Below are 144,179 nucleotides of genomic sequence, written 5' to 3'. Positions count from 1 at the left end.
TCCCAGAGTCCCTATCTGTCTCTGCTTCTTGAACGACCTTGGGCATGTTACTCCTAACAGAACAGGAGCAGGACCTGCCTGTGACCCTTAAGTTCCCTGTTCCATTAGTGCCCTGCTTATTTTCTGATCTTCTCTTGGTCCTTACAATAGACATTTACAAAACATTTCATCCCAAACTGTCAGAATATACATTTTCCTCCTGTGTACATGGAACATTCTCAAGAATAGACCATATGCTGGGCCACAAAACTAACATCAACAAATTCAGAAAGATTGAAATTATACCAAGCATATTCTTTGATCATAAGGCTTTGAAACTAGAATTTAACTGCAAAAAAGAAAGTAAACAAACCCTCAAAAATGTGGAAATTAAACAACATACTTCCAAAAAATGACTGGTTCAAAGAAGAAATAAAAGATGAGATAAAAAGATATATACAGACAAATTAAAATGACAACATGACTTATCAGAATCTCTGGAATGCCAAAGACAACATAAAGAAAAAAATTATAGGTCAATATCCCTGATGAATTTAGATGCTAAAATCCTCAACAAAATATTAGCAAACCAGATCCAGCAATACATGAAAAAGTTTATACATCATGATCAAGTGGAATTTATTCTGGGGAAGCAAGGATGGTACAACCTTTGTAAATCAATTAATCTAATTCACCACATAAACAAAAGAAAGGAGAAAAACCACATAATTTTAATAGATGCAGAAAAAGAATTTGATAAAATCCAGCACCCATTTATGATCAAAACTCTAAGCAAAGTGGAAATACGGGAACATACCACAACATGACAAACCCATAGCCAACAAAAAATTAAAAGCAATTCCCCTAAAATCAGGAAAAGGCAGGGGTACCCCCTTTCACCACTCTTATTCAACATAGTCCTGGAAGTCCTAGCTACAGCAATAAGACAAGAAGAAGAAATAAAAGGCATCCAAATTGGAAAAAAAAAAGTAAAACTATCATTATTTGCAGATGATATGATACTGTATATAGAAAACCCTAAAGTCTCAGTCAAAAAACTACTGGACCTAATAAACAAATTCAGCAAGGTGGCAGGATATAAAATTAATACAGAGAAGTCAGAGGCATTTTTATACATGAACAATGAACTGTCAGAAAGAGAAATTAAGGAAACAATCCCCTTCACTATTGCAACCAAATATAAAGTACCTAGGAGTAAATTTAACCTAGGTACTTAAATTTAACTAGGAAGTTAAAGACTTGTACTCCCCCAAAATTACAAAACATTGATAAAAGAAATCAAGGGTGACACAAACAAGTGAAAGCATATACTGTGTTCATGGATAAGAAGAATAAACATCATTAAAATGTCTATATTACCCAAAGAAATTTATAAGTTCAATGCAATACCAATTAAAATAGCAATGACATACTTCAAAGATATAGAACACATATTCCAAAATTTTTTATATGGAACCAAAAAAGAACATGAATAGCCTCAGCAATCTTGAAAAAAAAAAAAGAATAAAGTAGGAAGTATCACACTTCCTGATATCAAGTTATACTACAAGGCCATTGTACTCAAAACAGCTTGGTACTGGCTTAAGAACAGGCATATATTAATAGATCAATGGAACAGAAGAGAGAACCCAGAAATAAACCCACAGCTCTATGGACAACTAATATTTGACAAAGAAAGTAAGAGCATACAATGGAGTAAAGAGAGTCTCTTTAACAAATGGTGTTGGGCATACTGGACAGCTACCAGCAAAAAAATAAAACTAGACCACCAACTTACACCATGCACAAAAATAAAGTCAAAATGGATAAAACATTTATATGTTAGTCGTGAAACCATAAGCATCCTAGAAGAAAACATAGGCAGTAAGCTCTACGACATCTCTTGCAGCAATATATTTGCTGATTTATCTCCACAGGCAAATGAAATAAAAGACAGGATAAACAAATGGGACTGTATCAAACTAAAAAGCTTTTGCACAGCTAAAGACAATATGAACAGAATAAAAAGACAAACCACCACAATGGGAGAACATATTCAACAATCTGATAAGGAGTTAATAACCAAAATTTATAAAGAACTTGTAGAACTCAACACCAGGAAGACAAAGAATTCAATCAAAAAATGGGCAAAAGAAATGAATAGACACTTCTCCCAAGAGGACATACAGATGGCCAATAGATAGATGAAGTAATGTTCAACATCACTAATCATTAGAGAAATGCAAATTAAAACCACAATGAGATACCACCTCACACCAGTCAGAATGGCGCTCATTAATAAAACAACACATGATAGGTGCTGGCTAGGATGTGGAGAAAGGGGAACCCTCCTGCACTGCTGCTGGGAATGCAGACTTGTGTAGCCACTGTGGAAAACAGTATGATGATTCCTCAAAAAATTAGAAATGGAATTGCCCTTTGACCCAGCCATCTCACTTATAGAAATATATCCCAAGGACACCACATCACCGACTGAAAAAAAGAAATGCAGCCCATATTTATGGCAGCATTGTTCACAATAGCCAAGATCTGGAAACAGCCCAAGTGTCCATCAGTGGACGAGTGGATTAAAAAGCTTTGGTACATATATACAATTGAATACTATGGGGCTATGAAAAAGAAGGAAATATTACCTTTTGCAATAATATGGAGGGACCTGGAAACTATTATGTTGAGTTAAATAAGCCAGGCAGAGAAAGAAAAAATATCATATGACCTCACTCATTTGAATAATCTAAGGAATAATGAGAACTGAGGAACAGAATTGAGACAGAGGAGGGATCAAAGGGACCAGAGGAAAAGAGGACAGAGGGAAAGGGAATGATAGGAGGGGATAAACCTGAAGGGAAGGGGGGTGAGTGCAGTAGCAAAGGAAACAAGGGAGATGTTGAGGGGAATATGGGGGAAAGGGGATACATTTGGGGTGTCCCTAGAATCTATGTAAACACAATTAATTAAATTAAAAATCAAGAATCTCTGGAATGCAGCAAAAATAGTAATAAGAGGGAAGTTAACAAAATTACAAGCTTATATGAAAAGAACAAGAGAAAGCCCAAGTAAACAACCTAACATCACAACTTAAGGAACTAGAAAAAGAAGAACAAAGGGAACCCAAAACCAGCAGAAGAAAGAAAATAATAAAAATTAGAGCAGAAATAAATAAAATAGAGAACAGAAAAACTATAGAAAAAATTAATACAACAAAGAGCTGGTTCTTTGAAAAGATTGACAAAATTTACAAACCCCTGGCAAGACTCTCTAAGGAAAAAACAGAAAGGACTCATATAAACAAAATCTAGAATAAAAAAGGAGAAATTACCACAGATATTATAGATATACAAAGGATTATTACAGAATACTATGAAAAAGTATATGCCACCAAATTCAACAATCTAGAAGAAATGGATAAACTCCTAGAACAATACAATCATCCTACACTAAATCATAAGAAGTAGAAAGCCTAAATAGACAGATAAGCAGGGAGAAAATAGAAACAACTATCAAAAACCTCCCCCAAAATAAAAGTTTGGGGCCAGATAGCTACTACACTAATGAATTCTACCAAACATTCAAAGAAGATTTGGCTCCTATCCTTCTCAACATCTTCCAAAAAATGGAGAAAGAAGCAATACTTCCAAACACATTTTATGAGGCCAACATAACCCTCATATCAAAACCTGACAAGGACAACAGAAAAAAAGAAAACTACAGACCAATATCTCTAATGAATACAGATGCTAAAATCCTAAACAAAACACTAGCAAATAAAATACAACACATTAAAAAAGTAATTCATCATGGTCAAGTGTGATTCATCCCAGAAACACAAGAATGGTTCAATATATATATAACAATTAATGTAATACACCATATCAACAAAACAAAGAACAAAAACTATATGATCCTATCAATAGATGAAGAGAAGGCATTCGACAAAATACAACATCATTTTGTTTTGTTTAAAACACTCAACAAAATGGGTATAGAAGAAAAATACCTCAACATCATAAAGGCCATTTATGGCAAGTCATCAGCTAACATCATACTAAATGGTAAAAAACTGAAAACTTTTCTTCTAAAATTAGGAACAAGTCAAGGCTGCCCCCTCTCTCCACTCTTATTCAATATAGGGCTGGAAGTTGTAGCCAGAGCAATCAGACAAGAGAAAAAATAAAAAGCATTCATATTGAGAAAGAAGAGGTAAAGGTTTCACTTTTTTGCACATGTTATGATCCTATATATAGAAAACTCCAAAGACTCCACAGAAAGGCTATTAGAAATAATAAACTAATACAGTAAGGTCGCAGAATACAAAATTAATATACAGAAGTCTATTGCTTTCTTATATGACAACAATAAAACTTTGGAAAAAGAACACAAAATAATCCCTTTTACAGTTGCAACAACAACAAAAAAATACTTAGAAATAAACATAACAAAAAATGTAAAGGACCTATATACTGAAAACTACAAAGCATTATTAAAAGAAATTTAAAAAGACACAATGAAATGGAAAAATATTTCTTGGTCATGGATAGGAAGAATAAATATAGTTAAAATGGCCGTATTATCCAAAGCAGTATAGAAATTTAATGCAATTTCTGTCAAATAGCAATGTCATTTTTTAAAGAAATGAAACAAAAAATCATCAGGTTTATATGGAACCGTAAAAACCCCCGAATAAGCCTGACCAGGTGGTGGCACAGTGGATAGAATATCGGACTGGGATGCCAAGGACCCAAGTTCGAGACCCTGAGGTTGCCAGCTTGAGCGTGGGCTCATCTGGTTTGAGCAAAAGCTCACCAGCTTGGACCTAAGGTCGCTGGCTCGAGCAAGGGATTAGTTGGTCTGCTGAAGGCCCACAGTCAAGGCACATATGAGAAAATAATCAATGAACAACTAAGGTGTTGCAATGCGCAATGAAAAACTAATGATTGATGCTTCTCATCTCTCCATTCCTGTCTGTCTGTCCCTGTCTATCCCTCTCTCTGACTCTCTCTCTGTCTCTGTAAAAAAAAAAAAAACACCCAAAAATCAAAAAACCACCAAAAAAACACACCAAAAACAAACCCTGAATAAGCAATGTAATCCTAAGAAAAAATAAATGAAGCTGGAGTCATTACAATACCTGGCTTCAAGCTATACTACAAAGCCATGATAATCAAAACAGCATGGTACTGGCAGAAAAATAGACACATAGACCAATGGAACAGAATAGAGAGCCCATAAATAAAACCACATATATATGGTCAAATCATCTTTGAAAACGGAGCCAAAAATACACAATGGAGAAAAAAAAAAGCCTCTTTAATAAATGATGCTGGGAAAATTGGAAAGCCACATGCAAAAGAATGAAACTTGACCACAGTTTGTCTCCTTGTACTAAAATTAATACAAAATGGATCAAAGACCTAAATATAAGATCTGAAATAATAAATTACATAGAAGAAGACATACGTACTAAACTCATTGACCTTGGCAGTAGAAAACATTTTATGAATTTGACTCTAAAGGCAAGGGAAGTGAAGGCAAAGATAAATGAATGGGACTACATCGGACTAAGAAACTTCTGCACAGCAAAAGAAACTGTAAACAAAACAAATAGCCAACTAAATGGGAGATGATATTTTCAAACAACAGCTCAGATAAGGGCCTAATATCCAAAATACATAAAGAACTCACAAAACTCACCAACAAACAAGCAAACAATCCAATTAAAAACTGGGAAGAGGACATGAACAGACACTTCTCCCAAGAATAAATACAAATGACCAACAGATATATGAAAAAATGCTCTTCACTAGCTATTAGAGAAATGCAAATCAAAACTACAATAAGATACCACCTCACACCTGTTAGATTAGCTATTATCAACAAGACATGTAACAAGTATTAAGAGGCTGTGGAGAAAAAGGAACCCTCATCCACTATTGGTGGGAATGTAAAGTAGTACAACCATTAAGGAAAGAAAGTATGGTGGTTCCTCAAAAATTAAGAATAGAACTACCATATGACCCAGCAATTCCTCTACTGGGTATATACCCCAAACTTGAAAACATAGGTATATAAAGGCACATGCACCCCCATGTTTATCACAGCATTGTTCTGGTGGCCAAGATATGAAAACAGCCAAAATGCCCATCAATAAAGGATTGGATAAAGAAGATGTGGTACATATATACAGTGGAATACTACTCAACCATAAGAAATGATGACATAGTATCATTTACCAACATGGATGGACCTTGATAACATTATACTGAGTGAAATAAGTAAATTAGAAAAAGCTAAGAACTGCATGATTATGAAATCATGTCCCATATAGGTGGGACACAAAATTGAGACTCATGGACATAGATAAAAGTGCCATGGTCACTACGGAGAGGAGAGGGATGGATTGGGGGGGAGAGGAAGGAACTTAAAGAGAAACAAAATACAGGGTGACAGAAGATGATTTGACTTTGGGTGATGGGTATACAGCATAATTGACTTTCCAAATGATGTGGAGATGTTTTCTCTAAATCTATGTACTCTGGTTGACCAATGTTATCTTGTTAAATTTAATTGTCTATATAAAAAATTATAAGCATAAATGTTACCCTTTATCTTTGTATTCTGCAATGCCAGATTTAAATAAAAACGTAAGAGTATTTAACTCCTATAAATGACACAATTCATATGTTGTAGCTCACAGATGCATATATATTTCATTATTCAAAGAATGGAAATACTGCACAAAACTAACTCAACTGTTTTTATTTCACTTTTTGACATGCCCTCATTCTATCAATACTTTCTACCTTTGGCTTACAGATGGCAGTGGAAACAATGAAAAGAAAAGGACCTATAGGTTGCTCTACCTTTCCCTTTCCCTCTAGAGTTATCATTTTCAGTATGAGTAGCTGGCTAATAGGGAAGTAACGTAGGTAAGAAAGGGCATGACAGGGTTCTTAATTGTTCATTCTTCTTAGATCACCATTGCCTTCTTTCTGCTCTAATAGCAAATTCTAGTTTGAAGAGAAGCACAGCCTCCCAAGACTATCAGAACCAACACCTCTTGCTCTGTTGTAGATGTGATATAATGACCTGTACTTGATTGCAGTCTACCTTTACTGAACTCCCAGGAGTCATGGGCAGTCTGTGTTAATGGTCATCACAAATGGGAATAGGTGTCAAGGAATAGAGGATACAAATATTGCACGTATCTTCTCTCCTCACTTCCTGCTGGCATGCTTCATTGTCCTATCAAACATCACTTACAAAACACAAGTTCAAAGATAATTATTAAGAACTCTTGGCAATGGGCAAACCAGTAAGAAGCCCTTCTGAGTAGGAGGCACCGTGGGGCTGCACAGTCACATGCACCAGGGGTTCCTCTTACATCATGGCTGTACCTTCCTGACCTTCCTCATTGGCTGTGGTATTATATGATTTGGGTCACCCAAAAGGCTTCTCTTTTTTATCTCTTCCTTAGGTGATGTCATTCAGTCCCTAGGCTTTACATATTATCTATGTAAGGATTACTTCCAAATTTGTACTTTTAGCCCTGACCTGTGCTCTGAGCTCAAGTAGTCATACATAATCAAACACATTGCCTGGCATTTCCATTTTGATGTATAAAGGGTGTCTTATATCTAACTGTAAGCTTCCCCTACAAACTTCTGCCTCCTTTACCTGTCTTAACTCACTATTCACTCTATCACTTAACACAGGAGTCTTCTCTGATTATTTTCTTCATTTCCCCTAAATATTAATCAAAACCCTTACCTTTATAATACATCAGCAATTCAACCACTTCTCTCTATCTGTGTGGAGAGAGACTCAAGACCCTAGTTCTTATTTCCTGAAATACTATAATGACCTCCTGACCAAACTCCTCGCTTCTGTTTCTTTATGGTTCCTTCCTCACAGAGCAGTCCATGTGATCTCTGTAAAATGATAACCATTTCACAAACTCTCTGCTCAAATCTCTTTAATAGCTTCACAGCACATTTTGAATAAAATCCAAAATCATCACATGATTTGATCATGCCTTTTCTTCTGTCCTTATGTCCTTCCACACTTTATTTGGTCCCTGTGTTGCAACTGGCTTTGCCTTTTTCATTGCTAAAAATGTCCCCAGCTCAGTCTCATCTTACAGTATCTATACTTGCAGTTCCCTATGCCAAGAATATCTCTCCCCACTCTTCACTTTTTCAGGTTATTTGATTCTCTCTTCAAATATTGTCTTCTCAAAGAGAACTCTCCTGCTATTCTATCTAAAATAGCATCCTTGCCCTGCTCCCCCCTCCTATGTACTCTATATACCATCAAACTGGCTTCTGTTTGTCAGCACCTGTCAGTAATTTTCCTCCTTATTCACTCACTTATTTGTCTGTCTCAACAACAACTAGAACATAAACTCCAAGAGTGCAGGGGCTTTGTCCATTAACTGCTGTATCTCCAAGGCCTAAAACAGTACCTGACACATGGACAGTGCTAAATACCTATTGGATGAATAAAGAGATGTTTTATCTCTGTATACCTGGAGACTAGCATCACACAATGTTTTGCACAATATAACTGCTTGATAAATATTGTGGAAGGAAAAGAATATGAAGGAAGGAGATTAGAAGAAAGAATCTACATTTCTTAGTTTATTAGTTTTACATAAAATAATAGTTTAGCTCTATGTGGTTGGCATCAAAAATTATTTTAAAAATAGATGAATTCTGCCAACATAGTTATATACAAAATTTTAAAAAATGTCTCACTATTCCACTAATAGGGTTAAAAACTTGTTTTTATTGGAGGACAAATAAGACAAGATCTTAAATTGCAAGAATTTTTTGTCTTTTAACTTATTTACCTTACTTAGAAGGTACATAGACAAAATATTTTAAATATATATATATATTTTTTTGTATTTTTCCGAAGCTGGAAACGGGGAGGCAGTCAGACAGATTCCTGCATGCACCTGACCGGGATCCACCCAGCATGCCCACCAGGGGATGATGCTCTGCCCATCTGAGGCATCGTTCTGCTGCAACCAGAGCCATTCTAGCGCCTAAGGCAGAGGCCATGGAGCCATCCCCAGCGCCTGGGCCAACTTTGCTCCAATGGAGCCTTGGCTGCAGGAGGGGAAGAGAGAGACAGAGAGGAAGGAGAGGTGGGAGGGGTGGAGAAGCAAATGGGTGCTTCCCCTGTGTGCCCTGGCCGGGAATCGAACCCAGGACTCCCACACGCCAGGCCGAGGCTCTACCACTGAGCCAACCGGCCAGGGCTAGACAAAATATTTAAATCTTTATTTCATTTTAATAATCTCATAGGCAAAGGTAAAAATGAGATTTGAAATATGCTTTGTTGATGGATGACTGATTGCCTGATGAATATCCAAATGACATTTCATTGCCTTTGCTGGTAAATGTGACATCATATTTTTGTCTGTCATGCATGAAAATTGATAAAATATAATTGCTATAACTTTTTGAGAACAAACGCTCAGTCTCTTTAAGTGTAACAAAAACAATGCTACATCTCATTAAGACTAACCTTATCCTAATAGATGTTCAGTAAATATATGTGGTCAGTGAATTTGTATGCCTTTTATATTTTTAATTCAGAATACACATACTTAATCAAATAGCTGTTTTGTTATGTATAAATTTAGACAGCTGGAAAATAAAGGAACTTAGGGTAGATTAGTAAGTTGGTAGATATAGCTAAGTGAATATAGCTATAATACAACTTGTTTTTACCTGTTTGTTTATCCTATAACAATCTCTTTCTGAACCACCACGCCACATGGAATTATGCACCTCTTTTTGGGTTTAGTTCAATAAACATTTATTAAACATCTCACATCTGTGACAAGAACTATGCTAAGACTTGGGAATATAATTATGAATAAAATATATTTTCTGCTTTCTGAAGCTCACGGCCTCATGAGAAAATGAACAATTCCATTATTTTTTCCAAAAAATTACAATACAATGATAAAATAAGGATATGCACAAAATAATAAGAAAGCAATGTGGACTAAATAATCTTGAAAGACAAATACAACAGAGTTAGGCAAAGCTGTAAGGAAAGTGTTACAGAAAGGGAGAACAGAATGAGATAAGACACATGTGCCTTGGAAATATTCTAAATATTCAAAAGGCAAGCATAATCATTAGGTGTATCACTGGAGGTGGAGGAAGAATAGGGGTGTGGGTAAGAGATGGAGCTAAGACTTTTGAGGTAGACATTATCCAAGCCACAGTGACCTTTATGTACATGTTAAAGATCTTAGACATCACCCTGCCCAGTAAGGAACGGAGCACAACTGAAATGTTCGAGGCAAGGGAATGACAAATAATAGAGATGTCATGTAGAGCTGTGCTTCTCATACTTAAAAGTTAATACAAATAATTTGGGGATCTTTTTACCTGTGAATCCGGATTCAGTATGTCTGGTGTGGGGGCTGCATTTCTGGCAAGTTCCCAGGTGACACGCTACCTGTTTACTGGCCTGTGGACCACACTTTGAGTAGCAACAATTTATCTAATATTAGATAGTGAGTATCTAATAGGGACAAACATGATAGCAAGAACACCAAGGAAGCTACAGCAACAGTTTAGGTGAGAGGTGATGAAGGCACAGGGCAAAGTGGTAGTCACTAAAGCTAATTTGAGAGCAAATTGAAATATTTTTTTTCTAACAGTTTTAATGGAAAATTTAAAAACATACAAAAAAGTTTAAAGTCTTCTACAGTGAGCACCCATATACCCATAACCAAATTTTAGAATTAACTTTTTATTATATTTTATTTATCACATATCTATCCATCTATTTATTACACCATTCATCTATCCATTTTTTATGCATTTCAATGTAAGTTGCAGTTATCAGTACCCTCTCCAGTAATGAAAACAATTTAAGACTGATTGAAAATGAGTGTAAAGGAGTGTGGGTTGTTTCTCAAGTTTATGCTTGATGAGGAGGAATGTAGTTATAAAAGTTTATGGGGTGGGAGATGCTATATTGAGTTTGACCCAATAACACTAAATTAGAGATATTAATTTAATATATGAGATATGCCTATGTGCATGTAATGTCTATAGCTTTAGTAAGATCTCACAGTTAAAGCTATAGACTGAGCATCACCAGTTGATAGTTAATAAGGAAGAAATAGATGAGATTGCTCACACAGAGAATGTATAAAGTGGAGAGAAGAGAGTCAAGGACAATATACTGAGGAAAATGACAATTAAGACATGAACAGAGATAAAAAGATAAAATAGAACAAGAAATAATTCAAATTGCAAGAGAGTGTCAGTAGGGGAAGATGACAAAAGCATTTCCTTATAAATCTTTTATGCCTGGAAATATTGTGGTTTTAAAAATGCTGTTACTTGGCCCTGGCCGGTTGGCTCAGCGGTAGAGCGTCGGCCTGGCGTGCGGGGGACCGGGGTTCGATTCCTGGCCAGGGCACTTGGAGAAGCGCCCATTTGCTTCTCCACCCCTACCCCCTCCTTCCTGTCTGTCTCTCTCTTCCCCTCCCGCAGCCAAGGCTCCATTGGAGCAAAGATGGCCCCGGCACTGGGGATGGCTCCTTGGCAGAGCGACGCCCCGGAGTGGCAGAGCATCGCCCCCTGGTGGGCAGAGCGTAGCCCCTGGTAGGCGTGCCAGGTGGATCCCGGTCGGGCGCATGCGGGAGTCTGTCTGACTGTCTCTCCCGTTTCCAGCTTTAGAAACGTACAAAAAAAAATGCTGGTACTTTATGTTTATGATATAATATACTATATAGAGGAGATGATGTCAGAGTAATGGCGGGGTAGGAAGCGATACCGATAAATCTCCCCCAAAACTCAACAAGATCTTCAACCAGAAACAGAAAAACCTATACTTGGAGCCTCCAGATGCTTTGCAATACACCCGAAGGTATGGTTGAGTGAAAAATTGGCTAAATATATAACCAAACCCCGAAGGAAATAGGGAGTAAGAAATGCTCCGCCTTCCTCACTAACCTAAACAGGGCGGCTTTCTCTGGTAACTGTGAATATAGAAACTGAGGCGGGCAAAGGGGGAGAATAGATCCAAGCCACGGCACAAACGACCGAACTAGGCTGTGGCACGGAGATCCAAGCCGAGGAAAAACTGATCCTGTGGAAACCCGGGCAATACAAGCTAACACTCGCGCCAAACCCAAACAAAGAAAGACATGCGGGGCAGCCATTATACCCGATCTCCTGGTCGGCGCACGCGCAGTTAGTGGGCGAGAGATTTCTTCCTAAGCCCCGGGAGTGGGTGCCCGTGTTACCCCACAGAGAGGCAGAGTCAGAGGCCTTTCTGTGGGCCGAAAGCAGAATCTCTGGGCAGCCCCAGCGCCCTGGGAAAGCCGCGCACGGGAGGGAGCGAGAACTAATTCCAACGGTGGAAATTTTCCGTGCTGGTGGGGGTTGCACTCAGAGGGAAACGTGGCCGGCCTGATATCCTGGTCTGCGCGCGCAGATAGTGAGCAAGAGATTCCTCCGAGTGCCTCGGCAGTGCGTGCCCATGTTATCGCACAGAGGGGCAGAGTCAGGGGCCTTTCGGTGGGCCAAAGCGGAATCTCGGGCCGCCCCAGCGCCTTGCAAAAGCCGCGCACGGGGACGGAGCGAGAGCCAATTCCAACGCTGCAACTTTTCCATGCAGTTGGGGGTTTCACTCAGAGCGTGAGACTGCTGGCCGGATATCCTGGTCTGCGTGCGCAGATAGTGAGCGAGAGTTTCCTCCAAGCGCCCCGGAAGTGGGCGCCCGCCTGTGTTACCGGACAGAGTGGCAGAGCCAGAGGTCTTTGAGTGGGCGGAAACCCCGCCTGATTATGCTAGCAGCTCTGACTGACTGAGCCTTACCCAGAGCCCTGTGCTGAGTGGGAAGAGAGTGGGGAGTTGCCAGCTCTTTGAGCCTCTTACTATCCAGGCAGAGGCAGCAGCAACACCATAGCTGGATTATCAGGCTACTAATTGAGGAAGGAAAGACTAGGAGAAAGGCTCCAGGAACACAGACTCTCTCACTATCGGAGCCTATAAATGCTAATGAGCCTCGACTGCCAACAAGACGGAAGCAAAATACATGACATTGCCTTAGAGACTTATCAACTGCAAACCTCTACCTGAGCGTGCCAAAGGGGCAGAACCTGGGGTACAGAGTCACCGACCAGGAAGAGGGAGAGAAAAGAAAAAGCAAGAAGATAACCTCTCAAAATCAAGAATAATCTGCAGACTTTATAACCTATCCCATTTTATTATATTGGTTCGTTTGTTTCTCTTATCTTCATTCTTGATAATTTTTTTTCCTCCTCCAATTTGGCCGATTAACTCTCTGCCGGTCTTACTCTCTCCTCTCCTTGAACTACACTACCCATAAGTGTTAATTCTCCCATTATCTTTTCTCTCCTCTTCCTTTCTCTCTATGAGGGTTGCACTCCACAACCCTTAACTCTCTCTCTCTCTCCTTTTTTTTCTTTTTTCTTCTTTTAGTGGTTCCCTCTTTTTTTCTCTCTCTCTCTTTCTTTTCTCCCTCTATACTAGTTTCTTCCTTTCTCCTTTACATCTCCTCTCATTCAAACCTCAATAACAAACAAATTATCTTATCTGGGACACAAACTAATGTTTGTGGCATTTTGGGGGGTTTTTACTTCACCTTTTTAACTCACTAGCAGTGCTCCCATCCCTGGCTCTCCATTTTATCTAGTTCTTGTTCCACTAAATACAATAGTAATTTTTTAATTTGTCCCCCCATTTTTCTGTTTTCCTCTTATTCCTCTCATCATAACTCTTAGTCAACCAACACTTAAAAGCAAATCATTTTATTCTTGACCCAAATTTTTTCCTTATTTGCTTTTTGTGGGTCCATACTCCCTTCTTTTTTTTTTCTTTTTTTTTTGCCCCTTTATTACTTTTCCCCAATTCAGGCCCTCCATTACAAGCATTGTTTGTTATAATTCACAGTTCACCACAAGATTTTCTCAAGAAAGAGGGGAGAGGAGAGGAGAGGAAAAAAGGAGGGGGGGAATAATTTCCTTTTTTTAAAATTTTCATTTTATTTTACTTTTCTTTATTTCATTATTAATTTTTTTAAAAAAAACAACTCTTTTCGATTTTTTATTTTTTAAACTTTTTATTCTTTATTAAATCTCATTAATACTATCAACAAAACCACCCTCAGATGCCATTAAGGAAGAGAAAATCGAATATCATGGATACAAAAGAAAGAGAGGTAACACAGCTAGATGAGGAAAAATCTATGGAGAAAAAATTTAATATATTGGAAACCTTGGAGCTAAATGACAGAGAATTCAAGATAGAAATCCTAAAAATCCTCCGAGATATACAAGAAAACACAGAAAGGCAATTTAGGGAGCTCAGAAATCAACTCAATGAACACAAAGAATATATGTCCAAGGAAATTGAAACTATAAAAACAAATCAAACAGAGATGAAAAACTCAATTCACGAGCTGAAAAACGAAGTAACAAGCTTAGCTAATAGAACAGGTCAGATAGAAGAGAGGATTAGTGAAATAGAAGACAAGCAACTTGAGGCACAACAGCGAGAAGAAGAAAGAGACTCAAAAATTAAAAAAAATGAGATAGCCCTACAAGAATTATCTGACTCCATCAAAAAGAATAACATAAGAATAATAGGTATATCAGAGGGAGAAGAGAGAGAAAATGGAATGGAGAACATACTCAAACAAATAATAGATGAGAACTTCCCAGTCCTGTGGAAAGAACTAAAGCCTCAAGTTCAAGAAGCAAACAGAACTCTGAGTTTTCTTAACCCCAACAAACCTACTCCAAGGCATATCATAATGAAATTGGCACAAACCAACAGCAAAGAAAAAATTCTCAAGGCAGCCAGGGAAAAGAAGAATACAACAAATAAAGGAAGGCCCATTAGATTATCATCAGATTTCTCAGCAGAAACTCTACAAGCTAGAAGAGAGTGGACCCCAATATTTAAAGTCCTGAAAGAGAGGAACTTTCAGCCACAGATACTATACTTATCAAAGCTATCCTTCAAATATGAAGGAGAAATAAAAACATTCACAGATACAGAAAAGATGAGGGAATTTATCATCAGAAAACCCCCACTGCAGGAATTACTAAAGGGGGTTCTCCAATCAGATACAAAGAACAAAAAAAAAAACAGAGCCACAAGTAAAAGCTCCAAGAAGAACACAATAAAACCAAATTTAAACTGTGACAACAACAAAAAGAAAGGGGGGGAGAAGATGGAGATTAACAGTAGCAAAGTAAGATGGAGTGCAAAAGTATTCACAAAATAGTTCACTACAATGAACAGGGTAGGGACCCTTTTCATTACTCAAAGGTAACCACCATTGAAAAAACCACCACAGAAGCACATGAGATAAAAAAGGTAGCAACAGAGGAAAGATGTATGGAATACAACCAAATAAAAACAAAAGATAGAAAAACGAAAGAGAAGGATAAAACAAGACACAAAACTAACAGAAAGCAAGATATAAAATGGCAATAGGGAACTCACAAGTGTCAATAATTACAATAAATGTAAACGGATTAAACTCACCAATAAAAAGGCACAGAGTGGCCTGACCTGTGGTGGTGCAGTGGATAAAGTGTCGACCTGGAATGCTGAGGTCGCCAGTTCAAAACCCTGGGCTTGCCTGGTCAAGGCACATATGGGAGTTGATGCTTCCTGCTACTCTCCCTGTTCTCTCTCTATCTCTCCTTCTCTCTCTCTCTCCCCTCTCTCTCTAATAAAAATGAATAAATAAAATCTAAAAAAGTAAGTAAATAAATTTTAAAAATTAAAAAAAAAAAAGGCACAGAGTAGCAGAATGGATTAAAAAAGAAAATCCAACTGTATGCTGCCTACAGGAAACTCATCTAAGTAACAAGGATAAAAACAAATTCAAAGTGAAAGGCTGGAAAACAATACTCCAAGCAAATAACATCCAAAAAAAGCAGGCGTAGCAATACTCATATCTGATAATGCTGACTATAAGACAGCAAAAGTACTCAGAGACAAAAATGGTCATTTCATAATGGCTAAGGGGACACTGAATCAAGAAGACATAACAATTCTTAATATATATGCACCAAACCAAGAAGCACCTAAATATATAAGACAGCTACTTATTGGCCTTAAAACAAAAACTGACAAAAATACAGTAATACTTGGAGACCTCAATACACCGCTGACGGCTCTAGATCGGTCATCCAAACAGAGAATCAACAAAGATATAGTAGCCTTAAACAAAACACTAGAGCACCTGGATATGACAGATATCTACAGGACATTTCATCCCAAAGTAACTGAGTATACATTTTTCTCCAGTGTACATGGATCATTCTCAAGAATTGACCATATGTTGGGCCACAAAAACAACATCAGCAAATTCAGAAAAATCGAAGTTGTACCAAGCATATTTTCTGATCATAAAGCCTTGAAACTAGAATTCAATTGCAAAAAGGAGGGAAAAAGTCCCACAAAAATGTGGAAATTAAACAACATACTTTTAAAAAATGAATGTGTCAAAGAACAAATAAGTGCAGAGATCAAAAGATATATACAGACTAATGAAAATGACAATACGACATATCAGAATCTATGGAATGCAGCAAAAGCAGTGATAAGAGGGAAGTTCATATCACTTCAGGCCTATATAAAACAAGAGAGAGCCCAAGTGAACCACTTAACTTCACACCTTAAGGAACTAGAAAAAGAAGAACAAAGACAACCCAAAACCAGCCGAAGAAAGGAGATAATAGAAATTAGAGTAGAAATAAATGAAATAGAAAACAGAAAAACTATAGAAAAAATTAATAGAACAAGGAGCTGGTTCTTTGAAAAGATCAACAAAATTGGCAAACCCTTGGCAAGACTTACCAAGGAAAAAAGAGAAAGAACTCATATAAACAAAATCCAAAATGAAAGAGGAGAAATCACCACGGACACCATAGATATACAAAGAATCATTGTAGAATACTATGAAAAACTTTATGCCACTAAATTCAACAACCTAGAAGAAATGGATAAATTCCTAGAACAATACAACCTTCCTAGACTGAGTCAAGAAGAAGCAGAAAGTCTAAACAGACCTATTAGTAGAGAAGAAATAGAAAAAACCATTAAAAACCTCCCCAAAAATAAAAGTCCAGGCCCTGACGGCTATACCAGTGAATTTTATCAAACATTCAAAGAAGACTTGGTTCCTATTCTACTCAAAGTCTTCCAAAAAATTGAAGAAGAAGCAATACTTCCAAACACATTTTATGAGGCCAACGTAACCCTCATACCAAAACCAGGCAAGGATGGCACAAAAAAAGAAAACTACAGACCAATATCTCTAATGAATACAGATGCTAAAATACTAAACAAAATACTAGCAAATCAAATACAATAGCATATTAAAAAAATAATACATCATAATCAAGTGGGATTCATCCCAGAATCTCAAGGATGGTTCAACATACGTAAAACGGTTAACGTAAGACACCATATCAACAAAACAAAACAAAAACCACATGATCTTATCAATAGACGCAGAAAAGGCTTTTGATAAAATACAACACAATTTTATGTTTAAGACTCTCAACAAAATGGGTATAGAAGGAAAATATCTCAACATGATAAAGGCCATATATGATAAACCATCAGCTAACATCATATTAAATGGCACTAAACTGAAGGCTTTCCCCCTTAAATCAGGAACAAGACAAGGTTGTCCACTCTCTCCACTCTTATTTAATGTGGTACTATAGGTTCTAGCCAGAGCAATCAGACAAGACAAAGAAATAAAAGGCATCCATATCAGAAAAGAAGAAGTAAAGGTATTACTTTTTGCAGATGATATGATCCTATACATCAAAACCCCCAAAGAATCCACAAAAAGACTACTAGAAACAATAAGCCAATACAGTAAGGTTGCAGGATACAAAATTAACATACAGAAGTCAATAGCCTTTCTCTATGCCAACAATGAAACAATTGAGAATGAACTCAAAAGAATAATCCCCTTCATGATTGCAACAAAAAAAATAAAATACTTAGGAATAAACATAACAAAGAATGTAAAGGACTTATATAATGAAAACTATAAACCATTGTTAAGGGAAATCGAAAAAGATATAATGAGATGGATGAATATACCTTGTTCTTGGTTAGGAAGAATAAATATAATCAAGATGGCTATATTACCCAAAGCAATATACAAATTTAATGTAATTCCCATCAAAATTCCAATGACATTTTTTAAAGAAATAGAGCAAAAAATCATCATATTTATATGGAAGTATAAAAAACCCCAAATAGCCAAAGCAATCCTAAAGAAAAAGAATAAAGCTGGGGGCATTACAATACCTGACTTCAAACTATATTATAGGGCCACGACAATCAAAACAGCATGGTATTGGCAGAAAAATAGACACTCAGACCAATGGAACAGGATAGAAAGTCCAGAAATAAAACCACATATATATAGTCAAATAATTTCTGATAAAGTGGCCAACAACACACAATGGAGAAAGGAAAGCCTCTTCAATAAATGGTGCTGGGAAAACTGGAAAGCCACATGCAAAAGAATGAAAATGGACTACAGTTTGACCCTGTACTAAAATTAACTCAAATGGATCAAAGATCTAAACATGAGACCTGAAACAATTAAGTACATAGAAGAAGACATAGGTTCTAAACTCATGGACCTGGGTTTTAAAGAGCATTTTATGAATCTGACTCCACAGGCAAGAGAAGTGAAGGCAAAAATTAGTGAATGGGACTACATCAGACTAAGAAGTTTTTGCTCAGCAAGAGAAACTGATAACAAAATAAACATAAAGCCAACTAAATGGGAAATGATATTTTCAAACAACAGCTCAGATAAGGGCCTAATATCCAAAATATACAAAGAACTCATAAAACTCAACAACAAACAAACAAACAATACAATAAAAAAATGGGAAGAGGATATGAACAGACACTTCTCCCAGGAAGAAATACAAATGGCCAACAGATATATGAAAAGATGCTCATCTTCTTTAGCTATTAGAGAAATGCAAATCAAAACTGCAATGAGATACCACCTCACACCTGTTAGACTAGCTATTATTAACAAGACCGGTAATAGCAAATGTTGGAGAGGCTGTGGAGAAAAAGGAACCCTCATTCACTGTTGGTGGGAATGTAAAGTAGTACAACCATTATGGAAGAAAGTATGGTGGTTCCTCAAAAAACTGAAAACAGAACTACCTTATGACCCAGCAATCCCTCTACTGGGTGTATACCCCAAAAACTCAGAAACACTGATACGTAAAGACACATGCAGCTCCATATTCATTGCAGCATTGTTCACAGTGGCCAGGACATGGAAACAACCAAAAAGCCTGTCAATAGATGACTGGATAAAGAAGATGTGGCACATATACACTATGGAATACTACTCAGCCATAAGAAATGATGACATCGGATCATTTACAGCAAAATGGTGGGATCTTGATAACATGATACGAAGCAAAATAAGTAAATCAGAAAAAACCAGGAACTGCATTATTCCATACGTAGGTGGGACATAAAAGTGAAACTAAGAGACATTGATAAGAGTGTGGTGGTTATGGGGGGAAGGGGGGAGAGGGAGAGGGAAAGGGGGAGGGGGAGGGGCACAAAGAAAACTAGATAGAAGATGACAGAAGACAATTTGACTTTGGGTGATGGGTATGCAACATAATTGAACGACAAGATAACCTGGACTTGTTATCTTTGAATATATGTATCCTGATTTATTGATGTCACCCCATTAAAAAAATAAAATTATTAAAAAAAAAAAACAGGAGAAAATAGGACTCATATTTAAACTACTTCTGCCTAATAAGAGTCCTACTGTGTTACTGGGAAGTGGCCCAAAAATTCCAGTGGGTATAGCTCGAGGTCCCATCTCTGGAGTTAATACGAGTTGGGAGGTGGGACTGAGGTCCAGTCCTGCACTGCCTGTTGTTGCCTGGGATAGTTAGGCAATGTTTGGCCTGCTGGAATCAGAGTTTGCTGAGGAAACACCAACATGGCCCTATTGTTTGATGGGGCTGGGCAGGCGGCCCCATTGTTTGTTTTTCTGACCTCCAGTAGTGTGTTTACTCCTACACTTATTCTCCCAATGTTTCCCTTTCCTACAAAATGGGTAGAAGTCCAGAGCTTTAAGGGCTGGCTGTCCTTGAGGGAGAGGCCATGACTGATATCTGGGAGGAGCAGGTCAGTTTCTAGCAAAATGCCCCAAACCCCGCATTGGAAACAACATCCACAGGCAGAAGTACTTCCCTGACCTTCCTTCTTTCGTTTATTTTACCCTTTATCAAAATATCGTCCTGGAAATCTTGCCTTAACATCTGTGGCAAAAGCAAGACCTTGCATGTATGAAGGCCCAACATCAGCGCATATTCTGATACAGTCCTCTATATCTCCCTTCTTGCAGTGAGGCTGAAGTGCAGCCTGACAAGCAGAATTAGCATTTTCATAGGCTAATTGTTCTATTAAAATCTTTCCCACATTTTTATCCAATACTATTCTTTCGACTGCTTGAATTAGCCATGAGACAAATTCTTGAAATGACTTATTAGGGCCCTGCTTAATTTTGCTTAATTTCTTTGTTTTGCCTAACTGAATATAACTTTACCCATAAACAAGATAAGTTATGCACATAAAATACAAGTGTAACATATAACTTTGATTAATCCTAATACTTAAATTGCTATATGGCTCCTAACTCTGAACACACCTCACAATACACTAACCAAATCAGTAAGTCTTAAGGATCTACATTCTATTCTTTTTAAATTTAGATGAGCACTCCTTATAAGTTTTGAAAACATTTTATTTTTTCTAAATAATAGAGCCAGCATTTTCAATTTTTGCATGCAAAAAAAAAAAAACTTAATTCAGGCCTTAAAAACAAACACATTTTAGACAACATTAAACAAAGACTAAACAGAAGCAAGAATTAGACAAATCAGACAAACCAGAGAGAAACCCGGGATTTCAGAGCACTACTAGATTAGAAAGAAGCCTGCCTGCTTTTAGTCAGGGCATTTTATGACAGAGGGACTGAAGGATGGAACTAAACAAAATGTCCCTGAGAAAATCTGCTCTCAGCAGCTGCTGGGATATCTTCTATAGTTAGATCCAACTGTCTCCATTTCCAGGCAAAGAATAAGAAAGAAACAAAATGATAGTTCAGAAGATTGTAGTTAAAACATTAAAGAAAATCAGACCATAACAGGAAAAGCTGTAATTTTCCTAATACCTGAGTCTCCTATCCATTCTTAAATTCTATAGTTGCTGTAACCAGTGGCTCAGGTTGACTATGCTCAGATTTCTCCCCTACCTCAACGGCCCCTTCATGAAAGTCCAACTTCCATAGCAAATAATCACACTTGGAGAGACAAGCACGAGCAATCACCTTCCAGTCATTTGGGGGAAGAGCCTTTGCACTAATAGTATCTAATAAACCAAGTGAAAAAGGAGCAGTAGGCCCATACTAAACACAAGCAAGTTTAAGCTCTTTAAGAGTTCTAAAAGGTACAGGTTCATGTTCTCACACTAGTCTCCCCATATCGTCCTGTTTTTCCACAACAGGAAAACAGGCAAAGTCATCTATTGTTTCCCCTATATTTCAAGCCTGGTCTATAGATTATTGGAGAGGGGATTTCCCAGATTTTGAGCTATAGATTCTGGAATCAGCCTGATAAGGGAACAGGAACAGAAGGTTGAATGTAGGAATGAGCCAAGGGCAGCGGAGGCCTTGTGGCTAAGGCAGCCAAAGCTGTGGATTTTTTATCCTCCGAGTCATCCTCAGACTCAAAGTTATCCTCGTATTCATATCCCTCTGTTTCTGGCTTACCCTGATACTCCTCAGATGATTTGTCTTTGTATGAAAACATTTCTACAAAAAGGTCCCTTATTTTTTACCCTATTTGCCCCCAAATTTTTTACTCCCAATTATACTTTTCCCAAAAACTTTCTTTACTCACTGTGCACATTTCACTTGGAGAGTTCTGTCACCTACCTTCAGTTTTAGTTTCCTCATACTCAAGTCTTCTGTGTGGGCGTCACTTGCCGCGGACCAGCGTGGCTCCTAATAATGGTGCAGAATTAAGAAAACATACTTATTAAGAAAAAAGGATGGGACCAAGAGGACTCTTCATATGCTGATGGCAATATCCAAGTGCCCCATAGCCCCAGTTTGTTTTATTATATAGCCATATGCTAATCAAGGACATCCTTGATACAAAGTTACACATCTGAGGCTAAAACGAAAACTCTCCCAAGGCATAAACAGGAACCCCCTACCATGCATACATGAAATCAACCAACATCTGAACAAACAAAGAGTAAGAGGAAGGGCATGTAAATTTTTTCCAGCAACTTAAGTAGGTGCAAATACTCAGCATTATAGCCAATATGGGGGGGGGGGGAGAACTTAGCCTTTTGCTAAGCCTCGAATCTACAATGGCTTTTTGCCATTTACGGTCCACAACACATGGCAATTAAATAAATTAATCCTAAAGCACACTTGACTGGGGAAGTGAATAATCATAACCTTGGACCTAGGTTGTGACTTCAATGTCCATGTGCTTCTGGACTGTTACTCAGCAATAAAAGAAACAACTGCTGGTATGTGCAACAGTGTCAGTAAACTTCAAATGCTTTATTTATTTATTTGTTTAGTTATTTATTCAAAGTTAGAAGAGGGAAGATAGACAGACTTCTGCATGTACCCGGACCAGGAAGCATCTGGCAAGCCATGTCTAGGGCTGATGCTCTGCCCATCTGGAGCCATGCTTACAACTGAGCTAATTTTATCATGTGAGGCAGAGGCTCCATGAAGCCATCCTCAGCACCCAGGCTGATGTGCTTGAACCAATTGAGCCATGCTATAGGAGGAGAACAGAAGGAGAGAAAGAAGGGAGAGGGCAAGGGGTCAGAAAGCATGTGGGCACTTCTCCTGTGTGCTCTGACTGGAATCAAACCCAAGACATCCACACATTGGGTAGACACTCTATCACTGAGCCAACTGACCAAGGCTTTCAAATGCTGTATAATGAAAGAAAAAATTCAGATTGAGTCTACCTACTGTATAATTATAGTTTCATGACATTCTGGAAAATGTTAAACTATATAGACAGAAGACAGATTAGTATTTTATAGCAAATTCAGGTGGGATGAAGGAATTTACTAGAATGATACACAAGGAGAATTTGGGGACTGTAAAAACTGTTTTCTTTTAATTGTGGTAATAAATGATTTTATGAGGGTTATTTTTCAAAATTTATAGAACAGAACAACCAAAATATATGAAGTTATTGTATATAAAATTTACCTCAATAAACCTGACAAAAAATATTTATCGGCCCTGGCTGGTTGGCTCAATGCTAGAGTGTTGGCCTGGCTTGTGAATGTCCCAGATTCAATTCTGGGCCAGGGCACACAGAAGAAGCGCCCATCTTCTTCTCCACCCTTCACCCTCTCCTTTCTCTCTGTCTCTCTTTTCCTGTCCCAGAGCCAAGGCTCCATTGGAGCAAAGTTGTTGATGGCTCCATGGCCTCTGCCGCAAATGCTAGAATGGCTCTGGTTGCAATGAAGCAACACCCCAGATGGGCAGAGTATTACCCCCTAGTGGGCTTGCCAGGTGGATCCTGGTAGGGCACATGTGGGAGTCTGTCTCTCTGCCTTCCCACTTCTCACCTCAGAAAAATACAAAAAAGAAAAAAATCTGTCATTGCCTATATATGTACTTTGCTGAAAATTTTAAAGATCTAATTTTAAATTGTAAAACATATCTAAATGCACAATTTGCTGTAAAAATATAACACTTTTTAACTGACTTAAAAATTTGAATTTTAGGCAAAAGAAATCCTTCACGAAGGGGTGGCAAGATGGCAACTGAGTAGGTGCATGTTCTAACTCCCACCCCCCAGAACCAAAGTGGATTACAACTTAATTTTAAGAACAATTATCTTGAAAAACCAACTTTGGACTAAATTAAAAAGGTTCTATAACCAAAGACCACTGAAGAGACCACACTGAGACTGGTAGGAAAGGGCTGACCTTTCTTACCAGCCCTACGTGGAAAGGGATGTCCCACTTCCAGGAGTGAGTGGCAGCCTGGAAGGACTCTCATGGCAGGGTGGGTTGCCCAGAGAGTTGCAGTCCTCAGTACCAGGATCAGAGCCCCAGCCTAGAACTCCAGAACCTATAAGAGGCTTATGGACAATATTTAGTGGAAAAAAGAGCCGGGATATTGGTTGTGAGAAAGAGACAGAACTCTCAGACCCAGGCTTTGTCTTAAAGGGACTGCACAGAAAACCACATTCATAGCCACTTACCTGGGGCTCTGGGAGTGGGAGCGCTGAGAGATTTGGATTTGGCAGAGGAGAGTGTAATCTCAGAGGCACAGGGAGAGACACTTTGAGGGACTGTCACCCTAACCCCTGGGCTGAATCATTCCCCAAAGCTAAAGTGACCATTTTTCCTGGGAGCAGCAACACTAGCAAAGGGAAAAATTTACCCTGCCCACCGAAGGCTCTCCTGCTCCAGTCAGAGTAAGGAGGTGCTTAAAAACAGGGATTGGCCCTGGCCTGTTGGCTCAGTGGTAGAGCATTGGTCTGGCATGTGGAAGTCCTGGGTTTGATTCCCGGCCAGGGCACACAGGAGAGGCACCCATCTGCTTCTCCACCCCTCCCACTCTCCTTGCTCTCTGTCTCTCTCTTCCCCTCCTGCAGCTGAGGCTCCATTGGAGCAAAAGATGGCCCGGGCACTGGGGATGGCTCCTTGGCCTCTGCCCCAGGCATTAGAGTGGCTCTAGTCACGACAGAGCGACACCTCGGATGGGCAGAGCATTGCCCCCTGGTGGGCGTGCTGGGTGGATCCCGGTTGGGTGCATGCAAGAGTCTGTCTGACTGCCTCCCCGTTTCCAGCTTCAGAAAAATACACACACAAAAAAATAATAAATAAATAAAAAACAGGGAGCAAGTCAGGGACACAAGTGCTGAGGTCTGAGCTACACCACTCCCCCACACTGCTGAGTACTCGCTGGAGGGCAGGCGCCCAGCAGCGGCAGGCACTGTGGCAGGGGCTGGGATGGCAGGAGCATACATGCATAAGCCTACCTGCAGCAGCGGAGGTCCTGGAGGCTGTGGTAGAGGAGGCTGGGTGGCTGAGGTGGCAGGGGCCAAAGTGGTCCAAGCCTGCATGTGCAGGCCCCACTGTGGTGATGGAGGCTGGGGTGGCCACAGCATCAGGCCAGCACTGGGAACGTCCAACCCTAAATTCTGAGGCGGCGGCAGTGGTGGCTGCAGGCCAGCAGACCACACATCAGGAACATGGAGGCCATACCCACTGGACTCCAGTGACCACACCCTTCTGAGGGCTGAAAAAGAAGAATAAAATAAAATAAAATAGAAAGAAAAAGTCTGGGTAGAATGACACCTGAGGTTAAGGGGCAAGCCACATTCAATACTGTACCTAATCTCTGATACATAGTACTGAGCCCAACAAGTAGCCAGCAATAAGAGGTGGCAGAAAGTGGATTTCAGGTGAACTTAAACTTTTAAACGAACTTCTCCCAGGCCAAGAGTAGATAATAGTAAGCCTACGAGTGCAACTAATATTTACAATGGCACCTGGACCCAGCAGCGGCAGCCACAAGATCTGGATCACTGGTAGCCTCAAAAAAGGTTGAAAAGGGCCTGTTACAGGCAGCAAACCCCACTGATCTGTGCCAGACTCAGGCCAGAGAGGTACAGGTCAGGTACATCCAGCAACCAGATATGGAGAGCATCAGTTCAGGACCTAACAACCCTTGTTAGAGTGGTATCTTAAGGAAGGGCTCCTCACAACTGACTCAGTTAAGACATAGAAAACACTGACACAAATAGCAAAAAGAACAGTGACAGCAGACAAGTACCCCACAGTGGATTACAAAAACAGTTAATGCCAACCCAACAAATCTAGAAACAACACAACTGGAAATTAGAGGCAGATAATGCCAATCCTAGACTCAGCTAGCTACACAAACAACATACCCAAAGGAGAAGTCTATACACAGACAAAATAAGAAGACAGAAAAATACAATTCAAATGAACCAACAAGAGAAATCCCAAGAAAAAGAACTGAATGAAATAGAAATAACTGAACTGCCAGACATAGAGTTTAAAATAATGATTGATAGGATGCTCAAGGATCTTAGAGCAACAATGGATGGACATAATGAGCACCTAAATAAAGAGATAGCAAGCATCAAAAAGGACATTGAAATCATAAAAAGAACCAGTCAGAAATGACAAATACAATATCAGGAATAAAGACTATACCAGAAAAAATTAAAAGTAGGCTGAGTGAAGTAGAGTATCAAATCAGCAATTTAGAGGACAAGATAAATGAAAGCATGGAAGCAGAGCAGCAAAAGAAAAAAGGCTCAAAAAGTCTGAGGAAACTCTAAGAGAGCTCCGTGACAACATGAAGAGAAACAACATCCACATCATGGGGTCCCTGAAGAAGAAGAGAAAGAAAAAGTAATAGAGAACTTGATTGAAGAAATCATAGCTGAAAACTTCCCAAAATTGATGAAGGAAAAAGTCACACAAGTTCAAGGAGCACAAAGAGTCCCATTAAAGAGGAACTCAGGCCCTGGCCAGTTGGTTCAGCGGTAGAGCATCAGCCTGGCGTGCAGGAGTCCCGGGTTTGATTCCCGGCCAGGGCACACAGGAGAAGCGCCCATCTGCTTCTCCACCCCTCCCCCCTCTCCTTCCTCTCTGTCTCTCTCTTCCCCTCCTGCAGCCGAGGCTCCATTGGAGCAAAGATGGCCCGGGCACTGGGGATGGCTCTGTGGCCTCTGTCTCAGGCACTAGAATGGCTCTGGATGCAACAGAGTGACGCCCCAGAGGGGCAGAACATCGCCCCCTGGTGGGCATGCCAGGTGGATCCCGGTCGGGTGCATGCGGGAGTCTGTCTGACTGCCTCCCCGTTTCCAGCTTCGAAAAAATGAAAAAAAAAAAACAAAAAAAAGAGGAACTCAAAGAGTCCTACAACAACATACATTATAATTAAAGTGATTAAAATTAAGGGATAAAGCTTCAAGAGAAAAGCAGTCAATTACCTACAGAGGACCTCCATATGATGACATCTGACTTCTCAACAGAAACACTAGAGGCCAGAAGAAAATGGCAAGAAATATTCAAAGTAATGCAAAACAAAAGCCTACTACCAAGACTCCTTTATCCAGCAAGGCTATCATTTAAAATTGAAGGAGAAATAAAAAGCTTTCCAGAAAAAAAAATACTCAAGGAATTCATTACAACCAAACCAATGTTGCAGAAAATGTTAAGGGGCCTGTTGTAAACAGAGCAAAGGAGGGGGAAAATGTAGAAAAAGAAGAATATAGACTTAAAAAATAAAATGGCAATCAACAACTACATATCAATAATAACGTTAAATCTAACTGGCATAAATACTCCAATCAAAAGACATAGAGTAGCTGTGTGGATAAGAAAACAGAACCCATAATATGCTGTCTACAAGAGAGCCACCTCAAAACAAAAGAGACACACAGACTAAAAGTGAAGGGATGGAAAAAAATATTTCATGCAAATGGAAATGAAAAACAAGCTGGGGTAGCAATATTTATATCTGACAAAATAGACTTTAAAATAAAGGCTATAGTAAGAAATAAAAAAGATCACTACAAAATGATAAAGGGAGCATTTCAACAGGAAGATATAACCATTATAAATATCTATGTGCCTAATATAGGAGCACTTAAATATATAAAGAAGATTTTGATAGACATAAAGGGCAAGATCAACAGCAATACTATAATAGTAGGGGATTTTAATACCCCACTAATATCACTGGTTAGATCCTCAAGAAAGAAAATTAACAAAGAAACAAGTGACTTAAAGGACACACTAGATCAACTGGATTTAATAGATATCTTCAGAATTTTTCACCCTAAAGCAGCATAATAAATTTTTTTTTCAAGTGCTCATGGTATTTTCTCTAGGATAGGCCAATGTTAGGACACAAAATGAGTCTCCATAAATTTAAAAAGATTGAAATCTTATCAAGCATCTTTTCTGATCACAATGGCATGAAACTAGAAATCAACTACAATAGAAAAACTGAAAAACATTCAAACACTTGGAGACTAAAAAGTATGTTATTAAATAACAAATGGGTCAACAATGAGATAAAAAAAATAAAAAATTTTCTTGAAGCAAATGAAAATGAACATACAACAACTCAAAATTTATGGGACATAGCAAAAGCAGTCCTGAGAGGGAAGTTCATAGCATTACAGGCATTTCTTAAGAAGAAAGAAAAAGCTCAAATAAACAATCTAACCCTACATCTAAAAGAACTAGAAAAAGAACAACAAACAAATCCCAAAGGAATTAGAAGGAAGGAAACAATAAAGATCAGAGTGGAAATAAATGACAAAGATACTTTAAAAAAATACAGAAGATCAATGAAACCAAGAGCTGGATCTTTGAAAAGATAAACAAGATTGATGAACCTTTAACCAGTCTCACCAAGAAAAACAGAGAGGACTCAAATAAATAAAATTAGAAATAAGAGTGGAGAAGTAACAACTGACACCGCAGAAATACAAAGAATTGTAAGAAAATACTATGAAGAACTGTATGCCAAAAAATTAGACAACCTAGGTGAAACGGACAAATTTCTTGAAAAAATATAATCCTTCAAATATCAATCTGGAAGTATCAGAAAACCTAAATAGATCCATTACTTCAAATGAGATTGAAACAGTTATCAAAAAACTCCCAACAAGCAAAAGTCTTGGGCCCGATGGCTTCACAGGCAAATTCTCCCAAATATTTAAAAAAGAACTAACTCCTATCCTTCTCAAGCTATTTCAAAGAATTCAAGAGGAGGGAAAACTTCCAAGTGCTTTGTATGAGGCGAGCATAATCCTCATTCCAAAAGCATGCAATGACACTACAAGGAAAAAAAAAACTATGGGCTAAAACTTTAGATGCTAAAATTCTCACAAAATATTAGTAAACCAGATCCAGCAATACATAATAAATATCATACATCATGATCAAGTGGAATTTATTATGGGGAGGCAGGCTGGTACAATATTAGCAAAACAATCAATGTGATTCATTACATAAAGAGAAGAAAGGAGAAAAATCACATGATAATATCAATAGACACAGAAAAAAACATTTTATAAAATCCAGCAACATTTTATGATCAAAACCCTCAGCAAAGTGGCAATACAGGGAACATACCTTAATATGATAAAAACCATCGATGACAAACCCACAGCCAACATCATACTCAATGGACAAAAATTAGAAGCAATCCCCTTAAGATCAGGAACAAGGCAGGGGTGCCCCCTTTCACCACTCTTATTCAACATAGTTCTGGAAGTCCTAGCTATAGCAATCAGACAAAAAGAAGAAATAAAAGTATCCAAATTGAAAAAGAAGAAGTAAGATGATCATTATTTGCTGATGACATGAGACTATACATAGAAAACTCTAAAGTCTAGGTCAAAAAACTACTGGACCTAATAAAAGAATTTGGCAAGGTGGCAGGATTTAAAATTGATATTCAGAAATCAGTGGCATTTTTATACACCAACAATGAACTGTCTGAAAGGGAAATTAAAAAAACAATCTCCTTCATTATTACAACAAAAAACCAAAAAAAACAACAACAAAAAACAGTACCTAGGAGTAAATTTAACCTAAGAGGTTAAAGAATTGTACTTGGGAAATTATAAAACATTGATAAAAGAAATCAAGGAAGATACAAACAAGTGGAAGCATATACTGTGTTCATGGATAAGAAGAATAAACATCACTAAAATGTCTATATTACCCAAAGCAATTTATAAATTCAATGTAATTCCTATTAAAATACCAATGGCTTACTTCAAAGATATAGAACAAATATTTCAAAACTTTATGTGGAACCAAAAAAGAACACTAATAGCCTCAGCAATCTTGAAAACAAAGAATAAAGTGGGAGGTATCACACTTCCTGATATCAAGTCACACTACAAGGCCATTGTTCTCAAAACACCCTGGTAATGGCATAAGAATAGGCATATAGATCAATGGAACATAACAGAGAACCCAGAAATAAACCCACACCTTTATGGACAATTGATATTTGACAATGGAGGTAAGAGCATACAATGGAGTAAAGATAGTCTCTTTAACAAATGGTGTTGGGAAAATTGGACAGTTACTTGCAAGAAAATAAAACTAGACCACCAACTTATACCATACACAAAAATAAACTCAAAATGAATAAAAGGTTTAAATGTAAGTCATGACACCATAATCATCTTGGAAGAAAACATAGGCAGTAAGCTCTCTGACATCTCTCGCAGCAATATATTTGCTGATTTATCTCCATGGGAAAGTGAAATAAAAGACAGGATGAACAAATGAGGCTATATCAAGCTAAAAAGCTTTTGCACAGCTAAAGACAATAAGAACAGAATAAAAAGACAAACCACACAATGGGAAACATATCCAACAATAAGTCTGATAAGGGGTTAATAACTAAAATTTATAAAGAACTTGTAAAACTCAACATCAGGAGGGTAAACAACCCAATCAAATATGGGCAAAAGAACTGAATAGACACTTCTCCAAAGAGGACATACAGATGGCCAATAGGCATATGAAAAAATGTTCAACATCACTAATCATTAGAGAAATGCTAATTAAAACCACAATGAGATACCTAACCTCACACCTGTCGGAATAGCGCCCATTAACAAAACAACACAGAATAAGTGCTGATGAGGGTGTAGAGAAAGGGATTCCTTCTGCACTGCTGGTGGGAATGCTGACTGTTAGAGTCACTGTGGAAAACAGTATGGAGATTCTTCAAAAAATTAAAAATAAAACTGCCTTTTGACCCAACTATCTCACTTTTAGGAATATATCCTAAGAATACTAAATCACTGATATAAAAGAAGAAATGCACCCTCATGTTTATTGCAGCATTGTTTACAATAGCTAAGATCTGGAAACAGCCCAAGTGTCAGTGGACGAGTGGATTAAAAAGTACATATACACAATGGAATACTATGTGGCTGTGAAAATGAAGACAATCTTACCTTTTGCGACAACATGGATAAACCTGGAGACTATTTTGCTAAGTGAAATAAGCCAGGCAGAGAAAGAAAAATATCATATGGCCTTACTCATATGAGGAATTTAATGAACAATGTGAACTGAGGAACCAAATAGAGGTAGAAGTGGGATTAAAGGGACCAGAGGAAAAGCAGTCAGAGGGAAAGGGGAGGAGAGGATGAAATCAGAGAAGGGAAAGAGATTAGTGAAATTATATATACATAACTCAGCATTATCGAGAACAGCACAGCAAATCCTGGAGGGAAGGGAGGAGGGTGTTGGGGGGGAGGGGTCAAAGGGAGATATCAAGGGGAACATGGGGGTGGGGGGAAGAAAATTTAATTTATGTAAGCATAATAAATTAAAATCAATATAAATTTATAAAAGAAAAAATCTTCATTATCCTTTTCTAGTTTACTGAGAGGTTTTAACATCAATGGCTTTGGATATTGTAAAATGAGTCTTCTGCATCTACTGATTTCACCGTGTGACTTTGATTCTTTGCTCTGTTGATGTGGTGGATCACATTAATTGTTATTTGAATGTTAAACTGACTTTGCCTGCCTGGAATAAATTGTACTTAGTCCTGGTATATAATTCATTTTATACAGTTTTGTTGAATTCAATTTGTTACTATGTAGTTAAGAACTTTTCATCTCTGTTTATGAGATATATTGGTCTGTTGTTTCTTATCTTGTAAGGTCTTCATCACATTTTGGCATTAGGGTAATGCTTGCCTCTTAGAATGAGTTAGAAAATATGCCCTCTGCTTCTATCTTTTATAAGAGAATTAGTAAAATTTTCTTGGTGGAATTCACCTGTGAACCCATCTGGGCCTGGTGCTTTCTTTTTAAGAGGTTATTAACTATTGATTAAGATGTTAATTAGATTTTGTTTTCTTCAGGTAGTCTATTTATTCCTGTGTGACTTTTGGCAGATTGTGTCTTTTAAGAAATTGATTAATTTCATCTAGGTTTTCAAATTTATAGACATAGAGTTGTTCATAGTATTTTTTATTATTCATTTAATGTGTATAGAATCTGTAATGATGCCCCTTTTTAATTTCTGATATAAGTAATTTGTGTTGTGTTCTCTCTCTCTTTCTCTCTTTAGTTAGTTAGCTTGGATAGAGGTTTATTGATTTCACTGACCATTTCAAAAAATTAAAATTTTATTGTATTGATATCTGTATTGATTTTTCTCTAATGTTTATTCCTTTTCTTCTGCTTACTTTCAATTATCTTGCTCTTCTTTTTCTACTTTCTTAAGGGGGAAGCTTAGATAATTGATTTTAAATTTTTCTTCTTTTTTAAAGTATGCATTTAATACTATAAATCTTTTCCTAAGCACTACTTTTGCTGCATCCCACAAATCTTGATGTTTTGTGAGGGGGGTGTTGGACTTAGTTCAGTAATTTTTAAAATTTTTTCTTAGATTCCTTCTTTGACTCATGTGTTACTTAGAAGTGTGTTGTTTAATCTCCAAGTATATTGGCACTTTCTAGCTATCTTTCTATTATTGACTTCTAGTTTAATTCTACTGTGGTCTGAGAGTAGACATTGCATGATTTCTACACTTTTAAACTTGTTAAGGTATGTTTTATGGCCAAGATTGTGGCATTTCCTGGTGATGTCACATGGGAACTTGAGTTGAATATGTATTCTGTTGTTGTTGAATGAAGTAGTCTATCGATGTTATCCAGTTGATTGATGGTGTTGTTAAGTTCAACATTGTTCTTGCTGATTTTCTCCCTGCTTGATCTGTCCATTTCTGACAGAGCTTTCAGCTTCACCTTTCCCTTCATAGTATTTTTTCATTCTAAACCTTAGGCATGTGAAACTACCAGTGTTAGATATCCAAACCACAATGCTCTCTCACCTCTAGCCTTTTGCCTCTTCTATACCTTCTCAGGAAGCACACTTCTCCCCTGTTTTTTCTATGTGAATTTTTTCTTAACTCTATGTGTCATCCCAGATGACAGTTCTTCCAGAAAGCCGTTTTTTTCTTTCTTTCTTTAGTTTTTTAATTTTTCTGAAGTTGTAAATGGGGAGGCAGTCAGATAGACTCCTGCATGCGCCCAACCAGGATCCACCCGGCACGCCTACCAGGGGGCAATGCTCTGCCCATCTGGGGCATCGCTCTGCTGCAACCAGAGCCATTCTAGTGCCTGAGGCAGAGGCCACAGAGCCATCCTCAGCGACCAGGCCAACTTTGCTCCAATGGAGCCTTGGCTGCAGGAGGGGAAGAGAGAGACAGAGAGGAAGGAGAGGGGGAGGGATGGAGAAGCAGATAGGTGCTTCTCCTGTGTGCCCTGGCCAGGAATCAAACCCGGGACTGCTGCATGCCAGGCCAATGCTCTACCACTGAGCCAACCTGCCAGGGCCCAGAAAGCCATTCTAATGTTCTTCCACGCAAACACATTAAGTGTTCTTCTAGGTGATTCCATAGTAGTCTATGATTATTTCTGTTATAACACTTTTCATGCTAATTAATAATTTTCCACTACTTTCACTTTCATAATATATTTTTTCTTAAATAAATCTGACTTGTTTGCTATTATATTTCTGTCACCTAACATGATGCCTAGCATACAGAATAGGAGCTAAAATGCTTTTTAATAACTATGATAGAATTTTTAATCAATCTAAAAAATAGTTTACTTAACTATAGATGAAAGCTCCTAATAAAAATTAATTTATCTTATCATTTAATAAGCAATGACCATTCAACACTTGTGACTCATTCACCATATTAATGCTGTCAAATTTTGTCATTGGAAAATAGAGTGAATAGTAAGCCTATTCTCTGAAGAAAACAAGAATAAATAATTTTAAATGTAAATATAATTTGTTTTTGTTTGGTATTTATCATAATAATTATTTTTAATCACTTCTCACAGAACTTCTAGGCTATAGGTGATTTTAGTTAATTAAAATGATTTCAGATTCAATAAAATTACTTGATGCCTTTAGACTTATTTGTACCAGACTAGATATCTCACATTAAAACATAAAGCAAGGTAGTTGTCTAAAAGACATCCAACAAAATAAAGTCAGAAAATGGAGTCTTTTTGTTAAAGACTGTCAATACACACTTAACAGTGATTTTACTGTTAATGGCAGGTTAATTGACTTCAAAACAAACAGTAACAAAAACATAATGAGTTTCTAGGAATAAGCTGTTTTTGAAAGTTGATGTGATCTATGTCAACATCAGCATAGTAACAAAAACTGGAATGCAATAAAAGCAATATAGATGACCCATGGCTCCATTAAGTGTTAAACATTCATTAATCTCCTTCCCCAAAGGAGCAGTTCATCATGAGTGGGAAGCATCAGTCATTTAAAAAACAGTCTTTGCAAAACGAAGTAGAACCTTCAGCACAGGTTATATGTTTTGTGAATAAAAGTTTTAAAAGTGAATCTCAGTGGCATTTGGTTAGGTGCCATTTCTACTGTAGAAAGAAAAATCTTTAGAGCTTAACAGTTAAGCTAAACAAGATGATATGTGTATGAAGAAAACATTAATATTCTCAGAATCGGCAGTGCTATTACAAGAGATATATGGCAACCCTAAATATCACTTAGTTTATTCTCTTGTATCTTTTATCAGAATCATCCTGTCCTCATAGTTCAGTTCTCCAGAGTGAGCTGTTAACTCATCCTATTATTTATCTGAAAATAGGAAAGTCTTTCTTTGTATTTCACATAAATCCCTTGTGTACAAATGGTGTTGTCATATCAAAACACATGAGTTATATTAGTATGGCATGTCCCATGGCCTGCTTTGAGATATAAGATTATAAATATCCTGAATAAATAGACCAATCCTACTCCTTTGTTTAAACTCCAGAAGCCTGACTACATTTCTAGAACCGACTTCAGAGGATTGACTCTGAATGTCCCAAACACTGGTCCACAACTTAGTGTCAGAAAAGCCAGGGGCCAAGAAAAAAAAAACTTAGTAAAGTTTTATAAAGAGATATTTTGTTCAGTTAAAGAAATATTGTTTAGCTTGACCAAGCAGTGGCACAGTGGATAAAGCGTCGGACTGGGACACAGAGGACTCAGGTTCAAAACCTCTTGGTCACCAACTTGAGCGCAGGCTCATCCGGCTTGACTGCAGAATCATAGATGACCCCATGCTCTCTGGCTTGAAGCCAAAAGTCACTGGCTTGAGCAAGGGGTAACTCGCTCTGCTGGAACCCCCCCCCCCCACACCAGTCAAGGCACATATGAGAAGAAACCAATGGACAACTAAGAAGCTGCAACAAAGAATTGATGCTTCTCATCTCTCTCCCTTCCTGTCTGTCTGTTCCTATCTGTCCTTCTCTCTGTCTCTGTCTCTGTCTCTGTCACACACACACAAAAAATGTTTATTTTAAGGTAGTATTTTTTCTATTTGTGTTATATAATATATCTTTTTGTTTTAGAAATAATGATAAAGTATATAGTATTTTTGTTGTTTTTGCTATTAGTTACTTTATTTGGAAAAAAAATTTTGTAGCTCTTTCTGCCATGTGAAGATACAACCAGGTGCTGGCAGTCTGCAACTCAGAAGAAGGCTTATGTCAGACTTACCACCTCAAGAACTACACTGTACCTGTTAGCAGTTGATCTGCAGGGCAGACTGTTCCCACTGACCTGCTCTTGAGATACAACTGGTGGCCTAAGTTCAGGTGAGGAGAAGAGAACCCAGAGCAAGAAAGAAGAGTAAGCAGAGCACCAGTCTAGGTGACTCCTTAGAGAAATGAAGATGCTGGAAAACCTATTCAAGAGCTCAAGTGAAGAGGTGACATGAACACCAAAGAGATTTTCCCACAGCACTGAGACAAGAAAATTTTCTGGAAGGAAAATCATTAAGTTTTTACCTAAATGTTCAGTAGGTGAACAGAAGAGTGATTATTAAAACTTGAACTGGAATATCAAGAGCAGGAAGTTGGAGCAAATTTGTAGAAAAGAAAATTGTGGAGAAAGAACATAAGCAAATTTGTTTGCAGATCCATGAGACTTAATATATGAATACTATCAGTTCCAGCAGAGCAAAACAGATGAGCAAGAGCTTATTTATAAATAAACAGTGAAAAGTTCATCTGAGCTGATGAGAGAATAGGTCTAAAGAAACCTGAGTTCACAGTATGTTTATTCTGAGTACTAGGCATATCCTGGTATGACTCCTGAACTGAAAAGGTAAAGAGAAAAATCCTATAAATCTCAAAATAAGGAAAAAATATTACAAAGAAAAAAGAAAAAAAACCCCGCAAATTAGAAGACAGTGGATTAATGTCATTATTTACTTCCAAGAGAAAGCTTCATGCATGAAGAACTTTACACGCAGCCAAGATGGTATTCACTTGCCGGAGTGAAAGAATGAAATTTATGGATTTGCAATGAAGTCAGAGGAAGTGTCATTATGTACCATATGAATAAAATAACTGAGAAAAAACTCTAAATAAACAGACCCCACAGTGAGAAGCAATGGACAATGATGAAATGAATGTGAATACATAATGTAAATGCTAAATGAAAATTCTGATGTTGTGAGGCTTCCTCCTTAGAAAAATTAGTAAATAAAAATAAGCAAAAGTATCAAACTGCCTTGTATACTTGAGTACAGTAAAAGTAAAAACATGTGAAAGCTCTTATCTTATGAGGTATAATGATGAAGAGAGAGAAGAAATAGGGCTGGCTTCATGTCCTGAGACTGTATAAGGTCCCATGCTCAGAGGGCTTCATGCTTAATTGCATGCTCTGCTTTTGCTGTCTTAAAATTATTAATAATTTGGAACAAGCGGCCCTGAGGAGCGACTGAGCCACTTTATCCGCAGGTGTTGTAAGGTACCAAAAACTACAGAATTAATATTAGTATTTTAGGCCCTGGCCGGTTGGTTCAGCGGTGGAACGTCGGCCTGGCGTGCGGGGGACCCGGGTTCGATTCCCAACCAGGGCACATAGGAGAGGCGCCCATTTGCTTCTCCACCCCCCCTCCTTCCTCTCTGTCTCTATCTTCCCCTCCAGCAGCCGGGGCTCCATTGGAGCAGGGATGGCCCGGGCGCTGGGGATGGCTCCTTGGCCTCTGCCCCAGGCGCTGGAGTGGCTCTAGTCCTGGCAGAGCGACGCCCCAGAGGGGCAGAGCGACGCCCCAGAGGGGCAGAGCATTGACTCCTGGTGGGCAGAGCGTCGCCCCTGGTGGGCGTGCTGGGTGGATCCCGGTCGGGTGCATGTGGGAGTCTGTCTGACTGTCTCTCCTTGTTTCCAGCTTCGGAAAAATACAAAAAAAAAAAAAAAAATTAATATTTTAAGAGGCTTGGAGAACATTTTATTAATTTGGGTTAAGGTGTGCAGAGAAATTGTGAGAATAGTCTCTGTACTGTGTGATTGGCATAGTCAGGATGGCCCTTGGCATTGTATTGTAAATGCAAAGGGAAGGAAAACATGGATCCCCAGACATTCCACCACTCCTGCGGGGAAAGGGGTGAATGGCTAGACAAGTGCAGGGAGAGAAAAGCCAAAATAAATCTTTTTTTTTTTTGCTATTTTCTGAAGCTGGAAACAGGGAGAGACAGTCAGACAGACTCCCGCATGCGCCCGACCGGGATCCACCCGGCACGCCCACCAGGGGCAACGCTCTGCCCACCAGGGGGCGATGCTCTGCCCATCCTGGGCATCACCATGCTGCGACCAGAGCCACTCTAGCACTTGGGGCAGAGGCCAAGGAGCCATCCCCAGTGCCCGGGCCATCTTTGCTCTAATGGAGCCTCGGCTGCGGGAGGGGAAGAGAGAGACAGAGAAGAAGGTGCGGCGGAGGGGTGGAGAAGCAAATGGGCGCTTCTCCTGTGTGCCCTGGCCGGGAATCGAACCCGAGTCCTCCGCACGCTAGGCCAACGCTCTACCGCTGAGCCAACCGGCCAGGGCCCAAAATAAATCTTTTCTTATAACTATGGGCCATTTGCGGGCATCTGTCCCCATGGAAACTACCTCTCCTATGTAAATGAGTGTAGTTAACACGTGTGACTCTGGACAGAGAGATAGCAGATGAACACTAGATAATATGGGTGTAAGGCCAGGAGCCGCCATCGTGGCCATTCACATGCAGGTTCCCATTGGATTCGGGCAGACGATAAAGAAATGGCGGAGTCAGAGGACGAGGGGCCATCCTATTTATTGGTGTCTCACCAAGACAGGCAAACCACAAAAGAAGACAAGGGAAAAGCAGAAAACCAGCTCTTCCCATGAAGGGCAAGGGATCAGGGAAGCCCCTGCAATTGTGATAGCAGGAACTGTGTGTCCAAGCTCCTGGTCTGTCCCACTTTATAGTGCAGAAAACCAAAATCCCTTAATCCAATATACAAACAAGGAAGTCTCCGACACAAAGTCACCCATCCAAGGCATAATTCGATTCCCCATGAGAGTGCACCACCCAGATAATACAATCATTCAAGGGTGTGGGGAAAAGCTTAGTCCCAAAACCAAACCCCAGGCTACAACGACCTGGCCTGCTTATAGCCTGTCCCCCACACCCAATATAAGTCACAAGCGAGCAAACATATATATCACATTTACAAACTTATTTGACCAACAATGGGAATGCCTTTTAATATGTAAAAAGATATCTTTCTGCCATTGTGTTGACTTGTAAATTTTGTTCTCTCCAAAAGGATGTATGGCTTGCAAATTGAACGTGGTCCTATCATGTTAAAGGACATATGACTATAACCAATAGCGGTAAGGGGCTCCTAATTACAATTTTTGCTTCTGTACTTCCCACTTACAAAACTATAAAAACTAAGTAGAACATTCCAGTCTACCTGAATCATTATGAGCTAGAAGCAGTGGTCATTGGGACTTGGACATGAGCTGCAAAGTATAGAATGGTGACAACAATTCCAGTGCCATGAGGACTTTTCCTGGATGTGGACTTTTCCTGGACTCCTGCTCCCTGTGACAGCTCCTAACAGACTGAACTGTGGTTGGGTTGCATTTTTCAGGGATTTGGCATGGTGATGGGGCCAACTTGGACTTGGTGAACATGTTAAGGACACTACTCTTTTATGGATTCTTGCTGTATTGGCCAAGAGTTTGCTTAAAGGCTTTTAATCACTGTAAAAAAAAAATAGAAGACTGGATAAAGAAGATGGGGCACATATACACCATGGTATACTATTCAGCTAGAAGAAATGATGACATCGGATCACTTACAGCAGAATGGTGGAATCTTGATAACATTATGCGGAGTGAAATAAGTAAATCAGAAAAAAACAAGAACAGCAGGATTCCATACATTGGTGGGACATAAAAATGAGACTAAGAAACATGGACAGGAGTGGGGTGGTTATGGGGGGTGGGGGGAGGGAAGGAGGGAGAGGGGGAGGGGGAGGGGTACAAAGAAAACTGGATAGAGGGTGATGGAGGACGATCGCTCATTGGGTGATGGGTATGCAACAGAACTAAATGACAAGATAACCTGGAAATGTTTTCTTTGAATATATGTACCCTGATTTATTGATGTCACCCCATTAAAATAAAAATTTATTTATATATTAAAAAAAAAACCTAAAAAAAAAAAGATAACCTGTCCCTGTAAACCCTAAAATCATTATCTTATCTATATTGATAATGACTTTATCTACTTCCCACCCTGGATGTCTAACAGTATTGTAAATTACATATCCCTTTGCCCTGGGGAAGATAACCTGCACATTGACCCAATAATATTGATAAGATTGTGTCAGTTATCAGCCTTGACCCTGAAGTCATCTCCCCAGTGTGGTGTTCAAGTTAATACTTCTATATTAATTCTAATTCTCTCTATGCAAGGCTGAGTCATGTGCTGTATTTGAAGTGATTTAGATCATTGATTTCTGTTAGATGTCTTTGTTGAAATCACAGTAAAGAAAATAACAAAGATCACAAAAAAAAAAAAATAATAAGTAGAACAAAGGGCCAGCGCGCTCTCCCTCAGATTTCTGTTTGGAGTTGCCACCGCTTGGCCAAGCTAGACAATAAAGCTTTGGTGTGTAATCGACAGACTTTGTTCATGTCTTCAATATTTCGGGGCCCTCCAGATTAGGATTTACAGCCCTATATTGTCATTTTAGAACGGGGTCCAAAAATTACGCAGCTGGTACTGAATAGAGATCATTCACAGACTAAGTTCAAATCCTGAATTGACCAAGTTTAAATCCAGAAGATTCTAAGTTACTCTGAATGGAAAGAATAACATTTTTTTCTTCCTGGTCAGAAATGGTTGCTGAGGGCCCTGGCGGTCACCTAAGTCAGTTAAGAGCATGGTCCTGAAATGAGGCTGCGGGTTCAATTCTCAATCAGGGCACATCCTAGAGCAGCTTGATGTTCCTATCTCTCTCTCTCTCCTTGAATCTCTCTCTCTCAGAAAAAAAAAAATGGTAGCTGAGACTTTGGTTAAATTAAAAAATAAGGGAAAATGTTAGATGTTTCTATGCTAGCTTCTATAAAGTTAATAGCTAATAACATGCAAAGTATTTGAAGGCAGAGACTACAAATTCCTCATCTGTATAACCTCATGAGACTTCTCACAGAGAAACTGAGTGCAGGTAGAATGATGGAGCTGCCTGTCATCTTAGACCACACTGTACCTGCTGAATGCAGAAGTGACTATTCGAGGAATGGAAGTCTTCCTAGGTAAGGAAGGATTTGCTGTATTGAGAACCAGTAGTCTCTCAAGTTTTGTTTTCAAGTAAAACATTTCAAAAACTGCCAGGCACTGTGTTAAAGGTTGCTGGGAAACAGAAGACAGATAAATCAGGCTAATATTAAATTTTTTTGTGTGTATATTTATAAAATACTCAAATTGGAAACTGTTACTTCACAATATGACTGTAATATGAGCTACACTTAAGTAAATTAAATTTTAGTTTAAAAACTTGTATTATATTTACATATATATGAACATACACATGCAAATATATTCATGTTTATATAATTATGTTAGAAGATTCCATACAAGGCTAGTCCATATATCTTTTAAGTCAGGGGGAAATAATTTTAATCAAATAATTGTACATTTTCTTCTCATACATCTTGTTTTGTATTAGGAAATGACATTTTATTTCATTTCATGAAAATATTAAAAATTATTTGCAAGAAATATTAAAAATAACTCAAACACAAAAGGCAAGATGGGGTAAAATAAACTTTATTTTTCCTCTAAAATCTCTACACCAGTGCCCACAGCACACAAGAAGAGATTAAAAACAAGTAAGTTACAAATATTCCTTGATTACAAGTTTCTGAAGAATTGAAGAGGAGAAGAAACAAAATAAAATTATATGAAAGCACTGCTTTAGGGACCAATCTATTCTGATAAAATACCCTCACTTTTTCATATCTTTTTAAAAAAGATTTAAAATGAAAGATAGTTGACCCATCTTACGCTTTCTATCAATTATGTTGCCTAATAAAAATTTCTTCAAGTTTAAGTGTAGAGATTCTCTTTGCTTTTTAAGAATTTATTGGAATGATGTTGGTGAACAAAATAAAGCAGGTTTTAGCTGCGCAATTCTACAACATAACATCTATATACTGTAATGTGTGTTCACCACCCAAGTCAAGTCTCTGACCATCTCTTTCTCTGCTTTTTAATGGGTCCTGCTAAAGCTCGTGATTTGCCTATTTTTCTTTGGAAGTAAGATCTCTTTCTCTCTTAGGGAAGTCATTCTCTGAAAGCACTTCCAAGTTACTGATTTCACTCCATTGTTGAACATCTGTTATACAGCAGGCCTGGGTCGGGTACTCAAAGCTCTGTTACACCAAGCACATAACTGTTTACACTATAGGAAAAGGAAAAGGAAAAGAAAAAACTTTAATTTGTCTCCAACTTGATCTTATGAGAAGAAAATGAAATATTTTTCATAATTATTTTCTGATCTTAAAATGGAGTGTGAGACAGAGCCATGTCTCTTTTGCCAACATGCCATGGAATTTTTCTTAGTTTTTGCCTGGTTGCCTGATACTATTCCTTATCCTATTATAGAAAGATAGACACACACACACACACACACACACACACACACACACACACACACACACACACCCAAAGCTGCCAAATCAATTCGTTGGGAACTAAAGTGAATTTCTACTGAAAAAAGCTTCTTGAAATGTTTTCCATTGGCAGTGTGTATGTAAACACACAGATACTTCCCAATAGTTACACTGGGATGTGTTTTCCAGCTGAATGACTACTTTGCAGTTCTGAACTGCCTCCATCCTCCACATCAGCAAGATGACTTTAGACCAGTGCTGGTCAACCTGGTCTCTATCGCCCACTAGTGGGCATTCCAGCTTTCATGGTGGGCGGTAGCGGAGCAACCAAAGTATAAATAAAAAGATAGATTTAACTATAGTAAGTTGTTTTATACAGATTTATTCTGCCAAACTTAGCGAAAATCTGACATAAAGTACTTGGTAAGTAATTATGATTATATGCTTTAACTTGCTGTAACTCTGCTTTATAAATTTTATAAAGTAAAGTTACTTCCCTACTTTATAAATCACCATTACTGTGGAACTGGTGGGTGGTTAGAAAATTTTACTACTAACAGAGATACAAAAGTGGGCGGTAGGTATAAAAAGGTTGACTACCCCTGGTTTAGACCCTTGTACTTTTCATTGCACCAATACTTATTTCACATCTGTGCTGTTCTAGTCACTGTGTGTGGCACAAGAGAGAGGAAGTGGTGAACAATGAGAAAAGGAACCCTTCCAGGGCTGTTAGTCACCTCGTGGTCAGCAACACTCATGTGGGCAGTTACCTCGTGGTCAGCAATGACTAGTGTGGGCACGGAGCAGAGGAAGATCAGTGGAGGCTTCTGTAGAGATGTCTAAGGCTGTCCTCCAGTAACCTTGTTTGGTAAGCACTCAGTATTGGGTGATGCCTCCAAATCTATCCTTTTTATTGCATGTTTTACTTCCCTGCTGCCCCTCAGCATCTCCTTCTGTAGTTCTGAAAATTGCTCTGCCCTTTTCTGGGGCCATGTTAGGAGTCTTTCCATTTTCTCAACCATCAAAGCACCCATTGGTTTCATTTCCATGGAAACTGCCAATGACAAACAAGCTTTTGTCAATCTAACTATAATGCAGAAAACACTTTTGTAACATAGATAAAAGCATAAGTCTGCTTGAAGTGTCCAAGGGAATGAGAGGGCTCTGATGAATTATCCTGCCTCTGTAGGGCTGTAAGGAAGACAGTTGGAAAATCACTGCTACTTGATAAAGTTTGATCAATCAAAACACATAAACATGACTTCTAGTAAACACACAGGTTCCTCTTAGAAGGGTTTTGTGAGAGTATCAACAACCCAGTGGTTTTGTGTGTATGTGTGTGTGTGTGTGTGTGTTTTAATATTTTTAAACAATACATTTTTGAAATAACAATGTAGAACCTTCATGTATAAAACAGAGAAAGAGGAGTCAATTTATTTAAGCTCATTTTACAGTTTAGTCATGTACTGGACTGCAGAGGATAAGAGACTCCTCTAAAGTACAGAGGTCGCTTGACGAGCTAGCTGAAAGAGGCTGGCCCGGTGGGATGGAGCCAGGATGGTGGGCAAAGTGTGGTAAGGTTCCAAAGAACTGAAAAATTCATATTAATATTTTAGGAGAAAGAGTTAGGTTTCTTGCTGTCTTGCCCCCTCCTTCCTGTAGAACGCAGGGAGAGGAATGTGGGAGTTTCCTGGCTTACAGGGACACACTATACAAGAAACCCCCTTTTACTAAGAAGCTTAAATGGCATTTTATGATTTAGGCTAAGCATGCAGAGAGATTTTGTAAATATGATTTTATACTTGTGTGTGATCTGCACCGGCTCAGGATAGATGACAGCACTGTGTTGTAAATGAAAGGTTCTGTGCTGGGTTTTGAATGGAAGGAGCAAGGAGATTTGGACCCCCTCCCTCCCCCACACCTGTGAGGAAGAAGGTAAACAGCCAGCCAGGTGCAGGAGAGGGAGGAAAGATTAAGCAGCCCTTTCCTCTCCCTTTGTTTCTCCTTAATGGGCAATTTACAAACACTTACCTCTGACATCATGTAAGTCCCTCCCATCCTGAAATCCTGTGATTGATGTATGCACCTCTAAAACAAGGGGATGCCAGATAAACACAAAAAATTTGGGAATGTCTTTTGACATGTAAAATGACATCTTTCGCTATTGTGTTTGTTACCTTTTAATATGTAAGAATGTTTTTATAAATCCTATAGACGAATGTTAATGATGATGTCATGCTCCCCTCCTCCTCCTTTTCCCACCAATCTGTATGTGATCAAGTGTATATAACCCCTCCTTTTCCCACCAATCTGTATGTGATCAAGTGTATATAACCCCTCCTTTTCCCACCAATCTGTATGTGATCAAGTGTATATAACCCCTCCTTTTCCCACCAATCTGTATGTGATCAAGTGTATATAACCAGCCTCAGAGCTATATTCTGGACGACACAATTTGGTTCAGCTATATCCTATGTTAGTCATATGCAGTTGGCTTATTAATAAATCTCCTCTTATTAATAAAACTCCTGAAAATTCATTTGGACTTGGTGCCTCTACGTAAATCTGGGGGAATGCTACTTTACAACAGAAGCACCTCAGCACAGAGCACCTGGCACATCAGGTCTAGCCGCAGCCTGTGCAACCCCCAGGCCCTCAGCCCACATGCTGCCCTGTACTCCTATGGCCCCTGTGGCAGAGTAGTGTATTGGGGAAGGGTGGCTGCCCCCTGCTGGCAGAGGTGGGGAAGCATAGGGGCGAGTCTGTGAGGCCCAGTGTAGATCGCAGGCCTTGGAGCTAGGAGGCTGCCCCTGGCCCTTTGCCACACATCTACCTGAACCTCTCTGAGCCTCAGTTTCTGTCTCTACAATGAGAACTGTACCCACCTCTCCCAGAGAAGCTATGACCTGTTTAAGAGAACAATTTTCAATTGGTGTTTAGTGACACAATGGTGTGCTGCAAGGATTTTTAAAATATGTAATGTCTGACTCCTTAGTCAGGGGCACTGGCCTCTTTCTCTTAGATTGTCAAATTTTAAAATAAAAACAGCGAACATAAATAAATAAATAGATAACAAATTTAGTTATACATTACTTATAATGACAATCAGTGAGATAATCAATATTGCACATTTTTTCTTCCTCCTCTTTCTGTTTTTGTCTCTTAAATACTCTCTCTGTCTCTCCCTATATATACAGCTATATATATATATATGTATACACACACACATACACACGTTATGTAGGGGTATGTGTGGTATATAATAAATGAGGTATGCAATTTGTCACAATCAAGATAATATACATGTTCATCACCCACAAAAGTTTTCTTGTACATATTTACAATCTCTCTTCCCCTTTTCCATAATTTGTCTCCATAAATCTTTTTTTCTGTCACTTATAGATTAAATTTTATTTTCACCAGTAATTAATTTCTTTTTATTGCTGAGTAATATGTCACTGTGTGGATATACTATTATTTGTAATCCATTAAGTTTTTGATAGACTTTTTTTTTTAGTTTTTACTAGTCTAACTAAAGCTGGTATAAACATGATTAACCTATATGTATGTGAAAGGAAGAAACCAGGGCTGAACTAAAAACTCAAAGCTAGTGTTTTCCAAAAGGAAAATTTATTTTAAAAGTGCCTTGGTGCAGGCGGGCTGAGACCAACAAAAGGTACCAGCCCTGAGCTGCAGGAGAGGGGTGCCTGGTATAGGGGTTGCTGCAAGCATTTGCTGGCAAGGTGTTGGGTGTACCTGAACATGTTTGGATTAGCATATTTTGGTTTATGGCATTGGTCACTGACTTGATGATGAGCAGGAGAAGGGGGATTCAGCTACAGAAACACCTCCTTTGCAAGAATTTTTTTAATATAGTACAAGCCTGATCAGTGTGGTCCTATCTGGTGTCCTTGGTAAAACTTTCAGACAGCCTGGGTCAGGTGTCTCCCAGAAACAGCTAGGACCTGGTGCATCTGGACCATCTGCCTCTGAGAATTATCTGTGGGGAAAAAAAGTCCCTGTTTCTTAGAATACAAAGTAAAGATTAGAAATTGGTGGGTTATATTTTTACTTAATTTATAGGCCTTTACTTTTAGAGTAAATCCTCTGACTAGGCTTTTACAAACAACTATTGTGATTTAAACTCCCCTAATTGTCAGGTCCCTCCCCAATGTAAGATTTTATTGAAATTTTTGCAAAGGTGAAATGTTTACTGCATTTCAAAGTAAAGGCCAGGAAGTCATTTAGACAGAGAAGAGCAAGCAAATTCACTGTAATCTCACAGTGGGCCATGAGAATGTTCTGTTTCAAGCCCTTTCTCCTCCTTCAGGCCTGCACTGTTCTCAGGATGGCAGCTGAGTAGTTATTTTATCTATCAGTGTGGACATATGCTTTCTTTTTTTTTTTTTGCTTGGTTAATAGCTAGGAGTGAAATAACTAGGTAAAATGGGAGGTGTAGGTTTTTATTTTTTAATTTTTAAAAAATGTTTATTGACTTTACAGAGAGAGGAATGGAGAGTGAGAGAGAGACTGGAACATGAGTGTGTTCCTGTATGTGTCTTGACCAGGGATAGAAACAGCAACCTCTCTGCTCTGGGACTATGCTATAACTGAGCTATCGGGACAGGGCACTTGTAAGGCTGATGATTGTGGCCATGCAGATATTTATTGAATTCAGGTAGACAGTAAAGGAAACGTGGAGTCGGAAAACTGACATTGTGAGCCATGTCCGTTTATTGGAGGCTCACAAAGACAGGCAAGCCAAAAGAAGATGAGGAGCCAGAGCCATTTCACCTGCAGATGTTGTAAAGTACCAAAAGGCTACAGAATTAATATTAATATTTTAGGAGGCTTGGAGAACATTTTATTAATTTGGGTTAAGGTGTGCAGAGAAATTGTGAGAATAGTCTCTGTACTGTGTGATTGGCATAACCAGGATTGCTCTTGCCATTGTATTGTAAATGAAAAGGGAAGGAAAGCAAAGATTCCCTGACATTCCACCACACCTGTGGGGAAAGGAGTGAATGGCTAGCCAGGTGCAGGAAGGGAAAAGCCAAAATAAACCTTTTCTTATAACTATGAGCCATTTGCGGGCATTTGTCCCCACAGAAACTACCTCTCCTATGTAAATGCATGTGGTTAATACGTCTGACTCTGGACAGAGAGATGGCAGATGACCACTAGAAAATATAGGAAGGCCTTTTAATATGTAAAGAGATATCTTTCTACCATTGTGTTGACTTGTAAATTTTGTTTTCCCCAAAATGATGTATGGTTTGCAAATTGAACGTGGTCCTATCATGTTAAAGGACATATGACTATAACCAATAGCGGTAAGGGGCTCCTAATTGCAATTTTTGCTTCTGTACTTCCCACTTACAAAACTATAAAAACTAAGTAGAACAAAGGGCCAGCACGCTCTCCATCAGATTTCTGTCGGAGTTCCCACCACTTGGCCAAGCTAGACAATAAAGCTTTAATGTGTAAACGACAGACCTTGCTCCTGTCTTCCATATTTCAGGTCCCTCCGAATTTGGATTAACAAGAAATAAAAGAATAAAAACAAACAAAGGGGAAGGAAAACCTTCCTTTTTCAGTGGAAGGTAAGGGATCAGGAAACCAACCACACCTCTCAGTGGTGGGAGCACAATCTGATCTCATTGCCCCCAAGGGGAAGGAACACTAATATCCTTAAAATAGTGCTGTCATGTCCTCATGCACTAATTGCACAAAGAGCTTGCAGCTGGTAAACCTGCAAACAAGCCTAACACAGCTATTTTCCCCACATTCCACCCCTGTAGGGTTACTTGCCTCACAATCTACATGACAGGTATCTTCTGTGATGGTTCTTATGTGAGTAGTAAGATACATTGCATAAACAGAAACAGTACAAACTATAGCAACAGAATTACCAAAGCATAAGCTATGTGTGAAACAAGAAAATTGTCAGCGGCACCAAGAGAGGCAAATCTTTCCTTTCTGGAAGAATACAGGCCAGAGTTTTGTCCACAAGCAGCACAGTAGCAGGTACCAGAGACTTCCCCAGGTGGGCAGACCAAACCTTATTGGACTGCACACCAGAATCTGCTGGTTCCATAGGCAGTAAAATGGGAGAACTTATTGCTGGCCATAAAGAAATTACAAAGGTATCCTACATAATGCTGCCCTCCTGAGCACTCAAAGGATAATAAACTTCTACCTTAGGTGGCCAGGTGCTGGTTTCCCAGAGAGTTAGCTGGAGGTCCACCTCTAGCTCCTTACCCCATAGTGCCAACAAGGCCACCCATCATAGATGAGGGGCCTGTACAGTCCAGGGCCATATTAATTGAAGTCTTTGGCCTTTAAGAAGGGCTGCTGGGGCAGGCAAGAGCACATTGCCCTGCTTTCCAAAACCTGGCTTGAGTAAAATGTCTTTGATGCATATCTGCAACTGAATGAGGGCAGCTGCCCGATGCAGGAGGGCCTCTACTGGAGCTGGACCACCCCCCCAGCCCCCCCCCCCCCCCGTTGAGTTATCTCATTCAAAATCCGGAGTACTGTCCACAAGTGGCGTGTCCATCCAGTAAGGGAGCTGGTGTCCCCCTCCTGTCGCAGTCCCTGCTTTAAGAGTCCATTATACCACTCAATGATACCAGCTGTCTGGGGGTGGTGGGGAACATGGTACTTCTAGTCCACCCCCAGCTCTTGAGCTCATTGCCTCACCTTAGAACCTGTGAAGTGGGTACCATTGTCACTTTCAAAGACCAGCGGCCGCCTGTATGTAGCACTCAGGCAGTCCAGAGCCTGTATAACTGCCCTCTGGTCAGGATTATGGGCGGGGAAGCAGCAAGCAGATCGGGGCCAGTATCTACACAAGTGACTGCATACTGGTACCTGTCAACTTTGGTAAGGGTCCAATGATGTCTATTTGCCACTGTGTAAATGAAACACACCCTCTCTGCATTTGTCCAGGTGATACCAGTGGTCTCCGAGGGTGCTCTTTGAAACATACTGCACATTGCTCACAGGCTACAAGTACCTCTGCATAGGACACAGACAAGTTCCACGCCTTAACCGTAACCCACATAGTTTTCTGTCCGCATGGAGCAGGCACCAGTGGAGCCACTGTGCCATGTCACCTGCAGGTACAGTCTCCAACCACCGCACCCTTGCCAAGGTGTCTGCCTCATCATTCCCAGGATGGGCTAGAGGGGCATGCCCTGTGACATGATATATTGTCACCTGCTTCTGGTGTCCTATTTCCCATAAGTCCTGCCACATGGCCTGACCCCATAGTGGATGGTGCATTACCATCCACTGGTTAGTGTGCCAAGTAGCAATCCAAAGGGTCAGTCCATGATAGACAGCCCAGCTGTCAGTACAGATCACCAGAGGTGAAGGTTCATTATGGGCAACTGTTAATCCAAATTCAGAGGGACCTGAATTATGGAAGACAAGAGCAAGGTTTGTCGTTTACACATTAAATCTTTATTGTCTAGCTTGGCCAAGCGGCGGGAACTCCGACAGAAATCTGACGGAGAGCGCGCCGGCCCTTTGTTCTACTTAGTTTTTATAGTTTTGTAAGTGGGAAGTACAGAAGCAAAAATTGCAATTAGGAGCCCCTTACCGCTATTGGTTATAGTCATATGTCCTTTAACATGATAGGACCAAATTCAATTTGCAAACCATACATCATTTTGGAGAAAACAAAATTTATAAGTCAACACAATGGTAGAAAGATGTCTCTTTACATATTAAAGGCATTCCTATATTATCTAGTGTTTATCTGCTATCTCTCTGTCCAGAGTCACACACGCATTTACATAGGAGAGGTAGTTTCTGTGGGGACAAATGCCTGCAAATGGCTCATTGCTATAAGAAAAGGTTTATTTTGGCTTTTCTCTCCCTGTACCTGGCTAGCCATTCACCCTTTTCCCCACAGGCATTGGTGGAATGTCTGGGAATCCATGTTTTCCTCCCCTTGCATTTACAATACAATGCCAAGGGCCATCCTGGTTATGCCAATCACACAGCATAGAGACTATTTCTCACAATTTCTCTGCACACCTTAACCCAAATTAATAAAATGTTCTCCAAGACTCCTAAAATATTAATATTAATTCTGTAGCCTTTGGTACTTTACAACACCTGCGGGTGAAATGGCTCAGTGGCTCTTCACAACTAGCCAACAGCTCTTAATTGGCTGCTTTGGCCTCTACCTGTGTTTATCCAAATAGCCTCAGTGGCGGGATGAAAGGCTATAGCCATCCACTTGACTGGTTGGCCCCTGCTGGAACCATTGAAAACCATCAATATAACAGGCATCCTTGAGGATGGGCGTCCACCCCTTCTGGTAGGGACTGACTTCAGGTTCCGCCTCCTGAGCCCCAGCTGCACCCGACTCTAAGGTTGTACAGGTGACTGGACCCAAGACTTCCTGCAGTTCTGCCCTCAATGGGCTGGTGCTAGGAGCGCAGTGTTGTTGCAGGTAGGTGCCCCACTTGGCCAGGGTGGAGTTTCTGGCCATACTACTGCGTGGTTCCATTGCCCATCTCTCACCCATCATGCAATAGGGTCTGTTGTCTTGACTGTAACTAGAGCTGTGGTTGTAATACTCTCAGTGGTCAGGAGGGCAGCATACACAGCTGCCAGCTGCTTCTCCACTAATGAGTAACGGACTTCAGTGCTTTTCCACAATTGGGACCAAAACCCAATAGGTTGCCATAGGTACTCTGTGCATTGCCACAAGTCCCATCCAAACCCCTCAGGGGTTACATGGACATCCAGCTCACAGGGCCTGGCAGGATCAAACACATTCAAGGCCTGTGTTGCCATGACAGCTCTCTTAGCTTCTGCAAATGCACCTTGTGCCTGCTCAGTCCAGTTCCTGTGAACCCCATTTCAAATAAGGTTGTGTAAGGTGTGCAGGAACTGAGCCCAATGGGCTATGAATGCTTGCCAGTACTGCAACAGAGCTAAGAATTCCTGTAACTGTTTTACCATAGCAGGCATGGGGTATGCATGGATCTTATCTATAACTGCGTCAGGGATAACCTTTGTCTTACCTGACAGACAACTCCTAAGAATTGAACAGATAACCCAGGTCCTTGTAATTTGTTCTTGTTGACTGCCCAGCCACATGCTTTCAAATGGGATAGCAGGGTAGGGACTGCTTGCTCTAATTCTGGAAGAGTCACTAGTTTGCTTAATATCAGCAATATAATGGTACATAAAGACCACCTCTGGCTGTTTTCATTTACCCAGGTTGGCAACCACTATTCTATAACATAAGGTGGGGCTATGCAAATAGCCCTGGGGTAACACTGTAAAGGTCCGTTGCCTCCCTTCCCAACTAAAGGCAAATTGGTTTTTACTTTCTGCAGCTATATCAATAGAGAAAAAGGTATTAGCCCAATCTGCCACAGAGTGGTATGTTACCAACTCGTGGCTTACCCAGTGGTAGTTAACCTGGTCCTTACCACCCACTAGTGGGCACTCCAGCTTTCATGGTGGGCAGTAGCGGAGCAACCAAAGTATAAATAAAAAGATAGATTTAACTATAGTAAGTTGTTTTATAAAGATTTATTCTGCCAAGCTTAGCAAAAATCTGACATAAAGTACTTGGCAAGTAATTATTATTATATGCTTTAACCTGCTGTAAATTTTATAAAGTAAAGGTACTTTCCTACTTTATAAATCACCATTACTGTGGAACCGGTGGGCGGTTAGAAAATTTTACTACTAACAGAGATATAAAAGTGGGTATAAAAAGGTTGACTACCCCTGGCTTAGCCAATCCATCAGGAAATTGAACAGCTTTATTAATTTCTCTGCAATCTACTATCATTAGCCAGGTTCTGTCTGGTTTACACACAGGCCATACCAGGGAGTTGTAAGGGTGGTGCAGTGGCTGGATAATCCCCCCACCTTTTCTAGTTCAAGGACTGTTCCGGTGATTTCTTCATAGCCTCCTGGTACTGCTTCATGCTAGTCACATGCCAGGGAACAGGTAATTGCAAGGGGGAATGTGCTGTGTGTTCCCACAACAGTGCCTTCACATCAGACCTGAAGCTGGAACTCCCTGGTTGTGGTTTCCAACCACCATCCTTGTAAGACATCTACCCCCAAAATATATTCAGGAATAGGTGATACATATAACTTATATGGCTTAGGAGGCAGTCTTCCTATCCCCAATGAAATAGTTATTGGCTTCACTTGAACAATTTGGCCCTCATAATCATCAGTGGCCACTGGGGTCCCAGTGAACTGCTCTGGATTGCCATAGAGGAGGGAACATTCTGCACCCGTACGCACCAAGGCCAACACTCATTGTACATTACAAAGGGACAGGTGGATTATTAGTTCCACATGGGGCTTCCAGTCCCTGCCTCTCCCTGTTAGACAGGTCCCTCAGCCTTCCCCCTTTCAAACTGGAACAATGGGTCTTGGGGATCCTCCTCTCCCTTGGCTTTCTCCATCATATATTATTGTAACTGTGTCACCCACGCACCAACTGTTTTATTGGTAGCTCCTGGGGCCTTTAGTCTCAGCAGCTGAAACCTCTGTTCTGGTTTAAGCCACTGCCAAAGTTCCAAAGGAATTTTATTAGCCTTGCCATCTAATTTCTCCCTATCTGCCTCAGCTGCAATCAAATCTACCCATATTTGTGTTCAGGTAAACTTTATAGGCAGTTTCCCTTGTTAGTCAGGGGTGCAGCATGGGTAGCAGCCCTCACTGCTTTATGATCCCAAGCTGCCTCCAGCTCCCCCAAATCTGCTACCATTTGCAGAACTGTGTTGATGGGCTGCCCCACATAGGGGCCCAAGATAGCCACAAGTGAACCAAAAAGGGCTGATAGGGCACTGCAGAGAATAAGATCTCTCATCCCTGCGGTAAACACTTCTTCATCTAGCCCATGGGACCCTGGGTGGAAAGCAGTATTCTTCATACTAGCTCACTATAGCAATGTCACCTACTCACTGCTCCAGGCAAGTCCCCAGCATTCTGCCAGACTGTATGAATAGCAGCCATCACCCATTCTAATAGGGTACAGTTTCCTGAGTTATCCTGGCAGTTCTGAAGATGCTACCTCAAGGAGGAATGAGTAGTACTGGTGGCCAATTTATCCATCTGTTTCAGACAGCATGATGCCATCCACCCCTATGTCCCACAACCACAGCAACCAAGATACCAGGGGCTTGGTAGGTTTCTGCCTAAATTATGCCCAAAAGTTCATCAGCTGCCTGGGTGTAAGGCCAAACCACAGAGTGCACCATTACCTGGGGAGGAGGCTGTGGCTGCCCCTGAAAGACTATTGGCTTCTGGGTTTTTACCTTCTGAGTGAGCACTGGCCAGGCTCTGAGTCTGTGGATGACAGCTTCAGCCTGAACCTCCTCATCCTCAGAAGAAGAGGAGTTGAAAATGCCTACTCCCACCAACTCAGAGCCACTCTGCTGGCATAGATGCTGCTCCTTTCTTTCTTGGCAACCATTTTGGCTCCTGAGGCTGCCAGCTTTTGGTCTGAAGCTGAGAATTGAGCTCTTGAACCCACAATTGTTTCTCCACCAACAGTCAGTGCCAGTTTTCTGCTTCCCAGAAAAACTGGAGCTCACAAACCTATAACTCCTTTCTCCAGAGACTAATCCAGTTCCAGGCACCATTTGTGTTCAGCCTGCCTCTCACACTGCAGCTTTTGAGAGTGGTCAGTCTCTTTCTCCAGGGCATGCTCCAGTTCGACCTGTCATTGGTTCTCAATCTGTAGCTTGACCTGCAGTTCTTAGACCTGCAGTTTTCAGACCTGCAGCTTTTTCTCCAGTGATTGTTCCAGCTTATGCTGTTGTTGTTGCTACTCAGTCTGCACTTCACTCTGGAGCTCTTGACCTTGGGCAGCTTCTGGCACAGAACTCCTTGTTTCCTCTTGTAGGGTTGCAAAACACACTTGGCCTATGGCCCTTAAAAGGAGAACCATGGGGAACTATACACTGGAGGCAACAACCACTCCTCAAGGGTTTGGTGGCTCCATACCAATCTGACCTGAATCGTGCCAGCTGCACCAGATGTAAGGCCAGTGGGTGTGCCCATGCAGATTTGCAGTGAATTTGGTCAGATGCTTAAGGAACTGTGGAGCTGGTAAGCAGTGAGCCATATCAATTTATTATAGGCTCACAAAGACAGGCAAGCCAAAAGAAGAATGAAAAGGAAAAAAAAGGAACAACAACAAAGGGAAAGGAAAACCTGCTTTTCACAGTGTAGGCAGGGTGAGGGATCCAGAAATCAACTACAATTCTCAGTGATACGGTGTGATCTGATCTCCTTGCCCCTGAGAGGAAGCATTTATATTCTCATAATAGCACTGAAACGTGCTCATGCACTAACTGCACAAAGAGTTTGCAGCCAGTAAACCTGCGAGCAAACCTAACACAGCTGTTTCCCCTACAACGCTGTTAGGAAATTTTGATGAAGTTACTTTCTGATAAAATAAAATGGCTGAGACTCTAACTTTGAATCGGGACTTCCAGATGAGACTCATTCAAACATAACTGAGTAAAGTCAGTGGGTGTGTCCTAACCTACACCAGTTTTTACTTTCAAAGAATTGATAGAACAGGTTAATCATTTACTGATTACATGAGTCCTCCTATATCTGCAGTTTTGGTGTAACATGATTTTAGTTACCGGTAGTCAACTGCAGTTCAAAAATATTAAATGGAAAAATCCAAAAATAAACACCTCACAAGTTTTAAATTGCACAACATTTTGAGTAGTGTAAAACATCTTGAATCTTCTTGCTCATTCCACCAGGGACCCAGATAATCTCTTTGCCCAAAATATCCATGCTGTATATGCTGCTGCCCTTTAGTCAATTAGTAGCTTTCTTGATTATGAGGTTGGCTGTTCCAGTATTACAATGCTTGCATTCAAGTAACTGTCATTTTACTTACTAAAATCTCACTCACATCACTTCATCTCATCACAAAGTGTGTGATCATTTCAGAGCATCACAAGAAGGGTGAGCATGGTACAATAAAGTATTTTGAGAGAGAAAGCAAAGTCACATTCAGAATTTATATTGCTATATATTATGATAATTATTCCCTTTTTATTATACTTGTGGTTCATTTATAAATTAAAGTTTATTATAGGTATGTATAATAGAAAAAAATATGCATAGACTTCTGTTTTATCCAGGTTTTCAAATGTCCATGGTGGATCTGGCAATGCATCCTCATCAATAAGGTGAGACTCTTATTGTAAAGGGAACATGGACATGTGATAAATAAAATTTATAATGTGCCTAATTTCCTTTATATAGTAAGCATCTATGCGCCATGAATTTCAGTATTATGGATAAAAATTTTTGCCCAAGAAACCATAATAATCTATTCTTTACACTTCAAATTTTCATTTGCTTTTTTTTATAGGTGCTCTCTTCAACTTTGGCCTCTTTCTTTCTGTTTCTTAAACTTAGATTTCTACTCTGGATTTTCATCTGTCTCAGTTTGACTGCTCTGGATAACTCTAGTTCCTTTTATTAGGCTCACACCTAAATTTGAGTTCTGATGGTTTTTATATAAGAATTTTGTCTACAGACTCATGCTGCATTTATGTTCATTTGATCTTGATTTGACCCACTTTTGTCTACTGCATTTTGAACCTGGACACATGCCTTGAGTAGGTGGCCTCTTGACCAGCCACCAGCTTATTCTTGACTTGCTGATGACAAAATGTGGCTCACCAAACTTACCTTTATTCTCCTTGGCTATTGCACTGTATTAGTAAAAGTGCGAGGGCCAAAAGATGACATAATTGCTCAGATAGAAAACACTATGAATAATTTTCTTTGCAAAGTAATTATTATTGTTTAGTTCTACCTAAACATATCAGGGTTTGAATTTAGGGTGTTTTTGGTGACAGAGAGAGAGAGATAGACAGAGAGAGACAGAGAGAGGGACAGATAAGGACAGACATACAGGAAGGGAGAGAGATGAGATGCATCAATTCTTCGTTGCTGCTCCTTAGTTGTTCATTGATTGCTTTCTCATATTGTCATACCCCCAAATGTTGTAAAGTACTGTACCTCATTTCCATGGGTTTACATAGAAACACCAAGTTCAGATGAATTTTGAAGCATTTTATTAAAAGGAGGAGATTTATTAATATGCCGGCCACAAATGACTGACACGGGGCATAGCAGATCCAAGTCGTGCAGCCCCAAATGTATCTCAGAGGCTGGTTATATACCCTTTGACCACACACAGGTTGGGGGGAGCATGACAGCATGACACAATCATTAACAAGATTATAACATTTGTCTAGGGGATATAAAAAATGTTTAAACTTTCAAGGAAACATGATGGTGATGTCATTTTACATATCAAAATATATTCATAAACCTGTTAGTATCTATCTCTCCTCCTTTGCCTAGAGGCACACGTTAATCTCAGGATTCCAGGAAGGGAGGGAGAGCCAAAATCAGTGTAGGGTGGTATGTTAATTTTGTCTCTTATTGAAAGGGAAAGGAAGTTCTTCAGATAACCTTAATCCTTTCAGAGAACTAAAACTAAAATGACCCAGTTGTCCTTGTAAGTCAGGAGATTTCTATATCCTTTTCCCTCCATTTTCCAAAGAAAAAATGGAACAGAAAGCTTGACTTTTCCTCTTTAAAATGGTGCTGCCAATACTAAGTTTTACAGTTCTCTGGCATCTTACATTCTCCACTGGTTTTATATCCTGAGTCAAATTCTTAACTTAATTTAATGAGGTGCATGAGGCAATTTTTAATTTTTATAAATTTTAATTATTCAGAAATAACTGACTTTTATAACAATTTAGTTTCTTCCTTTCTCTTTCAAAAAGTATTGCTGTACCCTATACCTTTCATTACTATACAATTCCTTTTAGTCAGAACACTTAAAAAAAGTTAAACTTTAGTGACAACCAAGCTGACATTTCTTTTACTCCAGTTTCCCTTTTTTCTCAGTCTAATTAAAGCAGTCCTCAGTAAGTTTCTTTCTTTTTTTTTTTTGTATTTTTCTGAAGCTGGAAATGGGGAGAGACAGTCAGACAGACTCCCGCATGCGCCCGACCGGGATCCACCCGGCACGCTGTTGGGCGGATAAAATGTATTATGCTCACTTTGTTAAAGATGCTATCGCCCAGGTGATATTAATGTGTGTTGGGGGCAGACAGGATCATTATAGCCTGGGGCTTGGTTTTGGGATTAAGCCTCTCCCACCCGTCTTGATGTGGGGTGGTACAATCCAATCATGCCTCAGAGATGACTGTATTAGAGACTTCCCTATTCTGTATATTGGATTAAGGGTTTAGATTTCTACACTATAAAGTGGGACAGACCAGGAGCTTGGACACACAGTTCCTGCTATCACAATTGCAGGGGCTTCCCTGATCCCTTGCCCTTCATGGGAAGAGCTGGTTTTCTGCTTTTCCCTTGTCTTCTTTTGTGGTTTGCCTGTCTTGGTGAGACACCAATAAATAGGATGGCCCCCCATCCTCTGACTCCGCCATTTCTTTATCCTCTGCCCAAATCCAGTGCGAACCTGCATGTGCCAGGTGGCTGCTGTGATAGCGGCCCTGGCCGTGCCTCCTGGCTTTACATTTGGCGTAGTCTGTGGCAGGATTCGATACAGATCGACAAGGAGCCTTTGAGTGGTGGAGTAGAGGACTGGCTAGTGTTAGGGTTCCCCATGGCTGTCCTTTTGGGGATTGTAGGCTGGCTGACTTTTACAGCCATGCATGAGGAAACCGAAAGCTCTGTGGAAGAGGCTGCCCGGGACCTGCAAACCGAGCAGTGGAAGGAGCTGGAGCAAACGCAGGAGAAACCGATGCTGACCCTGGAGCTGGAGGAAGCGCTGGAGGAGGAGGCCGATCAGGTTTGCGAGATTCACCTGGAAATGGAGCAAACGCTGGAGGAGAATTCAGAGGTTCGTGAGTTGCAGCTTGCCCTGGACGTTGTGGAGAGCCAGCAGCGGCATGAGGCCGGGGCAGGGGCTGAGGCTGAAGCTGAGGCCGGGTCCGGAGCTGCAAGGTCTGCGGAGCAGAAGGCTGCGGCAGCCCGGGGCTCGAGACCGGCAATGGGAGCTGGTGTTTTCAGTTCCTCTTTGGAAGATGAGGAGAATCGAGCTGGAGTTGTGATCTACAGTCTCCAGAAGATGGAAGCCCAGCTGGAAGGAGCACCTACTGTGGCCCCGGTAGGTCTGCGATTTGGGGACATAGGGCTGGACATGCTTTCCGGAGCAGAGATGGAAATGCTGACTGCCATTGCCACGTGCCCCTCTTTGGGACAGTATAAGACCTGCGAGGATGGCAGGGATGAGGGGGGTGGCTGACGCCCTATGTGCACGGACTGATTTCCTGGACTACAACCGGAGTGGGCACTGGCTCCTTTGTTGGATGGACTTACAGATTACGGATTTTGGACAATGTGTAATACCCTGATGGGGGTGGGGGGTGGCTTTGCTGGAAGCACTCCCCTGCCCCGGGAAGCTTTTCCCATGGCTAGAAAGAAGGCCGAGGACATTTTGCGCTTTGGGCTAAGTGCTGAGAGACTGGTGAAGTGTACCTTTGTGATTGTTGAAACTGTATGATTTTTGCTGTTGTAATTTGTGTAATGTTCTAATTTTCTTACACAGGGATGCCGGTGGTATAGATTGTGGGTAGTAAAGTGAGCATAGGGGTGGATTGTTGGGCGGATAAAATGTATTATGCTCACTTTGTTAAAGATGCTATCGCCCAGGTGATATTAATGTGTGTTGGGGGCAGACAGGATCATTATAGCCTGGGGCTTGGTTTTGGGATTAAGTCTCTCCCACCCGTCTTGATGTGGGGTGGTACAATCCAATCATGCCTCAGAGAGTGACTGTATTAGAGACTTCCCTATTCTGTATATTGGATTAAGGGTTTAGATTTCTACACTATAAAGTGGGGACAGAGCAGGAGTTTGTGCGCTTGGTTCCTGAGATTATCATTAGAAGGGAGAGCAGAGAAAGGCCATGTGGAGGAGGCCAGGAGAAGCAGCCAAGATGGTGCAGTCCTGAGTGAGATGCCAGTTTGTGTCGAGTTTGTATCTGGGATAAGGAAGGAGATGGGGAACAGAGGTGAATAAGTCTGGTGAGCTAGAAACCTTTGATTCTAGGAAACTCGGATAAATCAGTAGCTTTGTGAGCACTGAATGTGACTGGGTTTTGGAGCCCAGTGTGTATTTTTACTTGCCTGCCGGGTGCAAGCTAGGATTAAAGACTATGGCCCACCAGTTCTTGGCTCCATTGTTTCTTTACCGACTGTCCGAATCCAATGCAAACCTGCATGTGCCAGGTAGCTGCTGTGATAGCGGCCCTGGCCGTGCCTCCTCGCTTTACACACGCCCACCAGGGAGCGATGCTCTGCCCCTCCAGGGCGTCGCTCTGCCACGACCAGAGCCACTCTAGCACCTGGGGTAGAGGCCAAGGAGCCATCCCCAGTGCCCGGGCCATCTTTGCTCCAATGGAGCCTTGGCTGCGGGAGGGGAAGAGAGAGACAGAGAGGAAGGAGGGGGTGGGGGTGGAGAAGCAAATGGGCGCTTCTCCTATGTGCCCTGGCCGGGAATCGAACCTGGGTCCTCCGCACGCCAGGCCAACGCTCCACCGCTGAGCCAACCAGCCAGGGCCTCTCAGTAAGTTTCTTTATGCATTAATTGTGCATAGACCAACCAGCTTCTGATTTGTGGTTGGAGCAGGGCATGCCATCCTTCTTAGGGTTAACTTACAAGGGTTGGTAGGATCTGTAAGAATCCATGGGAGTCCAAAAGACCAGAGTAACAGGCTTTATTGAAAGGAAGAAAGTAACCCTGCTGGGCACTTCTCGGGGAGAAGAGCACCAGTTACAGACTAGGGGCGAGTTATATAGTGTTTGGGAGAGCCTGAGGGGATACTGAGGCAAAAGTCCTGGTTTGTCCGGAATGCTCCTCCTTGGGGGCTTGGAGCATGTGGGTGTTGAATCAAAAGTCCTGGTGTGTCCCGAGCCCCTCCTTGGGGCGGCTTCTCAGCTTTTTGGAATTCCTCTGTCTCAGGGGCAATAGTCCAGTAAGGGTGAAGTCTGACAGATAAGCAGAACATCAAGAGGGCAGTTTGGAATTCACTTATCTATCAGGATCATTCCCCGTTGTCCACGAGGGTGTCTCTGCTGGGACTGCAGGCTTTAACCAGCTATGGCTGTGATGGTGGCCCTGGCTACTGGCTTTACACCCTGCAAGTACTTAAGAAAGGAGTGGTTACTTTTCCTTTATTATTTGATTCATGTGTTCTACCTGCCCTGAAATTTTGGGGCTTGTAGGCACAATGTAACTTCAAATTAGTTTCTAATTAATATTGGGTTCCCTTCCCACTAGCTGTAAGATTTTGGACATAAATGCTGGCCTAACATCAGAATGGGCAAGCTACATCTGGAAAGAATTCTATCCAGCAACTTCCTAACTGTCACTGTGGCCCCACTCCCAGTAGGACAAGCTTCTATCTATTGTCAATTACTTTAGTAAAATCTACTTCTAAATGTTTACCTGGAAAAAGTTTCTCTCTTCTTGTTTTTTTTCCACAATTTTCTTACTTTACTTAATATTCACTTGGGCATAAACTAAACACTTGAACATTATGCCTTCTGCAATAGATTCTAAGCCTAACTTTTCTAATTATTCCTTTCCTGCTGGCAAAATCTTTTTCTAATTGGTTGCAAATAAACCTTTAGCAACAGGGGTTTTAGTAAAGTGATTAAAATTTTCTAGAAGCCCCACTGGTTTTAGGTAGCATCTTTAGCTATTTGGTTTTTCTCTAAGTTTTAGGGAGTCTCCCTGCTTTTGGTGTCCTGGTCAGTGGATGAAAGCCACTATCTCAGGGGAGCAGGCTCCTGCATTGTTGGGTGAGGGTCTGAGCCTCACCTTTGCTAGTTTTTAAGCTTTCTCTTTATGGCCCCCCTTCAACTCTGCCTGTCGTAGGTCATCTCTTCTTTTGGGGATCTTACCCGTCATTGACTAACCAGCCATCTTGGGAGCCAGGTAGAGTTATGTGATTGAGGGAGGAGCAATGTCCCTTCCGAAATGCCTCGTTTTATTCATTTATTTTTAGCAGCTGATGATGCTATTTTTAAAAAATTATAATACAGTTCTTTTCAAATTTCTAGAGCTGATTGTTATGTAAAGGCTAAGTTGACTGCCTCAGTATCTTTTCTGACCCTGGCTAATAACAGAAACTGAGGGGAAAATGTCTAAATTTTCCTCACTTCCTTGGGAGCTAGAATCTTACTTAAGCTAGGCAATTAGAAACACTTTCTTGAGGTGGACTTGATTGTTTTACAGATTCTAACAGTCCTGCTAGGGCTTGAGGGTTCCCTCATAAAGGGAATTCTGAGCTTTCTAATTCTATAGGTCATTTGAAAAAAAAGGATTTAAGCTATTTTCTATTACATTTTTGTCTTACATTCTAACGATTTAGTTACAAACACCAATTGAAATGACCAATAAATTTTACACTTTACTTAATCACAAATTCCTTTTACATTTTAAGAAAACATACCTTATTTATGCTGTAATTTTACTGTCTAGGCTAATTAGTAGTAATATTTTTTACTCTAGGTTTGGTGTCTGATAGCTACGTGAATTCCAAACTGCCCTCTTCGTGTTCTGTTTATCTGTCAGACCTCACCCTTACTGGACAATTGCCCTGAGACAGAGGAATTCCAAGAAGCTGGCAAGCCCCCCACAGAGGAGCATTCTAGACATACCAGAACTCTTGCCTCAGTATCCCCTCAGGCTCTCCCAAACACTATATAACTCACCCCTAGTCTGTAACCGGTGCTCTTCTCCCCAGGATAAGTGCCCGGCAGGGTTCCTTTCTTCCTTTCAATAAAGCCTGTTACTCTGGTCTTTTCAGACTCCCATGGATTCCAACATTTGGTGCTGAAATCTGAGACAGGGTACTAACTGCCTGCATGATCCCTCTTTGCCGTCCAAACTTACAACCAGAAAAGCAATGGGCAGCGGCAGTTCATCCTGGGCTTACTCCCCGATTCTGTTTGAATGTGTAATTGTCGGTTGATTGGCCAGCAGTCTAACCCTGTCCTGAACCCTGCTGGACCAGAGAAAGGTAAGGAGATTCTCCCTTCCCTTTCCCCAGTTGGCCTCCAAATTTCTCTCTAAAAACAATCTTTCCTGGTCAGACGGTTTTGACTTTGGACCTTATATCTATGGGTGGTCTGCCTCTACTCCTTTATGGAATTCTACAAAAGTCTAGGTGTGCCTCTCCAGGCCCCTCTCCTATGTCCTGGGATCTCAGCCTTGGGGTGACAACCTCCTGTCTGAGACTCTTTCTACAGAGAATTTCTCCTCTCAGAACTGTGACTGAAGGTGGGGATGCCCCCTTCTCTCACCAGTCTCCGCTACTGTGGGCTCCTCTCAGTTCAAACTGTCTGGGCAGACTCCCCTTGGCTGTGTTCTCAAAAAATCTCACCAAACTTGGCCTGTCTAACCTCAAACCAAAACAACTCATCTTCCTCTGTAATACAGCCTGGCCTCAAGATAAATTAGACAATGACTCCCACTGGCCAGAGAATGGAACCCTTGACTACAATATCCTAAGAAATCTTGACAGTTTTTGCCACTGGATGGGGAGGGCAACAGAAATCCTTTACATGCAGGCTTTTCTTCTCCCTTTACTCCTGTCCTTAATTTCTGTGCTGCTTGTTCTACACACAGGTCGTTTTGGCCAAAGAAACCTCACCTGAAACCTTTGCTCCTAATCTCTTCTTCTCTGCAGACTCCCAACTCTCCCTCCTGCCTGACCCCCAGGGGCACCCCTCTCTCAGAACCCTTCTCTGGTCCCTCTGCAAATCTCTTTCACTCAGGTCTCTTCCCTCCAAGAGGCTCCTCCCCCCTCTTTGCAAAATCCTGTTCAAATACCAGTCTCTCTTTCTCTTCCCCTGCTGGCCAGGGGCCCCTCCTTTCTCCACTGTGTTCTTAAAACCCTCCCCCCTTCTTAGAAGCTGTGGATCCAGCTGTGGTGTCTGTCTCTTCTCTGACCCCTCCTCCCTCCTTACAAACTGTGACTGTACCTCTTTCCTCCTCGTCCTCTCCCCTCTCCTCAGAGCTCTAAAACTTTTTTGACTCCTCTGACCACGTGGCACTTTAATCTCCTCCTCCTTCTCTTGCAGATTCTGACCCTCCTTTTTTCCATCCAGCTGCTCACACTGTCCATCCATCTGCTTTCTCTCTTCCTTCCCTCTACGCTGGCAACTTCCTGCCATCTCGAAAGCTTAAAAAAACAAAGTCATCTATTGAACTGTGTGAGTGAATAATATGTCTTGTCTCTTTGTTTGTCAGAAAATATCTCTAGTATAATTTGAATTAAAACAAGTAAAGCATGCTCATTTAAATTTCTTATATGTAAAGTCTTTGTTTAATGTGTAACTGTTTCTGTTTCTAAGGCCTTAAACCAAGAATTACCCACCTCTTAAATCAAGATTTATTCATCCCCATGGACTCTCCCTGCAATAACCCCATCCTTCCTGTTCGAAAATTTCCAGGGGCTTATCACCTTGTATAATACTTATGCCTAATCAATGAGGCAGTAGTTGCCCTCCATCCAGTAGTCCCTAATCTCTACACATTACTGTCACACATTCCCTCAAGCACCACTCACTTCATGGTCCTAAAACTCAAGAATGCCTTCTTTACCATTCCTCTACACCCTGATTCTTACTTTCTGTTTGCACTTACCTTTGTTATACTGACTTGGACCTTACCTTTAATTATACAGCCCAGTAATTTACATAGAATGTCTTATCCTAGGGGATCAAAAACAGCCCACACCTGTTTCAGCAGGCACTAGCTCAGGATTTAACAGCATGTGATCTCAAAACTAGTACTCTCTTACAATATATAAATAACCTACTCTTCTGTAGCCCCTCCCTGCCTGCCTCAAGAAGACACACATCCACCCTTCTTAATTTCCTCACTGTGAAGAAATATCGTGCCTTCTCTGCTAAGGCTCAACTTCACTCTCAGTCTGTAGTCTATCTAGGCATCACCTTAACCCCTACCACCTGAGGTCTCACCTAAATCAAACTCGGACTCTCCACAGTCTCAAACCACCTACTACCACATATCAAATCCTTTCTTTCCTTGGTCTAAGAGGTTTCTTTAGACACTGGATTACCAATTTTGCTCTCTTAGTCAAGCCCCTCAGTAAGATCTTCTGAGCATGGCTTTTTTTTTTTTTTTTTAAAGAAAGTTGGAACATTATTACTATTATTTTTAAAGACTTATTTATTCAATTTTCAGAGAGGAGAGAGAGAGAGGGAGAAAGAGAGAGAGAGACAAGGGGGAGGAGCAGGAAGCACCAACTTCCATATGTGCCTTGACCAGGCAAGCCCAGGGTTTTGAACTGGTGACCTCAGTGTTCCAGGTCGGCACTTTATCCCACTGCGCCACCACAAGTCAGGCCTGAGCATGGCTTTTAAGGTCTACAATGGCCAAGGAAGTAATAGAAAAGGCAAATAAGGCCCAAAAGAAGTCAGGAAATACCAGCTTTTGGCTCCAGCACCCTAAGGGGCTTCATAGGGTTCCATCAGGGGCCCTACTTCAAGAGTGGAAAAAAGGTCATTGAACTGAAGCCTGCCAGGCTTCTCGGCCCCATCAAGGGACATACCTCTGCTGTGGAAAGAGGGACATGAGAAGGTAAGCTGCCCCTTGCTCCATGGAGGGAGGGTTCAGTCTCTTCTAGCCCTGCTCCAGCTACCTGTGACCTGACCTTGCCCAGCATGCTGGGAATTGCCACTGAAGGCCCAAGGACATCGTTCAGGAGCCTAAGTTGTTTCTTCCAAGTAGCAGATAAACTGATCTCATTTCTTGTCATCACAAGGGCCATCTACTATGCCTTGCTTGAATATTTGAATTTTATTTATCCCTCAAAGATCTCTACTGTGGGTATTGACAGTCTAATTTTGTTGCTTTATTTAATGTATAGTATCTCCTTTATTCCTTGTCTCAATGCCCCATGCCTATTATAGGCTGGGACCTGCTGCTAATTCCAGCTTGAAGCAGTGGTCACTAGGACTTAAACTCTAGCTGAAAAGTGTAGAAATGTAACCACCCTTTCCTTAAGTACTTGCAGGATTTACAGGTTACTCAGCAAACTGTTCAGAGACTGTCCAAGAGGTGCTTCCAGCAGTACATCACCCAAGGACTGACTTTCATGTGGACAGGTCCACACATCGTGATCCTGACAACTCCCACTGCTGCTAAGGGTGACTCTTTTCTTCACCCTGACCATCTGGAGCTCAGAAACAGAGAAATAAAACTGACCCCTTGTCCTCCCATTCTCTATTCACCTCTCAGCCTGCCTCACCCAATCAGGGGCTTTCTACTCATGTGGGACCAATACCTATATGTGTCTCTGTAAAGCCAGGAGGCACGGCCAGGGCCACTATCACAGCAGCCCGGCCCTTGCAGGTTTGCATTGGATTCGGACAGTCAGTAAAGAAACAACAGAGCCAAAAACTGGTGGGCCATAGTCTTTAATTCTAGCTTGCACCCGGCGGGCAAGTAAAAACACACACTGGGCTCCAAAACCCAATCACATTCAGTGCTCACAAAGCTACTGATTTATCCGAGTTTCCTAGAATCAAAGGTTTCTAGCTCACCAGACTTATTCTCCTCAGTTCCCCATCTCCTTCCTTCTCCAGCGTCAAACTGCACAAACTGGCATCTCACTCAGCACTCCGCCATCTTGGCTGCTTCTCCTGGCCACATGGCCTCTTTCTGCTCTCTGTTCTGCTCCATCTGCTCTCTCATGCTAGTCATCCCAGGAACCAAGAGAGGGCAAGCCCCCGTTTTGCCCCTATTTTATAGTGTAGGAATCCAAACCTTTAATCCAATATACAAAATAGGGAAGTCTCTACTTCAAAGTCACTCTCTGAGGCATGATTGGCTTGTACCGCCCCACACCAAAAAGGGTGGGAAAGGCTTAATCCCAAAACCAAGCCCCAGGCTACAAGGATTCTGCCTGCCCAGAGAGACACACATTAATATCACCTGGGCAACAGCCTCCACGTGGGCAGTGCCACTTTAACAAAGTGAGCATAATACATTTTATCTGCCCAACAGTCTCCCTACTAATTAGACAGAAACCTGTACCCTAACCTATCTCATCCCAAGTATCAACCTAATCCTATCCCATGAGCCTCTTTTAATTTCTAGTACATTACCCATCAATCTAAGAACCAAACGAGCTATACAGGTAATCCCTCTTCTTGTTGCTTTAGAAATATCTACAAAAATAGGTCTAGAGGCAGGGGGACTGGCCACTGCCCAGTCCTATTCTTACTCTCTCTACCTCTGAAGCCCAGTGAATTCATAAAAAACAAACTGAGTCATGGAATCAGTGGTTTCACACAAACGGGGCATCTTGACTAGTGCCTTTCATTGGTCCACTCACTCTCCTATTTATTTTTCTAACTTTTACACCCTGCCTCTTATGTTTGTTCACTAGTTTCTTACAGACCCGCATGCAGACCTTCACCAATCAGAAAATTGGAAAAATCTATCTAACCCTGCACACCAACCCTGAAACCTGCCCTCATGAAACAAACAAAAAAAAATCTAAAACTCTATAAATACACCCCTGCTCCCAACCTTTCTCATGGCTAGGACTCATCAAGCAGGGCATCCAAGTTCTCAACCTCACTTCTGTATACAACACTTCTCACTGCTTTCTCTGTGCCTTTCATAATAAGCCTCCCATCACTGCAGTTCCTTTACCCTGTCCACTCAACACCACCAAAAATCCAGACCCTTTTTCTCTTTCTGGACTTCCTCTCTTCCAAGAAGACCCCATCTCAACCCTCTCAATTTGCTACACCAATTGGCCTACCCCATTATGTAATAAGACTATCCCAATCAAAACTTCTCTCTAACCAGCCCTAACGGAACTCATTTCTGATGCAGTGAAACCATTCTAAAAACCTTAAACACCTCTTAACCCCTCCCTTGTGTCCTGGTAATAGTTGCACCACAACTAACATATTATGGAGAGGAAGAATTTTCAAACCAGCTGAGAACAAGCAGGAATAAATGGGCTGCCTTCCTCCTGGTCCTCCTTGGCCTTACCCTTGCCACCTCTATATCGGCTATAGGGATAGGCGGGGCTGGCTTAGGCCATAGTATATGGACTACTAACCAACTAAAGGCAGACATAGAACAGGCCCTTGATAATTCAGCCAGCTTTCTAGCCTCCCTCCAGAGACAACAGACCTCTCCAGCTCAGGTCACCCTACAAAACCAGAGGGCTTTAGATCTACTAACAGCAGAGAAGGGCGGTACTTGCCTCTTTTTACAGGAACAGTGTTGCTACTACATTACTGAGTCTGGCCTGGTCAAGGAGAATATCAATTCTCTCCAAAAACTTCGAGAATGAATCTGCAGTGGCCAGGCCGGTACTGACCCCTACTCCGAACAAAGGTGGAAAAACCTCTTGTTCTCAAGTGAGATTGAAACAGTTATCAAAAAACTCCCAAAAAGGGAAAGTCCTGGGCCTGATGGCTTCACAAGTGAATTCTACCAAATATTCAAAGAACTAACTCCTATCCTTCTCAAGCTATTTCAAAAAATTCAAGAGAAAGGAAGACTTCCAAGCTCCTTTTATGAGGCAAGTATAATTCTGATTCCAAAATCAGGCAAAGACAACACAAACAAAGAAAATTATAGGCCACTATCCCTGATAAATTTAGATGCTAAAATCCTTAACAAAATATTAGCAAACTGGATCCAGCAATATATGAAAAAAATCATACACCATGATCAAGTGGGATTTATTCTGGGGAGGCAAGGCTGGTACAATATTCACAAATCAATCAATGTGATTCATCACATAAACAAAAGAAAGGAGAAAAACCACATGGTAATTTCAATAGATGCAGAAAAAGCATTTGATAAAATCCAGCACTTATTCATGATCAAAACTCTCAGCAAAGTGGGAATACAGAGAACATACCTCAACATAATAAAGGCAATCTATGACAAACCCGCAGCCAACATCATACTCAATGGGCAAAAATTAAAAGCAATCCCCTTAAGATCAGGAACAAGGCAGGGGTGCCCTCTTTCATCACTTTTATTCAACATAGTTCTGGAAGTCCTAGGCACAGCAATCAGACAAGAGAAATAAATAAAAGGCATCCAAATTGGAAAAGAAGAAGTAAAACTATCATTATATGCAGATGATATGATATTGTATATAGAAAACCCTAAAGTTCTCAGTCAAAAAACTACTGGACCTGATAAATAAATTCAGCAAGGTGGCAGGATATAAAATTAATACTCAGAAATCAGAGACACTTTTATATACTAACAATGAACTGTCAGAAAAAAATTAAGGAAGAATCCTATTCACCATTGCAACCAAAAAAATTAAGTGCTTAGGAATAAATTTAACCAGGAAGATTAAAGACTTGTACTCAGAAAATTATAAAACATTGATCAAAGAAATCAGGGAAGATACAAACAAGTGGAATCATATACTGTGCTCATGGTTAGGAAGAATAAACATCATGAAAATGTCAATATTACCCAAAGCAATTTATAAATTCAACGCAAAACCTATTAAAATACCAATGACTTACTTCAAAGATATAAAACACATATTCCAAAAATTTATATGGAACCAAAAAAGAACACAAATAGCCTCAGCAATCTTGAAAAGGAAGAATAAAGTGGGAGGTATCATACTTCCTGATATCAAGTTATACTACAAGGCCGTTGTACTCAAAACAGCCTGGTACTGGCTTAAGAACAGGCATATAGATCAATGGAACAGAACTGATAACACAAAAATAAACCCACACTTTTATGGACAACTGATATTTGACAAAGGAGGTAAGAGCATACATTGAAGTAAAGACAGCCTCTTCAACAAATGGTGTTGGAAAAATTGGACAGCTACCTGCAAAAAAATGAAACTAGATCATCAACTTACACCACTCACAAAAATAAACTCAAAATGGATAAAAGACTTAAATGTAAGCCATGAAACCAGAAGTATCTTAGAAGAAAACATAGGTAGTAAGCTCTCTGACATCTCTCACAGCAGTGTATTTGCTGATTTATCTCCACGGGCAAGTGAAATAAAAAACAGGATTAACAAATGGGACTATATCAAACTAAAAAGCTTTTGCACAGCTAAAGAATAAGAACAGAATAAAAAGACAAACTGCACAATGGGAGAATATATCTGACAATATGTCTGATAAGGGGTTAATAACCAAAATTTATAAAGAACTTTTAAAACTCAATACCAGGAAGACAAACAATCCAATCCAAAAATGGGCAAAAGAAATGAATAGACACTTCTCCAAAGAGGACATACAGATGGCCAATAGGCATATGAAAAAATGCTCAACATCACTAATCATTAGAGAAATGCAAATTAAAACGACAATGAGATATCACCTCACACCAGTCAGAATGGTGCTCATCAACAAAACAACACAGAATAAGTGCTGGTGAGGATGTGGAGAAAAGGGAACCCTCCTGCACTGCTGGTGGGAATGCAGACTGGTGCAGCCACTGTGGAAAATAGTATGGAGATTCCTCAAAAAATTAAAAATCCAACTGCCTTTTGACCCATCTATACCACTTTTAGGAATATACACCAAGAACACCATAGCACTGTTTGAAAAGGAGAAATGCACCCCCATGTTTATGGCAGCATTGTTTACAATAGCAAAGATCTGGAAACAGCCCAAGTGTCTGTCAGTGGACGAGTGGATTAAAAAGCTTTGGTACATATACACTATGGAATACTACTCAGCCATAAGAAATGATGACATCGGATCATTTACAACAACATGGATGGACCTTGATAACATTATACTGGGCAAAATTAGTAAATTAGAAAAAACTAAGAACTATATGATTCCATACATAGGTGGGACATAAAAATGAGACTCAGAGACATAGACAAGAGTGTGGGGGTTACAGGGTGGGGGGAGGAGAGGGACGGGGTTGGCGGAGGGGAGGTGCACAAAGAAAACCAGTTAGAAGGTGACGGAAGATAATTGGACTTTGGGTGATGGGAATGCAGCATAATCAAATATCAAAATAACCTAGAGATGTTTTCTCTGAACATATGTACCCTGATTTATCAATGTCACCCCATTAAAATTAATTAAAAAAAAACTCTTGTTCTCCATGCTAACACCAATTATAGGACCAATCCTAATTCTGTGCCTAATTTTAATGCTTGCCTCCTTCTTTATCAAATTCCTATGGGCCCAGATGAGAGAAATCTCTAGGATCACCTACAATCAAATGCTCCTACACTCCTATTGCCCAATACCCCAAGGAGAACTTCATGAGGGAAATACCAAATAGGTAGGGATGACAGCAGGAAGAAGCCACCCCTCAGCTCGAGAAGTTCCCTCCTGAATGTTCTCCAAAACCCCTTCCTTTTAAATCACACATACTCAATCCTTCTAAAACTTACACCAACAGGTTCCCTGTCTCTAAAAATCTCCACATATCCTCCTATTCTAGAGGAACTAGACCAGCATGTCTCATAAGGCTCATTCAGGAGAGCATGTATCACCATGTCACTCTGTCCACTCAGCACTCACAGCAAGCAATTCACAATTATTACCTAGCAAAATATTTTTATTTCCTCACTCAGGTTTTCAAGGACATTGCCTGGTTCAGACCTCACAGCATGGAAATTGATGACCTCCTTAACTGGATGAGGGACTTGGCTTGGCAAGGTTCCCTTCTTGAGTTCTCTCCAGCAAAAGCAATAATGTTCCAAGTTTTTCTCCTCTTTCTTCTCGTCACACCTCACTGTATATTATAAAATCAATAACTGCCTTTCTTTTATATGTAACCACAGAGTTGAGAAATGATAGCTATGTGAATTCCAAACTGCCCTCTAGATGTTCTGTTTATCTGTCAGACCTCACCTTTACTGGACTATCACCCCTGAGACAGAAGAATATCAAGAAGCTGGCAAGCCCCCCAAGGAGGAGCATTCTGGACATACCGGAACTTTTGCCTCAGTATCCTCTCAGGCTCTCCCAAACACTATATAATTCACCCCTAGTCTGTAACCAGTGCTCTTCTCCCCAGGAGAAGTGCCCAGCAGGGTTTCTTTCTTCCTTTCAATAAAGCCTGTTACTCTGGTCTTTTGGACTCCCATGGATTCCAACAGTGACCTAAAATAATAATAAACTAAACATTACATAAAAATACATTATTAATAATCAATACATATTCCCTAATACCCAAACCAAGATTTCAACATCACAGGGCTATGAAACAGTAAATAGAAAGGAGAATTAACAAAAGGCTCTTAAAATAACATATACATCTCTAACATGGAAAATATTTTTTACACAACAAGGGATCCTTGGTACAAAAAGAAAGTTTTTGGATTTGGCAGGCTATACAATTCTATATGCCTTATTATTAATACAATTTCAGTACAGTTTACAATAAGAGGATTGTAAACTACTACCCCAATGAACTATTGATTGACTGGTAAAAATAAAATGCACTCTCTATTTTGTAACTACCCAGCTGGCAAAAAGATACTAATCTTCTTTTTTGACCTACAGTGCTTTACACCATTAAGTCAATATAAGGGTCGGGGTGCCTGGGATTCTTGGTGCCCAAGGGGGTGCTATTATGGCTAAAGCAGTGCGTCTCTCCCATGAATCCCATACCTCCCACATCAGACAATAATCATGCCACATGAAAGAACTGGGGAAGGGTAGGGGAAACTTGGAAGGGACTCAACACCCCCCCAGACCCCCCAGGAGAGAGTCGAAACCCTTCTCCCAGTGCTAGTTTTGTTCAGTGCTAGTCTTTACACTTATTTTCTCTTCTATTACTTACTACACACCAGTGGAGGGCAATAAACCATTAATCCCAACCCATGGAGGGCCCACGTGACCCCTATGTCCTAGGGAGGGAAAGGGAGAGGCAGCTGGAGGACCTGTCCCTGATAATCCCATCCCCTACAATCCTGTTACTCATGATCCCATTACTCATTCTGGAGTTGCAATTTATTTCAAGGAATTGATAACCAGCAAGGTCCACACTCATGGTTTGTTCATTTCTAAACCTTTTTACCTGGTCCTGTTTCTATTTCTTTTTCTAAGATTTTTCTAAAGCAAAGTTCTAATTTTTAAATACTATTTCTACCCTGTATTTTTCAAATGAACAAAATTTCTTTTGGTCAATAGATGGATATCTGAATATTTGAAACTAGTTTCTATTCTATACTTCCTCTAGTCACTTCACCCTTAGTTGTCCCTGCCACCTTACTCCAGTGCCCTTTCCGCCACTCCACTCACAGCATGTTTCGGCCCTGCTTACCACTCTTCTCTCACCCAAACTGCTTACTTTCCAGCCCTTCACCCCCAGAGGCTGGAGAAACACTTCCCAGAGCGCATTCCACAGCCTTCTCCTCCTATATTTAATGTTTGGGGTGCTGATATACAAAATTGAAACTGTCTGGGAGAATGCAGGAATTAGCACACCAATAAAAGCAAAAAAAGATAAGACAGATAATTAACTATTACTCAGAAAAACAGACACATTTAGATATTTAACAAATATTTCACATACACAAATCACAAATTAAGAAATTTAAATGAGTGCGCTTTGCTTATTCCAATTAAAATTATACCAGAGATTTTCCTGACAAAAAGAGACAAAACAGATCACACAGCTCAATAGACAAAGGAAGGGGTTTCCCTTTCAGGGGCCTCTCAGGTGTTCTCCTAGCCATGTTCCCGGAACTTAGGCTTAGACACCAGAGATTTCCACTCACACACCGATCACTCAGGGGCCTCTCAGGTGTTCTCCTAGGCATGTTCCCAGAATATAGGCTTAGACACCAGAGATTTCCACTCACACACTAATCACTCAGGGTGTTTATACAGAAACATTAAAAGCAAAGAACAAGATCTGACAAACACAGAGATGCCTCTGGAAGTCCGAGGTGAGACAAATCAATCCCGGTTAACCCAGTCTCCACTGATGCAGTGTGATGCAAGACTGATTAATCCCGGTCAATTCAATCCCCACTATGCCTTCCTAGAGCACAAACGAAGAAGATGTCTCTGGAAGCCCAAGACAGAACTGTTCAACCTGGTCAACTCAGTTCCCACTAATTGTCTTCCTAGAGCATGAATAAAAGTGCAAACACAGCCTGACCTGTGGTGGCGCAGTGGATAAAGCGTCGACCTGGAAATGCTGAGGTCGCCAGTTCGAAACCCTGGGCTTGCCTGGTCAAGGCACATATGGGAGTTGATGCTTCCAGCTCCTCCCCCCCTTCTCTCTCTTTCTGTCTCTCCTCTCTCTCTCTCTCTCTCTGTCTCTCCCTCTGCTCTCTAAAAAAAGTGAATAAATAAATAAATAAAATAAAAAATAAATTAAAAAAAAAAAAAAAAAAGTGCAAACACAAATCTCTGGAAGCCTGAGGCAGAACCTAGTCCCCACTAATGTCCTTCCAGCAACCAGATGTCTCCCAGCGAAGCCTGAGGCAGGACCTAAAAATTCTCCACGGACATCTCGGTCTTGGAGAGCCCACTGGAAGAGTGTGACAGCATCTGGTCCTCTATGCAATGGCCCAAATTGACCAGACCCAAACAGAAAAGCTAGAATTCAGAACAGAAGAAAAGCTAGAATTCAGTAAAGCAAAAGAGTTGCTTTACCTACCTCCTTGATTTCTCTGCCAAATTGTCCAAATTGTTGAATTTGGGAACCCCAGGTATCTGCCAAAGAACTGTCCGAACACACAGGAAAACAGGGAGTCCTGAAAATGTCTCTGGTGGTGCCTCTTCTTGAGATTCCAGTGGGGTCAGGCAGCCCCCCAGAGAGACCAGCCGATTCAGGTGTCTCTACTCGGTGATGCGGAACACCAGATCCTGGATGAGCCCCCAAATGTTGTAAAGTACCATTCCTCACTTCTGTGGATTTACATAGAGACACCAAGTCTAGATAAATTTTGAAGAGTTTTATAAAAGGAGATTTATTAATATGCCGGCCACATATGACTGACACAGGGCATAGCAGAACCAAATTGTGCAGCCCTAAATTTATCTCAGAAGCTGGTTATATACCCTTTGACCACACACAGGTTGGAGGGAGCATGAAAGCATGACACAATCATTAACAAGATTATAACATTTGTCTAGGGCAGGGGTCTCAAACTCAACTCAGCATGTGAGCCACAGAGCAAGATCACAGCCGTTAGGCGGGCTGCACTAGGTCTACAAAAGGCAACTGTTACGCAACACTTTTCTCACTGCAGTTGAAAACAAAAAAAAAATCAGTACAACAAGCACAATCGTACATGCAGTTTACTCAGTGTCACAAAACGACCAGAAACTGTAGTTCGCATCACAACTGCTGTTAACTAAGCTAATATCTAGCTAGGATGCTAGAGGAATGAAAAATACAGGTAGGCCCCTAGGTTTACTTAATTTTATCCAAAATATTTTGAACTTCGTGGATTAGTCTGCGGGCCACACAAAATTGTTCGGCGGGCCGCATGCGGCCCATGGGCTGTGAGTTTGAGACCCCTGGTCTAGGGGATATAAAAAAACGTTAAAACTTTCAAGGTAACACGATGGTGATGGCATTTTACATATCAAATTACATTCATAAACCTGTTAGTATCTATCTCTCCTTCTTTGCCTAGAGGCACACGTTAATCTCAGGATTCCAGGAAGGGAGGGAGAGCTAAAATCAGTGTAGGGTGGTATGTAAATTTTGTCTCTTATTAAAAGGGTATAAAGCCAGTAGCCACTGCCACCATCACAGCTGCCTGGCCTATACAGGTTTGGGTTTGATTTGGACAGATGGTAATGAAACAACAGAGCCAAGAACTGGTGGGCCATTAGCTTTAATCCTAGCTTGCACCCAGTGAGCAAGAAATACACACAGTGGGAAAACACTTCCCTTTCCATTCAGGGCTCCCAAAGCCACTGACTTATCCAAGTTTCCTAGAATCAGAGATGTCTACCTCACCAGCCTTATTCACCTCTGTTTCCCATCTCCTTCTCTCTGCACAAACTCTGCACAAACTGGCTCCTTTTTCAGCATTCCACCATCTTGGCTGCTTCACCACTCCTCACGTGGCCTTTCTCTGATCTCCCCTAGCATGGGCTTCTCTGCCCCATTTTATAGTGTCGAAATCAAAACCTTTAATACAATATACAAACAAGGAAGTCTCTGATATAAAGTCACTTATCTGATGCATAATGGGATTCCTCAAGAGGGTGGGAAAGGCTTAGTCTTAAAACTAAGCCTTAGGCTATAATGACCCTGCCTGCTTACAGCCTGTCCATCACACCCAATGCACACTATGAGCAAGCAAACATATACATCATATTTACAAACTTATTTGACCAACAAAGGGAAAGGAAGTTCTTCAGATAACCTTAATCCTTTCAGAGAAATAAAACTAAATGACCTAGTTGTCCTTGTAAGTCAGGAGATTTCTATATCCTTTACCCTCCATTTTCCAAAGAAAGGACAGGACAGAAAGCCTGACTTTTCCTCTTTAAAATGGCATTGCCAATACTAAGTTTTACAGTTCTCTGGTACTGAGGAGCCACTGCGCCACCTCATCAGCAGGTGTTGTAAAATACCAAAAGCTACAGAATTAATATTAATATTTTGGGAGGCTTGAAGAACATTTTACTAATTTGGGTTAAGGTGTTGTAAGGCCAGCAGCCGCCATCGTGGCCATTCACATGCAGGTTCCCATTGGATTCGGACAGTCAGTAAAGAAACAACGGAGCCAAAAACTGGTGGGCCATAGTCTCTAATTCTAGCTTGCACCCGGAAGGCAAGTAAAAAACTACACACTGGGCTCCACAACCCAATCACATTCAGTGCTCACAAAGCCACTGACTTATCTGAGTTTCCTAGAATCAAAGGTTTCTAGCTCACCAGCCTTACTCTCCTCAGTTCCCCATCTCCTTCCTTATCCTAGGTACAAACTCTATACAAACTGGCATCTCACTCAGCACTCCACCATCTTGACTGCTTTTCCTAGCCTCCTCCACGTGGCCTCCTTCCGCTGCTGGCTCTACTCTCTCTGCTCTCTCATGCTAACCTCAGGAACCAAGAGCCCAAACTCTCGTTCTGCCCCCATTTTATATTGTAGCTTCACAATCTCTAATCCAATATAAAAAATAGGGAAGTCTCTAATACAGTCACTTCTCTGAGGCATGATTGGATTGTACCACCCCACATCAAAAAGGGTGGGAAAGGCTTAATCCCAAAACCAAGCCCCTGGCTACAAGGATTCTCAACACACATTAATATCACCTGGGCAACGGCCTCCACATGGGCAACGTTATCTTTTACAAAGTGAGCATAATATATTTTATCTGCCCAACAGGTGTGCAGAGAAATTGTGAGAAATAGTCCCTGTACTGTGTGATTGGCATGACCAGAATGGCCCTTGGCATTGTATTGTAAATGCAAAGGAGAAGGAAAACATGGATTCCCAGACATTCCACCACTCCTGTGGGGAAAGGGGTGAATGGCTAGCCAGATACAGGGAGAGAAAAGCCTAAATAAACCTTTTCTTATAGCAATGAGCCATTTGCGGGCATTTGTCCCCACGGAAACTACCTCTCCTATGTAAATGTGTGTGGTTAACATGTGTGACTCTGGACAGAGAAATGACAGATAAACACTAGATGATATAGGAATGCCTTTTAATACATAAAAAGACATCTTTGTACCATTGTGTTGACTTGTAAATTTTGTTTTCTCCAAAATGATATATGGCTTGCAAATTGAATATGGTCCTATCATGTTAAAGGACATATGACTATAACCAATAGTGATAAGGGGTTCCTAATTACAATTTTTGCTTCTGTACTTCCCACTTACAAAACTATAAAAACTAAGTAGAACAAAGGGCCAGCGCGCTCTCCCTCAGACCTCTGTTGGAGTTGCTGCCGCTTGGCCACGCTAGACAATAAAGCTTTGATGTATAATTGATGGACTTTGTTCATGTCTTCAATGTTTCAGGTCCCTCAGATTAGGCTTAACAGTACCTTAGCACAATATGTGCCTTGACCAGGGGCTACAGTGGAGCCAGCAACCCCACACTCAAGCTGTTGACCCTGGGGTTTCAAACCTGGGTCCTGTGTCCCAGCTCTACACTCTATCCACTGAGCAACTGCCTGGTCAGGCGACATTGTTTTTTTTTTCTCCACTTATATTTGGATTTTATAACTTTCAGAGATTATGGCTCAGAGAGGTATTTTGTTAGCTCTTTCACTTAAAGTGTGATTTAAAGAGGAGCATGCCACCCATTTCAAAAAGTGGGCATCATATCCTTTAACATCTAGAGATTTAGAATTATGTAATAAATTTACCGCATTTATCTAAAAATTATTTTTATAAATTATTTCCATATTGTTGGGCAGATAAAATATATTATGCTCACTTTGTTAAAGATGGCACTGCCCATGTGGAAGCCTGTCTCCCAGGTGATATTAGTTGCCCTTATGCTTGAAATGGGCATAATTATATTAATGTGTGTTGGGGGCAGGCTGTGGGCAGGCAAGATTCTTGTAGCCTGGGATTTGGTTTTAGGACTAAGCCTTTCCCACCCTTTTTGGTGTGGGGTGGACTTTGTATCAGAGACTTCCCTATTTTGTATATTGAATTAAAGGTTTTGATTTCTGCACTATAAAGTGGGGCAGATTGGGAGCTTGCTCTCTTGGTTCCTGGGATTAGCATTAGAGAGGAGAGCAGAGAAAGGCCACATGGAGGAGGCCAGGAGAAGCAGCCAAGATAGTGGAGTGCTGAGTGAGAAGCCAGTTTGTGCAGAGTTTGTGCAGGGAGAAGGAGATGGGGAACAGAGGTGAGTAAGTCTGGTGAGCTAGAAACCTTTGATTCTAGGAAACTCAGATAATTCAGTAGCTTTGTGAGCACTGAATGAGTGGGTTTTGGAGCCCAGTGTATGTTTTACTTGCCCACTGGGTGCATGCTAGGATTAAAGATGATGGCCCACCATATCTTGGCCCCGTTGTTTCTTTACCGACTGTCCAAATCAAATGCAAACCTGCATGGGCCAGGCAGCTGTGATGGTGACCGTGGATACTGGCTTTATACATATATTACAGTACCTCAACATAATTACCAAGGAAATTATCCATGTCATTACAGAGGTTTTCAGAAACCAAACCATAACAAAAGTCTGCTGATTTCTTGATGACTTTTTCTTATATTATTTGGAACTCTACTTGGAGTTTTATGTAAAATGTGGGTACCTTGCTATTGCATAATTTCTCAGAATTTCATGGCATTATAAGGTTCTCTCTTTTTGAACTATATCTTTGTTCAGGATACCTTTTTATTTTTGAAATATAGAGTTCAAGAAAGATTCTGTGATAAGGTTTCAAGAAATTATAAAACTTAGCATTAGCAATGCCATTTTAAAGAGGAAAAGTCAGGCCTCTTACCCCCTCCTTTCTGTGGAGAAAGGAAAGTGAAGAATGCAGGAGGAAGGGCTTGCAAGGGCAACTGGGTCAGAGAAGTCATAATTTAACTACAGAGCAAGGAAGATGGAACTTATCTGAGAATCCCTTCACTTTTCTTTTCTTAAAAGCCTTTAGGGTGTAACAATGTTCTCCTTTTGATAGATCCTATAGATAAACATTTAACAGGCCGTAAAATTCAATGAGCTTGTTAATAAGATTAATGACTTTTGTACCATGCTCACCCTCCCAGCCAGTGTGTAATTTGGTCTATAAAAAGGGGCTGCAGAGCTGTGTGGGGGGCTGTAAAATTTGGGTTTGTCTTACCCCCCTGTAGTCAGCAGCCAATAAACTCAAAAGTTCATCTGGACTTGGTGTCTTTGAGGAAATCGCTGGTCATTTTACAACAATTTCTAATTTGAACACTCCACAGATGTACTAAATATAACTGAATATGATGTGCTTATGTGAATTTCTGTGCTAGTATTTGAGCATGAGGTCAGTACAAATTTCAGTTATTAGTCTCTTTCTGAGGGTATTTAAAGCCAGTAGCCATGGCCATCATTACAGCAGCCTGGTCCATGCAGGTTTGCATTTGATTCAGACAGACCAGTAATGAAACAATGGAGCCAAGAACTGGTGGGCCATTAGCTTTAATCCTAGCTCGCACCCAGCAGGTGAGAAAAACACACAGTGGGAAAACACTTCCCTTTCCATTCAGGGCTCCCAAAGCCACTGACTCATCAGAGCTTCCTAGAATCAGAGGTTTCTACCTCACCAGCCTTATTCACCTCTGTTCCCCATCTCCTTCTCTCTGCACAAACTCTGCACAAACTGGCTTCTTCTTCAGCACTCCGCCATCTTGGCTGCTTCTCCTCTGCAATGCTAATTTCAGGAACTGAGAGAGTGTGAGCCCTCGGTCTGCCCCATTTTATAGTGTAGAAATTAAAACCTTTAAGCCAATATACAAATAAGGAAGTGTCTAATACAAAGCCATTTATCTAAGACATAAATGGAATTCTTCATAAGAGTGCACCACCCCACATCATGCAACAGTCATGGGTGTGGGGAAAAGCTTAGTGTTGAGAAGATCTTAGTATTAAAAGGGCGAGAAAGGCTTAGTCTTAAAACTAAACCTTAGGCTATAATGACTTTTCCAGCTTACAGCCTGTCCTCCTCACCCAATGCAAACTATAAGCGAGCAAACCTATATATCATATTTACAAACTTATTTGACTGACAGGGTAAAATAAGGGTAGATCATCCGGCAGATAGAGACTGATTATAATTCTCAGACAGTTCCTCCATCCTCAATTCTCTAATCTCTTGCAATTGACTGATCAAAAATGACCCAAATATTCCTGAGAAATAACACCCCCTTATAAATGTGTGTTGTATGTAGAGACAACAAATACATGTAACAGAGTTACAGTATACAGACATTCTCTACACCAAAATTCAAATTTAAAAGAGTCTTTTATTCAAAGCCAGTGACCACACAGAGACCTAAGTCACTCAAATCATATCCCCAAATACAGTTTGAAGTTAGACTTTTAAAGACAAAATCAGTGCACTGATTGGTGGATTTTTAAAGACAAAATGGGGAGGATGGGAAGCCTAGTAGTAAAACAAAGCAGTGAAACAAGCTCATTTACAATGTTTATCTATAGAATTAATTCAGGAAGAAACATTCTGGGAAAATCTGCAAACTTGAAGAACTAGCCCAAGGTCACAGCCTGTAATACCAGTCTCAAGGCCAGGGGTAGGGAGTCTTTTAGAAAAAGTAAGTTCTGCTGAAAGTCTCTTTGTTTTAGAGTAAGTTCTGCTTTATTTCAAAGTATGACTGGAGATGTCACAGATTCCATAGAGGATGTGACATTTTAGATTTTTTAAAAATCTACACATCATGGCACACAGGAGAAGTGACCATCTGCTTCTCTACCCCTCCTCCACTTCTTACCCTCCCACAACTGTGGCTCGAATGGTTCCAACAAGTTGGTCCGGGGTGCTGAGGATATCCCCAGGCACTGAAATAGCTAGGTTGCTGAACAACAGAGCAGCAGCTCCAGATGGTCAGAGCATTGCCCAGTAGGAGGCTTGCCAGATGGACCCTGCAGGAGTCTGTTTCTCTGCCTCTCCACCTCTCACTTAATAATAATTTAAAAAGTAAGCCTTTATTTCAATAAGAATTTTTAATTATTACTAACACAAATATTAAAAGTTGTATTTTAGAGTTACTGTGGAGTAACAGTTGTGAATGACAATGGAAGATATCAGGACAAGTATAGTAATATAAGGTTATAGTAATTAAATATATAGAAATATAAAAATATGGAAGATATATCATATAAAAGTAATTAAAAGGATATTAAAAATAATTATTAAAATTAAGTAAAGTTATGCTAATTGGATAGGAATTAATATAGTGGCTTAGTGCCATAACTCTGTAATGTGATAAACAGACTCTGACTTACAAGCAGAGCCCAGTTAGTATGTGTGTGAAGTTATACATAGATAAGAAGTGGCTTGGTGTTATTTACATTAACTTTGTAAATTAATGAAAATAAGAACATCTTAAAAAGTGCTTTGATGTAGACATTTTAGTAGATTGACATAGAGGGGGTTCCCTGTGAGGAATTCCCAAAAAGGTGGTTTGAGGTGATACTCTTGTAGATTGACACCTGTTAGAAGGCGTTGGCCAGAAAGGGTACTAAAGCTGAGGGGCCCGCTGCTGCAGAAGTCGCCAAGACTCCAGCGTTGATGTGGACTGTCTCCACGCCGCTCTGAGCTCTGACCAAAGCCAGCCGAGAGGAGCACGCCGACAGAGCCCCCTTAAGCTATACCCAGGCATGCCAAAAGGATTTGTGAGTAATAAATTGCCTGTGTGATTATTGCAACTAATTTGTGTGTTGGTCGTGTCTTTCCTCTGGTGGCATTTAACAGGAGCATCCTCATAGCCACCTCAAGAGTACTCTCAAAGAGGCTGCCAGCCCTGCTGATAAGCAGGAGTGTCCCACTGCACAGGAAAGTCGAATCAGAGACACCTGATCCACGAGAGCTTGGGTTCTACTGGGACAACAAGGGACCTGTCAGAAATTAGGACCTATCAGATCTCTGCAAGCCCACTCTGGGCTCTGAAACATACATTGCGGAGAGAGGTTTCCTGGGTGGGGAGAAAAGGTTGAGATTCTTGTACCACCTACCTTGGTCAGTCATTTGCTAGGGGATGCCTTCCAAACAGCCCGTCCTTGGATAACACCACCTCCCTTAGGCAGAGGCCTGAAGCCATCTCAAGACTAATTAATGTGACCTTAGTTTGAAACCTGAAGCTAACCCAGAAAAGTTAACAGCTGGGGGCTATTAACTCAACTGTTCTCCCCAGACCTGGGAAGTAAGTCCTTTATTGAAGGGGAGTCTAAGGACTGTGCCTGCATCCCTGCTACAGCTCTTAAGTGAAAGAAGTGGTTCAATCGTTCTAATGCAAAATCCACCGATCAGTGCAGTCAGTTTGGACCCTATTATGTCCCCTTGACCTGGCTATTGTTAAGAAACAGAAGGCACAGGGGATGCTTTAAAAACTGAGTACAAATTATGCTTCTGTAAGAGACATTTCTATCCATCAAAGAAATCTCCATTTGGAAGGGTGCCTTCCTCTCTGTACTAGGAAGAAGATGACTAAATTTCTAGTCTCCTATTGATGGATGACAAGATATGAGAAGTCTGCTTTTCCTGATAGCTTCTCATAACTGACTCCTCCTGCTCTCCAACATTTTCTTCTGCTTGCATTTCTAATGTTCATCTGCCTTCTATTACAAAGGGTGGGGGGTTATCAGCCAAGAACCTGAAAGAGTAAAGAAAAATTATTTTTTCCTCCCTACAATAGTGTACCATAATATATCATCCCCTTGCTACATTTTAACTGTTTGGTGAGCATTATTGTTTTTTGAGTGACATGGTTGATATAATCCTGGAATTTGTAAAATCACAGGTGAACTCAGTTTAGGTCTAAATAAAGAGGAAAAGCATAGACATGCTGTTTGGTTTCCACTGAAACATAAGAACATTGTGTTCTGGCTTTTCACAATACCTATTTATAATATCATTAACAGTAACATGTACTTATTTTTAATTTAGTAAAATCTTATCATATCCTCTTCTTACCTTTGACTAGATGAAATTAGATGGTGCCTATAAGGGCCATATAGTGCATGAGAGACAGCAGACATATCCCAGCAATGTTAATCTCTGAGCTTTCTGCCAACAAAAAAGCTCGAATACACATAAATAGCCCTAAGGGAAACAGATTTATTAGACATTTGAGCTGGAATTCCTGAATGTTAAATCCACATTAAAGATATAATCAACTCCTTCACATAAGGTATAGAAAACTTTACAAAATTCCCCTGCACCTTCTTCGTTGTCTCATTGGAAACAATGGAGGCCACAAAGTGTTTAAATGACATATGTGAATGGCTTAAATTTCAAAAACATTGTCAGTGGTTTATAGCTATAGTAGTCATTTTGCCCTACTTCATCAGTACTTACCAAACCAAGTTACTACACAGATACAATAAGCCCTTTACTTTCAAATAACCAAAGAACATAGTTCTTCTTCTTGAAAAAAAAATAATAAAGCACACCTACCACTGAATAAATGTCCTTAACACTAGAAGACAAATTCTAAAAGTAAACAACATGCTTTTATTAGTGCACATCTTCTATAAAAATGTAAATATTCAAAATTATTTTGCATTGTTATATCAATATACCAACACTTTCTGATAAATTTGGAAATCAAATAACTTTATTTTGAGCACTTTATAAAATGTTAAGTGTAAGAATTGTATTGAGCCCTGGCTGGTTGGCTCAGTAGTAGAGTGTCGGCCTGGTGTGTGGAAGTCCTGAGTCGATTCCCAGCCAGGACACACAGGAGAAGCAACCATCTGTTTCTCCACCCTTTCTCCTCTCCTTCCTCTCTGTCTGTCTCTTCCCCTCCTGCAGCCAAGGCTCCATTGGAGCAAAGTTGGCCCAGGCTCTGAGAATGGCTCCATGGCCTCCACCTCAGGGACTAGAATGGCTGCGGCTGCAACAGAGCAATGCTCCTGATGGGCAGAGCATTGCTAACTGGTGGGCATGCTGGGTGGATCCTGGTCAGGTGCATGCGGGAGTCTGTCTGACTGCCTCCCAGCTTCTAACTTTGGAAAAATTTTAAAAAATTAAAAATTAAAAAAAAAAGAGTTGAATTGAGAACCCAATTTCTTTGCTTTGGTTGTAATTAATGTAGTGCTCAATAGGGTATATGCAAAAACCAAAAAAACTGTGAAAAATTAATCCCATTTCTACCTTCCATGTCATATAAAAATGTTGCTTGACCACCCTGGCCAGATAGCTCAATTGATAGAGTGCTGGTGTGAGCACAAAAGTTGCCAGTTCGATTCCTGGTCAGGGCACATACAGGAACAGATTAATGTTTCTGTCTCCCTCTTCCCTTCCTCTCTCTTTACAATCAATAAATAAAAAAATTAGAAAGAACACTGCTTCAGTGAACACAGTGTTATCTTGATCAAAGAAAACAAAAAGTTCCTTTCAGTTATTTTTTTTCATTTAAAAGATAATGTATTAAAGAGTGAATAAAACAGCATTTTCATCATAATGTGTCTTATCCTGAACTGAAATAATGTAATCTTTAAGGGCATTTTGCTGATTCAAAATAATTATAATTTGTTTTAAGCTATATTTCCAGTGTAACATTCCATTAAATTTTTAACTGCTGTCTTTACTATAATCAATAAGCTGTCTTTATATCTTACCCAGGAATTATGTGATGCATGCATGATATTTATGCGATGCCTACATGATGTTCACGTGATCCATATGTGACAGCCATGTGATTCTCATGTGGTGTCTACTGATATCCATGTAATTCACATGTGATGTTTACATGAAGCCCATGTGCTATTCATGTGATGCTCACACTATACCCTCACACATACCCTCTTGATGTTCATATGATACCCACATGATGATAGCCACATGATGAAGCCACATGATGTTCACATGATTCTCACATGATGATAGCCACATGATGAAGCCACATGATGTTCACATGATTCTCACATGATGATAGCCACATGATGAAGCCACATGATGTTCACATGATTCTCACATGATGTTCACCTGATAGCTATGTGATTCCCACTTGTTATTAGAGTGATTTCCACATCATATTCACATGATACTCAGGAAATGTTCATGTGATATTCTTGTGATGAATGAATATAAAAATGAAAATAAAAAAATAATGGGTTACTTTAAAAAAGTGTATAAGTGAAATGAATATCTACTAGGGCCAACATATTCAAAAAAACAAAAATCAAAATCTTATCTCAGTTCTTAAATCAATAGAAATTAGTTAACAATTAAAAACAAATAATATTTTTATAGAAATAAACTATTGACCCTCAGAGTTATATCCAGTGGTATCTTATAACCGCTCTTATAGGCTTCCAATGTAGTCCTCCAAAAAGAAGAGGAGGGAGAAATGAGTAAAAAAATGTTTGAGAAAGCAGTTCCCAAAAATTTCACAAAGTTAATGGAAAACCTTGAATTTTAGATCCAGAAATCTAAATGGACCATAAGTAGTATAAATTACTTGGAAAAAAACACAACTGCTTAGTCATTTCATAGTCAAGGTGCTGAAAGCTCATATTATAGAGAAAATTCCTAACAGCAGCCCAAGAAAAATAGTTCATCACATAAAGCCGAACAATCGCGTGGTCGAAAGAAAACATTTCACTTGAGATGGTGGAGACTGCAACATGTTTAATGACATATGTGAGGACTTAAGTTAAAAAAAAAAAAAGGACTGTTCATGGTCTATAGTTAGAATAACCATTTTGACCTATTTCATTAGTAACCATTAAGTCAAATTACTTCACAGATACAATAAGTCTTCTACTTTCAAGTAATCAAAGATACAGTTCTTTCTCCTGGGACAAAATTCACACCCACCATCTGATAAATGTCCTTAATACTAGAAGAAATTTTCTAAAAGGAAACAACACACTTATTAGCACAGCTCTCCTATAAAAATCTAATTATTCAAAATTTATATGTGTTTGTTATGTCTCTTACAAAATATATCTTCTAAGTTTTAGAGTGTTTTTTTTTAATGCTTGGGCTTTCTTAACAATAATTAGCTTAAAACAATCTTTATGCCAAAGATTCATGTTTTCAGTTGACAAGTTCTGCTCCTATCCATGAGCATCTGAAACCCAAACATGTAAGCTACAAAAAGGGGGAAAAATCATACCTCAAACAGTTCATTAGTAATTTGTCTACAGTGTTACCATGAAAAATCACCCATTTTAGGGACTTATGTAATATCTTTTTCACAAATGCAAACTGTTTTCCTGTCAGATATTTATTGTTTCATGTAACAAAGATTGAGGGACCAAAATATACCAGATATGTACATTTTTTAGTTCCTGGCTATCCAAAGACAAATTCAATGTAAAATGTGCTCACACAATTTAGAGCCCACTTGGAGATATAGAGGCAGAAAAACTAACTATAAAACACTGACATAACAGTTGTAACATACTTTATTAAAGCCCTTAGAGTATAGAAGAAAGAGGTAACTAGTGTGCTCTGACAAGAGATTGTAAATCTACTATCTCTTCTTGACTAGTAGCAACAAGAGAACTAAAAGTTAAAGAACTGGAAAATGTTTGGTGATAATCAAAATGCAATAATAACTCTTCTTAGTGATTTAGCTACTAAATCATTTATTAATTGCCATAATTACTTTAAGCTCCATTTATATGTTTGTTTTTATAAATCCATATATATGAGTTTGTGTATATAATACTTCCATGGCAGTAATGCTGGATAGTATCTTTGAATACTTGGTTAGTGAATAAATTTTGTATTTTGTATTTTTTGAGTTTTTTCCTCATCTTATATTGAGATATAAGGAACACATAACATTGGTAAGTTTAAAATGTAAACCATATCAAAGTTTTTTTCTTAATATACAGTAAACACACAACAGGATTCCAAGATGGCAACGAAGTAGGTGGATATTCCAAGTGCCACCTCCCAGTACCAATTGGATTACAACTTAATTTAGGAACAATCATCTTGAAAAACCAACTTTGGATTAAACGAAGAGGAGTCCATAACCAAGGATCACAGAAGAAGCTACACCAAGACTAGTAGGAAGGGTGGAGATGTGGAAAGGGCTGCCCCGTTCCCAAGAGCGAGCTGTAGCTGAGGGTCCAGAGAGACTCTCTCTGTAGAGAGGGTCACCCTGAGAGGTGTGGGTGCTCAGCCCCAGGCCGGGAAACCCACTCAAGAGCCTCAGAACCTGGAAGAGGCACCCACACAGCATTTGGAGGTGAAAAGAGCTGGGTTTCTGTCTGTGAGAAAGAGAAAAATGCTCAGAGAAGCAGGCTTCATTTTAAAGAGCCAGTTCAGAAAATCTTGTTCACAGTCACTTACTTGGAGCTCAAATGGAGGCAGAGCTGAGAGGACTAGAGTTGCAAGAGGATAATGTAAAGTTGGAGGTGCAGGGAGAGACACTGTGGTGGTCGGCCACCAGAACACCTGTGCTGAGTCATTCTCCAATACTGCTGTTGCCATCTTTCTTGGGAGGTACAATTCTTTCTGAGTGGCATCAGCCAGGGAAAAGCAACTGCTTCACCCTCAGGAGTCTCTCCTGCTCCAGTCATGGCAACTGGGTCATGCTGAGAAGCCAGGAATCAAAGGGCACATCAGTGACTCAGTTTCCTGGTGCTGAGGCTGGAGATTTCCCCCACAGCTCCTGAGTCTAAGACAGATAGTTCTACCTCATAGGAGACTCAGTAGAAACTGTCCAGAGTGCAGGCAGACCAAACATCTGGGTCTCAGAGGCCACAACCACCAGACTCCTGGGGCCACTCCCTACTGAGGTCTGTGAAAACAGCCTAGACAGACTGACATCTGGGGCCTAGGGTTGAGCCACACCCATCACCTTTCCTATTCCTGAATTGCAAAAGTTCTAGACTTTACCAAGGTTTTTACAGTGGGCGAACCCACAAGCAGCTAACAGAAGAGGCTGCAGGAGATGGGACTCAGGGAACCTTGGCCTTTTAAGCAAAACTTCCCCTAGGCCCAAGGTGGGTAAAAGCCAGCCTAGGTGTGCAGCTTGGTATTTCCATGAGCACCTGGGTCCAGCAGAGACAGCTATAAACTCTGGATTGCTTGTGGCACCAACAAGGTTGCTGAAGGCCAGTCACGGGCAGTGTCTCCCACTGGTCTGCACTGGGTTACTTCCAGGGAGGCCCAGAACTGGCACATCCAGTGGCCAGCTGTGGAGAGCATCAGATCAAGACCTAACAACTCTTGCTAAAGTGGTATCCTAAGGAAGGGATCCTCAGAACCTGGCCCAGCTGAGGTGAGTTCCACTCTCTGTGATCAGTGCTGGCACAGCAGCTCATGTGCATTGGATAGGGTGGAGTTTCACAGTCAGCTGGCCTGGGTGTTGGATAGCTTGTCCTGCTGGGCTAGATTCCACAGTGGGAAGAGAGAGGGACTTGGAATATGGAAATTTAGAGTGTGGGTCCTTGTGAGCCTATTGTTGGATCTGGTTGAGAGGCTTAGCCACTTTGGGGGAGGTGAGGGAACAGTCAGCCCCTAAAAAAGTCTCTCTTAGTCTTCCTCCCTGAGACATAGGTCTCACTAGCTGTAAGAATTTCTGCAGAAGGAACTGTCAGCCACTCTGATCTGAACCGACTGCTCACCCTGTTGGGGAGAAATAAAATTTGAGTATCTAACTGTGGTTGAGGGATTAGTCTGTGAAGTAGAGGCCACATTCCCTATAATGAGCTAGTGACCAAGAGACCCCTGAAGTAGGGGGTCCCACTAACGTTGGATTCCCAACCTTAGCTGCCCTAACCCAACAAGTTTGCAACCTGTAGAGGGGTTGGTTGGGTGAGACCAGTCTGGGCCCACACTGCAGGCTTTCTACAGAAGACTCTGTGTGAAGACCAGGCAGCAGCAAAAGGAAGTGGAGCAGCTGAAAAGTGGAGAAAAATCTTATGGAGCTTGGGGCTTTTATGGAGATGCTGTCATCTCTAAGCAGGAGGAAGCTGATCCTTATATACATATTGGCCCCTCCCACACTACCCAGGAACAGAAAATGCAGAAAAAAATAGTAAAAAGAGCAGTAGCTGAATACAAGTAGTCCACAGTGGGTTACAAAAAACAACTTATGCCAGCACAAAGAGATCTAGAATGAACACAATTAGTAGTGGGGATCAGACAGCACCAACCTTAGACTCAGCTACCTACACAAGCAGCAAATCCACAGGAGTCTAATAGGCACCAGACACTGTAAAGAATAAATATGCTCAACAGGACAGACATTGCAAGATGTGTAATACACATGATCAAATTTGACCCTTAGAGCCAGCCAGCCTGAAGAAATAACCGTACCCACAAAAGGACCGACTGCATTCAATAATCACATACAACAGGGGGAAAATAGTACCCTTAGGAAACATTCCTAGAACAAGAAAAACAGGTGGCCTGAAGATCAGTACCACTGAGCCCATCTTCCTCATAAGGACATCACAAAAATTTCTAGGCCACACAGCACTACTTAATACACAGAAAAAATGGGCAAAGAAATGCGACCCCATTGAATGAACAGAAGAACTCCCCAGAAAAAGAACTAAATGAAATGGAAGTAACCAAACTACCAGAAACAGTGTTTAAAATAATGATTTTTATCTCAAGGATCTGAGAGCAACAATGGATGGTCATAATGAGTACTTAAATAAAGAAATAGCAAGCATCAAAAAAGATATTAAAATCATAAAAATAAACTAGTCAGAAATGACAGATACAATATCAGGAATGAAGCCTGCACTAGAAGGGATCAACAGCAGGCTGGATGAAGCAGAGGATCAAATCAGCAATTTAGAAGACAAGATAAACATAAGCACAGAAGTAGAGCAGCAAAATGAAAAGAGGTGCAAAAGACTGAGGAAACTCTAAGAGTCCTATGTGACACCATGAAGAGAAACAACATCCTCATCAAAAGGGTTTCTGAAGGAGAAAAGAGTAAACAAAAGATAGATAACCTGTTTGAAAAAATCATAGCTGAAAATATCCCTAAATTGATTAAAGAAGAAGTCACACAAGTTTAAGAAGCACAGAGAGTTACATTAAAGAGGAATGCAAGTAGGCCTACACTAAGACACATAATAATTAAAGTGCAAAGTTAAGAAACAAAGAAAGAAAACTAAACTCTGCAAGAGAAAAGCAATTAAGTACCAATGGAGGAGCCATCATAAAAATGACATTCAACTTCTCAACAGAAACACTTAAGGCCAGAAGGGATTAGCAAGAAATATTCAAAGTGATACAAAACAAGAACCAAGACTACTTTATCCAGACTATCATTTAAAATTGAAGGAGAAATAAAAAGCTTCCCAGACAAAAAAACAAACAAAAACCTTTAATAAAAAATTTATTACAACCAAACTAGTACTGCAAGAAATGTTAAGGGGCCTGTTGTAAAGAGAGAAAAAAAATTTTAAAAAAGAGCAACATAGATTTAAAGAATAAATGATAATAAATAAGAATATATCAATAATAACCTTAATTGTAAATGGATTAAATGCTCCAATCAAAAGACAGAGTAGTTGCATATAAAAAAAGAAACAGGACAGGTACATATGCTGTCTACAAGAGACCTATGTCAGAACAAAAGATACACATAGACTAAAGGTGAAGGGATAGAAAAAAGTATTTCACGCAAAAGGAAATGAAATAAAAAGCTGGGGTAACAATACTTATATCTGACAAAATAGCCTTTAAAACAAAGGGATAAAAAAGATCATTACATAGTGATAAAGGAAACAATCCAACAGAAGAATTAAACCATTGTAAGTATTTATGCACCTAATGTAGGAGCCTCTCTCTCTATATATATATACAGCAGATTTTGATGTACATAAAGGGCAAAACTGACACCAATACTATAATACTAGGGGATTTTAATACCCCAGTAACATCAATAGTTAGTTCCTTCAGAAAGAAAATTAACAAAGAAAGAGCAGCTTTAAATGACACACTAGATCAACTGGATTTAATCAATATCTTCAAAACCTTTCACCCAAAGCAGAAGAATATTCATTATTTTCACTTGCTCATGGCACATTCTCAGGGATAGACCACATGTTAAGAGATAAAACAAGTCTCAATAAATTTAAGATTAAAATCATATCAAATATCTTCTCTGATCAAAATGGCATGAAACTAAAAATCAATTACAATAGAAAAACTAAAAAACATTCAAACACTTGGAAGCTCAATAGCATGTTATTAAATAACGACTGGGTTAACAATGAGATCAAGAAAGAAATAAAAAATTTCTTTGAAACAAATGAAAATGAACGTACAGCAACCAAAAATCAATGGGACACAACAAAAGCAGTCCTGAGAAAGAACTTTATACCATTATAGGCATACCTTAAAAAGCAAGAAAAATCTCAAATAAACAACTCAATCCTACATCTAAAAGAATTAGAGATAGAACAACAAATAAAGCCCAGAGGAAGTAGAAAGAAGGAATGAATAAATATCAGAGTGGAGAGACCTGAACATGGCAGCGGAGTAAGCAGATGCACAGACTCCCACCTCACACAACCAAACTGGATTACAAATTAATTTAGGAACAATCAGTATGAAAAACCAACTCTGGACTACAAGAACAGCTCTCAAAAACTAAGGAGCAAAGAAGAAGCCACACCAAGCCTGGTAGGGAAGGCCGAGGAGTGGTGGGTCTCCCCTGCTTACAGGAATGAAATGGGGTCTGAGGCTGAGAGACCAGAAGGGCTGTCATTCCAAGGAAAAGAGTAGAAAATATTGCTCACAGCAACTTGCCTGGGGACCTGGAAACGAGGTGTGTTGAAAGGGCTGGCTTATCTTCCCAAAGGAAAAGGGGGAGAGAGAGACAGATGGTGATGGGCAGAGGAATGCATGGGAGGACCTGAGAAGCTGACTCATCCAGCGCTGGAGGTAGCCATAGCTGGGGGAGGGGTTGACCCTTCCAAATAACACAAGATTAAGTGGTTCTGGGTCACCCATCTCAAGATATCTCTCCAGCTCCAATCAGCACAACAAGACACAGCTGAAAACAAAAAGTGGGGACGAGGGGCAGTAACTCAGGTCTCCATGGAGATCTGAGATACACCTTCCCCTGAAGCAGAGAAAGCACCCTGCCCCCAGAGAGAGTAACTGGCAGATCAGGCCTTCAGAGTCTCAGGTTACAACCACCACATTCCTGGATACAATTTCAAATAAGACCCCTGCTGAGATCAGTAAACAAGATTACCACCAAGTTAAGAAAACTGAGAAGAAAACAAACAAATCAAGACTTCAAAGCGGCTCTACTAGAAAAGCCAAATCTGACAGTGGATTAAAAACAATAGCTGATGCCAACCCAAGAAACCTAGATATAACACAACTGACAATTGGAGGCAGACAACACCAAGCCTAGACTCAACCAGCTCTACAAACAACATACCCCAAAACATAGACATAATGAGAAGACAGAGGAGTGCAATACAAATGAAACCACAAGAGAAACCTCCAGAAAATGAACTGAGTGATATGGAAATAACCAAACGACCAGATGCAGAGTTAAAAATAATGATTGTTAGGATGCTTAGGAATCTTAGAACAACAATGGATGGTCATTATGAAGACCTAAATAAAGAGATAGCAAGTATAAAAAAGGACATTGAAATATTAAAAAAGAATCAGTTGGAGATGACAAACACAATATCAGAAATGAAGACCACAATAGAAGGAATTAAAAGCAGGATGCATGAAGCTGAGGATTGAATCAGCAAGTTGGAGGAAAAGATGAATGAAGGCATGGAAGCAGAGCAGAAAAAAGAAAAGAGACCCAAAAAGTCTGAGGAAACTCCAAAAGAGCTCTGTGACAACATGAAGAGAAATAACATCAGCATCATAGAGGTTCCTGAAGAAGAGAAAAAACAAGGGATAGAAATTTTATTCAATCAAATCATAGCTGAAAACTTCCCTAAATTGATGTAAGGAAGGGTCTCACAAGTTCAAGAAGCACAGAGAACTTCATTAAAGAGAAATCCAAAGAAACCTACACCAAGACACATCATAATTAAAATACCAAAGCTAAGCAATAAAGAGAAAATAGTAAAAGCTGCTAGAAGAAAAAAGGCTATCACCTACAAAGGAGCCCCCATAAGGATGACATCTGACTTCTCAACAGAAACACTTGAGGCCAGAAGGGAATGGTAAGAAATATTCAAAGTAATGCAGAACAAGAGCCTACAACCAAGAAAACTTTATCCAGCAAGTCTATCATTTAAAATTGAAGGAGAAATAAAAAGGTTCCCAGACAAAAAAAAAAAAACTCAAGGAATTTATTACAACCAAACCAATGCTGCAGAAAATGTTAAGGGGCCTGTTGTAAACAGATCAAAGTGGGAAAAGAATATAGCAAAAGAGGAATACAGCTTTAAAGAATAAAATGCAATAAACAACTACATATCAATAATAACCTTAAATGTAAATGGATTAAATCAGGGGTCTCAAACTCGCGGCCCACAGGCCGCGAGTTTGAGACCCCTGGATTAAATGATTCAATCAAAATACATAGGGTAGCTGCTTGAATAAGAAAACAGGACCCGTACATATGTTGTTTATAGAGACACACCTTAAAACAAAAGATGCACATAGACTGAAGGTAAAAGGATGGAAAAAAAATATTTCATGCAAATAAAAATGATAAAAAGCTGGGGTAGCAAGATTTATATCAGACAAAATGGACTTTAAAACAAAGGCTATAGTAAGAGATAAAAAAGGTCACTACATAATGATAAAGGGAGCAATCCAACAGGAAGATATAACCATCATAAATATCTATGCACCTGATATAAGAACACCTAAATATATAAAGCAGTCTTTGATGGATATAAAGGGTGAGATCAACAGCAATACTATAATACTAGGAGATTTCAATACCCCACTAACATCACTAGATAGATCCTCAAGAAAAAACATTAACAAAGAAAGAGCAGACTTAAAGGACACACTAGATCAACTCGATTTAATAGCTATCTTTAGAACCTTTCACTCTAAGGCAGCAGAATATACATTCTTTTCAAGTGCTCATGGTACATTCTCTAGGATAAGGCACATGTTAGGACACAAAAGCAGTCTCAACAAATTTAAGAAAATTGAAATCATATCAAGCATTTTCTCTGATCACAATGGCATGAAACTAGGAATCAACCACAACAGAAAAACTGAAAAATACTAAAACACATGGAAACTAAATAGCATGTTATTAAATAACGAATGGGTTGGCAATGAAATCAAAGAAGAAATAAAAACATTCCTAGAAACAAATGGTAATGAACATACAACAACTCAAAATGTATGGGACACAGCAAAAGCAGTCCTGAGAGGGAAGTTCATAGCACTACAGGCATTCCTTAAGAAGCTTGAAAAAGCTCAAATAAACAACCTAACCTTTCATCTAAAAGAACTAGAAAAAGAAAAGCAAGTAAGGCCCAGAGGTAGTAGAAGGAAAGAAATAATAAAGATCAGAGTGGAAATAAATGACATAGAGGCTAAAGAAACAATACAGAGGATCAATGAAACCAAGAGTTAGTTCTTTGAAAGGGTAAAAAAGATCAATAAACCTTTAACAAGACTCACCAAGAAAAGAAGAGAGAAGACTCAAATAAATAAAATAAAATATTTAGAGTGGAGAAATAACAACCAAAACAACAGAAGTACAAAATAGAGTAGAAAATACTATGAAGAACTGTATGCCAAAAAATTAAACAACCTAGGTGAAATGGACAAATTTCTTGAAACATATAATCTTCCAAAAATCAATCTGGAAGAATCAGAAAACCTAAACAGACCAATTACAACAAAAGAGATCGAAACAGTTATCTAAAAGCTCCCAATTTCCTGACCAGGCAGTAGTGCAATGGATAGAGTGTTGAACAGGGATGCGGAAGACCCAGGTTCAAGACCCCGAGGTCACCAGCTTGAGCAAGGGCTCATCTGGTTTGAGCAAAAGCTCACTAGTTTGAGCCCAAGATCGCTGGCTTGAGCAAGGGGATACTTGGTCTGCTGAGGCCCATGGTCAAGGCACATTGAGAAAGCAATCAATGAACAATTAAGGTGTTGAAATGCACAACAAAAAACTAATGATTGATGCTTCTCATCTGTTTGTTCGTGTCTGTCCCTGTCTATCCCTCTCTCTGACTCTCTCTCTGTCTCTGAAAAAAAAATTTTTTTTAAATAAATAAAATAAAATAAAAGCTCTCAAAAAACAAAACCCCTGAGCCCAATGGCTTCACTGGTGAATTCTACCAAATATTCAAAAAAGAACTCCTATCCTTCTCAAGCTATTTCAAAACACTCAAGAGGAAGGAACACTTCCAAGTTTCTTGTATGAGGCGAGTATAATTCTGATTCCAAAATCAGGCAAAGACAACACAAAGAAAAAATTATAGGCCAATATCCCTGATGAATTTAGATGCTAAAATTTTCCTCAACAAAATATTAGCAAACCAGATCCAGCAATACATGGAAAAAATCATATGTTATAATTAAGTAGGATTTATTCTGGAGAGGCAAAGATGGTACAACATTCATAAATCAATTAATGTGATTCACCACATAAACAAAAGGAAGGAGAAAAACCACATGATAATTTCAATAGATGCAGAAAAAGCATTTGATAAAATCCAGGACCCATTTATGATCAAAACACTTAGCAAAGTGGGAATACAGGGAACATACCTCAACATGATAAAGGCCGTCTATGACAAACCACAGCCAATATCATAATTAATGGACAAAAATTAAAAGCAATTCCCCTAAAATCAGGAACAAGGCAGGGGTGCCCCCTTTCACCATTTTTATTCAACATAGTCCTGGAAGTCCTAGCCACAGCAATCAGACAAGAAGAAGAAATAAAAGGCATCCAAATTGGAAAAAAAGAAGTAAAACTATCATTATTTGCAGATGATATGATACTGTATATAGAAAACCCTAAAGTCTCAGTTAAAACACTACTGAACCTAATAAACAAATTTAGCAAGGTGACAGGATATAAAATTAATACACAGAAATCAGAGGCATTTTTATACATGAACAATGAACTGTCAGAAAGAGAAATTAAGGAAACAATCCCCTTCACCATTGCAACCAAAAAAATAAAGTACCTAAGAGTAAATTTAACCAAGAAGATTAAAGACTTGTACTCAGAAAATTATAAAACATTGATCAAAGAAATCAAGGAAGACACAAACAAGTGGAAGCATATACTGTGCTCATGGTTAGGAAGAATAAACATCATTAGTATGTCTATATTCCCCAAAGCAATTTATAAATTCAATGCAATACCAATTATAATACCAATGACATACTTCAAAGATGTAGAACATATATTCCAAAAATTTATATGGAACCAAAAAAAGAACATAAACAGCTTCAGCAATCTTGAAAAAGAAGAATAAAGTGGGAGGTATCACACTTCCAAATATCAAGTTATACCACAAGGCCATTGTACTCAAAACAGCTTGGTACTGGCATAAGAACAGACATATAGATCAATGGAACAGAACAGAGAACCCAGAAATAAACCCACATCTTTATGGACAATTGAGATTTGACAAAGGAGGTAAGAGCATACAGTGGAGTAAAGATAGTCTCTTTATCAAATGGTGTTGGGGAAACTGGACAGCTACCCGCAAAAAAATGAAACAGGACCATGCACAAAAATAAACTAAAAATAGTAAAGGACTTCAATGTAAGTCATGAAACCATAAGCATCCTAGAAGAAAACATAAGCAGTAAACTCACTCTCATCTATTGCAGCAATATATTTGCTGATTTATCTCCACAGGCAAATGAAATAAAAGACAGGACAAACCAGTGGGACTATATCAAACTAAAAAGCTTTTGCACAGCTAAAGACAATATGAACAGAATAAAAAGACAAACCACACAATAGGAGAACATATTTGAGAATACATCAAGGGGTTAATAACAAAAATTTATAAAGAAGTTGTTAAACTCAACACCAGGAAGACAAACAATCCAATCAAAAAATAGGCACAAGAAATGACTAGATACTTCCCGAAAGAGGACATACAGATGGCCAATAGGCAGATGAAAAAATGTTCAACATCCCTAATCATTAGAGAAATGCAAAGTAAAACCATAATGAAATACCACTTCACACCAGTCAGAATGGCGCTCATTAACAAAACAACACATGATAGGTGCTGGTGATAAGTGCGGGTGAGGATGTGGAGAAAGGGGAACTCTCCTGCACTGCTGGTGGGAATGCATACTGGTGCAGCCACTGTGGAAAACATAATGGAGATTCCTCAAAACATTAGAAATGGAACTGCCCTTTGACCTAGCCATCCCACTTATAGGAATATATCCCAAGGACACCATATCAATGACTGAGAAAAAGAAATGTACCCCCATGTTTATGGCAGCATTGTTCACAATAGTGAAGATCTGGAAACAGCCCAAGTGTCCATCAGTGAATGAGTAGATTAAAAACTGTGGTACATATATACAAGGGAATACAATGAGGCTATGAAAAAGAAGGAAATATTACCTTTTGCAATAATATGGAGGGACCTGGAAACTATTATGTTAAGTGAAATAAGCTAGGCAGAGAAAAAAAAATCATATGACCTCACTCATTTGAGTACTTGAAGGAGTAATGAGAACTGAGGAACGGAATTGAGACAGAAGAGGGATCAAAGGGACCGGAGAAAAAGAGGACAGAGGGAAAGGGGATGATAGGATGGGGTAAATCTGAAGGGAAGGGGGGATGGTGCTGAAGGGAGGGGTCAAGGTAGATGTTGAGGGGAATATGGGGGAAGGAGGATGAATTCGGGGTGACCCTAGAATCTATGTAAACACAATTAATTAAATTTTAAAAAAAGATCAGAGTGGAAATAAATGACATTGAGGGTATAAAAAACAAAATAATACAAATGATCAATGAAACCAAAAGTTGGTTCTTTGAAAAGGTAAACAGGATTGATGTACCTTTAACTGGACTCATCAAGAGAAAAAGAGAGGACTCAAATAAATAAAATTAGAAATGAAAGTGGAGAAGTAATAACTGACACCATAAAAATACAGAGGATTGTAATGAAATACCATGAAGATCTATATTCCAAAAAATTGGGCAATCTAGGTGAAATGGATAAATTCCTAGAAACATACAATCTTCCAAAACTCAATCTGAAAGAATCAGAAAACATAAACAGACTGATTACAACAAATGAAATTGAAACAGTTATCAAAAAACTCCCAGCAAACGAAAGCCCTGGACTGGATGGCTTCACATAGAATTTTACCAAACATTTCAAGAACAAACTCCTATCTTTCTCAAGCTCTTTCAAAAAAATTTGAAAGGAGGGAAGACTTCCAAGCTCCTTTTATGAGGCAAGCATTATCCTCATTCCAAAACCTGGTAGACACTGCAAAGAAAAAAACCCCAAAACTATAGGCCAGTATCCCTGATGAACTTAGATTCTAAAATTCTCAACAAAATATTAGTGAACCAGACCCAGCAATACATTACAAAAATCATACATCATGATCAAGTGGGATTTATTTCAGGGAGGCAAGGCTGGTACCATATTTGCAAATCAATCAATGTGATTCATCACATAAACAAAAGGAAGGATATAATTCCATGATTATATCAATAAATGCAGAAAAAGCATTTGATAAAATCCAGCATCCATTTGTAATCAAAACTCTCAGCAAAGTGAGAATACAGGGAACATAACTCAATAAAGGTCATCTATGAGAAATCCACTGACATCATACTCAATTGGAAAAAATTGAAAGCAATCCCCTTAGATTAAGAACAAGGCAGGGGTGCCCCCTTTCACCACTCTTATTCAACATAGTTTTGGAAGTCCTAGCCACAGCAATCAGACAAGAAGAAAAAATAAAAGGCATCCAAATTGGAAAAGAAGAAGTAAAACTATCATTATTTGCTGTTGCCATGATACTGTACATAGAAAACCCTAATGTCTCAGTCAGAAAACTACTAGACCTAAGAAATGAATTCGGCAAGGTGGCAGGCTATAAAATTAATTTTCAGAAATCAGTGTCATTTTTATAACCAAAAATAAACTGTCTGAAAGAGAAATTAAAGAAACAATCCCCTTGATTATTGCAACAACAACAAAAAATAAAATACTTAGGAGTAAATTTAACAAAGGAGGTAAAAGACTTATGCTCAGGGCCCTGGCCGGTTGGCTCAGTGGTAGAGTGTCGTCCTGGCGTGCAGGAGTCCTGGGTTTGATTCCCAGCCAGGGCACACAGGAGAGGCGCCCATTTGCTTCTCCATCCCTCCCCCTCTCCTTCCTCTCTGTCTCTCTCTTCCCCTCCCGCAGCGAGGCTCCATTGGAGCAAAGATGGCCCAGGCACTGGGGATGGCTCTGTGGCCTCTGCCTCAGGTGCTAGAATGGCTCTGGACACAACAGAGCGACCCCCCAGAGGGGCAAAGCATCGCCCCCTGGTGGGCATGCCGGGTGGATCCCGGTCGGGCGCATGCGGGAGTCTGTCTGACTGCCTCCCCATTTCCAACTTCGGAAAAATGAAAAAAAAGAAAAGAAAAAAGACTTATACTCAGAATATTATAAAACATTGAAAAAAGAAATCAAGAATAATACAAGCAAGTGGAAGCATAAGCCGTGTTCATGGATAGGAAGAATAAACATAATTAAAATGTCTATATTACCCAAATAAATCTATAAATTCAATGCAATTCCTATTAAAATACCAATGGCATACTTCAAAGATATAGAACAAATATTTGAACCAGTTATATGGAACCATAAAAGAACATGAATAGCATCGGCGATCTTGAAAATGAAGAATAAAGTCAGAGGTATTTAACTTTCTGATATCAAGATATACTACAGGCCATTATAATCAAAATAGCTTGGTACTGGCATAAGAACAGACATACAGATCAATGGAACAGAACAGAGAACCCAGAAATAAACCCACGCCTTTATGGTTAATTGATTTGACAAAAGAGGTAAGAATATACAATGGAATAAAGATAGTCTATTTAATAAATGGTGTTGAGAAAATTGGACAGATACATTGCAAAAAACTGAAACTAGACCACCAACTTACAGCATTCACAAAAATAAACTCAAAATGGATAAAAGAATTAAATGTAAGTTGCAAAACCATAAACATCTTGGAAGAAAACATAGGCAGTAAACTCTCCAATATCTCTTGTAGCAATATCTTTTCCGGTTTACCTCCACAGACAAGTGAAATAAAGGACTAGATAAACAAATGGGACTATACCAAACTAAAAAGCTTTTGCAGAGCAAAAGACACCATTAACAAAATAAAAAGACAACCCACACAATGAGAGAAGATATTCTACAACACGTCTGATAAGGGGTTAATAACCAAAATTTATAAAAAAAACTTCTAAAACTCAACACCAGGAAGGTAAACAATCCAATTAAAAAATGGGCAAAAGAACTGAATAGACACTTCTCCAAAGAGGACATACAGATGACCAATAGGTATTATGGAAAAATGTTCAAAATCACTAATCATCAGAGAAATGCAAATTAAAACTACAATGAGATACCACCTAAAACCTGTCAGAATGGCACTCATTAAGAAATCAATACACAGTAAGTGCTGGCGAGGGTGTTGAGAAAAGAAAATCCTCGCGCACTGTTGGTGGGAATGCAGACTTGTACAGCCACTGTGGAAAACAGTATGGAGATTCCTCAAAATATTAAAAACGAAACTGCCTTTTGACCCAGCTATCCTACTTTTAGGAATATATCTTAGGAATACCAAATCACTGATTCAAAAGAAGATATGCACCCCCATGTTCATTTCAGTATTGTTTTCAATAACCAAGATCTGGAAACAGCCCAAGTGTCCATCAGTGGACGAGTGGATTAAAAAGCAGTGGTATATACACACAATGGAATACTATACGGCCATGAAAAAGAAGGAAATCTTACCTTTTGCAATGGCATGGATGGACTTGGAGATTATTATGCTAAGTGAAATAAACCAGGCAGAGAAAGACAAATATCATATGTTCTCACTTATCTGTGGAATGTAATGAACAAAGTGAACTGAGGTACAAAATAGAGACAGAGGTGGGGTCACAGGGAGCAGAGGGACAGCTGTTAAAGGGAAAGGGGATGAGAGGATGATATCAGAGAAGGTAAAGGGATTACTGAAATTATACATACATAACACAGATAACAGGACAGCAAATCCCAGAAGAAAGGGGGGCGGGACTTAGGGGAAAGGGACAAAGAGGGTGTAAATAGTGACACAAGGGTACGGGGTAAGGGTGTTATTATTCAGTGGAACATTTGAATCCATATAAACACAATAAATTAAAATTAATAAAAATTTTAAAATATATATAAACATACAACATGGCATATTGGAAAGAAATAAAAACATTTTAAAAAACAGTAAACTCTTAAATAACTTTCATACTTAAGCATTATTAACCTTAGAAGATTTGTGTTCGATTACTTTAGGTTTTCTTAGTGAATTCTTTATACTCCTAGTTGAATCTTTTTTAATTGTCAATAATGATAATTTTAAGAAAGTTATGTTAACTTATAGCTAAAAATAATGGAAAGATAAAATTACAGATTTTTTATATGAAATAATTAAGTATTAGAAGTTCTGTATAATGTACTTTTGATTACTTGTGATTCTATGATACAAACACATATAATACAATATAATATCAGACCCCCTAACTTCAATATCTAGTGCATTGCTTTCATAAGGGGCCTATAAGTGACAAAAACTTAAGATCAGTTTGTAGATTCCTTAATCAATCAGTCCCTTAATAAACCCAAATCCCAATGAAGAACTGAGATAAAAGGTGTCATCTTGGTTTACAATTGGTAAAAAATGAAACATAAATATAAGGAGTGAAATAAGTAAATCAGAAAAAAACAAGAACTACATGATTCCATACATTGGTGGAACATAAAAATGAGACTAAGAGACATGGACAAGAGTGTGGTGGTTACCAGGGGTGGGGGGAGGGAGGACAGGGGGAGAGTTAGGGGGAGGGGGAGGGGCACAGAGAACTAGATAGAGGGTGGCGAAGGACAATCTGACTTTGGACGAGGGGTATGCAACATAATTTAATGACAAAATAACCTAGACATGTTTTCTTTGAATATATGTACCCTGATTTATTAATGTCATCCCATTACTATTAATAAAAATTTATTAAAAAAAAAAAAAGAAACATAAATATAAACATAAAAATACAACAATTGGTCTGAAGATATAAAGAAATGAATGACAGTGAGAGTCTCTTTAAGCTCCCCTCGCTCATAAATTTCTACTCAGCAGTTTACTAACCCAAGTGTTTCAGAAAAAGTGAGATTATCCACATAATCCTGTATTTAAAAAAAGCTTTGAATAATAGTCTTATGATCAATTTAGTGGTACTCTTTTCTCTTATAGCACAAATGTGTTTGTGTCTGCTTCTCTCTTTTTAAAAAATTTTGTAAGCTACATTTCATTAGGTTTAAGAAGATGCTCTCAATTAGAAGACTTCTTAAGCAACCAATTTCTAGATAGACTTGTCATCAAAATTTAAATAGAATAGCCTTAGGAATTAAAAAAATGTTTATTGTATTGATTTGAGAGAGAGAGAGGCAGGGAGAGAAGGAGGGAGGGACAGGAACATCAATCTGCTCCTGTTCGTGCCCTGACCAGGGGCAACCCCTGTGCTTCGGGGTGATGCTCTAACCAAGCGAGCTATCCTGGCAGAGCAAGAAGACATATTTTTAACTTTTGAAAGAAATGCCAAATTTTTCCCTGATTTATTATTTTACATCTCTACTTAAAGTTTTGAGAGTCCAATTTCTCCATATATTGCCAACACTTTGTATAATCTATATTTTTAATTTTAGTCATTCTAATAGGTTTATAATGGTATATAGCATTGTGAATTTAGTTTGCATTTCTTTAGTGACTTATGATGTGTTTTTTAATTTTCTTTTTGTATATATATTAGATTTTATTTATTTATTTATAGAGAGAGAGGGAGGAGCAGGAAGCATCAACTCCCATATGTGCCTTGACCAGACAAGCCCAATGTTTTAAACTGGCGACCTCAGCGTTCAAGGTCATGCTTTATCCACTGTGCCACCATAAGTCAGACTATGTTTAAACTCTTTTCATGGCATTATTTGCCATCTATTAAAATTATTTTTTACATCAATATATTGGTGCCTCATAGTGAATTGTAATGATGTTAATCTTTTCTTTATCTTTCATAAGAAGGAATCAGTGAAGTGTTTTGATCAGAAGAATGACTTATATATTAACACAATCATTCTGGATGCTGTGTTAGAGGATAGAATGTAGGGAGGTATGGCCTGAAGCAGGAGACCAGTAAAGAATCCATTGTAAAAATATTGTTAAAAAATATGAGGTCACCGGCTTGAGCACAGCCCATCCAGTTTGAGCGCAGGCTCATCAGCTTGAATGCTGGGTCACTGGTTTGACCATGGGATCATAGACATGACCCCATGGTTGCTGACTTGAGCCCAAAGGTTGCTGGCTTGAAGGCCAAGGTCACTGGTTTGAGTCTAAGGTTCCTGGCTTAAGCAAGGGGTCACTCCCTCTGCTATAGTCCCTTGGTGAAGGTACATATGAGAAAGCAATCAATGAACAACTAAGGTGCCACAACAAAGAATTGATGCTTCTCATCTCTCTCCCTTCCTGCCTGTCTGTCCCTATCTGTCCCTCTCTCTCTGTGTCTCTTGCTAAAAAAAAAAATACATGTGGGGTTTCATACCAAGCCAGTAGTTGTGGAGTGGGTGGAGAGGTGGTCAGATTCTAATATATTTTGAAGGTAGAGCTTATTCAATCTTATTTGGGATGAATATGATGTTTAAGAAAGAGAGTAGTTGAAGATGATTTCATGATTTATGGCTTGAATACTTGGATATATGAAAGGAACTGACTAGGATAGGATATTTAAGTGTATTTTTGGAACATTAAAATTGAGGTGACTATAAACATCCAAGAGGAATTTCAACTTGGCAGGTGAATATATGAATCTGAGATTCAGAAAGAGAGGTGTAGGATAGAGTTATAAATTTTGGAATCATTAGCATATGGATTGTTTTTAAAGCTATGAGATGGGGATAAGATCATTAATACAGTGGGAAAGAAGTCTAAAAACAGAGCTCTGGGAACACCGGCCAAGAGTTTGGGGGGATAAGTAAGGAAGAGCAAAAGAGATTATAATCAGAAAGAAAACTGGTAGAGTGTGGAGTCTAGAAGCCAAATGAAATGAGTGTTTCCCAGAGGAGAGAGTAACTCAGCTTTCAAATGCTGTGAATAGATCAAGGAAATAAGGACCTAGGAATTGACCATTGACTTTACTCACCTGAAGGTAATTAGTGACCTTGCCAAATGTAGTTTCAGTGAAGCAGTGGAGTGAAAAAATTATTTGAGTGAGTTCAAAAGAGATGGGGAAGAGTACTGGAAACAGTGAGCACAGGCAACACGTTTAACACTATACCCTCTTGTGAGGAACCATGTGGGAGCTGAAGAGAAGTGGGCCAAAGGGCGTGCTTTGTTTTAAATGGGAAATATGGTACCATGTTTATATCTCTGTGGGAATGATTCTATAGAGAGGATAAATTGATAATACAGAAGGGAGAGAATATTTGGATCCATGGCCTTGAGTAGAGATGAAGAGATAGGATCTGGTCCACAAATGAAGACAGAAGAATTTGTAAGTCATACCTGTTAAAGAGAGAAAAGCAAACAAATGGGCAGGTAGATGTGAATAAGTGGATAATTCCTTGGAAATCTCTTTCAGTTGCTTGGGTAGGAGTAAAGATGGAAACAGAGATCTTGTAGTTAGGAGAGAGGAGACAGTATGAAAACCATCTGGAAGATTGAGAGAAAGAATGGATCTCAGAATCTAGGGTGATTTCAAGACAACATCTTAAGGTAAGTGGTTATACATTTTAAAGTGAAACCAGTCATCATGGTGGTGTGTTTTCCTTAAAGCACATTCTGCAATACAGAGGTAGGTGCAGGTAAATGAGGAATTGAGGATGTATGACAGGAACTTCTTAAACATTATAATGACTGGATCCTACCCACTTTGTGATGTTTTTATATTTTTGGTTACAAAAAGGCCTAGCTATTGGATTTTTTTTTAAGCACCCAAGATGAACTAACCAAAGTCAGAATCACCACTGATTTCATTTTTTTGTTATTGTTTTTTTGTTACACTTTTGCCAGAGGCACTAAAGGTATGGAATAGTTCATTAGCTATGAAGCTAAAGAGATACATTAAGACCCGTTGTGAATGATTTATCATATCTAATTCATTTTTAGATAATGTTGGTCTATAATTTTTTACTCTTGGGGAAATTCAGAGGATGTTAATAAAAGACAAGAATAAAAAAAAACCAAACGGCTGACATTTGTCATCTCTACTGATCATGAAAAAATATCAGAAAGATTGAAATGTAACATGTTAGGTGTCTGATAGTTTTTTTTTTTTAATTACACTAACTTGGAGGGAAACAAATCAATTTGTGGATCTTTATCAAATATGTTATTTTTTGTTAGCATAGAAAGTTTTATGCTAAGTTTCAGCCTGCAACATTTTGTATGTAAAACTGAAGTGTGACAGAAACTTAATGTGAAGGAGACTGTTTCATTCTTTTGATATAAAACACACTCAAAAGTTTACTGAAACTTTTTTAGTCTATGGGTGGATTAACACTGGACAGAAAAAAAAGAAGAAAAGAAAAGGTAAACATGATAGTTTTTCTAAAATACCTTGGAACAAGATGCCAACTATCTTGTTTTGAAACTAGGTTTTGAGAAAAACAGTGTCCCAAATGTATTATTCCCTGAAGCTGTAAAGACTATGGAAGTATTTACTGTGCTTTTGGCAAACAACAATTGCTCAGTCCTCAAAAACATAGCTAACATTTTTCTATTTCGGAGAAAGATGACATGCAGGTTTAGAGGACCTTTGTTTTATCAGCTCATGATGTTAAAACTTCACTATCTAGGTGTATATATAGCAATCTGAGCAGCCTTGTTGGGCCAATAAATGAGTATATAATATATTATTTCTCTTTTTTTGTGAAAAGTTGTAAAAACTTGCTGTGAAAAAAGAAACCTATTATTTCTTTCCTATACCAAACAAAGCATAATTCCGTCTTCAATTCAAAGAAGTTTTATTTGAGCGAGGTTCAAGTAGGAATTAGATAACTTCTCTTTTTCCACTTCTGCTGCTTCTGACACTACAGAAGAGAAGCAAGAAACCAAATACTGTGGGATATGTTGCACAAATACGACTTCATTTAAACCCAAGCCAGATGTAAACGATTCCAAAAATAATGGAACTAGGAGAGCAAACTTTTCAAGGATGCTATGGATGTGTGTTTCCTTTGCTATCATTTATGTTTCTGCAGTCAGGATTTAGTTAAACTACAGTTTAGACAATTCCCTATAAACAATGTTCACTGTTACTCTGTTCCAGGAGCACAGGAATTCCTTTGATGAGCTCTAAGAGAGGTGTAACAATACTCCTGCAGGGCCAGGTTGCTAGGTTACACCTTGTTTCCTTGGTCACGGTAAATACATGGAAGACCCCCAAAAGAGACCACAGATTCTTGGCAGACAGCTTTCATGTGCTCCAAGAGAACATGATGAAAAATGTCTTCAGAAAATAGCTTGATAAAGGCCAGAGGACCTTTATGCATCAGCAGGACATGTCTGAAAGGTAAGAAAATGAAAATGTGAAAGTAACTGGTCATTACTTGAAAGAAAACAAACAAACCAACAAAGATAGTGTTACCAGATTAAATTTCATTTAAAAATGTGAAGTCATGCAGCCTGTGTTACTGAGGATGGTTGCTGTGAGAGAGAAGCAAACTCTTTGTCTCCCCAATACCTTGTAACTGATTACAAATGCAGTGCCATTTTTGTGATCCTTGTTATAACAGCGGGAGAGAAATTTACTGTTTTAATAATGGTATGTCTATGGATACATGGGGCCCTTTAAAAGAGCTTGTGTGAATTTCAGGAGAAAAATAAACAAGACAGCCCAAAGGAAATGTTGATTAGTTAATATTTATATGCTATTAGTTAATATTAGTTAATAGCTATTAGTCAGGTTTAAATGAAATTACTACCACAGGAAAAAGACTTGTACTAGCTCATTAGAGCCACAAACTAGATTAAAAAGAGGCTAAAACCCAATTCGTTTCCTCACTCCTACATTTCACAGCTGTTTCATAAATGTCTCTCAAAGTAAGCTGATAATTAGTATACAATTAGAGGAGTTATAAGTTTCTTGGATTTTTTTGTCTCTATATTGATATATAGCCTGGTGTTTAATTTTTATAAAAGGAGAATTTCACCTTTAGTTTTCAGGATTAAATACACTGTGGTTTCATATGAGTGTAAGAAACTTATTTATAGCTTTCATTTACTGCCTGTAGTTAAGAGAGGAATCATGTGGAGGCAGGTGTCTGGAGGACAAAGCGGTTTTATTAGAGAAGTTCTATTTTTGTTAGCAAACTGTGTAGATCTTAAGCCGTGTCTATGTATTGTGTTGATTTTAATGGTAAAAATTCTGTCATTATTTAGAGAAATGGACATGTGGAATAATCATTTATGGGTAGAAGCTCTGTGAAGGATTATAAACTTTATTTTTCCCCATTTGTTGTGCCAAGAGGAGGTTTATTAGTGAGCTCTGTATAAAATGATCTTGATCACTATTTTTTTAAACTAGTAAATCTTTATACAATTCTTTTAGAGAGTGTGTAAAAAAATGATGCTTAGACTTAAACTTTATTCTTCAAACTTTGAAGGGGGAAGGAAGAAAGGGAGGGAGGGAAAAGGGGAGGAAAGGAGGAGGGGAGGGAGGAGGAAAAGATTTCTTTGTGCCAGTATTTTTGTTCAGTCACGTTTTTAAACATCAAAAAACAAGAGTCTTATACATACCATCTTTCTAATATACGATCAATTTCATTTGGGATTTCATAGCTTTTACCTCTTTTCATAAACTCTACCTCAATCATATATCATCTTTTAGTGTCTGTATTCTTCTTCTCTCTTATGATGTTGTATGTGGTTGAATTTTTAAATCTGTAACAATATAAAGAGTAATGAAACATGCCTTAAGTATTGAAAACCTTCTAATGTATGTGATTACCATAAATTTCTACAAACTTCTTAATATAGTTTTGCAGAGGGAGCATAGCAGTATCTCATAGTCTCTCTATATTAATTTTTTTTTGTATTTCAATGTGTCTTTTGCTTTATAAATGTCAGCAAACCCACTAATAGTTCCTGAACTTTACAAGCTTTCCTTCAGAGAAGTTTAATACATGACTATTCTTTTACTTTTGTTATACCTTAACTTGGATGCCTATTTCTGTTTCTAGGAAGGTGCATAGGTCTGGTGTAATAGAGACATGCAAATCTATATTATTATTACAAATTGGGTCACATTCAATGGAGTAAAAAACAATTCTAGTATATTTTTCAAAATTACAATTTATTATTATATAAGTTTAGAATTAGCAATCTAAATTAAGATACATCTGTTAAAATTACAGGTTTATGGGATTAAATTTTTTTGGAATATCTGTAAAACACTTAGTTGTTTCAAAACAGCTCATTGCTATATTATCATTTACTCAATCTAATTGGTTTAGTTCCAGGAACTTAGTTTAGAATCATCAGAAATTGAAATATAATAATACTTAAGTTTAAAAACCTTTTATACTTAACTTGCCATTTCAGATACTATCAAATTATAATATCAATTCTTTCTGGATTTGATAAGAATTCCTTTCAGAATACTTTCTATTATCTTATTACTATGTAATATAATAGCATGTAGATAACATAATCATTACTTACTTTACAAATGAATAAAATATAGGCATAGAAAGTACAGAGATTCTTGATTTCAAACATAAAAACAATGGTCAAATAAATCAAAGAGGTTGATTTTATATCTTCTTCCATCCAAATTTGATGCACTAGAGTCTGTGGTAATATAGTTTAGCCTGTATGTCACTTATATGTGGAATCTCATGAACACACAAACAAAATAGAAAACAACTCATAGATATGGAGAACAGACGGACAACTGTCAGAGGGGATGGGGGTTGGGGCCTGGGTGAAAAGGGTGAAGGGATTAAGCAAAGAAAATTTATAGACACAGACAACAATGTGGGGATTACAGGAGGGACAAAGGGGAGGGAGGTGGAGAGTAGCGGAGGCCGGTAGTGAAGGAGGGAGACTTGACAGGGTGGTGAACACACAATGCAATATACAGATGATGTAGTGTAGATTTGTACATTTGAAACCTGTATAATTTTAGTAACCAGTGTCACTCCAATAAATTCAATAAAAAAATTATAAGAGTACCTGGTTTCGGCAAATTCCTATGAGATTTGAGAGCCTAGCTCAATATTTTGGGGAGAGAGAGAGGGAGTTTGAGGATTTGGGGAAAGTTTGCTAAGTGAAAAGTTAGATTGAACTCTTTCCTTCCTAAAAACAAAGCTCTCATGGTGCAACACTAACTCTCAATGGCCGTTTAGCGATTGAGTTGTCTGCAATACAATTCTGGCAACCAGATGTCTGGAAGGGCTGCCCTGGCTGGGGTGTGCCCAGCACTGCCTCCTTCACCTCAGGACTAGGCCATCTGCCACTTCCTTCGCTCGCCTCACAAAGTTACATAATCACCAATTTGACATTTTAATTAAACAGATAGCACTCATGGCAGCCAGCAATTTATGAGGCTTATAAATTTGTGATTGTAAAGGACATGGCAATCTTCTGATGAGAGGTGCCCGCAGATTGATGCTATATTGTTCTTTCCATCCAGCAGGCTCAGCTCACCTGATTCCTTCCTGTGGGCCATTCGACACGTTTTAAACCAAGAATAGATGACCAATTCAGATAGCATTGCCTCTTTTAAAGACGCTATAAATCACCGCTGACGAATGCTGCGCGATTTTAGCTGCAGCGCCTTCTCTGTGGCAGCTTTATATTAGAGCATTAATAATATTAATTTCTCTTTCATAAGGATTTAGATTTGTAATTTATGATAACTGTTCCCTGCAGGCAGAAAGATTAAAAATAAGTAAACCAATATACCAACTACACTGCATGTGTCTGGTTTATATTCTTTGGGGGAGGGAAAATAAGAGAGATCTAAAACCAGCTTGTTACCTGAAATGGTATTCTCGGAGGTGCCACTGAAGGCTTAGCTTTTGTTTTGGGCAAATAATAATGGCTCAGATTTATGTGTTCTGTTAACTAGTATGTACTTCAGTGGAGGAATCAGAATTAGAAATATCCATGGTAACGATTTTCCTTAATAACTTCACCCTAATAATGATAGAGCTTTACAGTTATTTGAAGAATCACAGTAGCTTATCTGAATCTTATTTGAATCCTCATGGTTAAAACAAATAAACAAATCCTTATTTGTCATTTACTTGTGTGACTTGGATAAGTTATACCATCTCTCTTTGCCTCCGTTTTCTCATCTATAAAATGAAAACAATTATATTACCCACCGTTAGGTGATTTCAATGATAAACTGAGTTCATCCATGTAAGGCTCCTAGTACAGTGCTGAGAACAGAGCAAGTGCTCAGTCAATGTTAGCAATAAAGTGATTGTAGTAGTAATGTCATCATTGCAATGTTACAAGATAAAAACAAAACCAAAAAATCTTATCACTCAGGCAGAGTCCACATCATCATTTGAATATTAGAGATAAGAAGCTGCCAAGTGTCTGGTATAGGCCCCGCAGGAGCTGCCCGTCAGCTCCCGAGGACACAGGTCTGACAGTCCGACTTCATCAGTGTGCACGTTTAAGGCAGCTGTAGACAGAGGAAGAGTTGGGGTTAGTTGTATAAGCTGGAGGATGCCTTCTTTTTCTTTTCTAAATTAAAGGATCAGAAATTATCTTATTTTGCTGAGATCTGTCCCCCCAAAAAGGCAGGCTGAGGAAAAATTTTATGTGTGTTGGGCAGATAAAATATATTACGCTCACTTTGTTAAAGATGGCGCTGCCCACGTGGAAGCCCATTGCCCAAGTGATTGCTTGGGATGGGTGTGATTATGTTAATATGTGTTGAGGGAGGGCTTTCGTACCAAAAGGTTTTTTGTGTTTTTTTTTTTCTGAAGCTGGAAACGGGGAGAGACAGTCAGACAGACTCCCGCATGCGCCGACTGGGATTCACCCGGTACACCCACCAGGGGCGACGCTCTGCCCACCAGGGGGCGATGCTCTGCTGAGACCAGAGCCACTCTAGAGCCTGGGGCAGAGGCCGAGGAGCCATCCCCAGCACCCGGGCCATCTTTGCTCCAGTGGAGCCTTGGCAGCGGGAGGGGAGGAGAGAGACAGAGAGGAAGGAGGGGGCGGGGGTGGAGAAGCAAATGGGCACCTCTCCTATGTGCCCTGGCCGGGAATCGAACCCGTGTCCTCCGCATGCCAGGCCGACACTCTACCGCTGAGCCAACTGGCCAGGGCCTGTACCAAAAGGTTTTAAAAGGAAGAGAGATCACGTTGTTCTGGGAGAAGAGTGATTATGTTCTAGGAGGAACCCATGCTGTAGGAGAGCAGAGAAAGGCCACGAGAGGAGAAGCAGCCAAGATGGTGGAGTGCTGAGGGAGAAGCCAGTTTGTGCAGAGTTTGTGCAGAGAGGAGATGGGAAACAGAGGTGAATAAGGCTGGTGAGGTTAGAAACCTTTGATTCTAGGAAACTCGGATAAGTCAGTAGCTTTGTGAGCACTGAATGAGTGGGTTTTGGAGCCCAGTGTGTGTTTTTACTTGCCTGCCAGATGCAAGCTAGGATTAAAGGTAATGGCCCACCCATTCTTGTCTCCGTTGTTTCTTTACCAACTGTCCAAATCTAATGCAAACCTGCATGGGCCAGGCTGCTGTGATGGTGGCCGTGGCTACTGGCTTTACAATGTGAAATTTGCAATAGAATTAACAGGAGATTTTGAATGTGCCCCAAATTTTTACCACAAAGTTCCAGCATACTACCCTTCACCATTGTACTGTGGTGTGGTACCCAGCAGCATTACAAAAATGTAAGAGGAGAATCCAGACGTGGAGGCCTAAAAAGATATTGCACACCAGAAGACAATCAGACTAGTCATACAAGATTCACTGATTAGAATCTTCTAAGGTAGTCTGTCATTAGCTGAAACTCTTGACCAATACTCAATCATTTTGAAGAGAGAGAGAGACAGAGAAATAGAGAGGAAGGAGAGATGGTGGGGTTGTTAGTTGCCTATTGTGTCACCAATTTTTAAATTGGTGACCTTCTGTTATTAATACTGTGTAGTAGTAAGCAGGATAATGGCATAAAAAGTTTTAATTTAAACTCAAAAATTAATGTAAACTAAGATGATGAGATAATTTTCAGTTACTTTAAAACTTAATTTCACCTTGAAGTTTTTGTGTTTAGTCTCATAGCATTATACAAGGAAAACATCATAAAGCTCCAACTAACTAGATACTTCTTATCAAGTATTTTAATTATGTGAACTTATTATTTCCCCTGTGCTCTGCTTTGAGGAGATTACATAAGCAAAGTAAGACCATTTCTCACACTTTAGATTGAAAAGCAAGAAAGAGGAGACTTGCAGATTTTGCTCTTTACTCAAACTCTCACTGTGTAACCGTTACTGGAGTTTAGAATCACTGGACACCAGCCACTGAGGAAAAATTCAGCCATGTTCATTAGCCTTTTTTTCCTGATTTTGTTTTGGTGTAAAATGGCTAGCATATTTCAATAAAGACAAATGAACCAAAAAAGCCAGTTAAAATTTCACCTTCGGTGTATTACCTGATACATTGTTTTATTTCCCCCGATTTTTTTCTCCCTGATTACTGGCTATACCACCTCCAGTGGTATAGATGGCAGGACTTACCTGCTTCAAGAGTAATACATTTGGGCAATTTAATATTGTCTTTCTAAAGTGTGTTATTTTGTTTCTATGGCAAGATACTGATAATTTCAAGAAACAATGTCTAAACTACTAAAGAAGGCTCAACTAAGTCAGTTGTGAGAATATATTTTCTGACTTATATCAGAAAAAACCAAATTCTCTGATTTTTATTTAATAGTAGGTGGAGGGAAAGTTTTCTCCACGATAAAAGGGCAAACCTTATTCTTCTTTTAATGGCACAGTAATGCTATTTTTAGAATATGACGCAATGGCTATGCACTTCTACTCTATCAGCTCAGTTAATAAATGAAAAGTGAAAGAAATTTTTATATTGTAGTTTATGAAGGCAACCTCAATATATATATAAGAGATATTTAGTTTCTTGTTAGCAAAATTGCTACAGGGGCATAAGAACTGGACCTTAAAACATAGAATGCCATCTCTTAAGACTCTCAGAACCTAAAAAATGATCTATTAACAGTAAAAAGAGGCCAGAAATAAAGATATGGTTTCTAGTTTTACTTAACATGAAAAGGCATAGTAAGATTGTATTTTTAAATTGGCTAAAAATAGTAGTGTAAAAACCAATTGCGCAGAGAGAGACTTATCATTGCTGAAGAGAAAGGGAGCCATGTAAGAATAACAATGAATATTTACCTAGGCTTTAGGTTCCTTAGGAATAGAAAAGACACTTTATGTCTCAGTGGAGTAAGAATGGGAATATGGAAAGAACTGGATTGTTCTTAAGCAAAAAGGTTGAGTAGTATTTCAGATTGAGTAATATTGATGAAAGAACCTGACTTTGTCATTTGTTGGCCACCAATCTGAGGAAATATAGGAGGTCTGGGGAAAATGTCAGGCCCAGATTAACGTGGAAAGCAACAAAGAGTTTACGGGCGCTTGTTTTTGCCTCATCCATCGCTGTAGCTCCTCTAGCAGCAGTACTCCGATCTGAGTGCTGAGCTCTTTGACTGTATCTAATCAGTGAGTGTGGATACTTGTGGGTATCAATAGATACACTTTCCTAAGACATGCAGTCTATTGTAAATACCTTGACTGTGTATGGTCAGCAGTGGCAGCCATCACAGACATTCACATGCAGGTTCCCATGAATTCGGACAGACGGTAAAGAGTAGAGCCAAACAATGGTGGGCTGTTCTTTAATTCAAGTCTCCCACCTGCTGACAAGCAACACACAGGGAAAACACTTCCCTTTCATTCAGAGCTCCCAAAGCCCTGACGCATTCTCCGGTTCCACAACCAGGAGAATCTTCTCCAGTTCCTCCTAGAATCAAATGCCCCACCAGTCTCAGCGGAGCTCACAAAAGCCCCTCACCTCTGGTTCCCCATCTGCACACCTTCTCTTTCTTTCCCTGCCAACATGGCTTCTCTCTCTGCCTCTTCTCCTTTTTCTTTTTCAAAACTTTCTGGCGCAAAAACCTCTCCTCCAGCAAACATTAGCAAGACAATGGCCCTTCCCAAGCAGGAAGGTAATTTGCAATTTCACAGAGCACATATACCTGCCTGGCACTGCCCAGTGCAATTTTGTAACAATAAAAGTGAGCAAATTCAAAAATCATATTTTACAAACTCATTTGCCCAACACTGACCTTTTGAAGTGACTTTTAACTGTAAAAATGTGCTTAGGACTATGATAAGATATAAAAGTCCTTTAGATTTAGGTAAATTCCTTGAGTAGCATTTATTTCTCCTCCAAATGGAAAATTGGCTCTTATAATTTATTGTTATTGTCATTTCATACAAAAGTATTTCCATTTAAAGACTTTAAAACATTTTAAGCATTTTCTTTCACACAGCTCTTCAGGTCGAAACTCAGACAGTCAGGGGATTCATCCATCAAACGCTTCATCCTGCTCCAATCTGAGTGAGTCACAGACTTGGTCGGCTCTATCAGGGAACAAAACCTTTTGCTCACGATCGGATTCTGGAATATCATCCCAGGTAAACATTTATAAATAGCTCTTTATCTCATGAAAAGCTTCTAAAATGAACTCTATCTTATATTTAATACTTTTTAATAAGTGTATATACTTCTGAAATCCACCCTTGTAATTAGGGGGGAAAGGAAAGGCTGGGACTCGCGGTCCAGCTTAGAGAAAAAGTGGAAGGGAACCAGGAGGAGGGATACCAGAGGAGATGAGGAGAAAATGACCCCACCCCTTCCTTTCTCCCACTGAGTTCAAATCCTATCTCTAGCCTGCGAGTTCCGTCCTTTCTTTTTGGAATTTCCTATTTTAACAAAACATTTTCTCCTTCTGAACTGATCATTTCGAAGGCTTTTTTCTAAACCATCAAAGTGGAGTCATAGATGCTTTCCTCCTTTCCTTTGTTCATAATTGGATCAAAATGAGTTATGTAGGTCTGCCTTCCAAATTATAGGCAATGAGTTTTGCTTTCTTTGTGTTTTTTAACACAAATGCCATGTTATATTTAACTTTGTATCCCCATTGCCTGACAGAGTGCTTGACACACAGCAAATGTACAATATATGTTTTTAAATACATGAACGAAATGAAGTGAAGCATACTCGCTTCAAAAATACTTATTGAACCAATGAATAAGTCAATTGGTCTATCAGAATTAGAAAAGGAAAAAGAGAAGGCAAGGCACAAATATTTACTGTTTCCTTAAGGAGAAACAACATTCACAAAACTACACCCCGCTGACAACCTTCCATGAATATAAAGAAAGAAAGGCATTGGCTTGTGTCCCTACAATGTCAGAAGTCCCCAAATCAGTCACATAATTTCTTTAAAAACAAACAAACAGGTTTTTGTTTTGCTTTGCAGACAATTAGATGCCAATTGAGAAATGGAAACTTTCTTCTCAAATAACTTTTTAGCTTAGATTCTTTTTTATCCCCAGCCAAGAGCCTCAAGAAATAGCACAAAGAGGCAATGTAGTGTGAAATTTTAACTTCTAAGACATTTTTATTCTATGATAGAAGCAAGAAAACATATTTCAAAAGCACATAGCAGGTTGGGGGAAAAGTTTTTATAAACATGTTAACTTAACAACCGAAATAGGCCAGAGACTGTATTTCTCAATAATCTGAAATGTACTTGTGCCTCTTAGTCTTTTTCTTTTCATAGCTCTAATGAATGAGTGAATTCCTTGAAAGCATGTTAGCAAAACCTCAAGATATCTCAAAGAATTGTTTAAGCATTAATATTTTAGTGTTACTGCTAATAAGGTAGAGAGATTTTATTAGTTCTATTTTTTAAAAGAAGATATCGACTTACTTACTGGGGTAACCAAGGTCATTCAATGAGTAAGTAATTAAAAGATCAAAGCTAAATGATTATTAAAATGCCACCTCTTCCCAATTTATTTTGAGGCAGCTTTTTCCAAATTCTGCTTTACAAAATGCGTAGTCCCACATGCTACTCCAAGAATAAAAATCCCTATGTTTTAAAAATTCAGGGGAACACTTTGTAGTATAGACTCACAATATATATTAGAATACAAAAGGTTCTGAAAAGTCTGGAGAAAAAAAGAAATGCTTAACTTGGTTTAATCCAGAGCCTCATAAGCGTATTTAATAGTAGAAATGTTTTTTATGTTAGTATTAGTCACATAGATTTATAGCTCAAGCAAAGCATAAGCTCTGTGAAATGCTGCTCTGTGAGACGAAGGCAGTTGTTCCAAATACTTCCATAACATCTCTTTAAATCAAATGTTCTGGGTTTGTTTGGATAGTGTATAACACTGGCTAACAGAAGAATGAATTCATGGTGTGTATATTTAACATAGTTATCTTTTCCTAGTAATATGTCTTTATGTTTGTGTGACCTTGAAACTACAATATGTTGTAGAAGATAATGGGAATTCTGATTGACTGCAACCCAATAGTCATAAACAATATAAAATTGCCCCAAATGTGATCCTAGCACATATTTTGGTCAGTAATAGACTGTCTAGAACAAGGAAACGACCAGACATGAAATATTTCATTCAATACTGTTTACACATTTTAAGAGCAATGTAAATAAATTGGAATTTTTCCCAAAGAGAATCACATGTTCTTCCTAGATATTTAATAATTTGTAAGCCATGATCTGTGAATAATAATTGAATGACTTAGGAAGAAGATGACAACTGTTGTCAAACACTTAAAATAGTAGTCACATGTGAAAGGATTCTTTGGGACCCATAGAATAAAGAGCCTTTAACTGTTTGAACCGTTCCAAATGTAATGAGATTCCTCGTGAGATATTCAGTAAGTATTAAAGGACAATTTATTGTAGGTAGGTGATGTAGACTCATAATTGGGTACATATATATATTTCTGCTACCATTTACTCTCAAACATAAATCAGTTGCAGGTGTCAGAGATGCAAAGTTGGATAAGAATGCAGACTTTAGACTAAGATGACTTCTGTGAGCACACTATTAGGTACTTGAAGTTCCATTTGGCTGAATGTTAGACATGCATTTGCATCACTTTTAAACATAAAAGTGAGTGAATTGTATATTGCCAGAATTATATACTGCTTTTCTCTTATTTTAAAGCTTCCGTCAGATTCTTTTAAGTACCTCACTTGGCACAAGGTAGAACAACATGACATTCAAGGAAGTCAACTGCGTTCCCCGAGAGTCAGAGAAGGTAAAGCACAAATGTGTGTACTCTCTGTGCACATGCTCTGAGTAGATACTTTTGTGGATTGAAAGACACTATTTAAAAGAAAAAGATATCACTTGTAGGTAGAAAAATTTCTTTCATCAAGATCATGGAATTGTTAATTTAGTGAAACCACCTTTAAAAGCATGTAGTAATATCAAATTATAAAAATAACAAATGTTCAGTATTAAATATTGGTAAATAGATAAAAAACAAACCTGTACTTCAACTATCCAGAAATTGTCACCCTGACTTTTATTTCCAATTATGCTTTCTTTGAAAAACATTTACATATATACTTAAAAAATATATTTTATTGACTGATTTTACAAAGAGAGGAGAGAAAGGGGCAGGGAGCAAGAAGCAGCAACTCACAGCTGCTTCACGTTAGTTGTGCATTGAATGCTTTTCTGTGTGCCTTGACCAGGCAAGCCCAGGGCTTTGAAACAGCGACCTCAGCGTTCCAGGCTGACGCTTTATCCGCTGTGCCAACAGTGGATACATACATACTTCTTAACAAAAATGTATAAACAATTTTAAATAAATGAATAAATATTTTTACTTATCTTAATATTGTGAGCATTTCTTACATGTTATTCAACATTACCCAAAATATATTTATTAAAGGTTACACATTTTTTTATGATTTTAATTTGTGTTTACATAGATTCAAGTGTCCCACCAAATATATCTCCCCCACTCCCTTATTCCCCTCAGACCCCCCATGCCCCCTCCCACCAACACTTTCCCCCCTTCGCTCCAGGATTTGCTGTCCTGTTCTCTATAATGCTGTGTTATGTATATATAATTTCATTAATCTCTTTCCCTTCTCTGATCCCATCTTCTCTCTACTTTCCCTCTGACCTCTTTCCCTCTGGTCCCTTTGATCTCTCCTCTGCCTCTCTTCTGTTGCTCAGTTCACGTTGTTCATTGGATTCCTCAAATGAGTGAGGTCATATGATATTTTTGTTTCTCTGCCTGGCTTATTTTACTTAGCATAAAAAGATGATGCATTTTTCATCATAAGGATATTAAACTTCTCAATATTTTTGGAAATTGTTTATTTACTATATTTTATGGTCATGGACAACACTGTCTCATCAATGGATGACTTTAACCGGATTTAATCCTATGACTTTTTTTTAAAGCATCAAAGAGAGTAAATAAAGCAGGCCAACTAAGTTTATCTTTTTACTCAGCATTTTAAATTTAGTAGAAAAACCAATATTTTAATGTTTCTTTTTCATCCTCACATTTTTCAAGTGATTTAGCATGACAGTGTAAAGAATCATGATCTGCAGCCCCTGATATGCATATTTTGATTAGTATAAGTAGATTATAGTTCGATTTCTATAAGTATCTTTCAATAGATTATAAACTATGTAAGAACAGGGACAATGAATTTCTCAAGTTTCTTTTGCATCCTCCATAAGCTGATGAAATAATGTTAAACATAATTCTTGCTTCAGTGAGTATTTAGTCTTTCTAAAACTTCAAATATCTTGGCTGTCCATCTGTATTTTCAGACTGACAATTATATTGTATAATTATTGCTTTAGAAAAAGTTATAGATCTATTCATCTACTTATTTTCCCTTCTCCATTGCATTACTTTACTCACACATGCCTTTCTTCTTTCACTCAAGTTCAATTGACAAAGGGTGACTAAAATAACATCATTTTCTGAAACTTAGAGTAAAATATATTATGTTTTGGTCTGACCTGTGGTGGCGCAGTGGATCAAGCGTCGACCTGGAACGCTGAGGTCGCTGGTTCGAAACCCTAGGCTTGCTCGGTCAAGACACATATGGGAGTTGATGCTTCCTGCTCCTCCCCCCTTTCTCTCTCTCTCTATCTCTCTCTCTGTTTCTCTTCTCTAAAAAATGAATAAATAAAAATAAATAAATAAAAATAAAGACTTTAATATATATATATATATTATGTTTTAATTCTGCTTGCTCTATTTGCAGCTGAGCACTGATTCTTATATTTTAAAATATTTATAGATAGTACAATCATAGGTATTGTAGATTTGTTCTTTGGAGACCTTAGAGAAAATATTTTTCAAAAAGGAAGAAATTAGATGGAATTAGAAAGAAGACCAGAGGAAGTGGAGGCAGTGTGTAAGCAATTCATCAGCAAAAGCAGGACAGGACTACCTGAGAGACTCACGTGGGCTGTGTTCAGTCAGTTCATAAACTTAGTGTGTGGACAAATGACCTAGAGATGAGTGAAAATGCAGATTTCTGGGCCCTCTTCCCCCCAAATCTAATGTAATTAGTATGTATTGGGGGCTCCATTATCTGCATTTGTAAAAACATAATCACTGGAAATTCTGTCGTAGATTATTTGAGAGGCATACAATGAGAAATGGTTTAGGAGGAAGAGAGGGAAGGAAGAAATTTGAATAGAATTGCAAAAGATTGGTAAAGTAAGGGGATTAGCATTTATGTGTGTGTGAAAGAGAGGTGGTTGGTGATTGTGATAGCCACAGGGAGGAAAAAAGATATTGTATCCTGAGCACAACTAAAGAGTGAGGTTCAGAGAGAATTGCAGAATTGAAGAAATTGGAAGGGATTACCAGAGAATAAAATGTAGTAGTAAACTGAAAATGAGCATGTGTGAAGCAAGTCCAATGGCCTCCTTCCTTCCCTGACTTAAGCAGCCAGGGCATGAGTTGAGGTCATCTCTCAACAAAACCAATCCCACCTAATGACCACAGTGGCCATTCATGCAAAGGACATAATTGCTGTGCAGAGATAATGTACATTTTTTTGTCAGAGATCATTAACAACATCCAATCTCCAGCCAAGTGAATAGTCATAAAAAGAATGGAGCATGATCTAAGGCAGGGGTCGAGAACCTTTTTGGCTGAGAGAGCCATGAACGCCACATATTTTAAAATATAATTCTGTGAGAGCCATACAACAACCCGTGTACATAACGCATTATCCAATAAAAATTTGGTGTTGTCTCGGAGGACAGCTGTGATCGGCTCCAGCCACACACAACCATGAACATGAGCGGTAGGAAATGGATTGTAATACATAAGAATGTTTTATATTTTTAACATTATTACTTTTTATTAAAGATTTGTCTGCGAGCCAGATGCAGCCATCAAAAGAGCCACATCTGGCTCGCGAGATGTGGCTCTTTTGATGGCTGCATCTGGCTCGCGAGCCATAGGTTCCTGACCCCTGATATAAGGGATGGAAAATATTGGAAAATCCCATTGCCTCAAACCATAGAGAAAATAGATGTCCCTGTTCATTACCCTTTACCCTTAATTTTAAGAGGGTGTGTGTGTGATGGAGAATGAGTGCTTTTCAAAAGCATCCTGATAAGAATTACCTTCCTCTTAGCTTAGATTTTAAAAAACTCACCAAAACTACTTCACTTGGACTCAACTATCCCAGTTGTACATCCAGGAAGAGTTTTTAAGAAGAGAAAGGTTATCTGGTATGTGATAAACAGCAGTTAACCAAGACTTAAATCATAGGATTAAGACTGACTTAATTCCCTCCAACTAAATGAAGCAAAAGTACAAACTTTTGGCAGAATTCTTTTAAAGCGTAAATGTGGCCCTGGCTGGTTGGCTCAGTGGTAGAGCGTCGGCCTGGTGTGCAGAAGTTCTGGGTTCGATTCCCGGCCAGGGCACACAGGAGAGGCGCCCATCTCCTTCTCCACCCCTCCCCCTATCCTTCCTCTCTGTCTCTCTTCCCCTCCCACAGCCAAGGCTCCATTGGAGCAAAGATGGCCCGGGCGCTGGAGATGGCTCCTTGGCCTCTGCCCCAGGCACTAGAGTGGCTCTGGTCACAACAGAGCCATGCCCCGGAGGGGCAGAGCATCGCCCCCTGGTGGGCAGAGCGTCGCCCCCTGGTGGGCGTGCCGGGTGGATCCCAGTCGGGCGCATGCCCAGTCTATCTGTCTCTCCCCGTTTCCAGCTTCAGAAAAATACAAAAAAAAAAAAAAAGAGTAAATGCATTTTGTTTGAAAAATCCTCAGGAAGTTCATTCCGTTACTGCTGTTATGAGTTACAAATCTAGTGAGGGGACCAAGGGCAATCTCAGAGATAGGGGAAACCCAACATCCTTGGGCTGCCAGATATTCCAGGGTCAAGTTTTAGCTGGTAAAATATAGCTCAACTACTAACCAAGTCTGAGTAAAAAGGAAGGCAGAAAGAAAGGAAGGAAGGAAGAAAGAAGGGAAGGAGGGAGGGAAAGAAAGAAAGAAAGAAAGAGAGAGGGAGGAAGGAAAGGAAAGGAAAGGAAAGGAAAGGAAAGGAAAGGAAAGGAAAGGAAAGGAAAGGAAAGGAAAGGAAAGGAAAGGAAAGGAAAGGAAAGGAAAGGAAAGGAAAGGAAAGGAAAGGAAAGGAAAGGAAAGGAAAGGAAAGGAAAGGAAAGGAAAGGAAAGGAAAGGAAAGGAAAGGAAAGGAAAGGAAAGGAAAGGAAAGGAAAGGAAAGGAAAGGAAAGGAAAGGAAAGGAAAGGAAAGGAAAGGAAAGGAAAGGAAGAAGGAGTAAGCCTGACCGAAGGTGGCGCAGTGGATAAAGTGTTGACCTGGAATGCTGAGGTCGCCCGTTCAAAACTGCATGCAGGCTAGCCTGGTCAAGTAACATGAGAAGCAACTATGAGTTGAGTCTTTCCACTCCTCCTCTCACCCCACTTCTCTTTCTTTCTCTCCTCTCTCTAAAAATCAATAAATAAAATCTTAAAAGAGAAAGAAAGAAAAGATAAAAGAGAAAGATACGCCTGGCTTAATACATTGGTTGGTTAAAGCATCGTCCTGAAGCGCAGTTTACTGGTTCGATCCCGGTCAGGGCACACAGAGAAACAGCTCAATGTTCCTGTCTCTTGCTAAAATCAATAATTAAAAATACTTTTTAAAAAGAAAAAATAATCCAATTTAATACAACTGCTTACAGTGAAGATGACCAGTGGACTCCAACTTCACAGAAACCTTTGAAAGCTGCTTTAAAAAAATAATTGAAAGAGAAGAACAGTAGAATTCAAACAAAAAATACAGGGCAGAGTTTGACACACTCTGGGGTGTCTGTTGCACAAAGAAAGTTGCCAAATATGGGAGTGGGTATTAAAGACAGTAGAGCCCAAGATCTCCCAAGTCAATTAGGTAATTGTTCTAGTTTTTCTAGTTCTATGACTTTTAACTCCAACCTTCCTAATCAATGAAGAAGACAATTTCTTAACACAAGATATTTTATTTGTAAATTAGCTGATATGCTGCCACCTTCAGGGTTAGGTTATTTCATGGATGACAATAGTGCTGTTCATTATGAAAGAAACACCTGGAAAGGCAAGTTGCCCCTTGGCTTCTACCTGCACCTAATGAAGGAACCGATGTTTTTGTCAAAATAGTGAAATATTGGAGTCTTTCTCTTATTGCCTTCCATAAATCCTTCATGCATAAACTCTATCTCCCATCAGAACCTAAACAAATCTGTTGCAAAAACAGTTTGTTCCTGATGCCTTCAGTATCATCCTCCTGTTTTTGTTTTTCACCTGTGAAATGAAGGGAATCATGCATTCCATAAAAAATGCGATGTTAAAAGTGTGTACAAAGGGTATAAGTATGACTCACGGAAATACAGCATGTTAGAGTTGGGAGGACATTAAAATCATTTAGTTTAAGATTGCTGTCAGGAGCCTAATTGACATGACAGTGTGAAGTTTGGGTATAGCACAAGAGTGTAGGGATTTATCGCAACAAGAAAGCATGTTGGTCTTGAATAGTATTTTGGTATTAGAAAAGAGTTAGAAATCAGTATTTTTGTATAGCATTATAAACTTGAAACATATTTTTTCACTCAGTTCAGCTTATGTTGGACCCTTGATTCCAGTCTTCCGTATATGTTAGCACACAAGGGGAATTGAAGCTCAGAAAATTAAAATTAGGCACTTAGAGTAGAACAATTACCCAGAACCCAACTCCAGACTAGAAACAGCATATCCTTTCCCTAACCTTGAAAGTTTTGTACAAACCTAATTTAGAGGACGTTAAGGTTAGAAAATAGCAGGAAATAAGTTTGGAAATGGAGATTGGTAAAATTGTGGGAAACCTTGCCTGACAAGTTATAATGTTTCATCTTTATTCAATAGGCAATAAGAAATGTCTTTTTTAAACTTTTTTTTTATTTTTCTGAAGTGAGAAGCAGGGAGGCAGAGACAGACTCCCGCATGTGCCTGACCGGGAACCACCCAGCATGCCCACCACGGGCGTTGCTCTGTTGCACCTGGAGCCATTCTAGAGCCTGAGGTGGAGGCCATGGAGCCATCCTCAGTGCCAGGCTAACTTTGCTCCAATGGAGCCTCGGCTGTGAGAGGGGAAGAGAGAGACAGAGAGGAAGGAGAGGGAGAGGGGCAGATGACAACTTCTCCTGTGTGCCCTGACCGGGAATTGATCCCGGACTTTCATATACCAGCCAATGCTATACCACTGAGCCAACCAGCCAGGGCCAAGAAAATTTTTTGTTGTTGTTGTTCAGTGAGAAGAGGGGAGGCAGAGACAGACTCACTCATGTGCCCAGATAGGGATGCACCTAGAGGGCAATGCTCTGCCCATCTGAGGTGTTACTCTGTTACTCAGCAACTGAGCTATTTTAGTGCCTGAGGCAGAGGTCATGGAGCCATCTTCAGTGCCTGGGGCCAACTCACTCCAATCAAGCCATGGCTACATGACAGGAAGAGAGAGAGGGAGAGAGAGATAGAGAAGCGAGAGGGGGAAGGGTGGAGAAGCAGATGGGCAGGTGCTTCTCCTATGTGCCCTGTCCGGGAATCAATCCCAGGGCATCTACACACAGGCCAACACTGTACCACTGAGTGAACCAGCCAAGACCAAGAAATTTCTGTAATGTTTTCAACATGTGAGTCTTATGGTAAAGCTGTACTTTAAGGAAGGCTGGATGACAATTTGTATTATTTATTTTGGAGGAGAGAACATTAAAACAAGAAGATCCAAGGGAAAGTTGCAGTTCAGGTAGGAAAAGATAAGGGTCTGGACATTGACAAGAGAACAAAGATTCTCAAGGGGAAAACTGGTAAGAGCAGGTGGCTAATTAAAATTATACAAAGAGAGGAAAAGTCAGGATTGACTTCACATCCCCAAAGACAAAGTTATACTAAGATTAAAATCACTATTCTCGTGATTTTTCTTGTTTGCCTTGGCTAGAAATCATTTATGTAGAGTTAACATTCAACTCTTTTTGTTACTGTTCACACTTTTAGGACATAATATGGGTCAAATCATAATGTCCTCAATGCAAATATAGAGTGGAGATTTAAAACAACTGGTCAAATACCAATTGAAGATGTCAGTCCTGTTGCCCTAACCTACTTCTAAGTTCTTACCTGGTGAATTTTGCCTAGGACCATCTGCAGAAGAGTTGCTCTTCACAGAGGAGGAGTATTTCTTACCTCTACGGAAAAAAGTTGTTGAAAAAAACAAATGGGAAACATGGCTACAAGAAAATTGGGAGGACTGCAAGGTGAGAGCTTTAAAAAAACAGAAAAAAAACCCTATTTTCAGAAATGGTGGTGGACGAAGAGTTGACATGGGGGGGTAAACACACAATATGGTGCAAAGAGTTGTGTTGTAGAACTGGGCTCCTGAAACCTGTATAATTATGTTAGTGTCACCCCAATAAAAAAAATAAAAATGCTTTTATTTAAGTTGGAAACGGGGAGGCAGTCAGACAGACTCCCGCATGCGCCCAACCGGGATCCACCCGGCATGCCCACCAGGGGACGATGCTCTGCCCCTCTGGGGCATCACTCTGTTGCAACTAGAGCCATTCTAGCACCTGAGGCAGAGGCCACAGAGCGATCCTCAGCGCCAGAGCCAACTTTGCTCCAATGGAGCCTTGGCTGCGGGAGGGGAAGAGAGAGACAGAGAGGAAGGAGAGGGAGAGGGGTGGAGAAGCAAATGGGCGCTTCTCTTGTGTGCCCTGGCCGGGAATCGAACTCGGGACTCCTGCACACCAGGCCGACGCTCTACCACTGAGCCAACCGGCCAGGGCTTAAAATGCTTTTATTTTTAAAGCCTATTTTCTTAGCTTATTAAATTATGGAACTTTTTAAATTTTTTTTTTATTTATTCATTTTAGAGAGGAGAGGAAGGGACAGAGAGAGAGAGAGAGAGAGAAGAGAGAGAGAGAGAGATAGAAGGAGGGAGGAGCTGGAAGCATCAACTCCCATATGGGCCTTGACCAGGCAAGCCCAGGGTTTCGAACCGGCGACCTCAGCATTTCCAGGTCGAGGCTTTATCCACTGCGTCACCACAGGTCAGGCCAGTATGGCACTTTTTTTTAAGGGTTATTACCACGATAAATATTTAAATATCTCTTCAGAGCTCTTTCTAAAACTATGATGTTTGGGTTTCTCCATCTCTCTCTTTTCTTATTTTTTTTTTTAGTCCCTTCCTCATTATGATTTGTTTCTTATTTTCTAACTTTTTCTTTATCCTGACATTTCTGATCTTTGCTTGAAAAAGTTTAAAATAGTTGAAACTGAGATTATTCTTTTAAAAAAACCCTCAAATATTGGACAATACTCTCAATCAATGAGTTGATGGGGCATTCTGGAGTCTCTTGAACAACATGTTAAGCCAAAAGTTTTGATCAGCTGGGGCAGCCAGCCTGGTTTGAACAGAACCATCCTGAAACAAATCAAACTTTCCATCAACAAAGGATATGAGCTGTGATTTCTTGGTGCTTAAAATAACCCAGATGACTGAGGCACTAGCACTGAAATAGCCCTCTCAATTGATCATCCTGACCACTACAAAACTGTGGGGCTGCAATTACTCTAACTTCGAATTCTGGTTGGAACAAGTCAAATCTAGGCAGAGAACTAAAGATTTAACTGAAAAGGGGAAGTGCTGGTAGCATAAAAGAGTGAATCAACTTCTTCACAACAGAGTGGTATGTTCACATATTTGTTTCTTTCAAATAAACAAATTGTGCACGAAGATTTTGGAAATGAAACTGTGTTTAAAATGTGCTTGTTGGGGGTCTCTTGTTGACTGTTGCTTCATAGATTTATCCTGTATGTTGGTGAATTACAGAATGAGGGGGTAACAAGGAGCTTCACAGAGGGTCTAGTCAAAACTCCTTCCTTTCTAAACAGGAAGTGGAAGTTCAGAAAGAGAAATTATTTGCCTGAGATTATATAACTTGATAGTGGAAAATATGAAAATAGAATATTGTTTCTCTGCACAGTGCTTGTTTTTTAAAAAAATAATTTTAAAATTATGCCAATATAATGGCTGCACACATTCTACTCTTAAAAATTGAATGCACCTATTTATTTATTTAAAAATTGTAAATATTACACTTAAAACTTCAACCTCCACTCTCAAGACTCTCTGTACAGGTAATAATTTCAGTGTATTATGCATTCATTCTTTAGAGCTGCCACTTAAACCATGCATATATTATAAAGGGAATGGAGCCTTGATAATAAATTATCATAGAAAATTTAATTGGCTTTGAGATTACTGTACTTGAAGAGAATGGCTCAATAGACTCTAAACTATCGGAGAAAATTTAATAGGGAAATAGTGGTAAAAATGGCTCTCTGAGGTGAGGAGGTAACATTTAATATAGAAATGACAGATATAATTTTTTATCACTGCTTATGTTTTATTTAAAAATTAAGACATTTTATACTTTTAGAAAAAGAAACTTAAACTACCAAATTTTATAATGTTTAATGTCTAAAAACATCAAGACTTTAGTTATCTTTTTTTTTTAATTTTATTTTATTTATTCATTTTTAGAGAGGAGAGAGAGGGAGAGAGAGGAGAGAGAGACAGAGAGAAGGGGAAGGAGCTGGAAGCATCAACTCCCATATGTGCCTTGACCAGGCAAGCCCAGGGTTTTGAACCGGTGACCTCAGCATTTCCAGGTCGACACTTTATCCACTGCGCCACCACAGGCCAGGCCTAGTTATCTTTTTAAAGATAGAGATATCTATATTTCCATAAAAATAGTACCAATTATTTTGCTTCAAATTTTTTAAAAAGGGGATTGTCATTTTATTTAATAACTTTTATTGATAGAAATTGATGGTAAAATTGTGGAAATAAGAAAGTTGGGATTACTTTTAGAAACAGAGTTTTCAAGGGCAACGTTACTACTGAGAATGGTTTTAATTGCCTTTACATCACAGTTGACTGATGTTACAAGGAAAAATAAAATATCAACTATCTTTGAAATATGTCATTTTTTAGGTATGAATATCTAGTAACTGAAATAAAATCATAGTTTCCATCTTTTGAATGATGGTACCTAACTCTGAAATGTTTATAAATGTGATCTTTAGTATTTCCAAGTAGGTTAAAGGTAACTAATTATCTAAGTCAGTAATCTCTAAACAGAGCTTCATCCCCTTTACTCTCTACCCCTAGAATATTTCAGAATCTCTTTGAGAGTCCTGCCCCCAACTTTGAACATCATTTTTATCAGTATTCAGTCAGGATATTCATCCCCACTACCTCGAGAACCTCTGCAATATAGTTGTGAGTGTTTGGGTGTGTGAACATGTTAGAGGACAGAAAAGGCAACTATGGGTTTAGATAACATACAACATATTCTTAATACTATTTTAAATTTAAAAGCTAACAAACAACTTGCTTTTTGTTTTTCCTTTCAGAATTTGAACATTTCCTTTCAGGATTTGGGGGACCCTTATCAAGTTGCAAATTTCAACAGGATTCTTAAAAGACTAATTCGAGTTGAAACCCTCTGGTTAGTGGATAATTCACTGGTGGATTTAAGTGCCATAAGATTGCCAAGGTATCTGCTTCCTAGAATGTCAGTTACTAAGTTAAAACCAAATCTTTGCTATTTGGGGACATGGGACCACTGTCTGTACATATTGCAATTCACCTCATGTGGTCAGGTCTTAGAGGTAATAGCACTAAGTGATGCCTGAGCAAGGTATAAAGGTCAATTCATATGTCAGTTGCACTTTAGAGAGAAAAAATTTATCATCTTCCAAATTAATATTGCTATTATCAATTTTTAGGGCAGTAATTAATTTGTATTCATAGAATTGTATTGGTAGTAAATGTTGCCATGCTTTATGTATTGTAGTCCAGAAATGCAACTACATTATATATACATTATTATGGTAAGATAGCAATTTTTACTTGTCATATTTATTGAGTTCCTGTGGGGAAAGACTCCACAGGTAATTGATAAAAGTCTTGGCTTCAGGGTCACATTCTAATGGAAGGATGGAGTTGGCAATCAGAACAGTGACAGAACAAACTTAAAAAATTTTATATGATATGGACTCTGGTCTTCCAAGGATCATAAGATAATCTACCTCTTTGCTCTGGATCACTTGAGAACTTTCTTTGTAGAGAACTGCTGTCTGCTTCACTAGGCAGGATGAGCCCTGGTGGCAGCAGACAGAGGTCCTCAGGAAAGAATCAGCAGATAAAGAAAATTGAGCAACTACACATTTCTTCTCCTAAGAAAAACCATTTAGTTTTCTTTATATAAAAAGGCATTTTTTTTCCAATATAATGTTATTTTCTTAATATTTCTGAATTTAAGTACAGAAAAGTAGAGAGAGAAAAATAACTATAACCTCACAATTTAGAAGTAATACTCTTCACAGTTATTATGTTCTCCTGGAGAACTTTTCTTGGCTGAGATTATACAAGTCATTTGCTCTTTCATTCCGGACAAGTTGAGGATCCACCATGGGCCAGAAAAGAAAACAGATTCCTATGACCAGGAAGCTTACAATGTCATATACCCTGCTTATTTTCTCTTAATATTTTAATATAAATATTTCTCTTTATTTACAATGACATTTGTAGAAAACATCACTGTCACTCTTTTGAAAAGTTATGGTTTAGGTTAGCCATACATACCAGTTCTATGCAAGATTTGGAAGCTTACCATCCTGGTTAGGAGACAAATGAAAAGATGTTTATATTTTGTATTCAGCTGCAGAGTCTTAAACATGAACAAAAACCATCTCACATCTTTCAAACAATTGCCAAAGATACCTCAGATACATCATTTATCCTTGGCTGAGAACCACATTGAGACTCTGATTGGGCTTTCCAGTTTACGGTGCACTCCACTAGAATCCCTTGTGCTCAGGAGGAACCCTTGTGAATTTCACCAAAATTACCGGAAACGGTAAGGCCACAGTGCCGTAAGTCACCTCTTGTACTTCACTAATTATCACACTTAATAATTGTTTTCTTCTTAAAGGCACTCAGCAAATATTTATCATATCGACTATGCATTGGATATTTCATGCTTCTAATCTCACCTAAATAATTTTGAACTAATCTTTTCTTTCTTTTTCTATCTTAAAAAATTCTTTAATACACACTTTGTTAATTTATGATTGCTGTTAAAAATTCAGCCTCCTCATGTATTGTGACTTTACATATACAAATATGTTTTATTTTAGATGTTCAGATCCTATGAATTTTTTTTCATGTTTAATAAACATTATGTCTGTTTTAAAAACTCCTAAATATAGATGCCTATCAAGGTCAATGTGATAATCTTATAAACTGTTTATTCTCTGGTTTTATTTTCATTCCTTTGGGCCAATGGGCACCATTAAGTGAATACAAAGAAGTAATTAATTCAATCTACTCTAGTGATTGAAAGAGCTTAAAAACCTGCCAATAATAAACCATTTTTATTCCTTTGTCACTAGTGGAAACACTCCTAATGATAATAATGGAATCTAAACCACCTTGGAGCGAGCACCAAGTAAAATGGCCACCTATTTATTTCCAGCTAAGTCCCACCACCACTAGTAGTATACTTATGGGTATTAAAAGAGTATAAACAAGCAACTGAGTTCTCCAACCTGCATTTGTCCCCATAGCACCACATGACATTTCATCTCTCAGTTTGAATCTGTTATACAAAGATTTAGATTTACCTCTACGTTCCCTTCCTGTTCCTATGATTTTAGTCCTTTGTCTATGTAAAGCCCGTAGGCACAGCCACCATCACAGCAGCCTGGCCCATGCAGGTTCACATTTGATTCAGACAGATGGTAATGAAACAACAGAGCCAAAAACTGGTGGGCCATTATCTTTAATCCTAGCTTGCACCCAGCGGGCAAGTAAAAACACACACTGGACTCAAATCCCACTCATTCAGTGCTCACAAAGCTACTGACTTATCCGAGTTTCCTAGAATCAAAGGTTTCTAGCTCACTAGCTTTATTCACCTCTGTTCCCCATCTCCTTCTTTTTGCACAAACTCTGCACTAACTGGCTTCTTTTTCAGCACTCTGCCATCTTGACTGCTTCTCCTCTCCTCCACGTGGCCTTTCTCTGCTCTCCTCCCTGCTCTCTGCCCTCCTCTTAGAAAGCAATCACTCTTCTCCCAGAACAATGTGATCTCTCTTCCTTTTAAAACCTTTTGGTGTGAAAGCCCTCCCCTAACACACAAGTAATATAATCACGCCTATCCCAAGCAGGAAGGGCAACTAATATCATCACCTGGGCGACAGGCTTCCACATGGGCAGCGCCATCTTTAACAAAGTGAGCATAATATATTTTATCTGCCCAACAGTCTACATCCAATTTCAGTAGAAGAAACAGTTCTCACTACCTTCCTTTCTCACATTGCCATTTCCCCATGACAGCTACATTATATATTTCAGAGGTCTGTGTAGTTTTTGAAGCTTCAACCCCTGATGTACAGTGAACAATTGTAAAAATAAAATTCTAATCTGTTGTTACCATATAAAGTTCATCACCACAGTTGTCTCACTTCTGACTAGTCTGAGAGCAAAACTTGCATGCTCTGCTATAATGAATTCTCAAATTGGTTCTCATAATTGAGAACTAGCAGCACATTTGCTTTAATATTTAACCATAATAATGTTTTGAAGTTTAAAATTATATTTCCTACAGTCAGAGGAGGTTTAGCTGGACATTTTAACATTATTCACTAAAAAAAAAATCCTATGTCCAGTCTTAAAGATAATTTATTAGTATTATATGTCATTTTTGTTCATTTATATGTGCAATTTTATAAAAGTTTAGCTCCAACTCAGTCACTTGCCTCACTTTAAAGAATGCCTTACAATAATCGTATTAAGATTGTCTGAAGTCTGATATGCCCTGAGGTCTCACTATAAATCTGTCTTCAAAATTCATGATGTGGTATAGAGTTATGTGGGAATGAAGTATATAATGAGGTTCTTCTATTTTTCTTGTATAAAGTATATTGGATTGAGTCCAAGGCAGATATGTTCTGACATTCAAGCTATAAAAAGCCAGGGTGTATTGACTTAGGTAGTACAGGGTTACTTTAAACAGAAGTATGTGGTCATTTTAAAATATGAGGAAAGATTTAAGTATTCACTTCTGCTGAGAAACTAGCTGAAGTCCCAAATTCATCCAAACTGGGGCTTAGTTGCCTAGGCAAAAATCCACACTGTGAGGATTATAACAGCATTCATTTTGCCACTGCTCATCCTTGAGTTGAGGATTTGGGCCAGATCTTCAGTGACCCTTACCATTATGATTAGAATGATTTAAGTACGAGCTGTGCTTGATCATTGTCACCTAAAATTGTGACTGTCTTTACCTTCCTCCTTTGTTTCAGATCCTCCAGTAAGAAGACAGCACAATTCAAAAGGGAAAGGACTTAGAGATAGAGCTAATAGTGTAAGTCCCAGTAGGCAGAGGGCAGCCCACTTCCTGGAATACCCACAAGCAAGCTCTTCTGTCATTCTTCAGAAGTTATTTTGATATTAGTTCAGCATAGTTTGACTTTTAAAAAAATAGTAGTGACTAGAAAGAAGTTCCTATCAGCTAAGTCTAAACATTGGAATCCAGAAGACTTAGATTTTAATCTTTGCTCTGTCACCTACAGGCTTTATAAATTACTTAAAATGGGGGCTAAAAGCAAACCTGACAGATGTGTTGTGAGGGTGAAACGAGATATTGTACAGAAAGGTTTTGGTGCTAAAAGAATCATGCAACCAATGGCGATTCAAGGAGGTCAGCATCATCATTAGCGGACTTGGCCTGTCAGCTGACAGATTTCCATATCTTTCATCTTGGAAAAATCCCAGTGCCATGCATTTCCTCTGGCCTGAGCCCCCAGCCTTCTAGAAAAGCTGTTCACTGGAAAGAAAGTGCTACTTTATAACACTGCTAGGTATATGATTAGTGTTTCACTGAGTTGACATAAAGGATTGTCTGAATTTGAAATTTGAGCTTCAAAGCACTCTCTGTCAAGAGAAAATAACTCAGAACAGTATTATTATGCAACCAGAATGTTTCCTTAACTATCACTAAACAACATGGGCTTGCTTTATTTTTTCCTTTTAAGACTTCTAACTTCATACCATGCACATACATCATGACCTCATTCTTTCTCGCATGGTTAGTTGGCTAAATTCACTCATTAATTAATTCACAATTAATTTCCTTTATAGAATTTTGTAAAAATTAGAATAAAATCTCTTATAAAAACAGACTGGAAGCAGTCCCACTTCTCTGAACAATACTTAACAAATAACTGAACTATCTAGTAATTGCTTGAGATGACCAGCTATGGCACAATGAACATGAACAGTATTTTATTTTAACCCCATTGCAAATTAAAGGAAAACAGAATAAAGTGATAGCCACTCATCTTTTTGTAATAATTGGCAGAGACTACTTATTCATGAACATAGTAATTGAAAGCACTGCTTTTGTTCAAATAGTTACTCATTTTTTCTTTTTTAATTTTTGCTTTAGAGTGTTCTCCTGTTTGCCAAGCCTAAAAATGCTGGATGGGATCCCAAAGCTACCAGAAGATTCTTCACCACCAGAAACCAGTATTTTTTCAAAATTATGTATTGTATCTTAATGTAGTCTAGATAGAAAAAAAACAATCTCTGTTGTCTCTAAAAGCTAAATACACAAGAAATGCATTACTAAATATTTCTATTTATTAGAGGTATTATTATATATACAGTTTTCCTTTAACCAATGATTCAAGTTTTTAAAATATGCTATACCCTGTTAGTAAATAAATTTTGAGTATACATATAATTAATTTTTATTTAGAAATTTTATACATCAAATACTAGATAAATGTATAATGTATATTTTAAAACACTGAGTAGTAGAGATCTATAAGTGATGGGATAAAAATTGAACATGAAGAGCTTTAAGGTTTCCCCCAAGCTCCGTAGACTCACCAGGTCCAACCTTAGGACTCTGAACCTCCTGTTTTGTAAGTACTACATTAAATATCTAAACTCATCAAGAGAAAAAGGAACAATCAGAAATGCCTTGTGTTATATTAAGCCAGATACACTGGATTCTTTATTTTAAATGTTCTTTTGTTCACTAGTAAATTTTACACAGTAAGAATTTAAGAAGGTCTTAGGCTATATGCTATTTGTTAAATTCTTGGAAAATAAACAATAATGGTAAAGCTTCTTTTTGTTTAGAAAATTTCATGAATGTGATTTCAAAACTGTCTTCCCTTTATGTTAATGACAAAGAATACAGTTCAGTTTAATTGTTTTCAAAATTCAGAGAAAGGTTAACAACTAAATCAATGTACGACCTTGTATTTTTTTTATTTATAAAGATCAACTTCGTTGCAGAACTAAGGTTTTTCTAAGATTGTTCATATATTAACCAGGGAACCTAGCAAGAAAAAAAAATTTTTTGTGCATCATTCTGCCATGAGTGAATGCTGCTTGTAGAGTTTTACAACAAAGACCCTGGCTGGGTGTCTTATCTGGATAGATAGAGCGTTGTTCTGGCGTGCCAAGGTAGCCAGCCGGTTCGATCCGCAGTCGGGGCACATTGAGAAGCCATCAATGAGTTCACAACTAGATGGAACAACTAAGTGGAACAGCAAGTTGATGCTTCTTTCTTTTCTTTCCTCTCTCTCTCAAATCAGTAGAAAAATAAAAAATAAAAAATATAACAAAGATTCTAAAAAAGACCAAGATACAATTTCTTCCCTCAAAAATCTTATGAGTAACTAAGGAAGGCAGCACACATGATTTAGTTTTAAATTATGGGAAGCCACTTTAAGAGTTTCCTTGGAAGAATATAAATTTGAGGTGGATATTGTAGCTGGCAGCACGTTGTTCCAATGAGTGGGCACGACATGAAAAGGGGCTCAAAGACCAGAAAGTGTGTGTCAGGTGGGAATGGACCTGGCATCAACGCCAAAGTGGATTGACCAGGGTTGGAAAAGAGGAGTATCAGTAAACAGAGCTATGATTTTTGAGCATCTACTATGTATCAGGCCCAAGACAGCTATACATTTATTATTTAGATCAGGGGTCCCCAAACTTTTTACACAGGGGCCAGTTCACTGTCCCTCAGACCGTTGGAGGGCCGCCACATACAGTGCTCCTCTCACTGACCACCAGAAGTGCAGCGGGGGCCAGATAAATGGCCTCAGGGGGCCACATGTGGCCCATAGGGCCGTAGTTTGGGGACGCCTGATTAGATCCTCAAAAAACTAGGAGGATTAATTCTCCTTTCATAGGCAGGGATAGCCGAAGCTCAGAGAGGAAGGTCACACAACTTACATGACAAAGCCAAACTTAAAAGCCTGAACACCTTTTCAACACCCTTGGTGCTCTTTTAATAGTATAGTTCTGATATAAAAATTCAAGATGATGTTTTTGTATTTCCATGGACAAAATTATTTCCCATAACTCAACACAAATCCTAGCATTTAATCGCAAGTACTCACCAGTTTTTTAGTACACCCTAACTTTCCTTATTCGAGTTTTTCCTTAGTTCTGTGATAGTTCTCCCCTGAAGGCAGTCAGTCCTAAGAAATCTTATTCCTTTCGATGCTCACTTCAAATATTATCTCCTTCAAAGACCTTCTCTCATCTTTTCAATCATCTGTTTCCTCTGCAGTTTCATAGTACATTTTTTATGACACGTTTTCTTAATAATACCTCTGCTTGATTTATTTTTAAATTATACCTTGCCTGCTTTCCCCCAAAAGTGTTTAGTCATGAAATAAATATGAAAGTGGGACACACTTCATTTTAAATGCTGATACATATCTCTTTCTGCCTTTCCAAATTAAGGTAGAAAAATACTTTCTGGAAAAAAGTAAATATTGTAGGCTTTTTGGGCCATAGTCTCTGTCATAATCTCTCATCTCTGCCTTGTAATGCACATGTATATGAATGGCTATGGTTCTGTCCTAATAAAAATTTATTTACAGAAACATGTGACAACCTATTGTTTGCTGCCCCCTGCTCAAAATGTTAAGGTCATGTGGTTGATTGCTTTACCCTTCACCAATATCTGTTACCTTCCTTGGAAAAGATATATACTTCTTCCTCTACTCCTTGAAGTCAGCTGTGTCAAGCAACTTGATTTGGTCAGTGAAATATGAGTGTGGTATTGATAACTTGTTGGAAGAAATTTTGTGCACCAAACTGTGCTTTGTCATACTTTCTTCCCATGTGCCCCACTATCAGGCAAATTTCCAGATGTAGGCTGTTTCTTTGGCCAAGGACCTGCAGTGAATATGGCATGAACAGAGACACATTCACCCTACAGAGATGTATATAACAAGAAGGAGTAAACCTATGTCGTCAACCTCTGCAATTCCATTAGATGCTATACCATAGACAGTCTTTATTTAGTTACTGCAATTTGACCTATTCAATCCCCCAAAATAGCATAAAATTTTGAATAAATAGATAAATGTCTATTATATGAAATTATGATTTGAATGGTAGGCTGACCAGGCAAGATACAACTACAATAGTTTAGGTGAATTATATTATAATCCTTAGGGCAACAGTGTTTTAAATAGGAACAAGTTATAAGGGCATACAAAATTTGGGCATTATAACAGCCAACAAATTGTTTTATTGCGCTAGTTTGAGTTACCTGTTACCTAGAGGTGAAAGCATTCTAACCTGCAATGAAAATCATGGGTTTCAAGTGTGAGGTAAGAGATGCTGGGTGCTGAGTAGCTATGAGGAAGAATGGCTATCCACACTGATAAGAAAGAGTCTCTAGATATTTATCACAGTATTTCTAAAAGGTAACCTGTGCTGATTTGAAACCTGATCATCTTACCTTAAGAGAGACAGGTGCTATGGGCAGTGTAGCCAGAGGGGGCTGATTTAAGTTAATGATGCTTACCTAAGCCAGAGAGAAATTGATTGGAGAGAGGCCAATTAACTGAATATCATTAAACCTAATTTTGAGTATATCTGCTCATTGTTGTGGCAGCAGTTCTAGTAGTCATCAGGGGTGACTTGTCCAATAATGGTATGCCATCTCTTCAAATAAATTTGCTGTCATGACCTGTGTAATACTCCTTGAATCTTCAAGCTATATTCTATTTAAGCATACTGGCAGACATACCGTGTTGAGAAATATACAAGGATTTTTATTAGTGATAGAACTATATTTGTGGGAATTTTGTGCAGAGGCACAAAAGAGAGCTTTCAGCTATATTCTATTCAACTCAACAGAACCACACCAAGCTCCCCCATTATAAAACTTCCAGATATATTCATCCTTTTGAAATACTTAGTTCTTCAGTATACTAGAGGTAATAGGCATAAAAGGAATGTCCTCCGAGCATCTCACATCTAATTTTGTGTCTTTATTTCATTCTTTTTCTGAATGACAGTGTGCAGGTTCATGATTATCTGAATGGCTCAATTCAGAACAATGGCAAGGAATACACTGAATAAATACTATAATTTTCTGACAGAGGACACATGCAAATAACTCCTTTGTTAAAAAATAACTTCAGCTAGAGAAGCTCATTCAGTGCATGAAGAAACCTTATATATCAACTAGACTAACTCTTCAGTAATCTCAGTGAATCAACTCGTATCAACTCTACAACATCCAATAAAGGATTTTCATTACATTTGAACAAACCAAGGAGTTATAAACATTTGGAAAAAAAATTATTTGATTCATCCTAATCTTTAAGAAGCTCTTCTTTATATTGAACTAATATCTGCCTTCTGTAACTTCCAACTAATTGTCCAAATGTCTTAATAAGTGTAATTAATTTTATCTCTTAGGGAGTTTTTCTCAGCTTCTTGGTTCTTGAAAGTACTCTGATATTTACTTTTATATTACAGTTGGAATATAGATAGTTTAACTAGGATTTGTGGGATGAGATGGATGGAGGAAGAGTAGATTCAAGTTAACTAGAAAGAGCCAAAGCAGAAAAGAATTTTACTCTAAGTCTGTATAGATCCAAAGAGAAAGATTCCTAAAGTGAATTTCCTGTGCCAAATTATTAGAATTAATTAGCAAGCTTATTTTTAATTCCTTCAGAAGTCATCTACTTTCAATTATTTCTACAGAATAGAACAATGATAACTAATTGATTGTCATTGTACTACCAAACTGTGTTAATGGATACCCATCTTTTTAAAGACTAATTGCTGTCATGAAACAAAATTTCTTATTAGTTTTAAAGCTTTGGAGCAGATGCATAATATTTGAGTCATGCAGGTGTGTATTTGCTTATCTGCTTTTTTTCTCTCTTCAGAAGTATTCTATGAGCTCTGTTTGAAATAGCTCTATTATACTACCTTCTGAATATCATAATGAAATCTATTGTTAAAAAAAAAAAATGGGTGTTTTTTTTGCCCTGGCCAGTTGGCTCAGTGGTAGAGCGTCAGCCTGGCGTGCAGGAGTCCCGGTTTCGATTCCCGGCCAGGGCACACAGGAGAAGCGCCCATCTGCTTCTCCACCCCTCCCCCTCTCCTTCCTCTCTGTCTCTCTCTTCCCCTCCTGCAGCCGAGGCTCCACTGGAGCAAAGTTTGCCCGGGCGCTGAGGGTGGCTCTGTGGCCTCTGCCTCAGGCGCTAGAATGGCTCTGGTTGCGGCAGAGCAACGCCCCAAGATGGGCAGAGCATCACCCCCTGGTGGGCATGCCAGGTGGATCCTGGTCGGGCGCATGCGGGAGTCTGTCTGACTGCCTCCCCGTTTCCAGCTTCAGAAAAATACAAAAAAAAAAAAATGTTTTTTTTAATTTTCGCCAAACTCTCAGAATCCTTGAGCAATACATATTTAAAGATAGTTTTTACTTCAGAGTTTATATTCTAGTTATTTTTGACAATGTATAAAATAGAAGTTCCTTCAAGGACAGGAATCAACATAATTTCTCTTATACCTCGAAAACTAAACGTCGTTCTCAATGAGAATGGAGTGAATGAGTAAAATTTGAATATCATCCTCCCAGAGATTGGATCTCTAGTGCTGGGAAAAAGTATTTTAAAATTAAATCTTATGACCTTAAAGAAATGATGTTATAGGGCAAAAACATATTTTGTGGAAATCAAAAGTCTTACTGAAACCTGAGCTTTTCTGTGAGACAGATGCTAGCCTTGAGGTTGCTCAGGACTTTTCCTGCCCGCTGTCTCACTCCTCCCTCTCACACCTGGTCTCAAACCAGCAGTTCTTCCCTCTTCCCATCACCCAAAGGGAGAGACAACTATCTGAACCTTGCTGACTCCCCTGAGTTCTCTTTGGTTGGAGCTTTCATGCAGGTTTTCATTTTTATTTTCCTATTTCCCTCCCTTCCACCCTTGTGAAATGGTGAGGACACCAGCTTTCTCTCCTCTCCCCTTCCCTGCCCTCTTCTCCCGTCTTCTCCTCTCTTCTCTCCTTCACTCCCTTTCCATTCTTCTCTTCCCCTTCTTTCCAGTCCCCTCTGTTCCTTCTCTTTCTCTCTACACACACACACACAATCACACACACACAATCACACACACCACACACTCACACACACACGCAATCACACACACAATCACACTCACATGCAATCACACACACAATCATACACACAAACAATCACACACTCACAATCACACACACAATCACACACACACACATACACTTTGCCCCTCCCGCTCTCCCTTCAGCGGGAGCCTTTGCCTTGTCTGGAGGTAAGCCTGGTGGTCTGCGTGCACTCAGTTCATATATGCAAACAGACTGAAGCTCTTTTCTACTTGATTATCTCCCTGTTTTCCCAAATGGGTAAGTGTACCTTTTTGGCACTTATAAATGTCAGATCTGGGCTCAGTAGGATGGCTCCCACTAGTATATTTAGATTGGGGGTAAACTTTATTAAGTCTCAGCACATTTTACTAGGATGGGTCGATGGCTTTTGTGTCAGAGACCTAATTTGTAATAAAATGTTATTTTGTTTAATCATTGTTTTTTTTACTTATCTCTTTCCAGAAAATTATAAAAGGTATTTTTCTGGGAAAGAATTCTGGTATTCCTGAGTTCTAGGGCAAAAATACTATTTTACTAGTATTCAATTTTACCCTACTCTCAATATTAGAGTATGTGTTTCCTTACATACATAAAAATACGCTGATCGATTTTCTATTAAACATTACATTACATTCGACTTTTGTCAAAATCTACTATCAACATTTAAGAGACCATCTTTATTAAATTCTATAGGTCCCACCTGTACAGTTTCTCAACCTATTGCCAATACAGTCAGGCTGACATAAAATATTAATATATTTCCTATGCATAATACAGAAAGTTAGTAACATAACAAACCTTTGTTGTGCAAATTAAAGATTAAATTAGGAACTAATGTAAATGTATATTTATTTTCATACAGAGCTGTCAAATTCAAGCAAGAGACTAAATATTGGTCTGTATTACTCAGAAGAATTATGCCCCTCTCTTTGGCTTTCAAAAACAAAAATAAAGACAAAGCAATTAGTCGCTAGGTAAAAGATCTAAGATGCCTTTCAAATGAATCTATATTAAGTATCCAGAGGGTATATTGCCATCATTTTTCTTTTTTAGAAATAAAACTTATTTTGATGAAAAATTGTGCTTTAAAAGGTTCATTTATTTCCCTTTGCAAGCATACACCTGTTTAATAACTAGATATATTTCCTCTGCTTTTAAAAGCATTATCTGTCTAAAACACATTTTTAAACAGCTTTGTGTCTTTTTTTTCCTCTCAGTAAATTGCCAGGGATAAACATAGAAAATGGTCTAGTGGTGAGGTAAAATAAATTTATAAAAAGCAAATGAATTTTATCATACATTGTTGTTCTAATACTCTGAACTTTGGGGGAAGGTTTATGCATCTTTCTACCCCCTGTTTCTCTCCTACTTATCTCTTTACAGCTCTTTCATCTGCACAAAAGAGCATACATAATTTAGCTCTGATTTAAGATCTGTAATAGTAGCTGAGTCACGACATAGCAATCAGATACTTTACAATATATATAAAATACCTGAAGACATGGATTTAGAGAAGGGTGCATTGACTCAAGATGAAATATGGACGATAAACTTTGTTTTTCTCTGATCAACCAATTTAATAAAAATTGGAAACTATGATTTCTTTCAAAAATCTCTAAATATCAATATTTTTGCTCCATTTAATACATACCACTAAGCTAAAATCTGGCACTATATACCTGCACTCATTATCAAAACAAGGGGTCTTGTTCCTTCTCTTTTTCAAGAGAGTAAAGAACAGATAGAACCATGTCTGTTGGCAGTATAAACCATTACAGGTTTAAAATGATTTGTAAAATGAGTAAATGAATCCGACTTTTTTTTTTCTTTAACTGTGGGTCTCAGGTTGGAGAACAAGAAAAGTAAAGTGATTTAGGACAATAATTTGTACATAACTGCAGTTTTTGATAGAACATCTTTTTCCACTAAAATGCCATTTTAAGAGCTTTTGTGGCATTATACCAAGAGATCTCAAAAGGCTAATTGTATTACTTTTGGTGACAGAGGTAACTAGTGCACTTAATCATAAAATTTGTTATTCCAGGAAGAGAACAAAAGAGACACATATTTTGAATTTTTAAATTAGAGTCATCTACAGTAGTATCCTCCTTCTCCTATTCCTCCTCCTCCTCCTCATTATCATCATAACCAAGGATTATCTATCAAGGCACATAAGGAAGAGTGGAAGAAAACTGGATTTACCAAAAAAAGAAGAATGCCAAACAAAAATGCTTTAGCAAAGGAGAGTAATCAATTCTAAATGACACATTATCTTTAATCTTTCTAAAAATTAAACAGAGGGGAGCCACGTAAGCTAGAACAACAAGCCAGAGTGACTGAAAAGTAACTTTTTAGGTGATAGATGTATAGCCATATCCTAAAACAAGCAGGCCCCGCACTTCATTTTCCACATCTAATAATAACCTGTGAAAATTTCATTTAGCTGATGTGCTTCATCAAGATCATCACCTACTTCACACAAAACTGTTCAGCTGAAAGACTGCCATATACTCTATAGCAGGGGTCCCCAAACTTTTTACACAGGGGGCCAGTTCACTGTCTCTCGGACCGCTGGAGGGCCGGACTATAAAAAAAATATGAACAAATTCCTATGCATACTGCACATATCTTATTTTAAAGTAAAAAAACAAAACAGGAACAAATACAATATTTAAAATAAAGAACAAGCCCTGGCCGGTTGGCTCAGTGGTAGAGCGTCGGCCTGGCGTGCGGGGGACCCGGGTTCGATTCCCGGCCAGGGCACACAGGAGAAGCACCCATTTGCTTCTCCTCCCCCACCCCCTCCTTCCTCTCTGTCTCTCTCTTCCCCTCCCGCAGCCAAGGCTCCATTGGAGCAAAGATGGCCCGGGCGCTGGGGATGGCTCCTTGGCCTCTGCCCCAGGCGCTAGAGTGGCTCTGGTCGTGACAGAACCACGCCCCGGAGGGGCAGAGCATCGCCCCCTGGTGGGCAGAGCGTCGCCCCATGGTGGGCGTGCCGGGTGGATCCCAGTCGGGCGCATGCGGGAGTCTGTCTGACTGTCTCTTCCCATTTCCAGCTTCAGAAAAAAAAAATACAAAAAAAATAAATAAATAAAATAAAATAAAGAACAAGTAAATTTAAATCAACAAACTGACCAGTATTCCAATGGGAACTATGGGCCTGCTTTTGGCTAATGAGACAGTCAATGTCCGGTTCCATATTTGTCACTGCTAGTCTAACAAGTGACATGACGCGCTTCCGGAGCTGTGACATGTGCGTCCTGCGTCACTGAAAGTAGTACTGTACGTGAGCCTGTGCTTCTCTCACTCACCACCAATGAAAGAAGTGCCCCTTCCGGAAGTGAGGCAGTGGCCAGATAAATGGCCTCAGGGGACCAAATGCAGCCTGCAGGCCGTAGTTTGGGGACCCTGCTCTATAGTGACTCTGTTCTTCCAAGCTTCTGATGTTTTTTAGGGCCTTTGATCTCAACTTCCATTGAAAAACATGTTGCGTTCTTTCCTTGCATGGAAAAATTGCATCTCATTAAAAAGATCTCAGTTGTCAGACAAAAAAAAAAAAAAAAAGTCTGGCACCTTATTAAAGGTCTTTAAAAAGTTGAGACCAGACTGGTTTTCTCTACTGTAGCAGCATTAAGAGTTTGTGCCATGGCTCAGGCATTCTTGATGGAATATTCCCCTTTAGATAATCATCTGTGTCATCATATATAGTTGTTTATGATCAGTTTCCTTATTATGGTATAATATAGAGAATAATTCTGAATTTAACATATTTTCTTTTCTATAATTCACAATTTTGACTACTTTACTTGCTGTACAGTTCAGCTGACTTGTTTTTACCTTGAGGCATGATTTTGGGAATGTTGGAAGCAGGAAGTTGATTTACATTCTGACACAAAGTCTTTAATCTGGGCAACTACTCCAGATTAGTTTCCTGTCATTGCAACTGTCATCAGAATTTATTCCCAAATTCAATTTAAACTCTGAACCACATATGCTGAGAGAATAATTACCATCATGTTCAAATCACATATATAAAAAGAACTGTCGTGAACAATATTGATATGTTTGGCAAGGTGTAGTGAAATATTTTGTTAGCTTTATTTGTTTTAATTTGGTTTTCTATATCATTCACCCATTTCTTAATATGTCAAGCTCTGATGGTATCACTGGAAAGTACTCCATCTACCTTCTTTGAAGAGTAACCCAAGATACCCAAATAAAAATCTTTAACATACTCCTTTGCCTAAGCTGCAGTAATTAATTTCAGGTAACCCATGAAGTTATGTTTATGTGTGAAGTGTAATGTTTCTATTTGAAATAGTGAACATGTACTTCTGTTAGCTTTTCACTTCAATATTTTTCCTTTAAAGAATTATTTTAGATTTTAAACGTACCTTTTTATGCTATGAATAAAAATTCTGCTTAAATTTTTATTTTGTGTGTTCCTTTATTTGCCAGGGCTTTTCCCACAAGTATCATTGTGAGGTTTTAGTACTTCTCCATCAACAGTGGCCACAAAACTGAACTCCACACAAGAGGTGTCATTTTTTCTGATTGAAATTAGTCTGGGTTCTTTTGTTCTTCTCTTCTTAGTAATCACTTATATTTTATTGACACATTAAAAAAAATAATGTCTTTTTGCTTGACAAAAAAAAAAAAAAAAATCCAGGAAACTAGGCTTAGAAAATGACCATCTGTAAATTAGGGTTAAAAATAAATAAATGTAAATTTTACTTATGAAACATAGTTCAGCATGCTAAACTATAAATATAAAAATTTTGAATTAATAACTAAAATAATAAGTTATATTTGTACACTTTGGGGCTAAAATAGACTAACTTTAAAATATCACACATGAATAGTATGCTGCTGCAGCATAAACAAATCACTACCAAGTTCAACAGCATTTGCACTGATCTGAATACTATGAAACAAGATGAAT

General features: G+C 39.1%; 1 protein-coding gene across 1 annotated transcript; it reads left to right on the top strand.

Moving 5' to 3' along the window:
* The first annotated feature begins 40,736 nt into the window (after positions 1–40,736).
* On the top strand, positions 40,737–135,653 carry LOC136379565 (uncharacterized). Its single transcript, XM_066346929.1, has 7 exons — positions 40,737–40,816; positions 114,638–114,782; positions 117,354–117,447; positions 124,843–124,961; positions 128,128–128,270; positions 129,438–129,635; positions 133,230–135,653. Exons 1-7 carry the CDS (start codon positions 40,737–40,739, stop codon positions 133,339–133,341), a joined length of 891 nt encoding a protein of 296 aa, XP_066203026.1. The 3' UTR covers positions 133,342–135,653.
* Positions 135,654–144,179: the final 8,526 nt, after the last annotated feature.

Source organism: Saccopteryx leptura, chromosome 8, assembly GCF_036850995.1.
Source record: "Saccopteryx leptura isolate mSacLep1 chromosome 8, mSacLep1_pri_phased_curated, whole genome shotgun sequence".
Lineage (NCBI taxonomy): Eukaryota > Metazoa > Chordata > Mammalia > Chiroptera > Emballonuridae > Saccopteryx > Saccopteryx leptura.
The sequence above is the reverse complement of the archived record's forward strand: the minus strand, read 5'-3'. Positions and strand labels throughout refer to the sequence as shown.

Bases quoted from the DNA above. Each gene is read 5' to 3' on its own strand.
- LOC136379565 (XM_066346929.1), top strand. From the start codon at position 40,737: ATGGAGCTGCCTGTCATCTTAGACCACACTGTACCTGCTGAATGCAGA. The intron at 40,817-114,637 runs GTAAGGAAGGAT...TCTTTCACACAG, and splicing joins AGGAATGGAAGTCTTCCTAG to CTCTTCAGGTCGAAACTCAG. The intron at 128,271-129,437 runs GTATCTGCTTCC...TTTTGTATTCAG, and splicing joins AGTGCCATAAGATTGCCAAG to CTGCAGAGTCTTAAACATGA.